Below are 144,179 nucleotides of genomic sequence, written 5' to 3' on the forward strand. Positions count from 1 at the left end.
CCCTGGTAGTTTGACTCCGCTGGCGACACCAATCGGCAGTTGCTGCGTGACGTCATTCGAAGAAAATGCTATAAAAGAAACGCCTCACCGATTTGCCTTTTGTGGGCACGAAGGACGCGGCTTGGCCATGACGCTAACCAGATCTCTGTTCTGCGTTCTGCAGGTCAGTTATAACAATTATTCTCTTCGTAGTGATTGTCGTGGTATTATTGTCCTGCCGTGCCCACGGAAGTGCCTTAACCTTGCCTATGAATGTCTTTTCGTCTGCAAGTTGCTTCTATGCGGGGACATTGAAACTAACCCAGGTCCCACGCAGAAAGAATTGTTTGAGCAGTTGCTTGAAGGTCAAACTGTAATCCGCAATGACATTGCAGAAATGAAAGCGCAATTACTTAATGTCGAAGGGCAGATCAGTAGCCTTCAGCAGATGGTCAGTCATATTGAAAAAAGGCTGTCTGAGCTACCTTCATCACCGGAAGACGGAGTTCAAAATACGCTTAAATCCATAGAACACGTTATCACATTCCAGTCAAAGAAACTAACTGATCTTGAGGACAGAAACAGGCGGTCAAACATAATAATTCATGGCGTTTCTGAATGCCCCGAGGAAACGGAAGCGCTTCTTAAAGAAAAAGTTCTAACGACGATAATGCGGGATAAGATGGACGTACAATGTGAATCTATCGGCCGCATCCACAGGCTTGGACGCCTTGGCAGCAAACGCCCGGTCATTGTCTATCTTCAAAATTTCAATGAAAAGAAACTGATACTCGATAGCTGTCGCAAACTTAGAGGATCAGGCATATCTATTCAAAATGACTATTCGCAAGCGACTTTGAAGAAACGGAAGTTTCTGTGGGAAAGCGCGAAAGCAGAAAAACTACAAGGTAAGAAAGTGCACTTGCTTCATGACAAGCTAAAGGTCGATAAAGAGCTATACTTTTGGGATGAGACAAAAAACATGCGTGTCAAAATAACGAACCAGCGATCTCAGCAGTCTGACATATGACCCGTTTTCAATGAGTATGACAAGAGTTTACGTATAATCAACCTAAACGCTCGTAGTGTAATAAATAAAACAGTACCTTTGGAAGTCTCCTTACTAGAACAAGACCCCCACATTGCCGTCATAACTGAAACGTGGCTACGGACTGAAATATGTGACGAGGACGTTTTTCCACCTTGTTATCAAATATTTCGTAAGGATAGGGCTTCTAGAGGAGGCGGCGTGGCTGTCCTCATTAAAAACCCGTTAGATGCTGTTCTTTTGCAAGACATCCCCGGCCTAGAATGTTTATGCGTAAAAATCACATGCTGGGGCCATAACTTTTTGCTGTGTGCCATTTATAGGCCTCCTGATGCCACCCCTGAGTACCTGGATAAACTAGAAAAACACCTGTCTCAATTCCACAAACATAAAATACTCTTAATAGGGGACCTTAACTTACCAGGCGTTAATTGGGAACGCTTTCAATCACTTTCTCAAAACAACAGTCATTTCAATAGTATACTGAGTATAATGTTAACTCACGACCTAGTGCAGATAGTGCGGGAACCAACACGTGTTCAAGGTACTTCGAAATCAGTACTGGATTTGGTTTTTTTACCCAGACAATTATCAGAGTGCACAGTTCAAGTTGTGGAAGGTATTTCTGATCATCTTCTTGTCAGTGTTTGCTTACACATTGTTGCTCCTATGAAATCAAATAATTCTGTGAAGCGTTCTTTCAAAGACTACTCACGTGCAGACGATGCATCCATAATAGAACATTTGGAAACATGTCTAACTGATTTCACCGACACTGATGTCATCTCACTTTGGTGCCGTTTCAAAGATATATGTAATTTCTGTACAGATACGTTTGTACCAACCAAACATAAACTAGTTAATAGGCAGACACCATGGATGACGCGTGAAATCATCCACCTGAAGCGAAAAATAAAGAGATTAAAAAAACAATGCATATCTATCGGCAATCTAAAAGAACTAAAAGATAACCTTGCACGTGCGGTAAGCTCTTCGAAAGATCACTATTTTAAGACGGTGCTACCAAACTTTATTTCAGAAGATCCTAAAAAGTTTTGGAATTATATAAGCGAAAAAAAGAAGCCAGTGTCTCAAATTTCTATTAATGGCTCAATTGTTAATGATCCTGGTGACATCGCATGTCATTTGAATGAGTACTTCCAGAGTGTTTTTAGTAAGTCTGGTGTTTGTCCAGCCAATCACACAACATTTCATCCCTCTGATGTCAGTTTCATCTCTTACCCTGGCGTGGTTTCTATGCTATTGAACTTGAAAACGAAATCTTCATGTGGTCCTGACAACCTTCCTAACATGTTTCTGAAGCGATATGCTGAGTCTATTGCAAAGTTTCTTGTTATAATTTACCGTAATTCTTTACTTCATGGTAAACTACCGGATGACTGGAGGGTAGCCAGAGTCGTTCCCATGCACAAGAAAGGTGATCGATCTTTATTAGAAAATTATCGACCGATATCACTTACATCATCCTGTTGTAAACTTCTTGAGCACATTATCGCCAATCAAATTAATGAATTCTTAGATGAACATTCAGTTCTCTCTAATCATCAACATGGGTTTAGAAAAGGCTACTCGACAGTTACACAATTAGTTACCGTTATTCATTCACTCGCTTCATGTTTTGATAAAAATGGTCAAATCGATGCAATATTTCTAGATTTCAGCAAAGCCTTTGATAGGGTTCCGCATGACAAACTGATCTTAAAACTCAGAAAAATCAAACTTCCGGAAATTTTAATTACATGGATTAGGAGTTATTTGACTAATCGATCCCAGTGTGTGGAAGTTAATGGGCGGCGGTCTGGCTATCTTCCGGTTGGTTCCGGGGTTCCTCAAGGGAGTGTATTAGGGCCATTGTTGTTCTTGATATACATTAATGATATCGTTACAGTCATTGATCCTAGCATTGAAATTAGATTGTTTGCAGATGACTGCGTGTTGTTCCATGAAATCACTTCACCTAACGATCAGCACCTCCTTAACACTGCTCTTGCTAACATTTCCGAATGGTGTAACACATGGGACATGAAACTTAATATTGGTAAGACAGTATATCTTCGTTTCTCTCGCAGAAAAGCTCCACTTTCCTTTGAATATAGGCTAGGCTCATTACCATTGCATGAGGAAACGGCATACAAGTACTTAGGTGTAACTCTTACTAATACTTTGTCGTGGAATACACATATAAATAGCATTTGTTCTTCTGCATACCGCAAGTTATATTTTTTAAGACATAAGCTCAAACAGTCTCCTCCAGCTGTTAAATTACTTGCTTATAACACACTAATTAGGCCAAAACTCGAATATGCATGTGTAGTATGGGACCCCTTTACTAAAACCAACATTAATCACCTAGAAAATGTGCAAAGAAAAGCAGTCAGGTTTATTTATTCCAAATTTTCACCGTATGACTCACCCACTGAACTGATGCAGGCTAACAACATTCCATACCTTGCACTGAGACGGAAAGCTGCACGTTTGGAATTTCTTTACCTCCTTTGGAATCATAAACTAGCGATTAACCCCTCACCATATCTTTCATCTTCTACATCAAGACTTACTCGCCACCATCATCCTAATTCTTTGACACCTTATTTTTCGAGAACAGATTTATTCAAATTTTCTTTTTTTCCCCGCACCGTAACAGACTGGAATGATTCATTGTAGCATTTAAGCGCATTGGGATCATTGCTCATTGCTAATTGCATGACTATACTTGTTTGCTCCGTTTTGTTGTTGTTTTATTCTTCCCCCACCCTGCTTGGATCTGTACAAGGTCTGCAGTATTGAATAAAGAAAGAAAGAAGAAAATCAATGCATAGCTATAAACACAGCCACAAGTGCATGGGAAGCCTGCAAACACAAAAACTAGGCAAATCTGTGAAGTACCCATCATTCCCATGGCAACTAAACGACTGCAGTGCCAGAGTTACTTTTAGGAAACTATGAGACCATAAAAGTCACCCAGGATCTTGCAATTGAACCTTGTTTTATTTTTGCATCATTTAAAAACAACGCTTTGCTGGTGAAATGCCATTCGAAGTATCACAGGATCATTGCTTGCTTAGACCCCTCATCATCCAACCTTGTATAGGTGAGAGCCAGTCCTTACGCATGTACCTGTTCAAATAAACATCCATTCATGTGACTGCCTGATTTGTGCAAGGATTATAAGATGCAATAAGACTTTACAATTCATTAGTATACACTTTAGAAACAGATATTGAATTCAATGCAGCAAATAGTTCAACTGCCTTTTGCAACACAGCATATTCCAGGTAGAAAATGCAGCAAAGGCAAATATATTCTGGAAATTGTTTTGCGAAGCCTTCACAGGCATGGTGGCAAATATATCGGTTAATGCCAGCAATGTCTATTTTCTGCAAAGCTCTGAAAGCTCTTGCACGAGTTGTCTAAAATGCCTATACACCTCTTCAGCCTATGAACTTGGCGTTTCACTGCAATGTAATGTTAAAATCAGAGGAAATAGTAAACCGCCTGTAAGACTTATAAGCTGTTGTAAAAAGAAAAAGCAATATATTTCTTAATATTGAAGAAGCATTCTGAACAAAATTAGACCAACTGAGGCTGCCACAAGTGGCCTTGAAAATGTAAAAATACTTGCCAACATAAGTTGCTGGTCTAATGTGGAGGCCACGCATTTCAGTCAGCTGTACACATCGATGCTATGTCTTTGTAATGCTATGAAAATATTCATAATAGCACCTATAGACACAGCATAATACACCCAGTTTATTATGTCTTTTGGCATTGAGGATAAAAGATAGCTTATTCCTTTGCATACATTTCTAATATTTCTGCAGTTATGAACATTAGAAGCTTGATGACTGCTGGCATACTAGTTTATGTTTCTCAAAGAGATGTGGACATCTATAAATCCAGAAGCCCGAAATATAAATTTCAAAAAGTGCGAGGATATCCAAATGCACAGCTGTGAAATGTTATGCTCACACCTCTTATTTAATCTCTATACGAAGTTTCGGTTCAGCAAGGCATTATACAAGTATCGATGTTCATATGCCTCATGACTGGCATGTGTATTTGCACAAGTTTTTCACTGCCATTCAGGGTTGTTGCAAGTACTGACTGTACTGAGCATGTGTTCCTCTTTCCCCCTAAAATATCCCTGGTGACAGCACTGTTGCCAGCACCATAAATGAAGCAATGCAGGCAGTGACTACAGTGCCAAATGCATGAAACACCTCGACATTGAGGTCTCTCATACAAACTAGCTAATCTCAAACTTTGCAAATGCTTGGGCTACGGCCCAAGTGGTGCAAGGGTTTCTTGCGAGAAGAAAAAAAGTAATAAAAGTGAACTGCTCTCTTAGCCCTTTCAGATACCACCTACGAAGAACTGTATGTACTTGTGTGAAACTGTCATTTCAAGGCACTCGATATTCTATTGCAACAAAAATAGCGGCATAACACGAGGTGCATTCAAAAATAAACCGAACTTGTGCTTTACTGTAGTCTTTGACTTTGTTTCTCGGCCACAAGTATGGCCAAACAAAAAATTTCATCTTGGAAGTGCCGCCTGCTGCCTTAGTCCATATCACAACTATGCGACATCTGGTGGAGGTGGTTTCTTTTATGTTCTGGGCGCCCCCATCAAGCCATGAACCCAGCTCTAGTGCCAAAAAAGATACCCGACGCCGACCTTGAGCCTGTAATCTTCAACTTCTTCAAACATTAATGTTTTTTAGATTACTGCGTAATTTTCAATAAAATAACTAGTGGTAATGGCAGTTCATTTCTCCAATCTTACAACACTGTAGCAGCTTGGTGCAGCACATGGAAAATAGATTTAAACATGCGTAAATGTAAGCAAACATGCATAAGAAGATATGCAGACATCTTGCTAACATACTAGGTAAATGTCCTACGCAATTGGGTCAATTCATATAAATAATTAGGTGTTCTTATCTCATTGAACTTACCTCAGGCACCTCACACTGAATATGTTACTAATAATGCCGATTACAAGTTAGGCTACATACATTGCACCTTCTCAAAACCCCAATATACACTAAAACTACTCCTATATGAAACATTATTACGTTTCAAACTTGAATATGCCTCTTCTGTGCGATACCCTTGCCATGACAACTTGATTCACTTGTTTGTACAGAATAACTCCATCCGCTTGAAACCTTCTCACTGTAATTGCATTGCTGGTAAACTTCAATGAAATCTAGCCGAAGCCTTGCTTCTTCTGCACCCCCTTGTAAAATATCCTATCTGGCTTCATTTCACGAATTATTCAGTCATACCACCCTCCATGACCAACTAATCCTGAATCCTCAGTACATATCCCATTGCAGTGACCTCATCATAAGGTTGGCATCGCATTATGCAACTCCCAGTGTTTTCATCTTGTACATTGGTACATTGAAACCAACTACCTGAAGACATGTCACTATTAGTAATTGTTTTCCAATAAACTTTACTCAGTATTCTGTAATTATCCAAAATAGACTAACTAACATTCTGTATTTACAGGCTGAATTATGTATTGTGTTTGTTGTCCTTACACAGCTAACATTGTGTAATGATGAGTTTATTCTTTGTTTAGTAACTTTTCATGCTGCATTTTCCTTGTCCACTTTGTAACCAGTCCCCTCTATTATGCCGTAAGAATTTTGAGAATAAATAAAATAAAAATAAATATGCAACTGTATGCTGCAAAACGAAGTTAAATAAAGAGATTAGAAAGTCAATATATTTTGATGTTTCTTAGCCCCTACAAATACAAATAGAAAAATCAAGGGGTGTACACAATTGTGTACGTAGCGTGTCAAACGGTTGACATTCACCCAGCATTCCTTGCAAGCACTGAAAGCCGATGATTCAGTCCTTTTTATGCCAACTTAGTCGGACATCAGGGGTTGGCACTCCTTTAAAAAGTGGAGTTCGCTTGTTTGGGATTAAACAAAACCAACTTCATGCTTCAAAAACTAACATTTTTCAGGCAAAGTAACATGAAGTATCAACATTTTTAGGCTTGCTCTTGTAATTATTACAGTTCATTTATAACTTTAGTGAAGTAAAAGGTTAAATTATGTGACAGCTTTGTGTTAGTAACAACAACAAAGCATTCAGAAATACTAAACAAAGGCAGCTGCTGTCCCTATCACAGTACATGTCCACAATGAGGAGAACGTTACAATACCTTGTGTAGCACATGTGAGAAAAAGACCCGACAGGTTTTCACACAACCAATGTTTTCTTTATTTTCTGTCCCCCTCGCGCCAGTATTGCAGCTGCATCGCACGTGATCACGCGCATCCCCTTCTTCCATCACGACGCGATCCCCTTGCTGTTGGTAGCACTACAACCCAGTGGCATTCAAGCCCTTAGCACCGAGGTTCACACTGTTTTTGGCGGCCAGCCTGCAAGTAGGAAAGATACCAAAGTGTTTTTAAGTATCGCGTTCTGCGACCTGCTTTCAAGTCAATTTTTATTCTAGTTTCTCAGAACTTTGCAAGGAAACATGAGGAAATGGAAACAGTCAGCAATCCTAGATGTATCAGAACTATAGTACAAGTCAAAAAGAAGGCAGGAAATTGAACACACAGAGAAGCACACAAGCAGCACAATAAAGAGGACACCAAGACATAATGCATACAAAACCATGAGAAGTGCATTGTGGATGACATATTTTGATCATTAAGCTTACCAGATATATTTTCGGCAAGCAGCACACCTACAGGGTACTTACTGCACATAGAGATGCATGTCAACTGTGGGCACACAGTATTGAGTTAACATGGCTCACATTTTTCTATGCTTCATGGGCATGTAGGACTGCCTTGTGGGGGTGCGCGGCAATGGATGATGGAGCTTGTGCGCTGAGAAGCAGCAAAGGTGGCTCAATAAGGAATGAAAGCACCATTTGCAAGAAAAAAAAAGAGAGTTCAATTATTTTGTATTAACGGCGTGTTACTATTATGTCCTTAGTGTACCAAACTCATGAAAATGAACATTGGTGATTTTATTATTTACAAGTAAGCAAATACACAAGTGAAATAAAAACTGTCTGTTTGCATCATTTTTCACACACCCCACGGGCATTGAGAGACCATCTGAAGCTTCTGGTGGGTAGGGCACAATGGCGATAAATCTATTCTAGCTTTATTTAGCGCTCATAAGTATGTAGGATGACTGCCAGTTGGGCGTGTTGGTAAATGTTCATGATGAAACAAGTGCAGTGTCCTCTCTGAGTCTGGGCTCATAAGTAATTTAGTCATTCAAATGCAAGCTCTGAAGGCCAGAATGCAAGGCAGCACCCCAAGTAAGCCTTTCACTTTCAAGTGACTATGATAGTCCTCCACTGCTTTGCTGTTTTGTATCGCAATAAAAGCCATACGTCTGAAGTGTCCAACATTCCAACGGCTTCTCTAGCGAGTGTGTAGAAATTCCCGGAAAAAATTTTTTATTCTGCATTCAGTCTTCTTCCATCGAAGTGATGAACGCCCGGAACGATGGCTGGTGGACGTGATCACAGTGGTGTGAAAGTCTAAAACTGAAACCGTGTGCAGTTTTTGCAAGGTCTTCGCCAATAATACTACATACACCGTACTGGTCGTATAAAGCATGGAAATTGTCAGATAATGTATTACCGAAGTTTCTCCAGCTTTGTTTAGTTAGCCTCAAAAACCACCACAGTTGAGGGGAAGAGTTTGTTCCAGCAACACTGGTACGCCAGCATTGTGAAACGAACTGTCGTGGTTTTACTCCTGCCAAGTGTGCATGCAACTAAAACAAACATGAAATGTCCTTCACAAAACAGCAGAATGTCCCCGCTGTCTTGCAGTTGTGTTTAGGTGTTTTGCGATGCATATGGGATGAGAGCCAGCATGGGCAACATGATTAAGCGAAACGTGATGGCAAAATGTTCTCCAATGTTAGAAGTTTGGTAAGTACTGTTGTGCACTTTAAGCACAAATGATCGCGCAACATTACTAGATGACACTGGACCCACGGGCAAGGTTTGAAAATTTACTGAAACCAGTTGTGCTAATACTTGCCAAAGACTTTATGTTGTTGTTGTTGAGAGCAGCGCCAGACGCAGCACTCGCTTTTCTCCGCCGTAGGCAAGCACGCGACCGTCTCGCCGGCAGTGCCACGGTGCCTCTTTGAACGCGTGATAAAACAAGCAAAAGTGCTCTCTTGTGCAGTCTAAAGTTGCCTCAAGGGAATGAAATGCAATTTCAAGTTAAACATGTTTGTTTTTAAGCAAAGTCAGCCTACTTGCGAGCATTTCTGTGTGGATAAATAGAACCACATAGCTGCTGGGTGATGCCAGCAGTTGCTTTGTAGATTTTCAACATCAAAATTACTCCTTTTATATGGTAAAAAAACATGCTCATTGGTGCTGATGAGATTAACAATCTTCTCATTTTCACCATAATAAGCAAAAAGTTCTGTGCAGTTGACAGTCCCTTTAAAAAAATTGTACGCCAATATTACAGCTTCATTGCACTAGAAATACTGCAAATTGATAACATATGTCGAGCCCTCCTCGCAGCGAATTCCGAATATGCATGAAACCTGACAAGACAGCTTGTATATGCTTGGTAATCTTCAGTTCTACCATTCAACGTTTGATTGAAAAATATAGCCCCCCAACAGTTTGCCCTGTCAGAAAACATGCATGTGATTTTCGGCCACAACTTCTTTCACGCACCTGTCCAAAACAGCCAGAAGAAGCAAGAACTGCAAGGTTTAGTGATGGGCAAATAGTTATGTGAGGTTGAAAAAGTAGTAATTTGGTTGAATCATTTAAAATCAAGCATTTTTATTATGATCCAATAACCTTAAAAATTTTACGAATAAGAAATAGGCTTGTACGAATATCACATGCGCTTGTGTAATTTCTCGCCTCTTAGCAGTGTCCTTTTTTGCTCTTATACCAGGAATGTCTCTTTCTTGTAGATATTAGCGAACTCACTTCGGAGTCTACTCACTCTAACTCGGATCGAGACGCTAGTCTCAGAATGAGTAAACATTTCTGTGAGTGTGCGTCTAAATGAGTCCGTCTCTGGAAAATTTTGGTGTTTCTGAGTCCGAGCGAGTCCAAAGTGCAAGATACATTTCCTGAGGGAATCTGAGTTCGATTTTTTTTTGCCAAGCTATGGTCATACCTACTCGTCTTCAGTATTACTATCTGCTTTACCTAGATCAGCGTTCATACTCGCGTCAATGCTCACATATTTCAAAGCCGTGTCTTTTATATATCATTTGAATATTTATTGATCAGTGGCATGAATTACATGGTGGAAGGCCTCGATTTTTCCCTAACCATTGACAACTAAAGGAAGTTGGTGATAACCTCTCCTTAATTACATTTAATAAAAAAAAAGTTGGTCATGAACATATATTGCGCTGTCATCTCTTTCAAGAAAAACGACCTTACTGGTTTACGAGCACTCGTAACTCATATTCGAAGGCACCATAAGAAAAGGTGCCAATAAGAGCATCGATTACGTGAAATTTCGGTGTTAAAAAGCACTGGCATTGTGGTCGAAAAAGACAGTGAGTCCGAGCGAGTCCAGCTGAACAAATTTTTGTGATAGTGAGTACGGCTCCCAAAAATGTTTATTGAGTCCGAGTCTGAGCAAGCTCCACAAGTTTTTCTGACTTGCGCTACCTTGGGTTGAAGCAAAGTGGAAGCAAGTTTCTATTAAATGTATGATTTAAATATGACTACATTGCAAGTTGTACACAGTGAAATATTTGTGTTTAAAGGTTTCCTACTTGGCCCATATAACAAGCTTTTAAACTTAATAGGGTCCTCCAACACTTCGAAAAGTGCACTGTTGTAGCCAAACACCGTCAGCAGCTAACACCAGAGATTATGGAGGCCAATGAAATGCAAATGCTGGGTGATCGATGTATCAGCATGCCTTCGCTTGCTCTGGCTAAAAAAGAAAGCGAGTTTCTGGCTTTGACACAATTGATTGTGAACATGTGCTGAGCTGTGGCGTTGTAACCATATAATGAGATGATGATTGTCTTGCTGTGATGCAATACATTGCACGGTGGTGTTCCGTCATGAGTATATATTTCCAGCATTTTCGTTAATAAAATTTCAGTTGTCAGCGCTCTTTCTGTCCTTGTATCTTCTTCTGTAGTTACATCGTAACTACTCGTAGTCTTGTGCTGTACAAATATGTTGAATCCCTATCACCAACTAGCCCAAGCATCTGTCTTATCAAGTTATGAAATAAAAACACTGTATACCCAAAATTTCCAAAACAAAGAAAATTCAGAATATACAATTTGAGAATAAATGACCCAAGAACAGTACAACAAATTTATAAATGATGCATATGATGGTTCTATTCAAATAGACAAAGAAAATTGGAAATGAGGTGCCACCTCATTGCTAGTGTCGTGCGGTATAAAGCATTGCTTGATTTTTTTCTTTTGTAACACACATGAACTCAGTTTTCTCAATAAAATTTTGTTCTTATTGCGATAAGAGCCCACAAGTGTTTTAATATAGATGGATGTTATGATATGATCGCACTATAAATACAAATGTCCAATGAAATTCGCTGTTTAAAATTAACAGGGTTGCAGGCACTATAACCCTACTGAGTCTTGAAAGGTCGCTTCACGGCATTGCGAATATCCCCAAAGTGGTTGGTTTCACCGCACAGAGAACCTATGCGGCAGTGAAACCACCTTTCAAAGCGATTACACACGGTGAAGTATGTCTCACAGGCGCAGCCACTCAGTGATGTTCCGTGCAGGAAATTTTTGTTTTATCGGGGAATATTCGCCTGTCATTTTGAGCCAAAGGAAATCTTCGCAATATTGCAGGGTAATTCAGGAATGGTTAAATTCTCATATGACGACCGATAATTAGCGGTCACAGTGCGCCTTCATCTGCTGTTATCGGTTCTGGTGCATGCACCACGCTAGCAGAACCCTTGAGATTTGATATACACGGAGCGATTTCTAGTTGATTATTGGTGTTAGACTTGAAGCCCGCAATGTGCAGTGTACTCTCACTATATGAATTAATATGCCATGGCTTTGTTGTGCGGCAGCGGGTGGGCTAGTCATGATTTCAAAAGTGGCCAGTACGTCATACACGTGTAATTATAGTGTTTGCGTAGATGAGAGCGGAAATGAGTACTGTTATGCAGGGAAATATGCTGGAACTTTCGTCAACGTTAACAGGGAAAAATTCCCGAAATAGGGAATTTTCATGTCTATGACCGCAAATTCTTCGGCGTAGAACGAAACATCACTGGCCACAGTGTACATGCTGAATTGGCGGTGACGTCAGACCACTGGGTCGTGTCCACGTGGTGTCCACGAAGGCGATCGCTCCACGAAGTTCCTCCTACCACTGTGGTTGTGACCGTTAAGTTTGTACGAGTGCCGATCGCGTTGTTGCACAATATCGAGGCACAATGGAGAGATGCGTCAGCCACTTGAGGTCGTAAGAGATGACCAGCAGTCTACTGAACACGAGTCCGTGTTCCGAGCGAACTTGGCCGACGAAGACGCCGTCAATGAATGGATGGAAGCGTACAGTGTACGGACCAACACTTCTTGGATTGTCTGCCCCGTCCAGAGTGCTGGGGAAAGGTGGGTTTGCCTTGCCGATGCCATTTACTGCACTACAGCCATTTGAGCGATTATTTACACAGGGCTTACAGCTGAAATCATAGTTTCGAAATTCCGCGCCGCGCTACAAGGCGATTTTGTTGATGTCATGGCGGCAGCTCCATTTGCGGTGATGAGGTTGCTGCGGCAATCGCGCCGAGATGTGAAAACTGCTACATACTGAAACATTTCGACAGAAGAGGCACAATTAACGCTGAGCGTGCGCCAAGACGTTTTCGCGGTCTTTCGGCGAAAAAAAAAAAAAAAGTGGTAGGCGATCGAAACACGAGTGCTTAACCATTTTTCACCATGGCAAAAAAACGCGCTCTGTCCCGTGTCCTCTACGCGCCTACTTGCGCATCATATTCAATTGTGCTGCCAATCGGTAGTCTAGGCTCCTCAGGGCATGTGAGCCAAACATAGCGCAGCACGTGAAACAGAATTTACAATTCTTAAACACCTTTAAATCGTTCGCTCTTCTCTCCCCCCAATGATGCCGTCAACCTAACCGTGCCATAAACTCAAAGTGGACGGCCACTGGCTGATTTGACACCCCGTGATGGGCAATGTACCGCGGCCGTCACAATATGCGGCGATGTTCGCTCGTCGCGCTGCAAGTAGCTTAACATTCCAAGAAAAAAAAAAAAAAGGCGACGCGCGCTGGCGAACGGGTGTGCCTAATCTTGCCTTTTTTCATACATGCTTGTGTAGTTTTCAACCCGCTCGCTAGTACAGAAAGCACTTAAAAACGCGACCAACCTTATTAACTCTGGCCATACTTGACACTGAAAATTGTTGCGGCAGTCGATTCGTACGACAATGAACTCCTTTGAATAGCCATTAGATGACTACTTGAAAAATGTAGCAGGGTCTCTAAGTTACTGCTGTAAATTTTAGTGCTCATTGAACAACACAGATAAGAGCTGCATAGTCCTAAAATCTCTCCAGGCCAATAACATCTAGGTGGGAATACCAACAGTGTAGTAGACACGCCACTTGGCAGCTTAGCGTCCTTCCTGTCCCTGTCTTTTTTTGCCTTGGTTGCTTCTGCATTCTGTTGATGCTGCTGGGGTTCCCACCAAGAGTATATACCAACTTGCCCAACAAGCCATCTTAACTCAATAACTGAATACTCAACAGAGATTATTTGCTTGAGCTAATGATAATGAAGAGGCAGGTGACGAAAGCCACCTAGCTCTTGGTTGAGCTCACAATATTCATGTATAACTACCACCTGTTCGGAAAGTTTGGCTGCTGCAACCGGTCTTGCACTACTGCAATGACATGCGCACACTGCAGTATCTAGAATGTGGCAACTTCAGCACCGAAGCATGTGCCCTACCATAAAACTTTGCTTGGTGCATATAGATTGCAACATGATGTGTCATTTCACCTAGCAGGCTCTGCAAAAGCTACAAGTATTGGCCTAACCAGCGATGCTGAAAAGGGTGGTAGCTGAACTTGCCATGTGTTGTAGCAGGCTCTTGGTATAAATACCCAACATGATGTTAATGTCACGTTCATGTACTGCCGGTCTCTATGCAATTCTGCCACAAATTCTAGATGCCTCTTTTTTTTTTTTTTTCTGGCTCGGGAGGGGAAGAGGGGACCGTTGCAAACAATACCAACTAGAACTTATTTAACACATTGTCAAGTCAGGCAAAAAAATATTCACTAAGTTGTGGAGTCCGAAATATGTCAGAATTGCTGAAGTTAAAGGTTATTGTGAGTATTGAATAATTCTTTGTTGCTTTCAGTCAACAGTCTGTACAGACAGAGTCCTTTCCTGGCGTGCACGGAGCCAAACGATTGTTGAACACTACCATCATCTTCATGATGGCATGGCGGCTGAAGCACCTCTGGGGTGCCCCAGTGAGATGTGCGACAACCACTCATATGGTGCTCATACAATCGTACGGTGCCATGCCATTGCACAGAATACAACATACGAGCAGCCAGCTGCAAATGTGATAAAAGCATAGCTATTTCAGCAGTGCAACTGTGAAAAGAGTTTTGTACTTCCAGTTATTCTTACTTAGATAATTATATTTTACAAAGCAGTGCATTATGAAAGAGCTTATCCCCATTTGCACCCATGTGTGTCATGCAGGATGGCTTTTCACAAAATTTGGCGCTGCCAGCATCACACAAAGAACAAGAAGAGTGGCCCACGCAATGCCAAGTGCATGGCAAAAGTTGACGTAAAAATAAAGCTGGCCACGTTTGACACCAAACGCAGGGACAAGTATCTGCAGAGAGAGGTGCCTCTTTCTGCAGTGATACGAATCGACGACAGGTACAGCCACAGCACTGACTCAGCGGATGCTCTGCGGCTACTTCGCGGCACCAGGTCAACAAGGCAAACATTCCTCCGTTACTTCAGCGAAGGCATGACCCCTAGTGAAGCAAGGAGACTGCATGAGAGCAAGCTCTCTATGGAAGATGATGGCGCTGCAAAGCTGGCCAATGCGGCTTTAAATCCGCCTCAAAGAACGGTCTACCACTGGCACAGCGTTTGGAGGGAGGCCTGTTTTGGTGGTACCTACATCGACCCAGTGCTGAAACTGGAGGAAAAGGCTTCTTTGTATGCAGCTCAAGGTATGTCTAAACTTGTGGGAGAATCTGTCCTCTACGTAAAACAGTATTCATAAGCACTCATTTTCAATGTGTGAATGGTGAAGTTGTAGCTATGACAAATTACAGACACATTCAGCACAAAGCCTCATTTACTTGATTCATGCCAGTGGCTGTACACTGCACCTGCCAGTCAGAGCATACATTTACCATTATTTTCTTGGGAAGTAAGAAATGATGTACTTACTTTGAAACCCACAACTTTTTGATGAATTTATGTTCCTGTGAAATCAGAAACATCAAATGCTTGGAGTAACCTTGAGTATGGCAAACTTAAAGCCCAAGAGGTGCACAGGTGGTCGGAGTTTCGCAAAACCAGATCAGATTGATAGGGAAACCGAAATGATGAAAAAGAAAGGGGGGAAGAAGAACATATACATGACCAGATAAAAGAAATAACAAAAACATTATTTATTTTCTTTGAAAGTGACACTGACTTACTTTTAAAAGGTTTTTGGTTCAAGGCATAAGTTGGCAATCTAGACCAACTGACACGTTGCATGAGCATCAATTCACAGGGAACCAGCATTAATGAAGCTCGCGAGTCAGCCCATAAAAACAAATTGTGAAATATAAAAAATGAAAAGAAGAGATGAGATGCCTCATACTGGCCGGCCTATGTTTCAATGTAAGTATTTATCTTTGTCAAAGGCATTTTGTCCTTCTTGGCTGTTACTTGAAAGGATTAGTTGTAAATGTCATTAAAGGAAGTGTTGAAATTTCGGAAAGCATGACAGCAGCAGCAACCAGAGCTGTACAGAGTGTCAGCCACACAGGTCAATCTAGAGAGGCCATTTAAACTTGGGAGAAAACAAAAAAAGAAAAGAAGCGCAAAGCGCAAGAATGGGACAAAGGAAGGCGATACAAAAATGGGCGCTGACTGCCAAGTGAAATTTCAATTGACAAAATCAAGGATACACGGATACAAAAAAAAATGGTTAGATTACAAATCTTCAGTCATGTGCGTCACATCAAATTGATTTTTTTTTCAAACATATTAAATAGCGGAGTGCTCACGCATCTATGGCCCCTTTGGTGGATGGCAAAAGCCTCAAATATCTCCCGCGCGAGCCTTTGACAACAGCATTTTAGGACTGTAACATCCGACAGACGAAGGCATGCTGCAGCCATGCCTAGCACAATGTGTGGCTAAATTACTACAAACACCAATCTTTACATGAATTGACACGTTTGCGAGGCCTATAACTGATGCACCGCCCAGTCTGTACCACAGACACACAGCCGCTTGAACACTGAATTATGACATATATTGATCACTGGATGAACGGCTTGATATGTTTCTTTGAACAGCTTGCTCCGCTTCCTTTCTGTTCGTTCGCATGGCGGCACATTCCGCCTAGTTTGGTGGCACCGATTGCTCTCACTGCTCAGGAAGATGGTCAGGTATCTTAAACCTATCTTATCCTGGTCCTGGCGCCATACCATTGAAGACTGAGAAGTAGAGCCGAAACAGATAACACCTTATTTGACGGATGCGAAACTAAAAAAAAAAAAATTCAGCAGATCCCATATACTTTGGGACTTCACATTATGTGAAGCATGCGGAGGGAAGGTGGCCGTGTTGTAACTTTTTTTATTCAGCGACATGTTATGAAATGATGCTAAATATATGTACAAATGTTGCAGGAACAGATGCATAGTGAACAGTTGCAGATGTTTCTATAACCAGTTGTTTGCACTTGCACAACGGTGCCATCAGTAACATGAGTATTATTAGGAACACCAGAAGTGATAAGCTGATATGAAGGGTTTGTGCTTGCAAGGATGGTAGCCCTGGGCACTGGTACATAAATCCACTTCTGCGCATGGCACCTAACTACAATGCACATTTACACAACATAAAGGTTGTAGCATAGGAGTAAATATGTCATCTTTATGAGATTGCATAGCCAGCACTGCAACCACATTTGACGTTTTACGAACATTACGGTCTATTTGAAAAATAGTTCCGAGATCTAGCATGGCTCTGTGGTAGAATTCTTGATTGCCTCGCATTATGCTTGGGTTCGACTCCTGCTCGCACCCTGATAGATTAATATGTGGAGTTTGACGTCCCAAAACCACCATATGATTATGAGAGATGCTGTAGTGGAGGGCTTCGCAAATTCCAACTACCTGGGCTTCTTTAACGTGCACCCTAATCTGAGCACACTAGCCTACAACATTTTTGCCTGCATCGAAAATGCAGCCGCCGCAGCCAGAATTCGATTCCGCGACGTGCAAGTCAGCAGCCGAGTACCTTAGCCATTAGACCACCACGGTGGGGCCCTGCTCGCACCCTGATATTTTTCTTTGTGTTTGTCGAGTAAACGCTGCCGCTGTCAGTGTTGTCTTAAAGACGCCCTGCAACACTTTTTGAGCATGGCCAGAAAATGTTGCCATTTGGTAGAAGAGGCTCCCGAGAACACACGGGCCAAATATTATAGTGCAGCACGCGGCTTGGAATTTGCAATAAATAAATGACCAAAGTCAGCTGAAAATTGCTTTCTCTCGTTTCAACAAATGACGGAGGAAGCTGAAAAATCATTCAAAGGCCATCTATGAGCCATTCGCTAATTTTAACATGGCGCGTTCGGTCCTTACAGGGATCGCCGCGAGATGCCGCAACTTGTCCCCACGCGCGCTTGCGATCACACAGAAAAAACCATGTATTCAAAGCGAAAAACAAAAAACAAAGAGAAAGTTTTCAATGACAAAAGGCACGTGTGACATTTTTTTTTTTGCCCATACCATACCATACCCCCCCCCCCCCCTGGCTTAGCTCCCAGAGCTTTCGCCGGGATGAGAGCAGAGCGAATGCGATTGCAGCATGACAAATCTTTGCGAGTCCGCTCATACCGGACGTATTCTTAAAATTTTTGCAGCGTTGAATTCGTGAGGCAATAAGCTTTTTTAGTGAATCCATTCCATGGTTACTTAAAAAGGTGTTTCAGAGTCCCTTTAACGTTCATGCGTTACAATGGCCCATGTGTGTTCTCGTCGTTTTTGGGTAGATACCAAGTGTCAAACAGCTGTGGCAAGGTATGTGCCACTGTTTAACTGTTTAACAAGAAGTGTTTAACAATGCATATAATGTTATTTGTGTTTTGACCAGCGCGTCATAATCATCAAACCCTCTCATACTAATTTAGGTTCCCACCAAGTTAAGGAGATTATCACGAGAGCACCCAGACGTAAGCGGCTAGATAGATAGATAGAGATAGACAGACAGATAGATAGATGCCACCACCGCAACCAGGATTCGATCCCGCACCCTGTGGGACAGCAGCCGAGTACCTTAGCCACTAGACCACCGCGGCAGGGCTTAGATAGATAGATAGATAAATATACAGGTAGATAGATACCGAAAGTGCATGCAGTACGCAAAGAAATGCTCCACATTCATAAGGGAATGCGGGCACCTGCACGGGTCCATGCTCTCTTGATTTTGCTCATCTTCCCTGCTCTATCTGATACTAATTTGTAACAATGCTCGCTGATGTAGCCTCTTTCCCTTTGTTATTAATCGCTGTGTAGCTGACAGTGTGCTCGTGGAGAATCAATAAATGAAGTACAAAAAGATTGCAGTAAACCTGAACTCCACTCGTACTTCAAGGAGTCAAAATATTTTTGCTGCAATTGATTTGTGAGGCAACAAACTCCGACAATGAGGTAATGTTATGATCGCTTGAAAAAAGCCTGCAGGACGTTTTTAAAAGGCAAGGTGAAGCTAGAACTAAAACTTACTTTGCAGGAACACTTTGCACTGTAGAGAGAGCAAAATGGCCATTAAAAGTCATGCGCCTGAAGATTGTTCTTAAAAGACCACCTGCCATTCCACATAACTTTCCAGGCACTCACATAAGAGTGACTCGTGGTGGCAGCAGAGCCTGCTGGGCAGTGGTCGTGGTTACCCCCATCATGCGACGAGCTCATAACCTCGAGCTGGCAAGGGAGATCGTCTTTGTTGATTCGACTGCCTCACGCGACACCACCAAATGCACAGTAACAGTGGTGCTGACTGCGACAAAGGCTGGTGCTGTCCCACTCGCAGTACTAATTCACAAGGAGCAGAGCACAGATGGCTACCTGGCTGCTTTCAAGCTCCTCAAGGAAGCCCATCCTCTCTGCTTTGGAGGCCAACCAGTAAGTAAGGAAGTAGGCACAAAATTGTAAATTTTGTGCACAGTGAATTGCTATATATTAATGCCATCCCAATTTTCTACAATAGCATTGTTAACACAAACTTACAAGAGCAACTAGTGAAGAAAATGTTGAGGCCAGTGCTCAATGCGTGGCTAGACTGTAATTCAGTATCTGAACTACAGGTTTTCCCGCCCACTTTATTCCAAGTGCCAGCTTAAATAATCTGCTTGCCATTGAAATAATCTGAGCGCCGAGCTATTTAATCCATGTGCCAACTCAATGAGGCCGCATGTCAGTGAGTTTAATCCGATTGCCAATGACTAATTAAAGTGCCAGTCATTTTAATCCACACACTAGAAACACTAGTTTGCCGCTTTATACAGTATAAATGTGAAAATAACGTAAACATGAAGTCACAGGAAGAACTTTTCCTTCACCTATGCATGCTTGCGCTTATGAAATGAAGTGCACATTGCTATTTCCTCCTAACATTTTGGTGTCATAGCTTCAAAATAAAAAAAAAACAGTGTGTGTTGATTGCAATTGTGGGTACTAAGAGTATTTGCTCATAGAGTCAGTGTATGGTTCGTCGCTACTGCATTATTCTGGCTAACCATGTACACCATCCCATATGCATAGATTCGTGTCGTCTGCTAAGCAGACGGCTTTCGGCTACTTATTTGCTGAGGCATTCGCAGTCGTCTGCTCAGCCCGGTGATAAAGGTGATAGACAGATGGTCACCAGGGCCTTTGTCAAGCCCTTCTCGCGGCTTTTAGCCTTGGCGACCCTCCAGTTTTTGTATGGTAAATAAATAAAGTTTGATTTGATTTGATATTCATTCGTTCTTGAAATCAGAAACAACCATTTAAAACTGAAGTTGCATTTGTTTTGGTTCATTTGGAATTAAGTTTTTTATAAAAGCATCAAAAGAGAAACTCCTGTTTTCATATAAAAAGACAACGCTAGTACTCCTGAACCGTGTTTGCTTGAAACATGCGTTCATCGAATACACATAATTTTGTTTGAATAAAAAATAACTAATATGAATATAAAATATGACTTCTGTTTTCCACATCAGGGTCACGAGTTTGCGTCTTGTGTGCCCTGCAGGACGAAAGCCTCTTTTAAATGATTTCTAATTTGCTCTGCCCTAATTTATTGAGCATGTACCTGTTTCTGACTCATCACTGCCCACAGTCAAGTTCTTCATATCTTGTTATGCATCCCGGCACTTCAATAACAATATTATGTCTGCCACATTACATGACCTGGCCTAGACATGTAATGCTATACAAATCTAATTATGAGCTTTGTTGACGAACACAAAATATCCTTGCTTTTTTCTTTCATTGCTATTAAAATGACTCCACCCGGGCCAAGCACTCATCTACAAACTTGTACATAGCACAGTATAAGCACTGCAAACATGGCTCAAGCGAACCACGGAATTTTTGTTTCCTTGAGTACTAGCGGCGAATACTAATAATAATGATTTATTCTACTTTCCGACTATAGTATTTTATATTGTAGAAACTGCATTTCAAATGCATTGCCATTTTTACGGCCCGTATTGTGCTTTTTGTGCATGGATTGAACTGACTGGCACCTGAATTCAAGCCATTGGCGATTGGATTAAACATGGTGGCACTTGGATTAAAATCACTGGCACGCAGCCTGATTGAGTTGGCACTTGGATTAAATATGTTGGCGCTTGGATTAAATGTTTGGCACATGGATTAAAGAGGTTGGCGCTCAGATTATTTCAATGGCGTGCAGATTATCTAAGCTGCCACTTGGATCAAAGTGAGCGGGAAAACCTGTAGTTTCCTATGGAACTTCTGTAACTACTTCTGAAGACATTTCTAATGACACAATAGCAAATAGCTCCATTAAGCTGGACCAAAAAAATAAAAAGTTGTACCAGGACAGAAATTATTTGTGACAAAAACAAAAGCAAACAATACTGCACAGACTAAGCCACAGGAGAGGGCCTTTGTGGTTCTTGTGAGCATTTATAGAAATCACCTACATGCTCTCATCATCATCACACATTTGGCTATGAATTCTAATCTTTCCCATGTGACACCATCATTGTGGGTGAAGTGTGCCTGTTCTGTGCATTTCACTCAGTCTAGATAAGCGTTTCTCAAGCTAAAACATGTGCCCACACCATAGGTCGGCATCGCTTGTGGAACTCTCTCAGGCTCATTCAGGAAATATATCAGTCTGTTCAATTTGCCTCCACCACGTGAACCAGTTCACGATGTTCTGCGTCTTGCCATTCGTTTCAGCGGTGCAGCATTGACAACCTCTGAACCCTGCCATTCATTTCTAAAGGTGCAGAAGAGGTACAGCGCTGGTTCACGATTTTCCCGCCCCTCCCACACTGACAGTGCCGGCTTGGTGCAGCCGCGCGTGCAGCTGAGCAGACGACGCAATACTTTGGTGTGGGCACCGTACCTGCCTCCACTAACACGATGTGTTTTTTGCTAAGAAGTTTGTGCCTCATAAACTGTATGCATAATCATTTGGCCATCGGTCAGTGTTACCTTAACGGTGTAAACTAAGTGAACAGAAATAAGGCATGCATCAGCACATCGTCATTCGTTTTGGGTGTTGCACTGTGCCTGCACCACTGAACTTGCGCTTCACAATTTCTGAACTTTGCATGCACAGCCGTGAACCGGTTTCAATTGGTGCAGGTAAATCAAATGCACCTTGTATATTGAACTTTCCACTCATTGTACTCAGACTCACAAAATTTTTTCTGAGCTGAACTCGCCCAAACTCTTGTTCACACTGTAGTGGAGCATACGCACTAACGTGTATGCGCCTTCCAAAGAGAAGGAAAAACCCCGTGCTCTGATTGCACGAGAACCTAGGCCGCCTTTGCGAGGCTTGTCGTACGGCCATTTTTCGTTGCGACATCGTTGCGACTTCTCCAGTTCAATAAACGTCATCACATTTGGTGGAGGCTGCTGAGATCCCCAAGCAGACCTGGAGCTCCGCTCTCGCAAGTTGCCCGAGAGACCACTGCAAAACATGACTGACGCAGTCGCCAACCAGCCCATCCCAGCCCAGCCAGCACCACCGGCTGTCCCGTCTACCTGCCCCGGCGCTACTCGCCAACGGGACCCACCAATCTTCAGCGGCAGTGGTGAGCAAGACGTCGAAGACTGGCTCTCTTTGTACGAACGCGTAAGCGCCAGCAACAAGTGGGACAACGATTCTAAGCTCGCCTACGTTATCTTTTACTTGGCAGACGTAGCAAAACTTTGGTTTACAAACCGCGAAACCGCCATCACCAACTGGTCCTCCTTTAAGACACTCGTCACTGAAGCGTTCGGCCGACCAGAGGTCCGCAAGCTCCGCGCTGACCAGCGCCTACTCCACCGAGCCCAGCAGCCTGGCGAGACATTTACCAGTTACATAGAGGACGTGCTCGACCTCTGCAAGCGTGTGAATCCATCTATGCCCGAAGAAGAGAAAATTCGGCAGATTCTCAAGGGCATCGAGGATGGCGCATTCCAGATGCTGCTAGCAAAAAGCCCGAACACGGTGGCCATCCTCGTAAGCCTCTGCCAGAGCTTTGATGAATTGCGCCGTCAGCGTTCCATCGCCCGACAGAGTGTCCCACCGCCGGATTCGATCTCGGCCGTCGCACTCACAAATGCCAACGGTTGCCAAGAAAGTTTGTCACACCAGATCAAAGACTTCATCAGGGAGGAAGTCGCCCGACAGCTCTCCCTGCTGCCGCATAGTGACGCGCCCACCGCAAGCCTGCCTTCGACACTGCAGCAGGCCATACGCACTGAAATTTGTGATGTCCTCCCTACAGTGCAGGCCCCTTACGCATGCACTTCAGCAGCACCTAATCTCTCAGCTGTCGGCTACGCACCACCTGCACCACCTTCACCTCTCAGCTACGCAGCTGTGGTCGCGCGGCCCCCACCGCATCCAGTCGCCTTATCAGCTCCACCTCCTCCGGCCTCGCCTCCAGTTTACAGGCCCTCACCTCGCTTTTTCCGTCGATCTAATGAGTGGCGCACCCATGACAACCGTCCTATCTGCTTCGCCTGTGGCATCGCTGGCCACATTGCACGCTTCTGCCGCCGTCGCCCCACACCTGCAAACGCATACTTCGGAACTGCTACCTACGTGCCGCAGCAGGCCAGCGCATCTGCATATGAACAGAGGCACTCAGACTCGGATCGTCGCCCATCGACTGCTCGTTTCCCATCCCCTCGTCGCCGATCGCCATCGCCTATGCGTCGTCGACCACCTCCTGAGGAGGGAAACTAATCAGTGCAGTTCCGGAGGCAAGAACTGCACCTTGTGCGCAATTCCCAAGGCCTCCGTTTTCGCCACAAAATGTTGTTGATGTCGATGTTGAGGGAGTCGCCACATTAGCGTTAATTGATACCGGGGCCGCCGTTTCTGTGATGGACGCCAAACTTTGTCGGAAACTGAAGAAAGTGACCACATCTCTCTGTGGCATGGTGCTGTCCACGGCTAGCGCGCAACGCATTCATCCCTCGGCTCTGTGTACGGCGTGCGTCGTCATCCAAGACGTTTTGTACGTCGTACAGTTTTTTGTTCTGCCATCTTGCTCTCATGACCTTATCCTCGGTTGGGATTTCTTATCACGTCATGAAGCTATCATCGATTGTTCCCGTGCCGAAGTGTCCCTTGTGCCAACATATGAATTTCCACCACCCGACCAGTCGCCTCGGCTCTGCAAACACATCGCTGACGACGACATCACCTTGCCCCCGGAAGCTTCGGTCCCTATAAGCCTTTCATGTGTGGCGCAACCTGACGCCACGGTGGTGTTTACGCCATCTCCTGTTTTTACTGAACGCAAGGGCATCGTTCTCCCATTTGCCGTTCTTACAATTGCGTCTGGTTTAACCGTAATGCTGGTTACCAACCACTGCAACTACCCCATTGGCTTACTTCGTGGTGAAACGTTGGGATATGTGCAACCTGTCGACCATATCGATGATATTATTCTTCCCGACGAAACGCCATGTCACATTGCCGCAATAACTGATGCGTCTGAGCCATCAAGTTTGTCACCCTTCGACAATGCTATTGACGCAGACCTTCCCCTCTCGCATCGCCGCCAACTTGTTGCTCTCCTTAACAAGTTTCGCTCTTCTTTCGACTTTCAAGAACCTGCTTTGGGCCGCACCACGACCATCACTCATACTATTGACACCGGCTCACATTCGCCTCTGCGACAGCGTCCTTACCGCGTTTCCGCCGAAGAGCGCCGCGTCATTACGGAGCAAGTAGACGACATGCTTAAACGTGGAGTGATACAGCCTTCTCAAAGCGCTTGGTCATCACCTGTGGTTCTCGTAAAGAAAAAAGATGGCCCCATTCGATTTTGCGTGGACTATCGCCGCTTAAACAAGATTACGAAGAAAGATGTCTACCCGCTACCACGAATAGACGATGCTCTTGACTGTTTACAAGGCGCCGAGTACTTTACATCCTTGGATCTGCGTTCTGGGTATTGGCAGGTGCCAATGGCTGAATGTGATCGCCCTAAAACAGCCTTTGTAACGCCAGATGGCCTATATGAGTTCAAAGTGATGCCATTTGGGCTCTGCAACGCACCTGCCACATTTGAGCGCATGATCGATACCATCTTGCGTGCCCATAAGTGGAAAACTTGCTTGTGTTACCTGGACGACATCGTAGTCTTTTCGTCTGATTTCCCGACACATCTTGTTCGCCTCCACGAGATTCTGACGTGTCTAACTTCTGCGGGCCTACAACTTAACTCCAAGAAGTGCCATTTCGCAGCACGAAAACTAACCATCTTGGGACATGTCATCACAAGAGACGGTGTTCTTCCGGATCCCGAAAAGCTTCGGGCTGTCGCTGACTTCCCGTTGCCCACATCACTGAAAGCCCTAAGAAGTTTCATCGGTCTCTGCTCCTACTTTCGTCGCTTCGTGCGCAACTTCGCGTCCATCATCGCACCTCTCACGGGTCTGCTTTCCAACAGCAAAGGTATATCTGCATGGTCACCTGCATGTGACGACGCATTTCGCCAGCTGCGCTGCCTGCTGACCTCACCACCCATTATTCGTCACTACGACCCCGCTGCTGCCACAGAAATTCACACCGATGCAAGTGGCATCGGTCTTGGTGCAGTTTTGGCACAACGGAAAGGCACCCAAGCCGAATACGTAGTCGCCTATGCAAGTCGCGCTCTCAAGAAGGCTGAATTGAATTACTCCGTGACAGAGAAGGAGTGTTTGGCCATAATCTGGGCCTTGACGAAGTTTCGCCCGTACCTTTACGGCCGCCCTTTCGACGTGGTCACAGACCACCACGCTCTATGTTGGCTGTCCACATTGAAAGACCCGTCCGGACGCCTGGGACGTTGGGCACTTCGATTGCAAGAATACGACATCCGTGTAGTATATCGTTCCGGTCGCAAGCATGCGGATGCCGATGCACTTTCGCGATCGCCATTAACCCCAGATGTGGCTTCTCTGTCACCACTTTTTACCACCTTGTCACCAATAGACACCACTGACATGCTTTCGGAGCAGCGTAAAGATGCATACCTTGCATTGTTACTCGACTACCTTACCGATCCGTCTGCTGTCCCTTCCACGAGAGCGCTACGCCGACAAGCAGCCCACTTTTCCGTGCGAGACAGCATTCTGTACCGCCGCAACTACATGCCTGGTGGTCGGAAGTGGCTCCTTGCTGTCCCAACTCATATGCGCTCTGACATCTGCATGAATTTCCATGCAGACCCTCAAAGTGCTCACGCAGGTGTCCTGAAAACCTATGAACGGCTGCGCCAACGATATTACTGGCGAGGAATGTATCGCTTTGTGCAGAAATACGTTCAGTCTTGCACCACTTGCCAACAGAACAAGACACCTCCGCGGCACCTTACTGGCATGTTACAGCCGCTCCCGTGCCCGGCTCGCCCATTCGACCGCGTGGGTATAGACCTCTATGGCCCCCTCCCATATAGTCGCTCTGGAAACCGGTGGATTATTGTCGGCGTCGATCATCTGACACGCTACGCTGAGACTGCAGCTCTACCGGCAGCGACCGCCCATGAAGTTGCACTCTTCATTCTGCGCAGCTTCATTCTCCGCCATGGGGCTCCACGGGAATTACTCAGTGATAGGGGTCGAGTGTTCCTGTCGGAGGTGATCCAAGCTATTCTCGCTGAATGCAACATCATCCACCGGAAATCTACCGCATACCATCCACAGACGAATGGTCTCACTGAACGGTTCAACCGCACACTTGGCGACATGCTGAGGATGTACACCTCCTCCGACCACACTAACTGGGACGCTGTCTTGCCTTTTGTTACCTTCGCTTACAACACCGCGACTCAAGCGACTACCGGTTTTTCCCCGTTCTTTCTGTTGTACGGCCGCGAACCATCCCACCCCCTCGACACCATACTCCCGTACCGCCCTGATGCATCGGAGTGCTCCCCGCTTTCGGAAGTCGCCAGATACGCTGAAGACTGCCGTCAGTTGGCTCGGTCTATGACAAGTGAGGCTCAAGGTCTACAAAAAACCCGACATGATGACGCTCATCACATAGCGCCTACGTTTCGTACTGGCTCCCTCGTGTGGCTTTGGGTGCCCCCGCACGTTCCTGGCCTGTCTTCTAAACTTCTGGCCCGGTACCATGGTCCATACCGTGTCATTGATGCAACCTCGCCGGTGAATTACATCATCGAGCCCCTAACACAATCGCCAGATTTGCGCCGTCGAGGACGCGAGACTGTACACGTCGACCGTCTCAAGCCCTACTACGACCCCCTCATTGTGCCTACTCCCTGAGTCGCCAGGATGGCTACTCTTCAACCCGGGGGGTATTGTAGTGGAGCATACGCACTAACGTGTATGCGCCTTCCAAAGAGAAGGAAAAACCCCGTGCTCTGATTGCACGAGAACCTAGGCCGCCTTTGCAAGGCTTGTCGTACGGCCATTTTTCGTTGCGACATCGTTGCGACTTCTCCAGTTCAATAAACGTCATCACAACACATATTTATTTATTTAACAATACTGTAAGCCTTTGTACAGGCCCATACAGGTTCTTAAGCCGAACTCACTCAGACTCAAACTCACCAAAACATTACTCAACCGCACACACTCAGCCTCAGACTCACGGCTGGACCTGAGTGTGAGTGAGTACTACTGAGTCAACTCATGAGTTCATCAGAATGGAATTAGCTTCTTTGATTGTGGTGTTAATGCTCCTTAACACCAATATCTGATGTAATCGGTGCTCTTCTTGGTGCCGCTTCACACAGCATCTTCGAAAACAAGTTCCGAGTGCTTCCAAACCAGTAAAGTCATTTTTCTTGGAGGAGATGTTAAAATATAATAGTCGAGAAATTCCCTGGAAGACCTAGTTCGGGACTGTCAAGGCGCCCTCTCGTATAATTCACACATCTAATTATTAAATATTGAAACGGTGTATGAACAACACTACTTTGGAATACCTGTGACCAGATGTTAGTATGAATGTGAATCTAGGTAAGGCTGAATAATGCTGAAAATGTCTAGGTGGAACCTAAAGTCGACAAAAGAAAGTGGAACTCACTCCAGAAATATATTTTGCGCTTTAGACACACTCGGACTCAGACTCTCCAAAATTTTGCTTAGCCGAACCCGCTCGGACTCACACTCACTAAAATTTTCTTCAAACAAACTCTCTCGGACTTCGACTCACAAAAATAGTGCTTATCCAGACTCGGACTCATAATGTGAGTCTGAGTGAGTTCGTGTGAGTTGGCCAATGAGTGAGTTCGTGGACCTATTGCCCGAACTCTCTCCTCTTTTTAAAATACTGGTAACAGATGCAACTTACACTTGTCTTTAACCTTGAAACTTACCATAAATGTTACTGCTCTCTATAGTTTATTAAAAAGCAAATAGCGAACTCAAATTCAATAGAAAATTATTAGCCAAGGCTATTTATATTTTTAGATTCACCCACGAAAATTGTTCTCACAACATCCACGACTTTTCTATGCCTTTATAACTATGGACAGCTTTCAACTTTATTGCATTGTCTTCCAGGCCCCACAGGTACTCATGAGTGACAATTCGAGTGCTGAGAAGGCCGCCCTGCAGCAGACATGGCCGTCAGCAAGGCAGCTTTTGTGCCATTTTCATGTGGCACAAGCGGAGTGGCGCTGGCTGACGACATCTCAAAACTCTGTCGACAAAGACCAAAGGAAACGATTCATGTCTGCCTTCCAACTGGCAAGTTTTTTTTGCAATCTAGTTGTAACTCTAGCTCTAAGATACGAGGTGCATTCGTTGCATCTGCACTTAGTGAACAAATTCACAATGGTCTGCTATTTTAGCATTCGTTTCATGTTTCCAAGATGATGGCGCTGGCATAGCAGCATAGGTGTATAAAAAGCACAGCTGTCCTGCAAGGCTAGTGCATGAATTACCTTCACTTCCTCGTGATATAATTTGGAGTGTATGCCGCACAAGATGCCCTAATCTGCAGATGAAAACGCAGACAGTATTTGTGTCCATTTTAATCACATTTAAAAAGTACACCAGTAAACGTCTGGTGGGTTCAAATGATTTCGAATGCCATAAAATGAGGCTTGTACAAATATTCAAATGCTTTGAATATTCAAATGAATAATGCAGTAATCAAATTTGATTTGAATCGAAGTTAAATTGCTGAAATTTTTGAATTATTAAAAACGAACAAAATAGGTGTATATTAGTCCACATGTAACACTCTGTAAAGGTGGTTTCACGGCAGTGGAGGGATGCTAAACCATGAAAGCACTTACCCAAGCATATTAGACCAGATGTAAAAGTGGTTTCACTGCAGTGAATTGATGCTAAGCCGTGAAAACACGTAATCAAGAGAAATTCGCACTGCAGCAAAGCCCCACTTCAAGGATTTAATAAAGAATTACAATGACATCGATTCTGCTTTTTTTTTTTGCTTTCAGTTTAAAAGCTCGTTACACAGATTTATATGCTCTAAGTAAAAAAAAAATGAAACGCAGCATATTTTACTGGCTATTACTTGGACTGCACCAAAAGTCGAATGCTGCTACAATTCGAAGTTGTTGCCACTTCCTTTGATGTTGCCACTTCCTTTGAAAAAATGGCCTTTGCATAGGCCCTGTTTCAATTTTTAAAGATCTGTGCAAGTTTGTTTGGCCATGACAAATATGCCCCTTTTTGTTTATAATATGCAATATATATACTATTACAATTCAATTAGATATTATTCGACCAAAATCACTATTCGCTTCGAATTCACTTCGAACCTAAAATTCCCTATTCGCACAAGCGTACAGAAAATGTCAGCAGCATCAACTTTTATGAACCACCGCTTGGCAGTTCGTAGAGTAGACCGCGGCAATCAATTTCCAGATTACAGCGCTGCGCACCGTGCACAGCCTCCATTTAGAAAAACAATTCCCGCGCTCCTTTCCTACACCTGACCAATCCTCCTTTCATGAGCAGTGACACAAATTCGCCGATCGGCGACTTGACGAAGCACGCAGCTCATCGATTAGGTTAAACCAGTCACGACGGCAGGCTACGCTTTTTTCTCCCTTTGAAAGAGAAGGGTGGCGAGACCGCACGAAAATTTGAAACTAGCTGAAACCAATGTTCTAACCCCTGTGAATTCCTTAATAAAGTATTTGCAAAATCCTTGAGGGGGCAGCATGTTCACGGAGCAAAGGTGCACATATTTTTGATTTTTGGTCCTTGGGGGTTGTTTACTGGCCTTTTGAACTGGGGCAAGCATGTGCAGATCACAAAGTGACTTCAATGCAGACAGTGAAGCATGAATCTGTATTATGGTGCAGTTTAAAAAAAGCGAAAATATCCAAATACGAGCACCTCATTGAAAAATTTCCTGCTATCTGCAGGTCATGTATGCAGACACAGCAGAAAAACTTGAAGCTGCCACTGCCAAAGTGAAGGCCCTACAACACGATGCCTTCGTGTCTAGAGTTCTGACATTCTTGCGCCAACAAGAAGAGTGGGTGCAGCTCTACCGTTTGGACGTGTTGACAAGGAGCCACAACACCAACAATTTTGCGGAGGCAACCATACGCGTGCTCAAAGACATTATTCTGAACAGAGTCGAAGCATTTAATGCAGTCGCACTCGTAGACTCGGTGGCTCTGGTGTGGGAGAAATACTTTGAAAGCCGTATCCTCCGCCACGCCTACAGCCGTGTTGCAGCCCATCAACTGCTGTACAAGCGGCTGCTGTCGAGAATGCCGAAAGATGCAGCCGAGGCCATCCAAGTGGTAGGCCAGGGACAGTACATTGTGCCTAGTGCGACCCACCCCAGCTCCAGTTATGAGGTCTATGCTGACATAGGACTATGTACGTGTCTCTTTGGTAAACAAGGTGCATTTTGTAAGCACCAGGCTTTGGTGCAGAAAAAGTACGGAGGACTGTTTCCGAATGCTCCGGCACTGAGTACTGACGACCGGTACCAACTGGGACAGCTGGCCCTGGGCGAGAAGTGTCCCCCCAGGATATTTTTCAAACCCTTCCAAGAGGAGGAGCCCAGCAGTAGTTCCAGAACCACGGCAGGTACCAGTGCCCAGCAGGAGGAGCCAGACGAACTCCAAGCAATGCAAGGCACCAGCACGCAAGAGCCCACACACCTCGCACCTGTACCGTCGGTGCCTGATGCAGCCCAACTTGCCCAGGTAGGACAAGTCCCTTGAAAGGGCCCTGAAGTACTTTTCAATTAAACATAGGGAATGCTACTGAACAGTAGTCAAGGCTTCTTTTATTCCTGTAAGCATATTATTGTGCTCCACCGCACTCACGAATTTACAATTTCATATTGGTGGATGTCATCATTCTGAGGGCGATTTCAAGATTTCAGCACTATTGGTGTCGTATTGTTCCATGTTTGGGACTACAGGTCACCAATTGTTGGTATTAGCAGCACTTCCACTAACAGAATAGTCAAAACAGGTGACAGGAAAACCTTAACTTAAACTGACTCCTCAGCTTGAACTTTATTCTCGAGCAGTTGTCTGCAGTTAGAGCGGAGCAAAATAAATGTGCAGTTCTTGTTGGTGTGCTGTACACTTGAAGTATATTTCTTTTATCACTTTTGGTGCAGGCCTAAGAACATGTATATGAGTTCCTGTAGGTCCAGTTGCGGCGTGTGCATTCTATGAATGCACACAAATCAGCTTACCTTGATATCGTGAAGGGCCTTGCATAGGAGCTTGCTCGTGTTCAGAACAGCAGCGATGGGACAGAACTGATGCTGGCATTCAAGGCTACCGCTGCAGCAAGACGTCGCCGGGCCCGTCACATAAGGGTGCAACCGACCAGCACTGCTAGGCGTAGGCCAGGGCTTACAAGGGGGTCCAAGAGGGTCCCTACAGGGCGCCCAGCAGTTGAGCCAGCTGCTAAGAGAGCAAAGAAGAGGCCCCATTCTTTGAGCCACAGCATAGAGAAAAATGTGCCTGGTGCAAGGCTGCACTGAATGGCAGCTTCCTCCCACCAACGGGGCTCACGACAGTTCTAGGCACAGAGCCAACTTGGTTTCAAACATCATTTCTAGGGTTTTATGTGGCGAAACGATGATATGATTGTGAAGCACACCGCAGTGGGCGACTGATATGTGGAATTTAACGTCCCAAAACCACCATATGATTGTGAGAGGTGCCGTAGTGGAGGGCTCCGGAAATTTCGACCACCTGGGGTTCTTTAACGGGCTCCCAAATCTGGGCACACTGGCCTACACCATTTCCACCTCCATCGGAAATGTAGTCACCACAGCCGGGATTCAATGCCACGGCCTGCGGGTCAGCAGCCAAGTATTTTAGCCGGTAGACCACCGCGACGGGGCCCACAGTGGGTGACTTCGGATCAAATTAGGCCATGTGGGATTCTTTAAAGTGAACCTAAATCTATGCGAAGGAGCAGCTCATCGCCATTGCTGCACTTGATGTTTCATCTTTGATTGAACCAAAGCGAGAACGACTCCTCGCATTAGCTGTAATATCATAACCTTACAATTGGTCACCTTAGCCACAGGCAGAAGCATTTGGCTCTGCACTACTACCTCAGTATCATGCATACAGCCTTGTCAAAGCTGATGTTAAAGAATGGTGCCCACTAATCCCACTAGTCTCTTGGATCCACCAGGTGTGGCCCTCACAAGTCACAATCAGATACTCATCAATGTTGTTCAGTAACATTGTGCCATTCCACCATGAGCGACTTTTGTTTCGCCTTAGCGTCAGGAGTAATGAGCTCTTCAATTGCGTTTTTTGAGTGGCGGTGGGGTTAATGTCCCAAAACCACGACACTGACAATATAGTTATGTGCCGCTTACCTAGAAACCGAAGAAGTTAGAAGACTAGGTGGTGCCTGTCCTGGCCATCGTGGTTGTTTTTAACCGCAGTATTGTTACTATGAATATTGTAAATACACTCGTTTTCTGTCATCTCCCCGTAACATCTTTGGTAAAGGTGCTGGGCACATCAGGAGCACACAACGGAACTTCGCAGCGGGCGTATTCTTGGACAGTCCATCATGCCGGCAGACAATTCTGCTGATCCAGACCCCGCTATGCCGAATGCACCCAGTCACATTGTCGTGACCCACCTCCGAGGCCCAGGCCCCTTCTCCGGGACTGATAACAGTCAGGTGGAGAAGTGGCTGGCCAACTAAGAGTGCAGCAGCAAGACCAATCGCTGGGATTAGACTTTGATGCTTGCAAATGTCAGGTACTACCTCAGGGGTAGGGCCAACGTGTGGTTCGACACACACGAGGAGAATTTAAACGTACGTAACAAAAAAAAAAGACGTATGTAAACAAAAAAAATGAAACACCTTTTTGGAAAGCCCATTGCATGCCAAGAGAAAGAACTCTCGTGCCGTGCCCAAACCTCAAAGGAGCTGCACATGGTTTACATACAAGACGTCTTAGCCTTGTGCCGGCAAGTTAATAGCCAAATGGCCGAGGCCAACAGTCACCCACATTAATGAAGGCATCGCTCACGACGCCCTTCACTTGCTCGTGTACAAAGACTGCTCCACCATTTACGACATTATCAGGGAGTGCTGAAGTTTCGAAGAAGCAAAAAGCCGACATGTTACGCAGCAATTTGTTCAGCTCTCTACCATTGCTGCCACGTCGTTGTGCAAAGACGTCTAGATCCAGCCGCCGCCCTGTACCAAAAACTTCCTGCGTCTCGTGCGGCGTAATATCGAGGCAGCAACTCCATCTGCTCCCCAGGCTAATTCTCACGAGGAGGCCCGCCCGACAGTGTCATTAATTCAGGCCGCCGTGCGTGAAGAACTGGCGAATGCAGGCATCCAGCCTGTATGAGCCCAAAGTCGTTCTACGTCAGCCCTGCTCCATACTACCAGCCACAACTGACTTATTCCGGGTGCCATGATTCGAACCAGTGGCGCACGCGAGAAGACGGGTCGATATGCTTCAACTGCAATGGCGTCGGTCACATTTCCCTCTATTGTCGCTATCGTCGGCCATCGTCTCCTCGTGCACCATACCGTCCAGACGACACTTCATCCTCCCCTTTGCACGACAATCCACTGAACACTAATGCCCGAACATCAACCCCACATTATGAGCCGTCGCCGTCTCTCCAGACCCAACGACTTTCTCGGTTGCTTATGTCCCGTCGCTCTCCCTCACCGTCCTTCCTCGTGAAAACAGACCAGTGCAGCTCCCGGAAGGTGATGCTGCCTTGACTGATCGACTCGGAAATCCTCTGTTAACTCTGGCATCTCGACAAAAGCTTATGGATGTAGATGTAGAGGGCATGCCTGTTTCAGCGCTCATCCACACAAGGGCCCAATAATCATTGATGAGTGCTCACCTTTCTCGTCGTCTTCGTAAAGTCGTTACACGCGCCTCATCACCTGTTGTTCGCGAAGCCAATAGCCGTACACCTACCGTCCTTTGAATGTGCTTTGCGCATGTGAGCTTCGATGACCACAACACCTCAGTTCTCTTTGCTGTTCTGGACGTTGCTCCTTGGACGTTCTACTGACGCGAAGATTAGTTTTGCCTCACTATCTTGTGACTGTTTCTGCGAACAACTTTTGCACACCTGTCCTGAACTTTGGACGCTGCGCACAACTGCTTCCTGAAGGTATCTCGCTGGGCACAATATCACCTTTAGACGCAAACAACCCTGTTGTTCTGGCCATTGATGCCCCACAGTCGCCTCCAGGCAGCCCTGCTGCTGGCGCGACACCTGATGACACATTCGAAAACATGATTGCCTGCCCCGAACCCTGACCCTTCTAAAAGCCAGGACCTACGCCTTTCCTAGGAGTCATACCGCGACTTTTGATTTCGCTTCACCCAAACTTGGACAAACATATCTAGTGAGGCATCGAATTGACAACGCGACACAACACTCATTCATCGACACCCTTAGCATGTCTCGGCGACCGATCGCAGCGTAATTCAAACGGAAGTTGATGAAATACTCTCTAAAGACATCATGGAGCGATTTTCGAGCCCTTGAGCTTCGCCCGTAGTATTTGTAAAAAACAAAGACAACACCTGGCAGTTCTGCGTCGACTACCGGCATTTCACCGGCACTTCAACAAAATCAAAAAATACTTCTGCCTATTGCTGTAAAGAGACGACGCCATTGATTCCCTTTTGGTGCACGGTACTTTTCTTCCATCAACCTTCGTTTGGGCTATTGACAAATAGCTGTCGATGAAAATGATTGGGAGTTAAGTCATGCCCTTTGGGATGTGTAATGCGCCAGCAACATTTTGAGCGTGTGATGGACTCTCTACTGAGGGGTTTCAAGTGGTGCACATGCCTCTCTGCTGCCTTGACAATATCGTAGTTTTCTCCCCTTACATTCATTAGTCACCTGCAAAACTTGTTGGCCATATTGCAAGTCTTTCACATTGCTGATCTTCAACTCAACTCTTAAAAATGCTGCTTTTTGCACCTTGAGATCGCCGTGCTTGGCCATCTTGTTGACGCTGCAAGTAAACGAGCTGATCCAGCAAAAATACGCGCCGTCATCAACTTCCCTATTATACGTTCTTCCAAAGAGGTTCGCTTGTTTTTTTTTGGCTCGTGCTTCATCCAATGTGCTTCAAAAAATAAAAAAAACCTTTTCGGAAAGCCCGTTGCACGCCAACATAAAGAACTCTCGTGCCGTGCCCGAACCTCAACAGAGCCGTACATGGTTTACATACAAGATGTCTTAGTCTTGTACAACATATACGTCGTAACACGAGGCAGCTGGCTGTTCGCCTTTCTTTTATTTGACTGAAATCCAATGTTGCCTATGGACACCAATGATGCCTCCTTCAACATGCCCACCCGCTGAATACGCTCAATAAGCTATAGCCCATGCCGACCATACACGTCAACTTGTGTGCGTTCGGCTAACCGACTTGCAAGCGGGCCAACGATTTCGTTACGAGAGCAGTCATATAAACACTCACTTTCCTCCAGGATTCCTGTGCTGTGGTCTCCAGCACGCTGTATTGGGCTTTTTACAAAGCTACTGTTCCCGCCCTCCGAACCGTACCCTATGCACCGCCAAGTGACATTCGTGACATAAGAAATTGAATTGTCTTTGTCCTCGTCGACTCACCCCGTACCAACATCGTTTACGTTGTACGTCTGAAGCCATGTCATACACCGGGCTGCCGCAACGTATAATAACCACCTCTATACCGTCTTTCTCTGACTGCACCGAGTCGGTGCCTTCACCACCGGAGGGTAACGTTATGTGCCGCTCCCATAGAGAGGACGAAAAAGTGAAGGACTAGGTGGTGCCTGCTCTCGCTATCGCAGTTGTTTTTACCCGCATTACTGTGACTGTATATATTGTAAATATACCTGTTTTCAGTCATCTACCAGTAACAATATCATTTATGAAACACCCGTTGGGGCACAGACATATTTTCGGAGAAGGTTTTTGGGCTATGATTCTATTTCGGGCCTTACAAGGTTTTACAGCGAAATACTGAAGTACTCTATGAGGTTCTCCCTGAAGGCACCTCAAGAAACTGCTATTAGCTTCCAGAAAGTGTAGTCGCGCGCGTTTCTAGACTTTTCTTGCTCCGACTCGTCTAATTAGCAACATTACAGTGTATTGACAACTTAGCATGGTTTCTTTTAATTCATCTTCTCCATTTTGTTGTTTGCTGCTTATTCTTATTTGATACCTTGCTTGATAGCGGCCGATTGAGCTATTTTGCGTTATGACACGCCGTCCCATTGTATAGTGCACTCACCCTTTTTCTTTCATTCCAATGTGCTGCATCGAGACTGCCACCGCGGCCGGGATTTCAATGCCGTAACCTGCAGGTCACCACTAGATCTGGTGGGTTGGTCCTCAGTGCTGTCGGCCCACATCACTCAATATATAAAACGGTACCAGAACACCACTTGTCACCACCAAGTTCCCTGCAATGCACACTTATGTATTAACCCGGCAAACTACCTGTGCTGTCAGCAATAGTATGCCCTTCTGTGAACACCACATCATCCAGTGCATCATTATATGATGGCCAACTACCGAACCCACATTTTTAGTACCGATGTGCCACTTGCATTTTCAATTTTAGCTCAAAACAACAGAGCCCTACTCTAGTCTCAAGATGGCTGAGCCTAAGTGCAGTATAGTGCTTTCTGGTCAACAGAAAGTCAAATTGATATTGCCTGTGTATGCACCATGCTTCATCTGTGTACTTTACACACATTGGCATGACAGCATCGTGTCGATAGTGTCCATTTAATATACGTGCCTGCTATGCCACTTCCACTGAAATTCTAACAAAGACTTTGTGATTTTTGAATCAATACTTTTTTGCAGACTAGTTGGTTTCATACTTGAAAACTCTGCTGGCAGTGCAAGCTGATGGAAAAACGAGAAGAGGGACAGGAAAGAGTACGCTCTTTCCTGTCTCCCTTCTCATTTTTCCTTCAGCTTGCACTGCAAGCAGAGTTCATTTTGCTTTTCAAAGTTATTACCATGACTGTTCATACATGAACTCACCAATGTGTACATTCACGTATGTCTATGCTTGACGCATAAAGTGTTATCCTTGTTGTGCCATTCTCCTGTAAATACCTTCAGTGTTCTCTCATGGGACAGTTTTCATGTTAATAAATTATCTCATGTATTGCATATTTATTTTTGCATGGGTATAGTGGTTACAACAGTTGGCAGCTGTGATTTTAGTAAGCTTTGCAATAATACATTCTTTTACTGAAGAAGCCTCTCAAAGGAGACATCATGCATAGTAGAGCCGTATGGAATGCACACGACAGTTTCATAGAGAAGGGTGGCAGATTATTTTCAGATCACATAATAACACAGGGGGGCGAAAAAAAAAAAAAAGCGACAACCACGAACGGGCGAGGATAACTGCGAGTCTAACTTGCCTTCACCTGAACACGGGGCCGTATTGCAGTGAAGCCATGAAAAAAAAAATCCGATAAGTTTAATTCTTTTGTCTCAAATTAGTTCGACTAAAGACAATGTCTTGAGGCTGCATGCTTTACTTTTAGCTTCGACATTGTGGTAGTGACGCACGACAAAGTTTTGCGCGCAGGCTTTCAAGGATTTTACGATCGCACGCATGTATCACCACTACATTTCTGTCCTTGCTGCCCAAACTCAGTTCGTAGCCTTATTTAAAACGACAGTATCAGAAATGCGCTTTCAATAACAGCATGCTGATAATCAACAAAAACTCACCAAGTGGAGTTCAGTAATCTCCGGCGCGCCGTTTTTCGCAGCAGGCCTAGGTGTATCAGGCGTAGTCAGTCGACTCGGCTTCAATGCATCCTGAACGGCGCGGCTTTGCGACTCGGCAGTGAAAGGTGGGGCACACGCTTTCTTCATGAGTATCCAACTCGGCGTAGGGCGTTCGTTCAGTGGGAGGTGGGCGCACACGCTTCTTTCGCGAGTATCCTACTCGGCGCAGGGCTTCCTTCCGAGCACTTGGCAACAGGCGTAGTGGCTTTATTGCGTCCTGAATAACGCGGATTTGCTACAGTGAGAGGTGGGGGCACACGATTTATTCACGAGTATCTAACTCAGCGCAGCATGTTCGGTCAGACGAGCCGCACACGATTACTTCGCGAGCATCCGATTGCAGGGCCATATGCCTTGGCAGGGCTTCCTTCCGCGAGCGCGACCCCCCGCTAGGCTGCTGCAACACTATACGAAAGTGCGGGGAGCGACAGCGCGATGACACAGTTAGGCCGGCGGAAATGCATAGCTTCCAAGAGCGCTGGCCCGCGGTGCATTGTGGGTGGCTCTATCTGCTCGCCTTTGTAAACTCGCCGCCCGGGAGCCCTGGATGTTTGCTTTCTTTTTTTTTCTTTTTACCTCGCGGCGTTTCTGCCGCCCGTTGTCGCAAGGATTTGGCGGCGCGCTCTTTTTTAGCGCTCGTTCTGTGACACCAATGAGGATCGACATAACAAATTGCGACCTATTTGCCAATACATTAGCGAAAATTTTGTAGTCCACGCTTGACAGCGATATTGGTCTCTCGCCCTCGACGAAGCGAAGTCTTTCCTTGTCAGTTGTTTTCGCTATTAACACAGTGGGACTTTTGCAAAAGGATTGTGGGAGTGTATCCATGTCATATCTTATATGAAAAATATTCAGCAATATAAGAGCAAGCGTTTTCGTGAAAGCTTTGTAAAATTCGCCTGAGATAGGGCCAGGTGTTTTCAATAAGGGAAAGTTGTCGATTGCCTGCTCTATTTCCTGTATAGTAATGGGTCCATAATTGACTGCGCAATCATTGTCCTTCAAGGGGTTCACAAAAGAAACAAAACTAGCCTTGAGCTGAACGTCAGGATCATCAGAGGGAGAGATAAATAAACTGTTATAGTTCTTTTCTAGCGCCAAAGTAATGTCTCCATTAGCTTTTATGAGCACACCGTCAGAGTACAAGTCTGGAATAGCTTTAGAAATCGCATGGCGTTGCTCGTCAAGTAAAGTTTGGCGCGTCGATTGCTCTGAAATTAGGGTACGCTGGTACCGAGATCTACTACGTGCCCCTTGGTAGCGAACAGCATTATATCTCTGTAGTTGGCACTTAATATTTTCAATGTCGTTGATGTACTTTCCCGGCATTTCGAATTCCATCTCATAAAGATTGCAAAGACTTTTCAGAAGTATCTTTTCATCATTCTTTCTATAGAAAAACTTAACAGCCCCAATTTCTAAAGGTATAACATGAACTTTTTGTTTAAAATGCTCCCAAGTAGCGAAGATATGCAAACCAGTCGAAAAGAATTGCCTCACTGCCATCTGTACCAGATTCTTGAATTACTGAGCACAGAGGAGCTTCGCATTTGTTTTCCAAAGGGCCCACTGGGGACGAAATGCTTTGCGACGATTTTCACCAATTTGCTCAATAACAATACAATGGTCTGAGAATGATACAGCTTCGGTGCTGCAGGACATTTTACGAGAGAAGAGTGATGAGGACATGTAAATCCAGTCAAGGCGAGCATGAGAACTGCCATGTACTCGTGTGTATGCCGTTGTCCAATTCGAGCCAACGATGTCAATTAGTCCTGCATTATCTACAATACTGAATTAAAGCTCGCTACTCCTGTCTCTCTCTTCAGAAGGAATATTACGATCAATAGATTCAAATACATAATTGAAATCTCCCATAAGTACCGTGCATCTGTCTACGTCATTAAATTACGCACTTTTTCAAATTATTCTAGTCGTTGTGTAACCTAATTACCCCACATATAGATTGATAATTCGCCATGGCACTCCTTGCAACAGAAAATCACAGCATATATACCTACCCTCTTCTTCAACACTAGTGCAGAATGCTGAACAGGGTAGGCTCTTTCTCAGAAACAATGAACAGCCCGCTGATAAACCTTTTGCATGTGAGACACACACATTATATTGAGACATAAAAGGCCACAGGGCTTTCTCGGTCCCTTCCTCACTCTCGAGCTTTGTCTCTTGAATGGCGACAAAGTCGAGACGCTTCCCATTGAGAAGTCTACGGAGCTGTGCCTGTTTCTGCGAAGACCTACGGTCGCGTACGTTCAAGGTTGCAAAGATAAGTCGCAGAGACTGCGCCGTGGTGACTACTTCCCTATGCGCTTATCCTCCCACTTGATCAGTCCCAAGAGTTGGCGCAAAGGCATCCCTTGAACACCCACCAGGCCTCCTAGATAGGGCTCGGCGACACTTCCCCTTAGGCATTGACTTTCGGCGACGGCGTGTCTTCCTAGTCACTGAAGCTGGGTCACGCCCTTTGCTTGAATCCGATCTGTACGATGCGCGACGCTTCGGTATTGCTGCGTCCATAGAGCTGCATATGATCTTCTGACATAGCACCTTGATAAAAAAGCAGGTGCGGAGCTGCCGCGAGAGCAGGTGAAGAACTCTCTGCGGGATCCAGCCCAGAGTCTCTGTCTTGTACTGGCTGTTGTTCGGCATCTTTATGGGTCAGCGCAACAGCACTTTTCAAAGGAACTTCTACTTGCGCTAGGGGTTGTACAAAGCCATTTTGGGTATTCTGCTTACATGATTCACTTGGCTTTTTGCACGCAGAAGTTTCAACTGTGTCAACGGTGAGTGAATTTCTTTCCTCTTCTGGATTCTTTGTGGTAGAGCCCTCAGCATCTAAAGTTGTCGGAGTGTCTCCCGTTGCGTCCAGAACCTCAGTGGCATCCATAATATGCTCTTGTAGGCTATCATCTCGCTGTTGTGTGCGCTGTCGCACCTCTTTGGCGTATGTCATAACACAATCCTTGGCCGAATGACCGAAGCGTCGACAGTCGTCACAGTGAGGGGTTCTGCAGTTTCGACGGTTGTGTCCAACCTTACAGTGTCCAACCTTACTGAAGGCAAAGTGCTGGGCGGCTGGGTATCAGGACAAGGCTTTGCACGCCGCAGTCAACAAGAATATGGGGAATATCAGAAACGCGAACTCCATCGCCAAGGGACAAAAGAACCTCCGTATTTAGCGTCCACATTTGTTCCGTGTCTGCTACTTTCCAGCTTTTTTTGTGATATTGTCTTGAACTTCCCAAAAGGTTGCAGTGCCTCGCGAACATAGGCTTCCTCTAAGCGCTCAGGAAGCCACATACGCTTCACCTTTTTTTCCGTGGGCTCCGGGTCAATAACTTGGAATCGATTACTTTTGACGCGAAATTCGTCTCTTGTGACCAACTTTGTTTTCAGCAGCGTTGACTTGCATGTGATCATCCAAACATGAGACATTTGAAACTGACCTATGTAGCTCATTTCCTTCAAGTCAATGATGTCCCGAAGAGCGTCTCTGAATTCTTGAACACGGTAAGGGCGACCTGCTAAGTCTGCATGTAGAAAAACAGAGACCACAACGAGCTTACCGGTGGGAAGGCAAGGAAGTACAACACGGCAGTCATTGCCGCTGGCTGAAGCCTGAGCAGCGCCTCGGCCCATGGCCGATAAATCATTCGAAGCGGAGAACATGAAAAACGCGACTGTTCAGAACGTCATCTTCGTCTTTCACCACTGAGCCACCGAAAGGTACCTTCTTCAACGTTCCAGCGGCAGGTTATTCATATCTACCACTTACCACTGTTGGCGGGCCTCTCGGGTTACTATCGTGTTTTCAGCATTATCAGCAAGATGGCGCAGTGAGCGCGCAGCGGCTCTGGTACGGCTTTCATCCCCATTGGTCACCACAGGACATCCTCCTCCAACTAAAACACGAGATTGTCAACCTACGCAGTGGTACACTCAAGCGGAAAGGGCCATTATTGCAATTGATTTCAAGGGTGCCTTTGAAAATGTTCGGCAGTTCACTATCTTGGTAAACTTATGGGAACTCAGGTGTGGTTGAAAATTATATGCATATGTGCGGGACTTCTTTACGTACAGACAAGTCACTATCCGCATAGGGGACCTCAAATCTCAACCCATCACCATGGGTGATTTCGGTACGCCCTAAGGGGCTGTCCTTTCTCCGCTCCTCTTCAATATCGCCCTCATGCGCTTCCTGGACGCCCTAAATAAAATTTCGCAAGTACGCCACGCCATATACGTGGATGACGTCAGAATTTGGAGCCGGTCTGGTAACCTGGGTCAGGTAGAAGAAGCCTTCCAACAGGCTGCCTCCATCGTAAAAAAAGATAAGACGCAAGAGTAGTCTGGAGTGCTCCCCCACCAAGTCAGAAATACTAGTATATAGAAATAAGGCATCTCACAATACATCCCTCAACGTTCAACTCAATGGAACGTTAATTAAAGAGGTTGAAACCATCTGAATTGTGGGGGCCCCCTTCAATAACCGGGCCAACAACTCATTTGCTTTACATACACTAAAAACGCTCTGCCTACAAATCTCTCGCATGATTAGTCGGGTGGCTAACCGACGGCGAGGGATGAAAGAACATGACATAATGCGACTCATTCAGGCATTTGTTATCAACCGCATAACCTATAGCTTTTCTTACCGGAGGGTCTTCAAAGCAGACGAGCACAAAACAGACAGAGTCATACGTGTGACTCTTAAGAAGGCTCTGAACCTTCCCCCGTGGACCCTCCCAGAACGTCTGCTTCAAATGGGGCTCGACAATACCGTATCAAAACTATTCCTTGCACACCTCATGAATCAAGTCATGCGCCTCGCCGTCACTAAAACGGGACGGAAAACACTATCAGAACTTGGCATCGAAGCCCCCATTAGGAAAAGAGGAAAACAACATATCTTACATGAATGGAGGCAGAACTTCATCATCATACCACTTCCACGCAACATGCATCCTCAGTTCCACGAACATCGACGTCGGGCACGGGCAAGTTCACGGCTACTCAGATACTGAGGGTGCCTTCTTTGTCGATGCAGCTGGACCAGTGAATGGCAAATATACAGCAAGCGTCATTCATTGTGGAAAACAGCTTGATTGTATATCAGCCCAGGACACAGACACAACTAGTTTGGAAGAAGCAATAATCGCCCTCGCTTTACGAAACCCAAGGTCCACTTTCCTTCTAACACATTCAAAAGCAGCCTACCGAATTTTCGTAAAGGCTACATTGGCCCCACTGCGCATCGAATTCTTACACAACTTTCGTCCTCACGCTCAGAGGGCGAATGGAAGCAGCTGATATGGATACCCGGCCACTGCGGAGTTAGAGGCAATGAGCTCGCCCATGCCTCGGCCCGAGAATCACTTTTCCGGACCTCTGACCCCGGAATATCGCACCCGGCCTCATCTATGCGTATGGACCCGTTCCTAATATACGCAGATATTCTCGAACATCAGAGACTCGAAAGACGGAATCTTCCGCCCCCGGCGACAAAGCTCAGTAAAGAATCTCAGGTAGCATGGCGTCGCCTGCAGATCTTGTCTTACCCAAATCTATACATACTGTCTAAGACAGATCCCGACACATACGCACAACAGTGCAGGTGTTGCGTCACTAAAACAGCCAACCTGTACCACATAGTATGAGAATGCCCACACAATCCACCTCTACAACCCAGAGCACAGCACAACACTGTAGGGTGGGATGCAGCTCTGTCCAGCTCGTATCCGAAGACCCAAGAGGCTCTCGTGAGACGAGCGAGGACAGCGGCCCGTGCCAATGGGTCCCGGACAAAGGAGCCCACTTACCGACACTCCTTCCTTGGTCACAAATAAATGTTTTAGTCTCTCTGATCTCCCACGCGTACTTTGGCCCGCAGGGAGAACAAGGGGGTGTACGCTCGATGACGTGCCTTATCTTGCAGTAGGGAGAATGCCACGCCTTGGCTAGTCTTTGAGTTTCATTGAAACGATTCTGTTGTATAACCGGGCGCACGAGGGTCACTGAAATCGTTGCGCAACCTCCGTTTGCGAAAAGGACGCGCATTCCAGACACAGTGAAGTAACAACTGAGACGCTTATTCGCCCTAATCTGTACCTGTGAGTACGTTTAGTGTGTCCTTTGTGCGTGAGAAAAGCAGGGCACGTTTCGATCTGCTTGCCATTCTGCGCGTGTCCTTCCAATTTCTTATATGCCGTTCATTGCTTCGACTTTGCGGCAAAGCTGTGACTTTTTATGATTGCAAGAATAATGTGAAAACAGTACAATTCAGGTCCCCCATAACGCTTGATTACCTTCATGTTTTCACTACATTAAACATTTTGTTATTAATAAAATGACCAACTGCACAACAGGGCTCACGGCTGCCCCGTCGTCTGTACAGACAGATCCATATCGATTCATTGATGTCAACTTCCCTAAATTGCTATACCACAATTACTGATTGTGTATCGCATCAGCAACGTTGTCAGTTTTCGTCATTACGTCGTCTTCCTCGCACAGTGGCCCGCAGGGTGGGCTTGTGGCGTCACCCAATCTCGCCGCGCTGGAAGCCTCGACTTGGCCGGGGAGGGCCACCGAGGCCGGGCACGTGGCGGCGGCCTTAACAACCGCCAGCACGGACCTACCCGAAGTGATCAACGAAGCGAGCAGCCGCGGCAACCTCTAGGAGGTCTAGGGCGTCGCCCATTTCGAGTGCGCCAGGTCGAGCACATTGGGAAGACATTCTGTAGACCGCCCGGCCTCGAGGCGAGCCCGTCGTCGGTATGCAAGGCGTCCTGTGTCGATGCAGCTGCAGCGCCGGACGAGCGTGAGGCCCAGCTACCACGCATGGCTAGTCGGGCCTCTTCGATTTAGTTTTTTGTTTTGTTGTAAATATATTGTGTTGACGCGTATCTGTGACATCTCATTCATCGCCCACCAGATAATATTGCACCGACCTTGGAGTTAGACATTTCAGCGGGGTGACTATTAATGGCAGAGCTAGTACAGGAGTGGCGAGAGAGCCGTGTTCTAGCACATAAACTGCATCGTACGGGTGTACGTACTTTAGTTTCTAAATGCATATTGTCGCGGTACAACGCGAATAAAACACAGATACACCTTGGGACGACGAAAGGCAGCGTGTCCTGAACAGCTCAGTCACAAGATCGTCTTCTTCAGCCTCGAGAGAAGCTAGAGGCCCACTACCTTGTGCCCACTAAATGCCCCATCATCGTTATCGTCCACATGTAGACACGCGTCATTTGCCTCTCTCCCAAAGAGCATCGCCCCGATGCGCAGTCTGTAATGCAGTTTTTTTTCTAAATTAAAGTATCATGCAATCACTCGCTGACGTAGGGTTTCATGCGGACTACGTGAACGAGTTCAGGATGGTGCTGGCGACGCCTTGTACTATACGAACAGTCGGGAACAACTTCGTAAGTGACATCGCTCAGTCGTCGCACAGCTAGGTACGGTCCAAAGTATCTTCTTAAAAGTTTTTCGGAAAGTCCTCGTTTTCGTATGGGCGTCCAAACCCATACTTTGTCGCCAGTTTGGTAGACGACTGTTCTGCGGTGAGCATTGTAGCGGCCTGCATCGTAGTCTTGCTGCTGGCTGATCCGTAAACGTGCAAGTTGCCTAGCTTCTTCTGCGCGTTCCGTAAACGTGTCGGCGTCCGGGACGATGTCGTCGCCTTCGTGCGGTAACATTGCATCTAACATGGTTCGTACTTCCCGTCCATGAACGAGGCTGAAAGGTGTCATGCGGGTCGTTTCTTGCTTGGCCGTGTTGTATGCAAACGTTATGTAAGGCAAGATTGTATCCCAGTTTTTGTGTTCGACGTCAACGTACATCGAAAGCATGTCTTCAATGGTTTTGTTTAGACGCTCTGTCAGCCCGTTTGTTTGTGGGTGGTATGCGGTGGTCTTACGATGCGTTGTTCCACTCAGCATCAAAACATGGTCCAAAAGAGCTGCTGTAAATGCGGTTCCTCTGTCTGTGATTACGACGGTTGGTGCACCATGCCTCAGTACAATATTCTCGATAAAAAATCTTGCCACCTCCGCTGCTGTACCTCTCTGGATAGCCTTTGTCTCGGCATAACGGGTCAAATAATCCGTCGCGACGATAACCCATCGGTTGCCTGCAGTAGAAGTAGGGAGTGGGCCCAAAATGTCCATGCCGATCTGGTGGAATGGAGTCATTGGGACCTGTATGGGTTGCAGGAGGCCAGCTCGTTTAGTTGGCGGTGACTTGCGTCGCTGGCAGTCTAGACAGGTACGGACGTGGTGCTTCACGGCTGTGGTTAATCTTGGCCAGTAATACCTTTGCTGTACCCTGGCCAACGTTCTTGTGTAACCCAAGTGGCCAGAGGTAACCTCGTTGTGGCATGCTTTCAGTACTTCGGTGCGAAGGGCTGCTGGGATGACGAGCAGATAGGCAGATCCCGTCGACGAAAAATTTCTTTTATAGAGTACTCCGCCACGTAAACAAAATGATGACAACGCTCTTGCGAAAACTCTTGGCGCCTTCCGAGATCTGCCATCCAAGTAGGTAATTAAGCCAAGCAACTCAGCGTCGTCTCGTTGTTGCTGCGCAATGGTGGTCGTGTCGAGGACACCGAGAAATGATGTTTCCTCCTCCTCGGGTAGGGTTGCCGACTCAATGGGTGAACGGGACAAACAGTCGGCGTCCATATGTCGCTTCCCTGACTTATGTACGACTGTCATGTCGAATTCCTGCAGCCTGAGACTCCAACGCGCTAATCGGCCGGTAGGGTCTTTAAGATTAGTTAACCAACACAGTGAGTGGTGGTCGCTAATTACTTTGAAGGGGCGGCCATATAAATACGGACGAAATTTTGTAACCGCCCATACCACGGCGAGACACTCCTTCTCAGTCGTGGAGTAATTAGCCTCAGCACGTGTTAACGTTCTGCTTGCGTAAGCGATTACCCTTTCTGCGCCATCTTGCTGCTGCACAAGCACAGCTCCCAGACCGACATTGCTAGCATCGGTGTGAAGCACCGTAGGGGCTCTCTCGTCGAAGTGGGCAAGGACTGGGGGTGTTTGTAGTCGCTGGCGAAGATCGTTAAAAGCAGCTTCCTCTTCGTTATTCCACTCAAAGGTGACGTCTTCTCTTGTTAGGCGAGTTAGTGGTGATGCTATGCGTGCGAAGTCTGCGATAAATCGTCGATAATACGCGCAGAGGCCGAGAAAGGCTCTTTCATAAGGGCTCCTTCCCTTATGAAAGTTTATTTCCCTTCAGTGGGGATGAGCACTGTACAAATATACGGCAGAGGACAAATTATTATTTTTTGGCACCGAGATGGTTATGAAACAAACGATCGATCGATTGATTTGATTGGTTCAAATTTGTCATCGGTACCTGTGCTGACCATTTGCATTCGTGTATAAGTGCAAATATTGCACCACAGTCCATCCCTAGCTCCTGTGCTTTCATTGTGTACGAAACTCTGAAATAAGCAAACACTGTTTCACAGTCCTTTTTAGATTCTCGAGCAATCTGCAAAAATGTGCTCGCTAGGTTTTTCAGCCTTCACACCTAAATTGTATCTGTATAATGGATTGGTACAGTTAATTGAAATATAGTACCTTAATTCACAACAACGATCTTGTTGGGTTCTTTTTTTTTTCGTCTTTTTGTACAAAACGCGGAAGCCAATAGTGTTGTACAGTCTTTTTCTGATTCTCTATCACTCAGCAAAAATATGTGGTCAACATTTTTTAGCCAACACAGGTAAATTCCATCAGTATTGTGACACGGCTTAGTACTGATATTCGAAATTTAGTATTTTATTTGACCCCGCTCGAATTCATTTTCTTTTCTCGCCTTAAGTCCTCCTTAAGTGCATACAGCGAAGCCGTTGAAGGTTTGGAGCAACCAGCATACATCCTATGTATGCAAGAACTCTTAACTCATTGCCGCACGATTCATGGCCGATCATCATAGTGGCTTGAGCCACTCCTCCTGGGTCCAACCAAGGACGTTGGTATAGCAGTGCTCTCGACGATTAGCTACAACAACGCACTGTAAGAGCTACGTGGGATACGTATGATGTCGACGCGTAGGGTAAAAGTCAATTTAATGCCCGGATACTGCAATAAAATTTGCTGAGTCCACTGAGAATTTCATTTTCAGCAGACTAAGGTCCTTAGTTGAAACAAAAGACCTTACAGCAGACGGGATCGCAGTGGCATCTGGTGAAGCAGATCTGAACAACGCTTTTTTCCCCTTCGTGCCCTCTGGGATTCGCTTCGGTAGCAGGACGAAACGCGAACTTAACCCAAAGGATGCACCACGCAGGGCACACAAACGCCGACGTGCGAGTGCCATTATTAGACACTGAAACGAAAAATTGTTTTTTATTGCGATATAGATTTGTCCTTAAGGCATATTATTTTGTGCTTATATGTGCACTGAATTCGCGGAGTTAGGCCGGTGTTTTGTATGTAGTGAAGTAGTGATTTGTAGAATATATTGCCATGTATCAATCGCCTCCAAAGGAGGAAGCAGTCAGCTGAATATTGAGACCGAAGCCTCACCAAACCTAGACTTACTTAATAAAATGCACCCACCAGACTACCCTGCGCACTGCCTGTGGTGCAATCAGAAAACCACACTAACGCGCACTGCATGTACAGTCACGCTCAATATAAGTTTCAACAAGCTGTCTGAGCCCAAATTAGCCCGAATACTTCAATGTGGCACCTGCATAATAAAAGAAAGGTCAAACTGTCTCATTCAGCGGTATTTTCTGAACCAATTTAACGCCTAACGGTGTCAGTGTTCAGGCTTGGGGTTTATTTAGCCGCAGTGAGCGTGTAGCAACGTTGTAACTCGTATTGTGCGCCATACTGTACCTGCCGGTTCATCCCCAGCCATTGACCGAGTGAGTGTGGACTGGTGGGTGGGGTTGCTGGCCAGCAATAGTCTTGACGATAGGATTGCTTTGATCGACAAGGCACGCAGGAGGGTAACTGCCCGCAGCACCTTGGAGTGATTGCGGCCGGTGCTGCTAGGTGGGCGTTGAGGACCAAGGTGGTCTCGCACCACAAACCCCCTACCTATGAACAAACGCTTTAGATGCGAAGCATATTATGATCGAGTTCAATTCGTTGTGCGGCGTGACATACCTCACTGCGCATTCACGTCCCCTCTCCGTCTCTCCTAGCCTACGTCTCTCCTATTTCACTGACCTTGCAACACTGACGCAGGCAGCGTCTGCTAGCACGGATGTGTTTAGAAAAAAGTTGCTAACGATTTAGAGCATGAGATACTCTACTATGGGAGAGCCTAAAGGGGTTGTGAAACGCTCGCTGTAAAAGGACAATGCGAAACCACCGGCGTCTACACGCAATTATTAGGTGACGTCATCATAAGTAATGCTTTGCCTATGCCTATCGAGGAACGCGGAACTCTTCGGTACATGCGAGCTCGCCACTATGAATACCCATCAGCGTCTCTGCCATAAGCAATCTTCGCTAACTTGAACTCTGACGTCATATTAAGCAGCGTTCTTGTAGGACGCGTATCGCGTATGGCATACACTGATGAGCGCCTCTTGCGCACGCTCGATATGCAGTAGAGCTCCACGTTTCTCTATAGGCAAAGCATCTATACTGGTCCACTCTGGCTGATGTTATAGTTAGCGCATGTGGCTGCCGATGGTGCCGCATTGTCATTGTAAAGCGACCGTTTCACGACCCCCCGTGGGCATCACACGTGAGGCCGTATCGACAAACATTACTCCGTAAACGAGTCACCATATCCAGCTTTTCTGCACATCAGCGGCTTAGTTAGCGTGAATGACACCAGGTGGCGTGTTGACCTTACAGAATTCAGAAGTCCCGCCATGACGTATGGATTGACGTAGCAAGGCATAAAATATAATAAAGAAAATGGTGCACACAGCCTGTGACTGTCGCTTCACCTCAATGCGCAGATAACAGTGCGGTGTGTCGGCGTTATTTAGACGGCGACGACTGGCAATGAATTGACAGTTGTTCTAGACATATTGTGCCAGACAGCTCGCAGCATTCCACACGAAATGTCTGGCCGTCATAGACGCACCCTTTGTGTATCAAAAAAAGCTTATTTGTTTCTTGTTTCTTTGTTTTTAGTTTTTGCGCTGCCGCATCGATAGGGATATTAGAGAAGCATGCTGCTTTCAGGGTTTTGTGTTCACTGAGTGCCAAGCATTATACGCTTTCGTACGAACAGGTCACTCCGGTTGTAGAATAACCAATGTTTTGTGCGCGCTACCTAAGTTATGCTCGCTTGCTCTTTGCGTTACGGTAAAGTAAAGCTGGATAACTTTAAGAACGCTAGAAATGAGAGTATGAAAACGAAGTGTAAGATCTGTGCTTTTCTTTTTCATTTAGTTCTTGTCGAAATGACGCTGCCACCTCTAGCGTGGCGCCATCGAAGTGGCTGTGGCTCGAACTTACGCAGGCAGGCTTGCTTTCACACCGCACCATGACACCGGTGTCGCACGGACATTTTCGCTCGCGATCAAGGCTGGTACGCATCGAGTTCGGTTCAGAGGTTATGCACTCAGCGATTGAAAGTAACCATGCAAACATGTCAGGGGAATAATTACGTGGAGCGGCACTGCTGCGACACTAACAAACACCACCTCAGACTATGTCATCATCAAACCTGCGATCAAGCGCACCCGTGTCAGCCTGTCAACGCTGTCGGGTCCGTGCGCTCCGCGCACCGTAGTGGCTACCCGCGCGAAAAAAAAAAGAGATAAAAAGCAACAACGTTCGCCTTAGTGGAAAGCTTACGAGAGAGTAGAACATAAAATACTATAGGTTCATTTCAAATTTATGAAACCTCTAAATATATGGAAAGGTAGTTGAGGGAGTTTTAACTAATGAGGAAGTTTTACTGTTTAATAAAGTGTCATTCTTTAAATATACATTCTAGATTACGAGGAGTTCTTGGAAAAGGAGTAGTAACCTCGCTTTTTCTTTTTAATATATTGCTAAGCACTATTCCCAGTCATGATGAAGTATACCCACATGTATATGCAGAAGATATAGTGTTTTTTTTTCTTAGACAGTGATATACAATCGATAATATCACCTAAAAAGTACAAGTGAGCAATTATTAACCGGTAGCAGGCTATCTAATTAGGTCTTCATGTTTCAAACAGCGCAATTACAATTTAACCTTTATATAACACAGTCACTATTATCTAGAATAACTTGCAACCTGCTAAATATATCACAGTGAAACTCGGTAAAATATTAGGGAATATCTTATGATAACCACCTCCTTTGGCATGCGACCATGAAAGGAGTATGGGGAACTGAGAGTCTTACGAAGGATGTGCAGTATTCGATCAGGGATATGGAGAGAACCACTATTTATGTTTTACGAAATCTACATACATGCAGCATTTCAGGACACCGGCGGTTTAGCCCCGTATTAGCATTCGGATGTGTTTTATATTCTGGTGCACTGGCTTATAAATTGTGGAAAGGGAGGCCAAAGTTTATTGCTTCGATTACCGAAATTCACATCCAATAAGGTCCTCTACTTAGAAGCCAGGTTATCTTCTCTTTTGTGCAGATTAGGATACTAACTGTGCATTTATTCCTTAAGATTAATGGGAATTCTATAAAACTAAAAACATATTTTGTTGTATACATAAGTATGAGTGGTATTTTATGTATCTTATTGATTTCGATTTCATACAGCACAATTGGGCTTCGTAGAAGTACTTGTTGGGCCATTAAATGTTAAACTGAGTGAAGTTCATTGCATCGGCAATGAAAGACAAGTTTAAAAACGTTTTTCACAATATATATCTGAATCATGCAAAAAATTTGTAATACTCTATATTAAACCAACTGTATGTTAAACCAGCGACAAATGTAAAAAAAAAACTATAACAACAGATGCCCCACACTCTGAAAAAAAAAAATCTGGCAGCGGTATTTTTTCTGAGACTTTCAATTGTTTACTTTCAATAAGGCTTCCCAAATTCTTATCAGTTTCTCCTGTGAAATGGCATTATGAAAACTCAGCCCATGAATCTCAAGTGTTGCCATAGTTACAGATACTTCATCTGTGTTTGGCACTCACTAAAAATAGCTTTTCTCAATTATCATGTGGCCACAAAGGAACAAAAATTAACGAAAATGACGAAATAGCGGACGCTCCAGCAAAAGGCACTCTCATTGATCCAATATTGTCAATTATTCTGACAACTGCCCTCACGATTCCTGACAAATTGAGAAGGTGAGTGATGACTTGACCCTGTGAAGTCATTTATCACTCAACTATACGAGTATTGACACCTCTTGTTTCCTTGGCGTAGCAATATATGTTCAACGCGAAAAGTGGTATAGTTACTTTTATAAAATTAAGCTCTCGTTTTTCGAAATTGAAATATAGTATATATGCACAGAGGTGGTCTAGCTCCTTCCCCTCTTTGCTGGTGTAGTAACAGGTATGAAACAAGTGAAAATTATTTTTTATCATGCATCCACTTCAACTCACTGAGGAGAAACATTTTCAAAATGGCTTTTAATTGAATCGGATTGAATTTCGTCTCTTCGAATGATGATGATAATGATGAGCCTTTAGCTTTGCTCGCACTGGCCCACAAAGGTTGATCGGCCAAGAACAGGGCGGCAGTATCATCAAGTGAGTTAATTATGAGTCAGGCATTCAGTTAGTCTCGTAGCCGGAAATAATAATAACAATACACTAACAAGGTGATCTTTTTGTTGTGATTATGTACGCACACACCGCAGAGTAAACCTCCCTGTGGCTATAACCTAATGTAAATCCTCCGAAGGATAAAATTACTGCCACGCGTATTTTTAAACTTATAGCTTCTCAATTGGTTCGACCAGGTATCTTTTACCTTTGATAAGAATATCGGTGACAGAATAAAAAGAAATGATCAATTGATTATTCTATCTGAGGCAGCCTCTCGCAGTTATTGTCACTGACGCCTCCATTCTACGGTGAAATTTGTTTTAATGATTTAGGGCGGAGTTGACCTGAACTGCCTAAGTTTGCGTCAATAAGTTAGTTGACCGGTTTTATAAATCTTTAGTCTTACAATTATTATGTGAACACTTTTTATATGAATAATTCGTTTTTTGGCCAGATCCAAAGAGTGGGCGTGAACCACGCATATAGGTAATCTTCATCATGCTTATCATCAAAAGGTAGAGCGGCTTCAGGTGAAAAAAAATAAACATAAGTGATGACAAGAAGACCAAAAAACGAGTAAGCACAGTTCGGCGCAGGCTGCACCAAAATGTTTGGCCACTTTCGCGATTGGTATAAATTGTTCTGGATAAGATTACACTCAGGACACGAGTAGTAAATCTTGTTCTTGAACTTACGTCAGTACCAGAGATTGCACTGGAATGTTTCATCACTGGTGTATAGAGGATTTAGAGAAACCAACAATGCGTTTTGGTACCGGTTCAATCACGGCGCGCGTGTGCTCTCTATGCTTCCTTAGCCGATACATAGAAACGTTCCCACCACCGGGCATACCTTAGAATTATTTTGGGCCGACGGTACTGAAAGTGGCATTCACTTCACAATATAAGCACGAACTGCACGAGGAACTTGTAATTCACAAGTTGAAAGCGGCTTCTAGCAGCCTAAATGAAAATGCTGATGAATTGTCTAGTGTGCTTGCATATTATAGCAACGCTTCCTAAAATTTGACAATAGTATACAGTGTATGCAAAGTTTCATGCTGCCACAGACTATCTCTGTTTGTGTTGGCAATCATTCTATCACGAAAGTGTTATTTTTTCTTGTATTTATTTATCTGATTTTGTTCGCAGAGTGACATCCTTTGCTATGCACACTTTTCACGGTGCCAAATGAGTGCTAAGTCTCGCAGTATCTCATTGGATACATGCCTGCTTTCTTATCTAACGGGATAAAGTTGTTTGGGCCATGACGATTCGCATTGCAGTGCTCTGTCCATCATGCACTGCTCGCTATATTTCACATATTCCATCATCAACAGAGTGTTTTAGCGAAAATCGCCGAGTAATGAAAAAAAATTATACAGGGGAACTACGCATTTCTTATTAGTGCAGTATGCTTCTGCGCCATATAGAGCATGTCAGAATTTTTTTTTAGTCTGTCAAGCTTTGCAATTCACAAACATTAATTAATGAACATTGTAACAGTGACTCTAGAGAAATATTTTTAATCCGAAATTTGTAACCTTTAACACAAAAAAAATAAAATTTTCATTCTGCGGTAGGACAACTCCACGCTTAGTTTTCACCAGCCTCGTTTTAAAGTTTGCGAAATTGAAACGTTATCACGTCATGCCGCCTTACGCGCTGCGTTTTAGTGTCCTAAAATGTAGGTTCAATGAGTTATCAAATACTGTTCACGAAGGAAGGTCGCTTCAACAGGCTATGGTTGACTAAAGGCTGGTGCACACCGGCGACTACCTAGCAGCGGTCGCGCTACCATTTGCGACTGGTCGCAAACAGTCGCGACCGTTTGCTAACAGTCGACGCCGTGGGTTGCTAGGCCTAAGGTTAGGCTTAGCTCAGCCTAACACTGGGCTCAGCGCGTTTGAGCTATCACGATGGCTATGCAAGTCACTGTGCAAGGGAGGACATTTATCCCAAAGAATTCCAGTGTTCTGGATGGACAACGGCGCTTTCTAAGCGTAAGTCAACTAAAGAACCCGTGGTGGGCGCTGATGTTAAGGCCCACCATACGGCAAGAACGCTGGCACCCAATCTCCCGCCAACCTGAAGAAACCCCTCGCTAACGCGTCAAGGCTGCCTCATCTACCAAGGGAGCATTTTCGAATTATCGTTAGGCCTCGGGGAGGCCTGAACGTTAAGAATACCAGTAACGTCCGGATTTCTCAAGCCCTCACGACAGCGGCCCATCTCTCCGCTGCGGATATTACAGAAGACATCATTTGTCCTAATGTTATGCAGAACATTGTCGTGATTAGTATGTCATCGCAAGCCAACACCAAGGCCTATGCAAGTCTAGAGGCCATCACCGTTAATAACGCAAGATACGAGGTCAGCTCTTACATTGCTGCGCCCGACAACACATGCAAGGGCATCATTAGAAACATCGATATGGAAATTGACGACGAAGAGCTCAGAAGACTTCTTATTCAGCCGAGAAATCCCACTGTTCTTGAAGTGCGGCGAATCAAGAACTCTACCACAGTCGTTATCCTCTTCGAAGGACTTCGAGTTCCAAATTACGTTATGTGTGGTCCCAGCATAGTAAAGTGCACCCTCTACCGACGGCAGATAGATGTCTGCTATACCTGTGGTAGACTCGGCCACAGAGCCGACGTGTGTCCACTCCAGGAAATGTTATCTGTCGAGGTTGCGGAATGACCTCCCCTGGCGACCATCACGTTTGCTCACCGAAGTGCGCCTTCTGTGGAGGGCCTCATCCAACGGCCGACAGAACCTGTACACAAAGATTGGAGACATCTTACATCATCTGACAGCGCAGAAGAGAGAGACGCGACTTTGACAAGGACTTCCCACTGATACATCCCCTGTCCAAACCAGCCAACAAGTCCAGGTTCCACTCCAGGAGCTCGAGGGGGCGCTCCCCATACAGGAGCGATCCCCAATCCACAAGCCGTTCCTAGTCCCGGAGCTGTTCCCGATCACGGGGCCCGGCCGTCAGCAATCAGGTGCCTGCTGCCACAGCGACCGAGTGGGCCGACCGCATCAAAGGATCCCAGAAACAGGTAACGGGGGGCATACTGCCAGAGCGAAACAATGATGGAATTATTCAGCTGGAAAGGGAGAACGCTGCACTCAAAGAGGCGATCGCGCTACCTAGAGTAGAGATAGTTGCACTTAAGAATGCTAATAACGCTAAGAGTGAGGCTCCACAACCTCCTCAGGTTACTAGACTCGAAACGCCTGTTGAAACGCCTATGGAAACGCCCATGGAAACACCTATGAAAACGGCCATGGAAACGCCAGTAAAAAAATCCCGCTGAGACGCACGTCGAAACACCCATGAAAGTGCAGTGTACTGTCTGTCCAGCCAAAAAGAGTGCTTTGACGAGGGCCGCTTTTGATGAGGAACTGCATAGTTTTAAAACACAGATCAGAGACATGTTCCAGCCGCTTAGCCAAACAGTCGCATTGGTTCGTGTTAAGGTCGATACCTTGGCGGACAAGTTCAGCGCACTCGATGCCAAGGTCAATACGTTGGACGCTACCTTCTGTGCGTTGGACGCTAAAGTCAACGCGCTCGAACGCAGGCACATACCTCTCGAGCCTAACCATGGCGCGTCCGCCTAAAGAGTTCAGGATTTGGTAGTGGAAGTGCGGGGGGTTTACCCGTAAGAGGGCAGTTCTTCAGCAGTTCATTCGTTCTCACTCTGAAAAGCTGCACGTCATTTTGCTTCACGAGACGCTTTCGGATTCTGTCATTCTGCCGGGTTACACATCTCACGCTCTTTATGGAGATGGACGAAGGGGCCTTTGCACGCTCGTATCTGAAGGATACAGCTGTATCTCGCATGATCTTTCTATGAACAGCAGTAAAGTGGAACACTCATTGGTCGAAATAATTCCGAGGGGTCATTTAAAGAGTAGCGTTTTCATCCTGGATATTTATAATTCACCAACTGACTCGAAACAAAGGTTTGCGGCGCTCTTGAGTAGAGCTGCCGCCAGGGCCGGTAACCCCGCTTGTGGTGGCGGGTGATTTTTACGCTCCTCATCAGGGTCGAGTTTATCTGCGGTCATCCTGTAAAGGCGAGGATTTGTGGCAAGCAGCGGCGAACTTGAACCTCACCCTGGCCACGGACCCAGCATTTCCGACCAGGATGGGTAACTCCTGCACGAGAGACACCACGCCGGATCTTACATTTGTTGAAAATGTTGAATCTGCTACTTGGCACAACTTGCACGTGGATCTGGGTAGTGACCATAATGTCTTAGCTACCCATATCAGTGTAAAGGGCAAACCCGTAAGAGTTTAGTTTCACAGATTGGGATTACTTCCGGTATATTAGAAGAGAACGCGCAAGCTGAAGACTCAATCCCCAGCCTGGATCAATGGGCCAAACAGCTCAAGGGAGACTTTGGTGAGGCGACAAAAAAGATACACACAGATTTGGAAACGGATAATGTGGACAGCCACCTTGCGCACCTCCTAGAGGCCAAAAAATCGTTACTGAATAGGAGGAAGGGGCAGAGGCTCAAACGTCGGCTCCGCAAGAAAATTCCAGAACTTAAACGAATCATCGAGAACCACTGACAAACCCTCTCTAGGCAGCAGTGGGATAAGGTGTTCAATTCTGTTGATGGCCAAATGAGAATAGGAGGGAAATGGAATTTGCTAAAGCACCTTTTGCACGAGTCGAATTCCAAGAGAAATCAAAGGCTAGCCATTGCTAAACTGATACATACCGCAAGACAGTCTGATTCTGAAGACGCTATACTGGATGGTTTGGCTCACAGATATTTACCCATTGGCTCCTCGAGATGTTCAGACTATCCGTCTTACACTGGACCCCCTGGCAATGAGCTCGGAGAGCCGTTTACCACCAACGACGTTTGGGAAGTTCTTCAAAACCTTAATTGACGATCGGCTCTGGGGCCGGATGGCATCTCGAACAAGGCCTTCAGGAACCTGGAAGACGAATTCGCCAGTTTCCTTACCGATGAGATCAATCGCATATGGAGAGAAGGTTCTGTCCCAGACTCTTAGAAAATGGCTTCGGTTGTCTTCATTCTTAAGCCAGGGCGACCTCTAGGTTTAGGCAATCTAAGGCCCATATCGCTAACGTCCTGTGTCGGCAAGGTAGCGGAGCACGTCATTTACAACCGTGTCTCTAAGTACATAGAGAAGAAAGGTCTTTTTCCTTACAACATGGCTGGGTTTCGTCCGTCTTTTTCCGCACAGGACACAATGAAGCTGCTCAAACCTCAAATCATAGACGTGAACACAAGGGACGTAAGAGGCATCTCGGATCTTGACTTGGAAAAAGCGTTTGACAACATCTCTCACGCGCACCTCTTAAACTCCATTTCAGACCTCGGACTAGGCGAAGCCTTCCACAGATACGTCAGCTCCTTTCTCGAATCCAGGAAGGCCACGCTCAATATCGGAGACCTCAAGTCCTCTCCTGGAGCACTGGGCCCTAAAGGCACGCCGTAAGGAGCTGTGATATTTCCGTTTCTTTTTAACATCGCTATATGCAAGTTGTCTACACTGCTATCTAACGTGAAGGGCATCAACCATACGCTTTACGCTGATGATATTACCATCTGGTGTCCCGGAGGTAGGGAAGGAGGAGTTGAGACTGCAATCCAGGAAGCCATCGATCAGCAAGAGCTCTTCCTTGCTGGCACAGGGCTGAGGTGCTCCTCGAGTAAATCAAAGCTGCTTCTATACAGGCCCAACAGAAAAGGAGCCAGGCCAGAAAACTGGAAGCCTTTCTCAGAGGCAGACATCGTACTTCACACTGGAAGTGGTGCCCCCATTCCGAGAGCGGACGCTATTGGAGTGCTGGGCATGATTATAGAGTCGCACGGGTGCAATGGACAAACCATCGCTAAGATTTCAACCAAGACCGAGAACATGATCAGGTTGATTAATAGGGTTTCGAACAGAAGGGGGGGGGGACTCAGAGAAGACAGTCTACTGAGGCTCTTTCATGCATTCCTCATGAGCCACATAACATACGTTGCTGCCATGCACTCTTGGTATTGATTCGAAAAGAAGAAGCAGGAAACTGATCAGAAAAAGCGTAAAGAGGGCGTTGGACATCCCCGTGCGAACAAGCACTGAACGGCTTATGCAGCTAGGAGTTCATAACACCCTTGATGAGATCATTGAAGCCCAAGAGACTACACAGCTAATGCGCCTGTCGTCTACGCCGGCTGGTAGGAAGATTCTGTCCGTCCTAGACCTCAGTCCGGCGCTCTTAGAGGATCACCGTCTTCAACTACCAGACGAACAGCGTACTGCGATCCAGGTTTTCCGTTTCCGCGAAACGTCCATCCTCAGCACAACGTAGGAAGGTGCCGGGCTAGGGCCATCTCACTTCTGAAGAACATCAGGAACGATCCTAATTCAGTTGGTTTTGTCGATGCCACTCAGTACGGTCGCTCAGCTAGGTTTTCTGTTATTTCCGTCAATCATATGGGCTCTATTATCAATGCTGCATCAGTTAGTGGCTCTACTACCTCAAGAGCCGAACAGTTGTAGTTCTTGCCCTTTTAGATGGCAGTAGATTGCAAATCTTCACCGACTCAAGGTCAGCGGTCAAGGCTTTCGCCTCTGGTTCCGTCTGTACTGAAGTATTTAAAGTACTTGAAAATAGGGCACTTTCTCCGCCTACCATTACCTGGTTTCCTGCACATCTCGAACACCTACTGGACTCTCAAATAAACCTGAAAGACAGTGCTCACTCCCGGGCGCGCGCACTAACCCTCCGCGCACGGGAGGACGTAGGTCCGCAGGTTGGCAGTGAGATGTTCAGGGACGCTTTACCTACATTCAGTGAAGTGGCTAAACACTACTAGTTGAGTAGGCGGTCATTTGCTCCACCACGCAACAAGTTGTCTGAACCTCAAGCCATCACGTTTAGAATGCTCTAGACCAGGTCCTATCTAAGTTTATTTTTCGTCAGCAGAGTCTCCTCAGAGGCTTTGACTCTACCTGTCCTGATTGTGGTGAGGTTAGTGACTTAGCACACATGCTTTGGCAGTGCCCCTCGTTACGGGGCCGAAGTCCGCTCACAGAAGAAGTTTGGGACTCTGCCTTACGATGTTCAGAGTTGCTAACACAACTACGGGCTGTCCAGAGAGCCCCCGACGCGCCGGTGAGGCTAGGCCTCCCCGTTCCTACGTGGGAGCGGCCCGCGATGTTGCTCTAAAAGGGCAGCGTTTCTCAGGACCCAATAAAGTTCTTTGTCTGTCTGTCTGTTTGTCTGTCTGTCTGTCTGTCTGTCTGCCTGTCTGTCTGTCTCGGGACTGCCCAAACAAGAGCAAGACACTCACGCTCTGTAATGGAATAGTTGCGCTCAGCAGCTGTGAGGAGGCGGCTAGCGTAGGCGACAACTCGGTGTCCCCGTTGGCGTTGGGCTAGGACGGCCCCAATCCCGTGACCATTAGCATCGGTTCGGACTTCTGTCGGAGTGGATGGGTCAAAGTGAGCCAATATAGGTGGAGTCGCCAAAAGCGTGATTAGATGAGAAAAAGCAGCAGCTTGGTCGGTACCCCACGTAAATGTGACGTCTTCCTTCAGAAGCTCAGTAAGAGGTCGAGCGATGGTTGCGAAACCTTTCACAAACTTTCGAAAGTAGGAACAAAGTCCTACAAAACTCCAGACGTCTTTAACTGACCGGGGTACAGAAAAACTGGTGACTGCATGAATTTTCTCCGGGTCCGGCTGCACACCAGATGCATCGATAAGGTGGCCCAACACTGTAATTTGCCGAAATCTAAAGTGGCATTTCGACGAGTTTAATAGAAGGCCTGCAGTACTGAATATGTCGACAATAGCTGACAAATGCTGAAGGTGGGTCTCAAATGTTGGGGAATATACAACGACATCGTCAAGATAACAAAGACAAGTTGACCATTTGAACACTTGTAGCAGAGAGTCCATCATGCGCTCGAACGTGGCTGGGGTGTTTTGTATGCCTAACGGCATAAACTTGAACTGATATAGGCCGTCTGGAGTTACTAATGCAGTCTTCTTTTGGTCTTTTTAGTCGACAGAAATCTGCCAGTAGCTGGAACGTAGGTATATTGTAAAAAAGTATAGGGCGCCGTGGAGACAATTGAGAGCGTCATGGATGTGGGGTAACGGTAAACGCCCTTTTTCGTGATTCTATTCAGATGGCGATAATCCACACAGAAGCGCCACGTGCCATCTTTCTTTTTAACGAGCACAACGGGGGACGCCCAAGGGCTCGAAGGGGGTCCAATGATTCCCTTGACTAACGTGACCTCTTGTTGAATTACATTATGCTTGGTGGCAGGCACCCGCTATGGTCGCCGATGAATGGGATGAGAATCACCTGTGTTATTGCAGTGCTTGACGAGTGAAGTCTGGCCGAGCATGTAGCAATATGCATGTAGCAAGACAATAAAAATATAAAATTTATGGTCAAGAACATATAAAATAGACTAATCACGGGGATAAGTATAGAGTATATACTTCTGATATTAATTAGCATGGTAGCCTGCCTAAGGCCAGTTTGCCAACAGGTCACAAGCACCGCCGTAGCGCAGTGGTCGAATACTGGGCTGGCGACCAGCGAACCCAAATTGGAGCTCCACACTGTGTCATGGGTGCTATGATTTTTTTTCTAATTTCGCGCTAAGTGGTTACGAACACCGGCGGCTGGGGCGGACAACTGCGCGTCACCCGAGTTGGGACCTGATAACAGCTTTCGCTGTAAAATACCTCGCGTTGTGAAGTCGATCGAAAGTATCGTCTATCCGTGAGAGAAGATAGACATCTTTTTTCGTGATTTTCTTCAGGCGACGATAATCGACAGAGAAGCGTAGGGTGCCGTCCTTATTCTTCACTAGCCCCACAGGTGACGCCCACGGATTCCTGGAAGATTGTGTGATGTCGTCGCGTAACATTTCCTTGACTTGCTTCCTTATTCCCTCCCGCTCTTGCGTCGAAACTCTGTACGTGCTCTGACGGAGAGGTCTGGTAATCTCCTTCGTTATGATACGATGTTTTGCTACTGGTGTCTGCCGAATTTTTGACGACAAAAAGCAGTACTCGTATTGCCTTTTCAGCCGTTCTTGCCTGTGCTTCGGAAGTCTAGGATGCATGTCGAAATTCTCGTGGAGACCTCGATTCGTCGAAGCAGGTTCAGTAAGCTCGGCGAGGGTGATAGCGTTATTGCCTTCTACACTATCTTCAAATAGGCAACCGTCGTGCCTTTGCTCACGTGCTTGTGCTCCTTGCTAAAGTTCGTGAGCATCACTGTGGCTTCCCCCCGCCCCCTCTGTGCTCGGATTTTCCTCTTGCGACGCCAATCTCAAGGTTGATCAACAGTTGCTGGTCACTTTTAACGACGCCTTGTAGGCGTGTTGATTTCTGAGAGCTGACGGAACAGTTGATGCTGGATTGAGGGGGAATAGTGATTTGATCTTCCAGTGCGTTCAAGGCCTGATTTCCGGGCGACGTGTGCGGTGGTAGGGCTTCTTCTGTTGAAATCGTTATTGACTTGGATCTCAGATTGATGACTGCACCGTGAAGGCTAAAGAAGTTTATACCAAGGATCACATCTCTCGAACACCGCTGAAGCACTACGAAGCTTGCGGGGTAAATCTGGTTGTTAACACAGACTCTCGCTGTGAAGATTTCCTCCGGCGTTATACGAGGTGGCCTCCAGCTGATCTTGTTTCGGGGCCTTCCCAGGCGTGATTGACTTTAAGTTCGTGGCGAACGCTCCACTAATGATAGAATAGTCGGCTCCGGTGTCAACGAGAGTTGTCACACTGTGGCTGTCAATAAGAACGTCGAGGTCGCTAGTAGTAGTCTCGCGTTGCAAATCGGTCGTGGCGTCGGGCCTTGGTTACGTCGACCTGTCCCGCTGCTTCTATGTTGCGTCGTCAGGTCATCTTCAGTACGTGAGGTTTTGTCATCAGGACTTTGCCTGGTTCGCGTCATGTTCGGAGAGTGCCGTCGCGGCGTCGTCGTCGGAGGATCTTCGGTAGTTCGTTGCACAGCAACCGCAGCTCCAGTGGTTGCTCCCGGATAAGATCTTGGAGACTAGCTCCGGGTTAGGCCAGTGTACGGCGGGCGGTGCAGAGGCTGGGTGACGGCGTACGACAAGATCCTCCGGGTGTCCTCAGCGCTGCTGACAGGTAGTCGCGTGTCTCTCCCCCCGCTGTGTACGCGGCACATCTACTGTGACACCACGCAGTCCAATCTGACGGTACTGGCAGTGGCGGTAGGTGTGGCCAGCTTCCCCGCTGTGTTAGTAGAGAGGTCGGTTGTCGGAGGCACGCCACACGTCGGTTTTCGTTGGAGCGTTGAGCTGGCCGGCGGGTAGACGGTATGACGTCGACGGCGGCTGCCGGCGGAACTGCGACGGTGCAACCTCTTGACGTAGGCTTGAAGGAGGAGGGAGCGGGGCGTATTGCCGGGTTGCAACAGCGTAGCTCATCGCTTGCGGCTGAGGCTGCTGAGCTTCGAAAATTTCAAGTGATTGCCGAACTTCTGCGCCGATGACGTTGGCAATTGAATCCGCTTGGGGCTGTGACGAAGGCATAATGTTCCGCGGCTCCTCCTGCATGATCTGTCGGATGGTCTCACGCAGGTCGTCCGTGGTGACGGCACGAGCTTCGGCGTAGTTGGGTGTTGAAGAGCGATGGTCATACTACCCTGTGCGCATCTCAAGTACCTTCTGGATGTTCGTGATCTCGGTGAGGAATTCGTTAACAGTCTTGGGCGGGTTGCGAACAAGTGCCGCAAAATAACTCTTGCTTCACATCCTGCATGAGGAAGCGGAGCTTCTTGTCCTCAGCCATGGTAGGATCGGCGTGCCGAAATAGTTTCGTCATCTCTTTCGTGAAGACAGTGACATTTCAGTGAGTAGCTACACCTAGGTATGAAGCGAAGCAGCGGCGCTTCATTTGCGGGTGACGCTCGTGAAAATTTCCAAGATTGTGCCGCCAAAAAGATCTCAGGATCGCAGTGCAGACTCTCGATCTTCAGACCATGTCCTCGCCGCGTCTTCTAGTTAGAAATAGACGCGGCGCAGCTTTTCTTCCGGGTCCCACTGGTTCAAGGTGGCCATTTGGTCGTATGTTTCAAGCAATGTGTTCAGTTCTTCAAATGATGATCTGTGGAACATCGGCGGCTCCTTTAGCAGCTGCATCGCGAACATGGCGGGCGTTGGTACAGGGGCTGTGATAGTTGTCCCAGTAGTGATGATGGCCTTCGGCTTGCGAGTAATATTGAGTGGAGACTCGTACTTTAGAGGTAACCATTGTTGCGGTGGCTGGCTCGGACCTTGAGTTGGTTGGGATGTTGGTGGTTGGGGCTGGGCTTTCGACTGGAGGGGGGCACTCGGCACATGGACAGGAAGCACCTGCACCAGATGTAACGGGGTCGTGACGTGGATGGAGAGAGCAGACTGCCCGTCGAATAATAAACTATTTATTTGGGCCATACTTGTGTCCACGTAAAAAGAAGGTCATAGTACAGGAAGAGACTGGCACTGATAACAACCAGTAGAACGTCAGCCGTCAATTGACTCAGAAGCGGTGAACCGCGTCGGCATTTATACAAGTGGCGTCAAACATTCTACCATTATCGCCAGTGGCCGTGTAGGTTCAGGAAAAATCTGTAATGTCCACGGAGTTGGCGTAATTTTAACAAAATTGTCTACTATATAATCGTGAACAACGAGGCGCAATTTGCGCTGACCATTCTAGACAGGCTTTGTATCCAAAAACCGACGTAAACGTTAGTGTTGTAAAGAAGAAGAAGTACTACGGCGCAGACGCAGCAGCATCGAGCGTGCTGCAGCGGCTCGAGCTCGGAAATCGCGGCTGGTGCATCGCCTTCCAAGCCTTCCAAGCATCAACCTTGCTGCTCAATAAATCTCGTTTATAATTAGTGGAGTTGTGCCAGGTACCGTCCCTCACACCTTCCCGCTACCATCTTGGAACTCCGTTCTCGATGGCTACATTCTGCTATGCCGGACGCCGATCAGCAGACGCCTCCATCTCTTCCGGCCACCTGTCCAGGCAGTGTTCCTCAGCGGGAGCCTCAAATCTTCAGTGGATCTGATGACAACGACGTTAAAGATTGGCTCTCGACTTTCGAACGGGTGAGCGCTTTAAACAGATGGATGGACGCAGACAAGTTGACACGCGTGTCGTTCTACCTCATGGGTGTAGCCAGCCTTTGGCTTAAAAACCACGAGGCAGACGTCCGAACGTGGCCGCTATTTAAAACGTGGATTGTAGCAGTCTTCGATCCACCTGCCGTCCGAAAACTTCGTGCCGAGCAACGTTTACGCACAAGCGGACAAGAAACGGGTGAAATCTTCACAGAAGACGCCGTCGATTTGTGCAGACGCGTGAACGCCGCATTGACAGAAGCTAAAAAAATGTAAGCACATCCTCAAAGGGATTGACGACGACACTTTTCAAATGCTCTTGGCGAAAAGCCCGACCACTGTTAACGACGTAATTAGCCTCTGCCAAAGCTACAATGAATTGTGGAAGCAGCGAGCTCTGACAAGACGTTCTCCAGCGCACGATTTGGCATCGCTGTCTAGTGTGATCAGTGGTGATGACCAAGCGTCACTAATAGCCGAAATAAAAGCATTTGTCCGCGAAGAAATCGCATAACAGCTTTCCTTAGTGCCTTTCACACCAGAACCTACCACAACTTTACCATCATCTCTACGTGGCGTCATTCAAGGAGAGGTCGCTGAGGCCTTGCCAGCTGCTCGCGAGCATAATCTTGAGGCGGCTCCTTACACCTACGCCGCGGCTGCATCCATGTCAACTCGCAAGGCGCCTGCGCCTCCGTTCCAGCCTTGCGCGAGCTATCCCCTAGCTCCAGTTCACTGGACCAGCACTAACACCGCCAACCCGTAGCGCACCCTCGACAATCGCCCGATATGTTACGCTTGTCGATACCCCGGACACGTCGCAAGGTATTACCGCCGCCGGACGCATATCACCAATGAAAACCGCCGTGAGGCTTCCTTCCCGCTTGACTCCAACGCGCAATACTGTTCCTCCATTACAATGCCAGCCCGCTACCGGGACGACCACCGCCCTCGGTCGGGACGTCTTCGCTCGCCCTCTCCACGCCGCCACTCGCCTTCTATGCGTCGACGGTCCGCGCCTAACGTGGAGGAAAACTAGACGACGCAGTTCCAGAGGCAAGAACTGCGCAAGTTTCGGTTTGCCCAAGTCCTCATTTGTCACCTACCAATGTTATTGATGTGTTCGTCCAAAATATCCCTACTGTCGTTCTTATAGATACCGCTGCAGCTGTTTCTGTTATAGATGCAGGATTTTGCCGCTACATTCGTAAAGTTACGACGCCTTTCTCCGGATTATCACTTAACACAGCCACTGCTCAACCTGTTCAACCGACCGCAGTATGTACAGCCCGCGTGACAATTCAGGACGTTCTGTAAACGATAGAGTTCATGGTTCTTTCGTCGTGCTCCCATACTGTTATCTCGGGATGGGAATTTTTGTCGCATCATAACGCCGTAATCGACTGTGCTAGGGCTGAGGTTTAATTTTGCTCACTAGATGACCAACAGTCCGTCGACACCCAGTCTACCGCTAAACTTGTCATTAGCGATGACACCTACACCCCTCCATGCTCTTTTGTGTTCGTGCCAGTTTCATGCAGCGCCATATCCGACGGCACGGTCTTCTTCACACCATCCCCAATATTCGTCGCTCGAAGGGCCCTCCCCTGCCTTTTACTGCTCTCGACCTTGTAGAAGGCTCAACCACAATGCCAATTTATAATCATGAGTCGTCGTCTTTATCCCCACTTTGTCATGAGTGCCTTGACCACGTCGAGACAATCAGTTCTTCCAGAATTATATCTCTCCCCGATGAGGTGCCTTCTACTTCCGTCTGTGAACTGGCTGTCGTCTCAGCGGCTGACTCAACGTCGGCGAACATATTTCAACCATTCATCGCTGCAGATTTGACATCTTCGCAGCGTTCACAACTCCTCACCATTCTTGAGTGCTACCGCCAATCTTTCGACGTTGAACAAACATATTTCGGCCATGCCTTAGCAGTAGAACACCACATCGACACCGGTCCCACTCACCGCTGCGACAACGACCATATCGCGTGTCCGCTACAGAACGCCGCGTCATTGCTGACCAAGTATACGACATGCTTCGCAGAGGCGTCATTCGACCTTCACAGAGCCCATGGGCGTCTCCGGTGGTCCTCGTCAAAAAGAAAGACGGTTCTATTCGTTTCTGTGTCAATTTCCGGCGACTGAACGAGATCACAATGAAGGTTCTCTATCCACTACCGCGCATTGACGATGCTTTGGACAGTTTACAGGGTGCCGAGTTCCCTTCCTCGTTAGACTTGCGGTCAGGCTACTGGCAGGTGCCTATGGCGGAGGCCGATCACCCCAAAACCGCTTTTGTCACGCCAGATGCCTTATATGAATTCACCGTCATGCTCTTCGGACTTTGCATGCGCCTGCAACGTTCGAACGAATGATGGACAACATCCTGCGTGGACAAAAATGGAAGAAATGCTTGTGTTACCTTGATGATATCGTGGTCTTCGCCCCTAACTTTGACACACACTCACGTCACCTTCAGCACGTCGTTACTTGCTTGACTAACGCCGGTTTGCAATTAAACCTAAAAAAATATCGATTTGCCATGCGTCAACTCAACATTTTGGGCCACGTTGTTTCCAAGGAAGGCATCCTTCCGGATCCCGAGAAATTGCGAGCTGTTACGGCGTTTCCTAAACCTGCCACCACCAAAGAACTGCGAAGTTTCATCGGCTTGTGTTCGTATTTCCAGCGATTCGTCCGAAACTTCGCGTCTATTATATCACCTCTCAAGCAAATTCTCAGCAACTGTAAAGACCTCTTAGGCCGCGTTCACACTGAGCATTCCGGCCGCCAAAAGTGCTCCGAATCCAGTTCGGCGGCGGCCAAATTCGCCGAAAGGGCCCTCTCCGCGCCGATTGCTCTAGGACCGATTTTTGCGGCGTCTGCTGCCGAATCGGTCACCGCGGACCAATAGGAGCGCTAATCAAGAAATTTTGAAAAATGACGGCCAAGCCCTACTCACTTGTTATGCCGCAGTGCACGTAACTGATTGTTGAAACCAATGGGAGTTTAACCTACTCTGTACCTACTTCGCGCCCGTATTTCGTGGAAGAGGTGACCGAGCTTGCTGTTAGCGTGACCGAGCTTGTTGCGGTGTTGCAGAGCGAAACGAACCCGCCAACGCCGCTGGCGTCGGTGGTTTTTCTGCTCTTCGTGCATTACAAGACAGCCACTTGCCAGCAAAGTAGGCCGTACCGTCTTTTCTTGCTTCCTGCGTACGAGAATCATCGAAGTATACGCCACCGGATAGCGTAGTGGCGTTTGCGAGCCGCGACAACAACTGGGTGACAGCGCATCCATCCCGCGTTCGCCCGGTGGTAGATGGCATATTCGGCGGCGCGGGGTGCGTCCAGTGTGAACGACGCTGCGTTTCGGCGGCAGGGAAATTTCGGTCGCTGTAAAAAGCGGACGATTCAGAATGAACTAGGCATTATCGTGGTCCCCTGTCTGCGACGAGGCTTTCACCACCTTGCTACGGCTTCTCCCGACGCCACCCATTCTACGCCATTCCGATCCTGAAGCTCCAACTGAAATCCACACCGACGCCAGTGGTGTAGACCTGGGTGTTGTGGTCGCACAGCGTAAAGCGGAGCATCAGGAATACGTCGTGGCATACGCTAGTCGCACACTTACCAAGGCTGAGAGCAACTACAGCGTCACAGAAAAGGAGTGATTGGCCATTGTGTGGGCCCTTGGAATGTTTCGCCCATATCTATATGGTCGTTTTTTTGACATCGTGACCGACCACCACGCGCTGTGCTGGCTTTCGACGTTAAAAGACCCATCTGGCCGCCTCGCTCGCTGGGCGTTGAAAATTCAAGATTATGACATACGCGTAGTTTATCGATCAGGACGGAAGCATGCTGACGCCGACGCCCTTTCCCGTTCCCCCCTGTCTTAGAATGCCACAGCTGACTCCGGTTGCGATTCCACATTGTCATCGCTTGACTTTGGCACCATTGCTATAGAACAACGCAATGACCCGTGGACTGCGTCTCTTCTCAATCATCTCTCCGACACTTCTGAACTCCCAAAGACGCGAAAGCTCTGGCGCCAAGTTCCACACTTCTCGATACGTTACACGCATCTCAATCGGCGCAACTACGCACCAGAGGGACGCAAGTGGCTGCTCGCCGTTCCACGAACCCTGAGGTCGCAGATTTGTTCCTCTTTCCACGCTGACCCACAATGTGGCCACGCAGGAGTCTTTAAGACCTACGAAAGGCTTAGACATCGCTACTACAGGCGTGGTATGTATACCTTCGTCCGCAACTTCGTCCGCTCTTGTGGCAAATGTCAGCGCCGAAAATCTCCGCCACACGCCTCCGCCAGTGAGCTCCAGCCTTTACCATGCCCTTCCCGACCCTTCGAATGGGTTGAAATAGGTATTTATGCGCCACTTCCATTGACTCCGACTGGCAACAGGTGGATAATAGTTGCTATCGACCACCTAACGCGCTATGCTGAGACCGCTGCTCTTCAGATGGCTACAGCACAGGAGGCTGCCACTTTCCTACTGCGTCGTTTTGTGTTGCGTCATGGAGGCCCTCATGAACTCCTCAGTGACCGCGGCCGCACCTTCTTGTCCGAGGTCATCTAAAAATTGCTCGCTGAGTGTGCGATTGTACATCGCACAAGTACCGCTTACCACCCTCAAACCAATGGGGCTACCGAGCGCTTTAATTGTACTCTCGGTGACATGCTATCTATGTATGTGACGCCTGATCACTCTAACTGGGACTTAGTCCTCCCATTCATTACATACGCCTATAATACGGCAAAGCAAGCGACAACAGGCTTCTCCTCTTTTTTACCTCCTCTACGGCCGTCACGCCTCCCACACCATTGACACCATTCTGCCCTATCGACCGGACGCGTCCGAATGCCTACCAATCTTCGACGCCGCCAGACATGCAGAAGAATGTCGCCAGTTAGCTCGTCGCTTCGCCTGCGATGACCAAAACAGGCAAAAAGCAATTCGTGATGCCCAGACCTCAACTCCCGTTTTTCTTCCGGGTGCTCTTGTGTGGCTGTCAGTGCCGCATCGCACACCTGGGCTCTCTTCCAAACTTCTGCCAAAGCACGATGGGCCATATCGTATTCTCGAACAAACTTCGCCAGTAAACTTCCTCAACGAGCCTCTTACGCCACTGTCGGACTTGCGACGTCGCAACCGCGAGGTTGTACACGTCCAGAGGCTCAAGAAGTACCACGGTTCAACGCCACCTGCACAGGACTAAGTCGCCAGGATGGCTCCTTTTTTTCTCCGTGGGGCCATTGTAACGAAGAGAAAGTTATCTGGCGCAGAGGCAGCAGCATCGAACGTGCAGCAGCGGCTCGAGCTCGGAAATTGCGGCTGGTGCATCGCCTTCCAAGCCTTCCAAGCATCAACCTTTCTGCTCAATAAATTTCCTTTATAGTGTAAACAAGAAACACACCTGACAATATGTGAGGCTACCGAAACGGCCGTGAGCGCATCATAAGCGTAGCCTGTAGTCATGTTCTTACATGACATGCATGTCATGATTATCGTGTTTGCACCAGTCATATACCTTCGCCATCTATTCACGCTACGTAATACCGAATTTTTTGTACGTGAAGCTAGCGAAACGACTGCGAGCGTACCTTGAGCATATGGCGTGCAGTCATGACTTACACGACATGCATTTCGTTATTTCGACGTTAGGGTCTGTCACTTATGTTCTTCATGAAGTCATGTCATTCCATACCAGTTTTCCAATATGTCATGTGAACGAAACCACCGCAAGAGCAGCAATACCATGAAATACAAATCGTGACAGTCATGACATTCATGTCACAATTTTCACGTTATGACTATAGTCTCTTATGCTTGTCATGCAGTAACGCTATGCCATACAGATTTCAGTATAGATTCCACATGATCGGAATGGCCAAGAGAGCTAAAAGTCGTAGGCGGCTAGTTAGATAGATAGATAGGTAGATAGATAGATAGATAAATAGATAGATAGAGAGATAGATAGATGGATAGATAGATAGATAGATAGATAGATAGATAGATAGATAGATAGATAGATAGATAGATAGATAGATAGATAGATAGATAGATACGCTTAAAGTCGCCGAAGTTCATAAGAAATGTTTCGCATTTAAAATGCTCTCTGCGCCGAACAGCACAATGTGAGAAATGTTAGTTTAGGCTTCAACGAGTGCAATACGCCCACTACGAAGTGATGATGGCGTTCGTGTTCGTATCTATGGCAGGAGCCAAGCTCAGAGGCAGACAAAACAATCCACGATCACGACGAGCGCTGGACGCGTTATCGCACACTCTTTATCACGTCTCCCTGCTGCTGTCCGTACTTCTTCATTGCCTTAAATGCTCATCAACATGGAGCGTGACCACGTTGCCGTCATGTCGACACCATGTGGGCTTCTCTCGCATACAGTTCATGTAAGATCCTGCCCGACTATGTGCACGCGAAGCGATAAAGACGGATGAGAAAGTCGCAGTTGCAAAGACACGTAGACGTATAATACGCTACAAAAGGCACTGTAGTAGACAACTAGTACGCACGTGTTCTTGAAAGCAGTGAGTGGTGTGTTCTTCTCTTACGGCCGGCGTGAAACTGCGTAGCTCGGGCCCTTTTAGCCAGACTTACCGCTCTTCATTTTTATGTTACTCCATGGTGAGCTGTAATTGACGTTACTTCTGTTTGTGTCCGATTTGCCCGGGCACACCACTAGAGCTCCGCGTCGTCTGCTAGCAAGCTTTTCCATTCTCTACATCATTGTTTACCCAGCATATACTACGCATTCTGAACCACTTCTGCAAACGTAAAACTTCGTTGCAGTTTTTGAGGTAACTGTACACGCTGAGACTCGTTCTGCTATTGCATGTACCTCATTGAGTTCTGTTGTCTCGTCAAAGGCTACCTGAATACAAATGCCATTCTCTTGATTACAGAACAGAGTTACGGCTGTGCCAGTTTGTCTTGAGGCAAGTCAAATCGTAGTTTCGACTGTAATAGGAGTGCTTCTTTCTTTTCGTTCACCGATAAATCTGATCCCAGGTTTGTATTTAATAAGGTCATCTGTTTCTGAAGACTTTCTTATTGGCTAGATGAGTGGCTAGATGATATTCAAAGCAGATATATGCACGTAAATTACGCACACTATGAATGCACGCACATGATATAGGCAATAACACACAAATTAAGACACTCACGCTACGAACGCGCAACCTTTGCGCGTGCATTTGTGTGCGTGTATAAACACAAATGCGAAATAAAAAATGTTCAGGGGAGGGGGGCGAGAACAGCAGCTCAATTTGAGAATGGGTAGCACTATTACTGCGTAGGAAACAAGCATGTCCTAAAGATACAGCCACCCGTAACGCAAAACATTTCCAGAAATATTTGCCTATAAAACGAAACTATGATCCGTTATCACTGAAGCTCGAATACTGATAAGAATGCACACACGATAAATAGTGTACTATCTGAGGAAAATCAAGCCGTCGCTAGCGAATTGATTAGAGCGAACCCTTGTAGTGTCCGCCACTTTCTTCCCATGCGTTAGTTTCTGATATGCACCGTTCTCCGTTGCGCATCATCTGCATCCTTGGAAGAGCAATAACACTTCGCAGTACAACTATTCATCTCAACACTACCACGGCCCCTAGTGGGTGCGGGCATGGCCGGCTACGATGACTACAGCCACGACAGCGCACTACTCATGGAGCTGGGTGGTCACCAGCCCGTTGGCATTTCGAGCCAAACCATGCGGTACCACAAGAGAGGACCACCTTCTCGGACCAGGAAGCGAGCACGCTGCTAGGCTTGGTTGCTAGAGATTCCGGTCCCCCGGTTGCGCCCCCGGGTGTACCCCACTTGCACCTCCAGGCACCCCGGGCGCAGCTGCCCCCCAGTCTTATAGTGAGTGCCATTGCTGCCGAGACGATGAGCGGCGGCGAGAACCAGCTATCGCGCGACGCCATGGACAGCTACCTGCGCGAGCGCGGCGACATGGTTTTAGTCATCCTGCACGCAACGGTCACCCTAAAGTTGTACGAAAATGAGAAGCGATTCATCTACCCGCCTGCGTGCGTTTACCTGCTAGGCGATGGCTGGCAACGCAAGCGCGACCAGCTCCTTCGCGCGAGCGAGAGTGAGCCGGACACCCAGCTACGCACCTTCGTCGGCATCGGCAACTCGGACCACAAAATGCAGCAGCTGGATTTCGACGGCCAGAATTACTACGTCGCCAAGAAGCTGTTCGTCAGCGACTTGAAGAAGGGCAAGCATTTCATGCTGTCCGTCAAGCTCGTTCATGGCAACGGCGAGGAGGTGGGCGTATTTCAGAGCAATCGCATCAAGGTTATATCCAAGCAGACCACAAACAAGAACTCTTCGCACAACAACGACGTCTGCATTGCCTCGGGCAGCTGCGTGGCGCTCTTGAACCGGCTGCGCACGCAGACCGGGAAAACACACTACCTGCACGTCGACGATGGAAACTTCCATGGCAGCCCAAGCCAGTGGGGTGCCTTTTCCACGTACCTGCTGGACGACAGTGTGTCCGAGGTCGAGGAGGTCCCAATGCGTGACAGCTACATTCACTACGGCTCCACTGTCATTCTGGTAAGCTCGGTGACCGGCATGGCACTACCGAGGCTCATCATCCGCAAGGTGGACAAGCAGAACGTCTTCCTTGACGCCGACGAGCCGGTGTTACAGCTGCGCAAGTGCGCCCTGTACTTGAAAGACAGCGAGCGCATGTACCTGTGCCTGTCTCAGGAAAAGATCATCCAGTTCCAGGTGACTCCATGTCGCACGTACATCAACAAAGAGATCATCAACGACAGCGCCTTGTGGACCATAGTTAGCACGGACAAGGCCGAGTACACGTTTTGTGAGGGCGCCGGACCCGTGGGTGGACCCGTGACGCCGGTGCTGGTGGTGAACAGCTTGCATTTGAACGGCGGTGGAAATGAGGCCATGCTCCAGATCTCTGGTGAGAACTTCACGGCCAACCTGCGCGTCTTATTTTTAGCAACGTCGAAGCCGAGACAATATACTAGTGCGCTGAGTGCCTGCTCTGCGTGGTGCCCGATATCTCGGCCTTCCGCGAGGGCTGGCAGTGGATGCGCCAGCTCACCCAGGCGCCCGTCTTCTTGGTGCGCTCCGATTGCGTAATTTACGCCACGGGACACACCTTCACCTACACGCCAGAGCCCGGACCGTGCCACTGGGGACCCAGTCCGTATCCGGCCCCGGCGCATGAGATCCTGAGGCCCACCAAGGCGTGCACTCACCAGCTGGCGCCCGAGGACCTTGGCATAACAGCGCAGGGTTATGAATATGCCGTGAGTCCCTACCCTTCTTGCCAGAGCATGTCATAAAGGGCACCCACTTGTCGTATTTTTTGTTTGTGCCTCGTTAAACGGTGGCAGGACGTGCGTGGAACACAGAGGCAACATGTCGTGCAGTTTTCTTTCCACTGGACACAGCGTCAAGATTGACGCCATCCGTGAAACTAGAAAAGTACAGTGGCGATTTGAATACTCCTTTCGGTGATCACTTTTTCACTTGGTCGATGCTACTGTTTTCCTGTACAAACACCTCTGTGCTGTTGTTTGCTTTGACGGGAGCTATCTTTTTTTCACCTTAAGGATTTGTTGAAAAACAAAGGACATGGTGCTTTGAGTCTTTCCTGATTTGTAGTAATAAACATATCAGCTTACAGTTCTTTTCGCGTTTTTATTGTTTGGACACAATTTATGTGCATCTTTTGGGAAACATTTACATTTTCCCACTGTGATCGCTGATCGGCACTCATACCTGTCTTTGCCATGTGCAGATTTAGTTATTGCAAATGTGAACGTATGCGACCCTGTCAAGAAATGCCATGCCGCTACTTTTTAATCAGGACAATGTTTATCCTTTTGAATGGTTAACGCGCGGTAGACTTGGTTTCAACAAAGTTATACTATTGACCTTGCTACGTGTAAGGGGTAAGGTGATTTACACGCTTTCATCAATTTGTATTTGAAACAGTGTTTCAAACTCTGTGACTGTGCTTCCTCCTTTCCTTCCTTCGTGTTTCTGTCTATCGCTGAAGCGATAGCGGTTTTTCACCCTTTCCCCCTCTCTCTCCTTGTTAGGTCAAGCTACGAAATGGGCTTGCAAGGCGCAATAAAGCGTTTTTTCGTCCCAGCCACCATTTGTTTGTGTATGCTGTTTGTGTATGTGTATGCTGCGAGGGCCGTTGATCGGTGCTGACGCAATGTGATTTCTGCCCCATGCTCTGAATGTCATAGTGAATAAATTGAAAAAAGTGCGGGTGAACGGCGAGAGTAACTATGACTCTCTAGAGGGAAACAAGGATCAAACTGTCTGACGCCCATGTTGTGAAGACAAGTAAATATATGGACCACGAGTTGTGCTGGATTGTCTCTAAAGATAGATTCCCTATCGTGTCCACGATAACATTATCTTACAGGGGAGTTTGGGCAAAGGAAAGTGTCAACACTCTTAAAGATCTTGGCTTTATAGCCAATGACTTTAAAATAGTTACTATCCGTTGTCTTCAGGGAGGCTGGCGTTGCTTCGCTACACACCAGCGTATGACCACTGCTTTATGCGGGCGAAGAAGGGGGAGAGCATCGGCACACAACGCAGGAGAATAACGGTCCTACTGCCATTACAGTAGTAAGCTCTTGGCACGGGGACTTTTCTGCGTTCCGTAGGAGAGGATGTTTCCGAATACGGAACACGCCCTTGGACGTACTGCGGCCAGAGAACCCCGTTGCCGAAATTAACAAAAAAGCCAAATGCCTCGTCATCTAATTAGTGACGCGCATGAATGGATTAACGAGATTCCCACTGTACCTATCTACTACTGCCACCAGGGGGCCCGGGTCGGTTGAGCGGCTTCACAACAGCTGAGCCTTCGGACTTCAGAATCCCCGTCAAAACTGTGATTAACAATCTAAATTTACTCACATCGTTCTACGAGGCTTCGGATCACTTCGAGGAGCACGGTTTACCCACCAAAATCAGTTATAACCTGAGAAATTAACGACGCAAACATTGGTTAGGCCTAACAACAGCAGCCACTGGCTCCACTTCGATCACATCAGGAATTCCACAAGAAAAAGCTACCACGCACCTGGAAAACCACCCTCGATTGTTCTTGGGGCGTTCCGGAGCCTCACCGCTACCATATTTTCTTGAACCTCCAGGAAAAAACGGTTTTCGTCACCGAAAATCAACTGTGGATAACACGTGTATCCGCCCCATGGGGGCTGCCATCTTGATAGCGGACTTCAGCACTTTCCCTGGATCTCAAGATTGAATGAAAAGTCAAAAGATTACAAAAAATATTGATAACATTATTCGACCACGCAGAACTAGGATTTCGGGTTCTCAGCTCAATGTTACCAGTTTTTGACGGGCGAAAAGAAATTCACAAGCAAATTTTTTCCCACTTTATGACCATTTGGGGGCCGCCATCTTGTGTGGGACCAAGCAACTTCTAGAACGAGTCAGATCTCGGCTTCCACACGCCCCAGATCGACAATTTAGGTCTCATTTGATTCGGTAAAATCTAGAGATAGCCATAGAAAAAAACCTCGAGCGCCCAAATTCAACTGAGACCGTCAAAAACCTATTCAGAAGACACACTCAGTGTTGCCGGACTACTGTCACTGCTTGAGTTGGATTTGGTGAAACAGATTCCACGGCGAAATAACCTCACAGGAACTGTTCCTTCACCTTTCAGCCAACAAACACAGATTATTCAAACTCGGGAAACCTCAGGGAAAGCCGTCAACGACACAATAGCTCAGGAAGATGCCAATTTCACAAGCAAGCTCCTCTTTGCAGCAGACAAACTCACGTCACAAGTCTCGCAACGAGGAGTGCACGAATCAGCAGACAATTTCTTATTCGGAACAGGCAACTCCCCGTCAGAAGACAGCATCCGATCAATGCAGAAAAGGAAAATCATCCAAGAAGGGGAAGTCCAAGGATGATAAGCAAGAAGACTCAGAATATCTAACACTGTACGGAGCCAAACAAAGTACTCTATCCACGAAGAAAACTACCCCAGGGTTCGGCACAGAAGAGGAAGAGGAAGACGGTAGGGCAAGAGAACCTTCATCAGCACAGGTGATTCGGGAACAGAAAGAATCGTTTAATGAGCCTTCAGACAACGAAGGTAAACGACAGGAGAAACTGAAAAACTCCTGGGACGACCCTTCAGACAACGAGGGTCAAGTACTGGAGGAAGACCTGCAACAGCACCAGCTTCAAAGGCAGACCACCGAAGAGTACCCTCCACTCCATCAGGAGGAGAAACAACAAGAAAAGACTACCTTGCTTACCAAGGTTGCCAAGGCTGACATGGCCATCATGAAAGCCCTTATTAAAATTTCTACATGCACAGGACAAGAAGAAGGAGTGGCAACACAAATAGATACCATCATCTCTGAACACTCCAAGCTGAAAAAACTAACTATTGAGCAATTCCAAGAAATTGCCTACCTAAAAGGAAAGATCTCCGTATTGGAGGAAGCAACATCAAAAAACGAGCATCAAGAAAGAGAAAAACAAACGGAGCTTCAACCTCCTGTCGAGGCAGAAGAACGGAAATCCTACGCGTTGGTTCTGACTTCCGAAACAATGGGCAAACAGGAGATGGCTGATCTCATAAAGACGAAGATTAACCCCACTGAGGCGGGCCTCCCCGATGCTACGATGAGGGAAGGCAGACAGGAGATAATCCTCACAACGGCTTCAAAGGAATCATCTGGCAAGCTGGAGAGGATTCTTCGATCAAGAAATGAGATCCAACAGGTAAAAGTGAACAAACCAAAACAGAACAGGTACAACATCAAGGTAATCGGGGTAGATGACGAGCTTGCGAACGACGCCCTCCCGCAACGAATAATAGAACAAAATTGCCTGGAGTGCAATCCCGAAGACATTTTGGTCCGGAAATCATGGAAGGGAAAACAGGGAACAACTCTGGTCCTCGCCCTTAACAGGGTAGGACTAATGGCACTCAAGGAAAGGAAGTATATCAATATTGGCTGGAGTAGATGCCCTTGGTTTGACCACATCTCAGTTCCTTGCTGTTCAAGGTGTGCACAATACGGTCATACACACTTTGACTGTCAGGGCCCAATCCGCTGCACCAATTGCGGCCGAAAGGGCCATACCCAAAATAAATGCCACGAAGAAGCATTCTGCATAGTCTGTGAGAGAGAGGGCTACTCAGGCGACAAAGATCATTCAATGATGTCTTGGCAATGTCCCGCCTACCAAGAAAGAGTGGAATTCGAAAAGAGGAAAATTCTGGCTCGACTAGACTAGCGCGCCAGGTAATCACCTAACTTACTATTTCCTGTACATACTCTACAACAACTTTTCCTCAATACAACATGGCCCATTCATCTAACAGAACACCATCCCTCTCAGAAATACAAATAATCCAGGTAAACTTAGGCAGGGCATTTAAAGCAAATCAGGCTCTTCGAAATTTTCAACAGGAAGAAGAATTCGACATATCGGTCCTGCAAGAACCGTACTCGCTCAACAACAAAGTCATAGGATTTCCACTGAAACATAAAATAATAGCCAAGAACAAAGACCCAAAGACAGCAATCATAATACACAAAGAAAACATAACCGCTTTTCCAATTATTATAGAACAAAAACTAATAGCAGTCAAGATAAAGAAATGTCAAAGAGAACTGTTAATTATCAACTGCTACTGTCCTCCGAACGAAGACATAGAACCGGCAATGTCAGCAATAGGGAACATCTTACAGAAATTTGCAGACATTAAAACGATAATAATGGGCTACTTCAACTCTAAACATCAAATTTGGGGAAGCACGGAGACTGATGACAAAGGTGAAAAAGTCTTGGAGTTCATTGTTTTACACAACCTGACATTAGTAAATGTAAAAGAGTTACCTCCTACCTTTAAAACAACTAGGGCGAGAGGTTGGATCGACCTCACCATAAGTGACACGAACCTGTACCAGGATAATAAAAGCTGGGAAGTACTTAAAGATTATAATCATAGTGATCATAGATACATTAAAGTGGTTATTACAAACGAAGACCCTCCGGAGGAATACGGTTTAACATTGAAAGGTCAAGCAAAAGTTATGGAAAAGTTGCAAACCGATTCCTGGTTTGAGCAAGTGCAGGAGAAAATAAACACGAAGGATAGTATTCAAGAAATAGTGAATACGCTATACGAGAAAATCGAGAAACTTAAGAAGGATTTCAGTAAAAAGAAAAAACCTCCTAAACAAAAGCCGAACACTTGGTGGTCAATAGACCTAGAAATCGAAAGGAAGAGAGTCAGAGCACTACGAAGGAGGTATCAAAAAGCGAATGGAGATATCAGAGAACAATACAAAAAGGAATACTACAAAGAACACGACACATATAACAATATGATAGAACAGGCTAAAAACAACAGTTGGAAAGCTCTATGTACTACGGCTGCAAAAAATACATTCCTCCTACAATATAAAATTGCACGAAATAAAATGAAAACTAATGTCACGTTTAGGAGCATCACCAAAGAAAATGGAGAAGTCACAAAGTCTCTTCAGGAAACAATAGAATACATTCTAGAAAAATTATACCCCAACTGGACAGGAAGTGATGAACCAGGACACAGCCAAATACAATCAAGCGACGACACCACAAACAACAATATTCAGTGGGGAAATCAGCCATCACAAACAGAAACGAGAGAACAAAGTTTATCCGGAAACGACCTTCCGTTTACAGAGATTGAAGTAACGCAGGTAATAAAAAAATTGAGGAAAGATGTAACTCCAGGACCAGACAACCTAAAAACTAATCTTATACAGGTGATGTTCGAAAGACACAAGACTTTTTTTGTTAATCTCTTTAATGCATGCTTAAAGCACGGACACTTTCCTCAAAGGTGGAAGGAATCTAAACTTATATTGATTCCAAAAGGAAACGGAACAGACAATTCTGAGGTAAACAAATACCGCCCAATTGCAATAAACTCTATTTTGGGAAAAATATTAGAAAAACTCACAAAAGACAGGATCTATTACTTCCTATTTAAAAATCACCATTTTAATAAAAAACAATTCGGATTCACCCACGGAACGTCAACAACCATGGCATTGGAAGAAATAATCAAACGAATAAGCCAAGCAAAAATTGACAAGCTAAATAGCATGATAATAGCACTAGATATCAAAAACGCATTCAACTCCATAAAAGCTGAAGCAGTTACACAGGAATTAGAAGATTACAAGTGTCCAAATAACTTGATAAAACTGGCGGACAACATTCTACGGAAAAGGAAAATAATCTACGAAAAAGACGGAGTAACAATCAAGAAAACACTAACATCAGGTTCCCCACATGGATGGCCTTTAAGTCCACTCTGTTGGAATATAACATTAAGTGACCTATTAGAAACTAAGCTTCAACAAGGAGTACACATACAAGCCTTTGCGAACGATGTGGTATTACACATTACGTTTCGCTCAAGAAAAGAGGTGGAGGAAAAAGCTTCGAAGGTACTGACACTGATAAATCAGTGGACACAGGAAAAAGGAATTACCCTAAATAAAGCAAAGTCGGAATACATGATAATCGGAAAGCAGTACATTAGCCATCCACCTCAAATAAAAATTGGACGGGATAAAATCAAAAACGTCAATGAAATGAAAATCCTAGGGGTGGTTTTGGACACAAAACTAACATTCCTTCCACATTTGAAATACTTAAAAAAGAAAGTAGACGAAATCACTTACAATTTAAGTCTTTAAGTCGTACAATAAAAGACGATAAGCATACAAATAGAAACATACTGCAGTTAATATACAAAAGGGGTATAGAACGAATGGTTACATATGCTTCTCCAACATGGTATAGCCGAAAAATCATTTTCATTAAAAAATTTAAATCAATTCAAAGATTACTTTTACTAATAATAACTAAATCATTCAAAACAGCATCAAATCTTTCATTAAACATCTTGGCAAACACTCCGCCTCTCCATTTGACAATCGAAAAAGAAAACGAATTACACTTAATACTTAAGGAAGGAAAGAACTTCACAAGGCAACAGAAAGTATTCACTGAAAACGAAATAATGAAGAAACACGACCATTGGCAAGATCATCCAGCAGACAAAGTTAGTATACCATTTGGAACGACAGAGGAAGAAGTAGATTTCAAAATATACCCGGACGGATCAAAGAATGAAAAAAGAACCAGGAGCGGCATTTATAATGCTAAACAAAGATAACCAAATCCAAACGGTGAAAAAATATAAACTTCCAGAATACAGCAGTAATTAAGAGGCGGAGATCATAGCAATCCAGAAAGCAACAGAACATATGTTACTTCTACAGGCCTCCGTTAAATACCAGCTCTTTACAGACAGCCAATCCGCACTCCTGGCAATAAAAAACCTAGATAACGTAAATCCACTTATCTGTAACATCAGGAAAATCTTAAGCCAAGCAAAAGGCATAGATATCGAACTGACTTATGTAAAAGCACACAGTGGAAATATAGGGAACACATTGGCGGACGAATGTGCAAAAGAAGTGAGCAAAGCTGGAGAAGAAATATTCGTTCCCATAACAAAAACATTTATATCAAAAGAACTAAAGAAAAAGTTAAACGAAGAATGGAATGAATTATGGAAAAAAGAAGGGAAGCATAGCTACACGTTTACATGGATAAAAAACGTAAATTTTATTCCGTCGCATTTCCCAACAAATTACTACTCATCACAAGCAATAACAGGTCATGGAAGATTTCCATTCTATTTCACACGATTCGGAATACTACAACAAGCGACATGTTATTGTTCAAAAATAACAGAAAGTTTTGATCATTACCTACAGCAATGTCCCAGTGTAACAAACGAAAGAAATGAATTAAAACGAATATTGAGACAAAACCTGCAAAATAGGAAGCCAGAAATAATCAAACAAAAAGAAACAATAAAAATACTTGAAGATATGGTCGAAAAGATTAAGGAGGCCATCCTACAATGCTGAAAATCGAGGGTACCCTAAGGACTTCTAAAACCCCTAAAGAAAACAAGAAGTGCTTATAGATAACAAGAAGTGCTTATCAAACCCAAAAGAAAACAAGTAGTGCTCGTTATGGGAAATGGCTAAAAAACCAATATTGGAAAGGATACCTCGGCTCTCATTTCCCACAGGCACTGTTTGAAACCACATGCACACAGAAACAACACCAGAACCTAGAACTATCAGGTTAAACACATGTCAAGAATCAACGACCAGCGGATGTCAACGATCAACGACCGGCGGACATTAAGAATCAACGACCGGCGGACTCGGAGGCCTCGAGGCCTAGAAGTACACTGGACATGGACGAAGGAACACCTCCTCAAGACCAGGAGAAGAATGAAGACCACAGGCATTAGTAAATTCAGTAGAATTTAAAATTTAAAATTAAAATTGAAATAAAACTTGAACCTAAATATAACTGACTCTACATCAACTATATTATCATACCCCACGATTAACCTTCCTTCCTTTTGAAAGCACTAATAAACGCCCGTTGACTAGCTGGCCCGCTCCCCAGCCCGTGGATTCCTGGTGGTAGTCTTCTCACCTTACTCCGTTTCTCACACAACTATTCTTCCCTTCCCTTCCCTTTTATCTATTTCCCTTTCTTCTCTCTACCACACTTTCCTTACTTCTCCTTTTTCAATCCATCCAACTAATCCTCAACTGATCCCACTCTTCCTCCTACTCTTCCCCTATACCTCATGCTATCTCTATTCCACTCCTTTCCTTACCTGCAATACAGTAGTGGTGCAGGCTCTTCTCACAATCTGTCCCTATCTACTATCTAGCGAAACCACAGCCAAGGGAACGGGCTTGGCTAAATCAGCGGGGAAAGAAGACCCTGTTGAGCTTGACTCTAGTCTGACTCTGTGCTTGCCGACGCTCGGCCGACGGCTATGTGAGAAATCGTTTGCTAGAATTAGGTCCGAGAAACCATTATTCAAAGACCACAGTCTTTTTTTGGTACCTTCGACGCAGAAATTTTGGTCTGTCTGTCTGTCTGTACGTTTATCTGTTTGTCCACTCCTAACGGTACCGGGTACTCTTAACGGCAATAGTCATACCCCAAACGGCCGACCCCATCCGCAGCGCCCACCAATGTTGTTCAACGTTCAGCGTTCATACTTGTGCGATTGTCAATTAAAAAGCATTTATTGCGCATATTTGAGGCACCATAATAACACGTTTATATTCTGTATGTCCGTCTTTTAAGAGAAAAGGCATACATAAGTAATTCGAAAGACCGTGGCGTTTATCACGATACGCTGACCATGCACCACTTTCATGAAAAGGCGAGTGTTTCCAACGCCTTGCTAAGATGACACGGTTGTGGCACCTACCCCTCGCCTTGCGTTCTACACCTTATCACCTCTGAGACGAGCGCGCACGCCCGTCTCAGAGCACGCGCTTCGTTTTCCAAGAATACTGCCAGATAGAGCTCATGTCTCACGTGTGACGTGACTTGATGCGCTCGTTCACCTCCGCTGCACGATCGAGGCACTCTAACGCAGCGCCTCCAGAATACCATTGAGCGATTTCTTGCGCAGAATATCAAATAAATGTTTTGTTCACTCTCTCCACACGCACGACTATCGTCTTTGGACGACATTTGCAGATTAACTTGCAGATACAGGGCTGATTTTTCTTTAGTTTATGCCTTGGCAGGTACAGCAACCGAACACTACTAAGGAGTTTTTATTCAGGTACTTTTGAACATCTGCGCAAAACATGAAGATTATTGTGCCGACAGTTGCTTCATAAACACTCTCCTTGGGCTGTCTGGCTGCTCACTGAAAAGGTCCATCGTTTATTGAGTACGAGAGCGAGCTTCAAGGTCACATTAAAATAGTGAGTTTTCTGCAATAAAGTACACATTGTCTACCAGGGGCACAGGCATGCCTGTCCCCATTTCTGTGGAAAATCATCCCTTAAGCAAACGTTGCTAGCCTGGCGGCGGAGAGCGCGAGACGGCGAAGGAGTGCGAGGATCAGAAAGAATGCTTATGAGGCCACTGATCCAGGGATCTTTTAGTTGTTCCACCGTCATGTTGCGCAAGGCGGATGACGCAAGTGCAGGCTCGAGGGAAGAGAGGCAAACACCTTCATCTGATACGGGTGAGAGAGACAGGGCGTCGGCGTCTGTGTGCTTACGACCGGATCTGTAAATAACGCGGATGTCGTACTCCTGAAGTTTGAGCGCCAAGCGGGCAAGTCGTCCGAAAGGGTCTTTAGGTGTCTATAGCCAACAAAGGGCGTGGTGGTCAGTGGCGACGTCGAATGCGTGACCATACAGGTAGGGGCGAAATTTTCAAAAGGTCCAAATGATAGCGAAAGTCTCTTTCTCGGTCACGGAGTAGTTAGCCTCGGCTTTCGTCAATGTTCATCTTGCGTATCGACGACATATTCATCAAACCCTGCCTTTCGTTGCGCGAGCACAGCGCCAAGTCCATCACCGCTGGCATCAATGTGAACCTCCGTGAAAGCGACAGGATCGTAGTGGCGGAGGATAGGTCGTGAAGTTAGCCGGTAGCGTAATTTGGTGAACACATCGTCGCATGCTGGTGACCAAGCGAAAAATTACTTACTGACATGCTTTCGCCGCAAATAACACACACACACACACACACAAAGTGGAGAAACACTTAACGACAAGCACAAGCGGCTTGTCGTTGAGTGTTTCTTTACCTTGTGTGTGTGCGTGTTATTAGCGGTTCTGCGGTCAAAGCATGTGAGTAAGCAAGTACCAACTAGGCCAACAGTCAGTATTGGAAAGGTCCTTTTCGCCGCTAAAAAGGTCCGTAAGGGCGCACATATGGAAGCAAAATTTCGAATAAAGCGTTGGAAGTATGACGACAAGCAGACAAAACTTTTAAATTCCTTTAGGTTTTTTGGTTTCGGAAAATCGGCGACTGCTTGAAGCTTGGCGGGGTCGGGAAGTAAGCCGTCCCGCGATACGGCGTGGCCGAAAATGGTGAGCTGCCGGGCACCAAAACGACACTTCTTGAGGTTGAGTTGAAGGCCGCCATCGGCGGGGCGTGTGAGGACGTGCTGGAGATGATTTAAATGGGTGTCGAAAGCGGTGGACAAGACAACAACGTCATCGAGGTAGCATAAACAAGTGTTCCACTTGAGGCTTCACGAAATAGTGTCCATCATTCTTTCAAAAGTGGCTGGAGCATTACAAAGGCCGAAAGATATAACGGTAAATTCGTATAATCCACTGGGTGTGACAAATGCTGTTTTCGGTTGGTCAGATGCTTCTATAGGAACTTGCCAGTACTCAGAACGTAAATCCAGTGAAGAGAAGTACTCTGCTCCCTGCAAACAGTGAAGGGCGTCATCTGTTCGCGGCAACGGGTAAACTTCCTTACGGGTGATCTTGTTTAAGCGTCGGTAGTCGACACAGAACTGAATGTAGCCGTCCTTATTCTTAACAATAACGACCGGTGACTCCCAGGGACTGTTAGAGGGCTGTGCAATACCCTGCTGGAGCATGTCAGCAACCTGGTCGTCATTAACACGGCGCTCCGACGCTGAGACTCGGTAGGGACGCCACCGTAGAGGCGTATGGCTTCCTGTGTCAATCTTGTGTGATATGTTTGATGTGCGACTGAGGCCAGAAGCGTGGCTGCCAAAAGAAGTGCGAAGCTTTTGCAGCAGGTTGACCAACTAATTTCGTTCTGAAGGAGACGTTGCGACATCGATGGAGCGGTAGAAAGCGTCAAGGAGTGACTGGTCAGCAACAGGGTCATAAATGAGTGCACTGAGGTCCGTAGAAAGTAAACTAGATGGAGCGTCAAAAATGTGACGGGCGTCGATCGGATGCACGTGACCGAGACATTCACCATGGAGTAAAGGTAAATGCTTTTCTAGCGTGCTGTACACGAGCGTCTTCGTGACGCCATGGTGGAGAGTGAGGAGAGTGACGGGCAGTGGCGAACATTTGCGTTGAATGAACAGGGCAGAGGGCGTAAATAGAACATCACCATCGGAAATAGCGTCACACGACACAGTCACCAGCAGAGAAGAGCGCAGCGGTACAGATTGTCGTCAGAAACAGACAGTTTCTGACGATAGTTCACGATAGACAGTTAATAATACGGTAGGGGGGCTTCAACAGCGTCAACATCAGGAATTTCAGACAGCTCAAGTTCCGCGCGAAAGCCGTATATGACGGCATCAATATTCGCAAGGAAGTCCCAGCCAAGTATTATGTCATGGGAACACGGAGGCAGCACTACGAATTCGACGATATACACAATCACTTCGAGGATGACTCGTGTGGTACAGGCTGCGAGAGGTGTTACACTTTGTGCGTTAGTCATTCTAAGAGGGAGACCAGATAATGGCGTCAGAACTTTGCGGAGTTTGCGGCACAGGTGGTCAGAAAGAACGGATAGCGTGGCTCCGGTGTCGACAATTGCCATGACAACGATACCATCGACTGACACTTCAATGACATTAGCTGGACAAGGGCGAGGACTTGTGCATGGCGATGGGGACGCAGTTCGTGCCTCGGGAACATCGGCCGTTAGTTTTCCTGATCGGTGGATGCAGAACGGCGACGCAAAGGGGAAAGCGAACGTCGACGTGGAGATGGGGAGTGGTGGGTGGGACCGTGTGGACGATCAGGGGAAAAGAAAGAGGAAGGAGGGCTTGGATGCGCATAAGAAAACTGAGGGTCGAAAGAAGGCATTTGTTGAATATTTGGAGCAGCCTGGTGACGACGACAATAACGCGCCACGTGGACAACATCGCCACAAGCAAACATATCGGACAGTTGTAGTAGGTCCACCTCTGGTCGGAGTAGACGCCGAGTTGCGGCTTGGGGGCAGAAAACTGAGGCCGAAGTGGTATCGGCATAGGCGGTGGGGAATAGGTTGGGGGCGAAAAGTATGGCGGCGAATACATCAGCGCTGGCTGGAACGCAGGCTGTCGAGATCGAGAAACGGCCTCGGCGTACGTGAGAGGTGTGGTGACTGGTGGCGGTTCACGGGTGGGAGGAATAGCTTGTGCGACCTGGTCTTAAATGAAATCGCGGGGTGTAGACGTTAATCCGCGTGGTTGATCAGGTACCCAAGACATCAAAGAGAGTTGACGAGCGACCTCAGCGCGGTTGAGCTCTTGGATATTTAAAAGAAGAGGGGCATGCGTGGTCGTCTCCTATGCCAACGGTGGATAGGCTGGACAAAATGTCGTCGGGCACGCAGGGACCTCGGGTGGAAAGGCGTTGCCTGCGCAACTCATCGAAACTCCTGCATAACTCGGTCAGTTCTGCGACAGTGCGAGTACTCTTTGAAAGCAACATTTGAAAAGCGAAGCGTCGTCCTCATTGCCCTTTATGATCTGCTTGATTCTAAGCTCTTCAGACATCGACCCGTTGACTCGCTTGCAGAGGTCCAGAACGTCCTCAATATAGCTTGTGAAATTCTGACCAAGCTGCTGAGACCAAATAGGCTAGCGTTGTTCGGCACGGCGTTTGAGTACCTCAGGCCGTTCGAAAACTTGTGTGAGGCTCGTTTTAATGACAGACCACGTTGGGAGTTCCGCTTCGTGGTTTATGAACCACAGCTTGGTCACGTCCGACAGGTAGAAGGCGACGTAGCCTAACTTGGCGGCGTCATCCCGTTTGTTGTGAGCACCCACTCGCTCGTACAGAGAAATCCAGTCATCAACGTCCTTGTCTTCTGTGCCTGAGAAAACAGGGGGATCTCGCAGGCTCAGAGAACCGGCACAGAGGACAGTAGGCGGTGCCAGTCGACGAGTTGGAGCGACGCTTGCGTCGGTAGGCATATCGGACCGTAAAATTCGATTCCGAAGCTCCAGGGTAATCGGAACCCAGCAGACTTCACCACTTGTAACGGGGTTTATTTGCAGAGCAGAACGCAGAAGGCGAAGCAGTCAGCAGTGTCCAACCAAGCGCAGCAAGCGCGAGCTTATGCTGATGGCGATGCCCCTGAGGCGCAGAGAAATGCCGCTGAGGCAGCGCCCTCTTGAACGGGATCAGGCCTGTCCGCTCCTCCGGTCGTGGCCTGTGACGTCACTCAGTTTTGACCTATGGCTTCCGCCGAGTGGCTGTGCCACTCGCGCTGCTGTGCCGCGCCGTTCGAGTAGTCCGGCGTGCTAAGCCTGGCAAGCCGTTGAAGCGGTGTGGTGGTGTCTTTTGTTGGTACGCTGTTGTGGTGTTTCTGGCGGCCTGAGAAGAGGTGTTTGTCTGCATACGTGAAAAGCCGCGTGATGGTGTGATGTGCTTGGTCGTTAACCGAATGTTCGCCTGCTAACTGTCGTAATAGGGCGATGCTGCGTGCCGAATTGTCGCGGGAACTACGACACCGGACCAAAAGTTCGAGTGTTCTCGTTCCCCAAGGATGCCCGACGAGTGGTATGGGAGCGTGCCGTTCGTCGAGATGACGTCGATATTCGTTCTCTCCGCGATCCAAAGGTATGTATACATTTTCATTACTCGCTGTTGAGTAATTTGTGCTTTGTTATGTTTCCACGTGTGTTCATTGCCGCGTGTGTTCATTTCTGTGTTGAACCATTCGCTTTGGCTTTGCCGCTTTGTTGTGATGGGAATTCCGCCATGGCTATAAAGTGGCCCGCATGTTTTAAGTGATGTTCTTTCTAGAAGCGCCGGGACGCATTTTAAGTTCACGCAATGCTCGACTTTGCTATTTGTTCTCACTTATACTTGCTCTCCAGTGCACCGTCGAGAAATTTCGATGATGCAAGTATTAAAACGCATGCGGGAAATGGCTGGCACTCGTTCTCGCCGAGTGCGTTGTCGTTCATTTCTTTAGGAGTAACTCGTGAACTTCACTGGCCGAGTTCATTTCTGTTCACTTTTCTGCTTGCCTGCTTCCTAGCCGGCTGTTCTGCAGCGCGACATCTATGTGTAAATATGTTTTTGAAGGGGTCATATGCGTCTTTAGAATGAAGGTAGGCAGGAAAAGGAAAAAGTCTGTGGAAGGACAAGTTGCATCAAAAAGCGTGTTGTTTTATTTGTACACACGTTATCACTCAACATTTCGTGATGAGTATTTGAAAGATATCTCAGAGCACACTTTTTTGGATTCTCTATATTTTCTTCGACTGCTATGCAATTATCTTGAGAGCTGTCGTTGAAATTTCGATGTTGCCGCAGGGCACCACGCACTTCTGTAACAGCTCCGACTTTTAATTGAGAAATATGAGTGGCGTAATCACATGAATCCATGTGTTATTTATTGCTTGATGCTGCACCCTTGACTTTCTTGCGCTTTTGTAATTGCATGCCCATCGCGCTAGCCGCTTCCATTACTTTGTTTCCTTGAAATGACCCGCCGTGGTGGCTCAGTGGCTAAGGCGTTGTGCTGCTGAGCGCAAGGTCGCGGGTTCGATTCCCGGCCGTGGCGGCCGCTTTTCTGAAGGAGGCGAAAAGCAAAAACGATAGTGTGTACGAGACTTAAGCGTACGTTAAAGGTCCCCATGGGTGGTCAAAATTGACCTGGAGCCTTCCACTGCGGCGCGCCTCATCGCCTAGCTGTGCAGTTTCGGTGTGTTAAACCCCGTAATCAATAAATTTCCTTCAGATGTCTGCTGGTGCCTTTCATTGATATGTGCATGTCTGTACAGAGCTAAGATTTTCGTATTTTCTAGCCAAGTAAATGAGGTGGATATGAAGGAGAAAATCTCTAATAATGCATTTTATTTTTGTCAATGGTGTGCAGGTATGCGAGCTCCATTTCAAGCCTGAATACTTGAGGACGACCACCACGTACACCGATCCTAGAACCGGCAGGAAAATAGAAGCTGCCATGGGTGCCACTCGGCTTACTCCGGACGCAGTGCCGACAATCTTTCCAAATTCCCCTGCTTACCTGAGCGACTGCCCACCAGTGCGCGAGGAGCCCGAGGAAAAGCGGAAACGTCGCGAAGCATCACATCTGGAGGAAGCTATTCGACAGTCCATTTCTTCCCACGAAGAAGAGGACCGCCTAAATAAGCTGCAGTCATACGAGGACCTTGTATCGCAACTACAACGCGTCGACCTCTCCAGCTACTGGACAGCAGTACAAGCAGCAAACGCTGTTCTGTTTCTTCATGTAGAGGGCGAAGATCCACCGGAAGTTGAAAGATCTGTGGTTGTCAGCAGGAACATCGAGGTTACGGCTTTCTGGAGGAAGGCGAAACTACCTGAGAAAGATCTCCTCATCCCAACTAGACTGGGCAATCTGCGCTGCCTGCAGACCGCACTAGACAGTGTGAGACGTTTCAGGGGCCTAGACGTTTGTGTAAAGGATGACAAAGTGAAGGCAACTTTCAACTTGTTGTTCTCCTTGCTGGACAGCCTCATTTCAGATGATCTTTTGCCGCAGGAGAAAAATAGAAACCCTTGGATTTATCAAGGAACAGCTTGAGCTACTGCAGAAAAATGACCACTCAGTGCGGTACTCTGCTGACCTTTTGATATTCTCTAGCATTTTGTACACTATTTCCCCACACGCCTACAGATTCATTCGCAGTGCTGGCAAGGTAGCACTGCCACATCGATCTACGCTCGTGCGAATCTGTTCGCAATATAACTTGAACCCTGCAAATGAGCAGGACGATGAAGGGTTTTTACGTTATGTGAAGAAGCGATCAAGCCTTCTCAAACCACATGAAAAGATTGTGACTATAATGGTGGATGAAATGCACATTCAGCCATACTTTGAATACAAAGGTGGCTGGGTGACGGGGGCAGCTTCTAATTCGGAAGAAGCAGCCAAAACTGCTCATGTTTTTATGATACAGTCCTTGCTATCAGCGCACAAGGATGTCGCTCACATTCTGCCAGTGGCTAACATCTTAGCAGTTGAACTGCATGAGGCCCTGAGAAAGACAATTATAGAGCTGGAGAAAGCAGGGCTTACTGTCATCGCAGTAATCACAGACAACAATTCAATGACCAGAAAGGTGATGTCCTTTTTATCTAAGACGCGAACAGTTGACATTGTGTACCCCCACCCAGCAGACAATTCAAGACCCCTTTTTTATGTGGTAGATCCTGTACACCTTCTAAAATGTGTAAGGACCAACTGGTTGAACCAAAGAAATCCTGGTACGTGCATCTTTTTCCATGAATTTCCCAGCACTTCCTCGTTAGTTCAGGTAAACGGAGCTTCTTTCAAAGCTCTTCGGGACCTGCATGCTTCTGAGCAACACAGTGTCTCAAAGTTTGGCTATAGATTGAGCTATACATCACTGCATCCATCCAACAATGAGCGCCAGAACGTGAAGCTTGCTTTGAAAGTTTTCAGTTCATTTGTGGTGGAGGCGCTAAAAATTCGTGGAAACGAACTCAGTTTGAACTACGCCGCGGGGACAGCGCAATTCATTGACCTAATTTTGAAGTGGTGGCATATTGTCAATGTAAAAAGCCCCTCAAAGAGCCGGCGCCTCAAAGATCCGCTTCAGGATCCAGTATAGAGTTTGAGTGACAAGCAGATCGAATTTCTTAACAATTTCGTAGACTGGTTGGACACGTGGCGAGACATCAGGATGGATACCGGGGCATTAACCACAGAAACCCATGCAGCGCTGCGGCTTACTTGTTACTCGCTTGTCGAACTGTGCCGGTACTGTCTTGAAGAACTGAATTTCAACTATGTCTTGCTGGGTAAATTTCAGACCGACAGTTTGGAGTAAAGGTTCGGACAGTACCGTCGGCTCTCTGGAACAAATTACCACATATCAATACAACAAGTCTTCGAGTCAGAAAAGAAGCTGAGGCTACAAGACAGTTTGGTTTTGCCCGATATGCAGGAAATACAGAAGCCATGTGCTATAACATTTGACGCAGCTCAACTGGCACAGGAGTACGGTGTTAAGATAACAGTCTGTGATATAAAAAAATAAGGAGTCCAATTTGGCAGTAATTACGTACATTGCAGGATTTTGTGCACACGCCGCGTTAAAGAAGCTGCCTTGTGAGTATTGTGCCATGAATATTACATCTCAGGACCGGGAAATTCAGCTTGAGAGAAATGTCCTGATTGAAAACCTCTCGAGAGGCGCTCTGAAGTTTCCCCAGCCGACTGCCATTGATGCAGTTCTACGCGCCCACATTGTCTTGGAACAGCTTACCAGCAAAGAGAATGCCTCACGTTTTCATGCAACTCCTAAACAGAGAGAGGTCCTTGTGTCTATCACAAGGCACCTTTGCGAATGTGAGGATTTTGATGTCTGTACCAATTGTCATCACCCTCACACTGTGCTGACTAATATACTTGTGGCCGCAGCAAACACCCTTCTGAAAAACTACGTTCAGATGAAGACAGATATTTTGAACACTAAAAAAAAACGCAGTCACAGCAAAGGAAGCTGCAGAAGTTTTCTAAATGAACAGGAAGTTTTTGTGCGTTCTATGTACATTGCAAATGTGAAGAACACAGCTTTTTTCTTCAAAAACTCTCATTTATTCTTTTCTCATACAGTTAAGTTATGTTACTGTAGTGTTCATAGTCTCTGCACAACAGGGTATTTTACCGTACACGCCAATGAAAGCCCTCGCCATTCATATTGCTTACTATGGCGGTTACTGAGAAGCGTGTATCACTTGCATTCTGCCTGCACGGTTGCGCGAGGCTTTATTATCATCTTCGCCATTTTATTATTCTCGAGTGGTCTGCAACATATTGCTTAGTAAATCAATGATTTGTTTCTGTACTTACTGTATGCCACCTGGTTGCCTCATTTCAGTGTTTTGTATATTGCGCTGGAGTGTTTTGCATTGCAATGCTTAGTATACTAGCGATTGATAAAATTAGTGGCGAGTGTAGCAAGTGCGTGTTTTCTTTGTTCCCTTAAGAGTTTTCATTCAGAGGGCTCTGCTTCACCTATATGGCATGATGATCAATAATGAACTCGACTAGCTTTGAACCTGATTGTTTTTTGTCACGCGCCATCTATCTTTATCATTGCGAGCACAGCATGTGTCTGTAATGACCAATTACATATAACTTGCCGTATGATCAACCTCGCCGGCGTTATCGCTATTTCAAATTTTCATGCTCTTTGTGATTATTGTGCGCAACACTATTATTTATAGTCTGTACATAAGGAAACCGAAAAGCATGTACTTCTTTGACAAAGGCTGGGCCAACAGATGAAATGTTAGTAAAATGAATGTGCAAATCCAATGTCCGTCGTACTCATTTTTCTTCATTATAAACTTCCGAGGCCGACGTCATTTTGTTGTTTCCACCGCTATGTGTATAAGTGAGAACGAACGTTAAAGCGTCGTGGCTTGCTTAAAGCAGCGCTGATTACAGTGCAAAATGCAAAATAAAGCGGTCACATATGTGGAACTCCAAGCGATCGTTTGTTTCCGCGGTAGGCGACGAGACGCGCCGCCCGCGTGGCTCGGTCAACACGCGTGACGTCACGGCGGCAGTGAGCAGGCCTGAACTTTTTTAGGTGGCATTGGTTGAGGCCCCTCCTCTTCAATACATACATACATACATACATACATACATACATACATACATACATACATACATGCATGCACGCCCCGCCGCGGTGGTCTAGTGGCTAAGGTACTCGGCTGCTGACCCGCAGGGCGCGGGTTCGAATCCCGGCTGCGGCGGCTGCATTTCCGATGGAGGCGGAAATGTTGTAGGCCCGTGTGCTCAGATTTGGGTGCACGTTAAAGAACCCCAGGTGGTCTAAATTTCCGGAGCCCTCCACTACGGCGTCTCTCATAATCATATAGTGGTTTTGGGACGTTAAACCCCACATATCAATCAATGCATGCATGCATACAAACATACATACATACATACATGCATGCATGCATGCATGCATGCATACAAACATACATACATACATACGCGAACGCCACGCCCGCGCGTGCGTTTGTCAGTGTGTATATACAGAGATATGATAGCGAAAATGTTCGGTGGGGGATGATTACAACTGCTTATTTTGACATGCACAGAAAGAAAGCATATCCTATAAAGATACAATCCCACACGGAACGCAAAAAAATATCCTGAAACGCTTGCGCGTATATAAACGAAACTGTAATCAGCGCTTACAAAAGATCGAATACTGATATGAATGCTCACATGGTAAATAATGGTGTATTCACCGAAAATGATTAAGTAAGCGCGAGTGAATTGACGTGGTGTTCACCACCTTCTTTTCAGTGCGTTAGTTTCTGATGTGCGCCGTTCTCCGTCGCGCATCGTCTGCGTCCTTCCAAGAGCAACCCATCGGAGAGCAACTACTAGTCTCCGCACGACGACAGCCTCTTCGTGGGTGCGGGCGAGGGTGATTACGGTAACATCGGCCACGGCAGCGAGCCACACTCATGGAACTGGGGAGTGGCCAGCCAGTCGACAAGTCGAGCCCATCAACGTGCTACTACCAGAGTGGTGGTGGCCTGTCGGACAACGATCCGAGCGTGCTGCTTGGCTCGGTCGCCAAGGGTCGTGGTATCCTGGCCATGCCTCAGGGCTCACCCCACCTGGGCCTTCAGCCACCCCAGCTGCAGTTGCCTCCGAGTCCCGTGGTGAGCCCCGTTGCCGCCGCGACGGTGGCCTACAGCAAGAGGAAGCTGTCGCGCAACATCATAGACCGCTACCTGCGCGAGCGTGGTGACATGATGCTAGTCATCCTCCACGCCACGATCGTCCAAAGGTCGTACGCAACCAAGAAGCGGTTCATCTTCCCGCCTCCGTGCGTGTACCTGCTGGGCGACGGCTGGCAGCGGAAGCGGGAGCAGCTGCTTCATGCAGGCGAGAGCGAGCAGGGCGCCCATCTCTGTGCCTTCATCGGCATGGGCAACTCGGACCAGGATATGCAGCAGCTGGACTTTCGCGGTCAGAACTACTGTGCGGCCAGAACGCTCTTTGTCAGCAATTCGGACAAACGCAAGCACTTCATGCTCTCCGTCAAGTTGTTTCATGGCAACGGTGAGGATGTGGGCCTGTTCCAGAGCAAGCGCATCAAGCTAATCTCCAGGCCAAGCAACTCACTGAACAACGCCTACCTGTGCATCTCCTCGGGCACCCGGGTGGCGATCTTAAACCAGCCAGGCTCATACGCTGCAAGCAGGCGCTACCTGCACATAGACGGCAAAAACTTCCACGGTAGCTCGAGCCAGTGGGGTACCTTCACCATCCACCTGCTGGATGACAACGATAACGAAGCCGAGGTGTTCACCCCACGCGAAGGATACATCCACTATGGCTCTACTGTCAAGCTGGTGTGCTCGGGGACCGGTATGGCGCTGCCACGGCTCGTCATCCGCAAGGTGGTCCAGCAGAATGCCTTGCTCGACGCCGACGAACCGGTGTTGCAGCTGCACAAGTGTGCCTTTTACATGAAAGACAGTGAGCGCATGTACCTGTGCCTGTCGCCGGAGATCATCCAACTCCAGGCGACGCCGTGTCCCATGGACGCCAACAAGGACATCATCAACGACTGTGCTTTGTGGACCTTCATCAGCACGGACAAGGCCGAGTACACGTTTTGCGAGAGCGCCGGACCCGTGCGCGGACCCGTGACGCCGGTGCCCGTCGTGAGTAGCCTGTGCCTGAATGATGGAGACAAGACCCTGCTCAAGATCACAGGCGATAACTTCGCGGACAACCTGCGTGTCTGGTTCGGCAACGTTCAAGCTGAGACGATCTACCGGTGCGCCGAGTGCCTGCTTTGCATGGTGCCTGACATCTCGGCCTTCCGCGAGGTCTGGCAGTGGGTGCGTGAGCCCACCCAGGTTCCCCTCTTCCTTGTGCGCGAAGACGGTGTCATCTACGCAACGGGACACACCTTCACCTACAGGCCCAATTCTGCACCACGTTACTTGGGACCTAGTACCTTGGTGCACGAGATCCCTATGCCTGCGAATGTGCGTAACTACCCTCCTGCACCCGAGGACCACGACGTAACGGCGTTTGCCTACAGAGACGCCATGGTCTATAACGCACTCCACCAGGGCACGTGGTGAAGGGCACCCTGCTCTTTAACGTATTTTTACTTTTTAGCCTCGTTTCGGGGTGTCAGGACGTGCGTGGATCACACAGGCAGCGTGTCGTGCATATCTCTTTCCGCTGGACCCATTTCGAGCCTTGGCGCCAGCAGTGAAACGAGAGAAGTGCAGTGCAGTTTTTAGCTACCCCTTTTAGAGATCATCTTTTAAGTTGGTCGAATCTTTCCATGTGCATCATTTCTGTGCCATTGTTTGCTTTACGAGGACCAAGCTTTACTTTTATATGAAGGATTCGTGAAATGACAAAGAAAAGGGTGTTTTGGGCCGCAGATCCAGCTTTTACGGAAATTGGCGTATTGTGCGCCAGTCTTGCACCACGTGCCGCATGCCTTTTATTTTGTTTTTGGATCTCGCGCAATGTGATAAAATTTTCGAAGCAAGAAAAAAGAAACAAATAAAGTTGAAGACGTGGTCTGGTTTGGTCAACGGCGACAGACGATGGACGACGGCAAGTTGTAACGTTAATTAGGGTAGTCATCCCCCAATTCTTCGGCAACGAATTGTTTTACGCATCGAAAAACTGTAAAAAAACACAACCCAACTGCACTAAAAATTTTGAAAAGCCAGCCAATACGTATTCATTCCTGTTTTCTTCTTTCTAGCAACCGTGATAAGCCCAGCGTTTATCTGGTTCGCGACGTAGAGACGCTGTGATCATGCTGGCGTGACGGTGGCGTTAACCAAAATTGAGAGCTGTGCCTAAGCCAATGTGACCATAGGCAAGCCTTATGAAGCCGTGTGGAGCATTGTAAGACGTGAACCCCCACGGATAAATAAGCTAATGAAATCACACTGTAATAAACACTCTGCACGCCGAGCTGAGATTTTTGTATGCCCGGTCAATCCGCACGAGTTAAGATTTGCGGAGCTTAGTTTAATAAGTTACGACAGAGCCCAAGTATAGTGCTAATTCATTTATTTGCTAATCAAGCTGAGTTCAGAATAGGATGTCACCTAATTGAAATCAAGTTTCAAGTATACAAATTAGGTCAATTGCTTATTTATAGAAATAATTAGGGTACTTTGTGATGCGTTTGCGAAGTGATTTTGAAAGAAACCCGATCAATACCTAGCCAAGACTTGTGAATCGCGAGCTGCCCCGCTGCGGTGGTCTAGTGGCTAAGGTACTCGGCTACTGACCCGCAGGTCGCGGGATCGAATCCCGGCTGCGGCAGCTGCATTTCCGATAGAGGCGGAAATGTTGTAGGCCCGTGTGCTCAGATTTGGGTGCACGTTAAAGAACTTTAGGAGGTCGAAATTTCCGAAGCCCTCCACTACGGCGTCTCATAATCATATGGTGGTTTTGGGACGTTAAACCCCACATATCAATCAATCAATTGTGAATCGTGCTGTGATTCATGAGTATTCATGCTTAATACTGGAATTTCCTGGTGACATTTGCAAATTTGAGTAAGTCAGAAAAACTGTTTCCAACACAATCACTGAATTTTACAGGGAAACCAGGAGCATGTGTTCAAAAATTTCTACGCAAAAAATAATTGTTGAACAGCCTTACAAGAAAACAGTAGTTTGCGATACCCTTGGAGATACTATAAGCAGTAAACGAATACAGCTGTTTGGGAAGGGTCATGATGCACACGCGAACCATGAAGATGAATCAACGAATCAGAATGTTATGATGTGGAATTGGCAGTTATTCTGAGATAATGGTCGAATGGCAGGTTATCACTACCTTTCAAGAGAAAAGGTTCTAACAGCTGCACTTTACCGGTCCTTACTTATAATGGAATAATAATAATAATAACAATAATATTACGTTTATTTCAGCATCATTGTGTTCATGATGACAGGGGCCCGCAGTAAAAGCTGCAAAATCCGAGGATCGTTCCAATGAAAACTTCAAAAAAGAAACCAGCTTGACTGAGCTGCTGACCCCTAACTTGGCGAACAGCAAGGATTCAAGAATAAAAAAAAACATAACCAAATGTGCCTAACATAACAGAAAAACAAAAATGAAAGACACAATACAAGGAAGTACACTTTTAAGGGACAGAAATCGCGAGCAAACAGATAACAGGAATTATGAAAGAAAAAATGATAACAACTCTTTATCTGTCAATGTTTCAAGGGGTGCGTTTTTAGCTGCGAAGCTATTGAGCAGTCGCGGAAGCTGGTTTTCCAGGGTTTGCGTGCCGTAAGTTGTTCTGTATGTTTGAACATGCCATATATCTGTATTTCTTGTTCTGCATATATGTTTTCGCGGCTCTAGCAGAGCAATCTTACGAAGTAGAAATGCACTATACTTGATTTCACGCTTGAAGGGATGACAAAGACGATACTCATATAACTTAGTTACTCACACAATTTTGTGCTTGGTAAAAAGTTCGGTTGTGTGCCAACGAGGAAGGTTTTCCATTACGCGTAAGAAGTTCTTTTGTAGGATGTGTAATTTGTTCAGGTTTTCTTGTGTCGTGGTGCCCCAGACTAAGTGACAGTAGTTTAGATGAGAATAAAATAAAGACTGATAGATTAGGATCATCACGTTCAGCGGCAGCATCTCACGTTTTCTGTAAACAATGCCTATTATCTGTGACAGCTTGCTACCAAGATAGGTTACATGGTCGTCCCAGAACAGTTTTTGATTTATTATAACTCCTGATGTTTTAATCGATGGCACTACTATTTCTAGGGGAATACGCTGAAAACATATATCTCTTGTTAATGCGACTTTTTTGTTTTTTCCTCTAAAGATGACGACTTTAGTTTTTGAGCTGTTTATCTGTAATGCGTTCTTTCGTGTCCAGTTATCAAGTTTGTCTAGTGCGTCATTTGCTTGTTCTGTCAAGTCGCCTATATTATCTCCAGCTAGAAGTATGCTCGTGTCGTCAGCGTAGCATACAATTTTTGCGAAGGGTATAGCCTGCACAATATCATTTATAAACATGTTAAAAAGAAATGGGCCCGAAATGCTGCCTTGTGGGACGCCACACTGAACAGGCCGTGTATCGGATAAGAATCCGTTTACAACTGCCGGCCTACGGAATTCAAACGCTCTAAATCCGCAACGCTCTAACTTGCGTAGCAATAGTTCATAGTTTATTAGGTCGAAAGCCTTCGTAACGTCAACATAGATCCCAATAACTATTTTATTTTTGTCAAGTTCCTTTAGAATGTGTTCTTTTTGTTCCAGTAACGCGAGCTCTGTCTGCAGAGCTCGCGTTACTGGAACAAAAACAGCGAGTGATCTATCTATCTATCTATCTATCTATCTATCTATATATCTATCTATCTATCTATCTATCTATCTATCCGCAAACGACTTTTAGCTCTCCTGGCTGTTTCGATAATGGTATCGATACTAAAATTGGTAAAACATATGACATGACTGTATGACGAGTATACGCGGCTAGTCAAAATATGAAAATCATGACATGTATATCATGAATGTCATGACATACATTTCATGTCTTGCTGCTGTTGCGATGGTTTCGTTCACATGACATTTTGCAAAACTGGTATGGTTTGACATGACTGCATGGCGGACATAAGTGACAGGCCCTAACGTGTAAGATATGACATGCATGTCATGAAAGTGATGACCGCATGTCCCGGTCATGGTGCGTTCGTGGCCGTTTCGCTTCACGTGTAACAAATTTGGTATTACGTGACGTAAATGGACGACGAAAGTAAAAGACACGTCTAAACATTTTAATCATGCTATGCATGTCATGCGAAACATGATTACATGCTACGGTCATAGCATGTTCGCGGCCGTTCCCCTAGCTCCACATATACCAAATCTGGAATTACATGACATGAGTAGACGACGAAGGTAAATGACACGTCCAAACATGATAACCATGACTTGCTTGTGATGTAAAACATGTTACGTGCTACGCTCATAACACGCTCGCAGCCGTTTCTATAGCTTCACATATACCAAATTTGGTATTACGTGAAGTGAATGTACGATGATTGTAAAACACATGTCTAATTTTGATATTCACGACATCGCATTTGTGAACGGCATAGTTTACGTCCGTCTCCTAACGTTGTGCTCATATTGAAGTGCCATATCTACCTTCCTCATTCGTGCTTCGCATATCATCGATTCCTACAGTGTGTGGGATATTCCATTTTTTTATAAATAGCTCTCTTGCGTTTTTTTTCTCAATTCAAGGTATGGTGCTTTACTGATTCTGCAGTTACGTAAATATGATCTGGTTTCCCTTTCTTTGCTGTTTAAATAATCAGAAGCGTAATAAGAAAAAAATAAAAGGAGAAATCCGCAAACGTATGAGCCTCCCGACTACAGTGTAGTTCACTGTGGAGAAATAAACTTTATTATTCAGAAAGTGGAGGGGAAATGGGGGAAACCAAGTTTGACGGAGGCTAGGTTGGGGTCCAAGGGGCCGCAACACTATCAGATTAGTCAGTCAGCTTGACCTGTATATGTGAATTCGGTCTTCTTAAGGACCTCTCCCAGGCTTCCGGTGGAAAAATTGTACACTGTTCCCCGACAACGTGGATAGGTAGCGTAATCTAGCGGTCTAAAAAGGAACCAGGCGATCACAAAATTACTTTTGCAGAAACATTGTGCAATGTACGTCTGGTGTAAAAATCACGCTGCGGTGTTATCACGAATGAGTTACGTTTTTAAATCATTTTCATTTCACTCATTTAATTGTTGAGTTTAACTTTTCGAAACCACTATATTTCGAAGAAAGACGCCGAAGTGTCTGGCTCCAAAAATTTCGACCTCCCGGGGTTCATTAGCATGCACCTAAATCTGAGCAGACGGGCCTCAGCCATTTTCGCTACCTATAGACACATATCTCCTCGCTGCTATCATGCAATCTCGTTCAGCGCGTTTGATTAAGTCCGCGGCACGCCGCCCGCGCCACACCATGGCACCGCATTTTTCTCGTGCGTGCGCAACGAGTGGCTTCACTGCAAAGCCGTTGAACATAATGACGGACCTATGCGCAACTCTGTTCCTGTAGAGAGCATATACAGTAACTCTAGGTGTCAGGTTCGGAAAAATGTTCAACTGGTTGAATGGTCACAAGACCCAGCTTTAGCGAAGTAGTAGTGGGAGTGGGTGCGGACAAAACAGCCGGCGGTAAAAGCGCAATTAACGTCCAGGTGCCGGACACTCTAGCAGAAAAAGCGGAGCACGTAACAATCGCCGGGGACTTAAATTTTATTCGATGCGCAGAAGCGATCAAAGATAGGGTAAGAGGCCACAAGACGGTTTCAGTAAGGACGTTCCCAGGACATAAGCTGGAAGCAGTCGTTAGGCAAGCGAGCGCGAAACTCACAACTAAAGCTAATGGGCGAAACCTTGTGGTAATTGCGGGCCGCCTAAACGATTTAAACGAGGGGTCGATGACATGCGCGCCATTTCCCCTCAGGTACAGGTAGTGATATGCACTATACTAGAGGTGCTGGTCCGTGACGGCAACCTGCAAAGAGCGGCTTTCGACGCAAACAAAGAGATATTACAGATGAGTCGAGCAAAGGATTTCGCGGTAGTGGAAATAAACAGAGAGGTGTATAGGTAGGCTGGCTTTCAACGAGACAGAATTCACTTCGATAAGACGCCAGGTCATGAGGTGCGTTGGCGACTTACAGGACGCGCCGTAGCTTTTTGCGAGGTAAGCGGGCCCTTCGGAGTCCAGGATAGTTATAGTAACGAAGAAAACAACCAGGGGACTTTTTGACAGGTGGTATAGACAGATACGATTCCAAAGTGGCAGCAATATCTAACAAGCATAGAGTTTGGTGCAGCAATCGAGGTATTCTAGAAGGCCGGGCAAATTCAGACGTAGGGTATATTTGCATGCAGGGTGGCAGCAATAGGTTACAGTGGGGTGAGATAAGAGAACTGCTAAGGGAGGAGAACCTGGTGGTATATGGGTTTGTAGAAACACATCTTAGAGACATGGAATGACCACCTAGCTATCCGGACTACGCATGGGAATATTAGAGCAGAAAGGGGGTGGTATTGGGGCATTTATTCATAAAAATACGGACTGGCAAAGGGTCAAGCAGGAGTGTACGGAACAATTATGGCTAAAAGGGAAAGCGGCAGGGCAGATGACTCTCCTGGGTTTTGTATAATTGTGTACAGGGGCAAAAGCCACAAGAGAGGAAAACCAAAAAATGGTGCAAGTTTATTGAAATGCCATTGAAGAATTAGGAGAAGAGTTCGAGTAATTATATTAGGAGATATGAATGCACACGTTAAAGGTATGAATAGATGTACTGACCCAACAGGCAGAATGCTAATGAATATCTTTCAAAGGCATGATTTAACCATTTGCAACAGAATCGATAAATGCGAAGGGCAGATAACACGGGAGGTGGGAACGCTGCAGTCGACGATAGATTATGCAATAATGTCACATAGATTGTATGATTGGTTAAGGTTGATGAACATAGATGGATATAGGTCCAGATGCTTAGGTAGTGATCAAAACGTATCAAGCTGTCTTGGAAGAGAAATGAAAATGGGAAGGAGGCATTATGAGCAATCGCGGGGTGATACTTATTCAGAAGGCAAATAGAAATAGCAACTAAAGAGATTGAGAAAACATTGACTGAAGATACTGAAACAAAGTGGTTGTACAGAAATCTAAATCGATTGTTTGAGTTGAGCTTGCTAAGTTACGAGTCAATCAACCGGGAAAAGCAGACACAAACCGAAGAGCTCGTGGGATGAGGAAGTTAAGAGAGCCATAGTAAGACGTCTGTAAGCCTCCAAAAAACACAGGTATGTTAAACAGAGAGGTGAACAGGAAGAGAATGTCAAAAGAAAATGGGATAACTGCTTGAGTTGCAGATGGGAAGCGTCCAAAGTGATCAGTGAAAAGATTAGAAAAAAATGGGGCCCAATGAATGGCGGAAGTAAACAAAACGGATGAAAAGGCAGCTGCACAAAGATTTGAAACCATCTCAATTATCTGAGTAAATTATACAAGCATGAAACAAAGGTTTGTACGCTACGAATCAAGGGGTTAGACTAAACATGGATGAGGCAATGAAATATATAAGAAAAAAGATGAGAAAAGATACCTAAACACCAAGGAAGCGCTGCATGCACCATACCAGATAAGGATGGACCAATTAGCGTAGTGACTCCACTGGGAAAACTACAGTGGGAAAGGGTGGAAAAAAAGGGTTCCTGTTAGCACATCAACATGCCCTGAGAGCGTCCCAGTTATGCTAATAAAGAAACTAGGACCAAGCTCTTAGCAAACATTAGGAGAGGCAGCGAACACAGCAATATTGGATGGTGAAGCACCCAGTGGGAGGATACTAAGCAGAAAGAGCATGATCTCTAAAGGAAAGGGGGACAAAGCTGACATAAATAACTACCATCCTATAGCAGTAACATCAGTGGTTTACAGGCTGGTAATGCAGATAGTAAAGCAAAGACTACAGACATGGGTGGAGAGTGATGGCGTGCTGGGAAAACTGCAGAATGGGTTCCGTAAACGAATGAGCTTGGAGTACAATCTGTTTTCATTCATGCAGTGTAATGAAATAGCGGAAAAAATGGCCGCATATCCACGGAGTGAATGATGGAGAGTGGAGCGAAGAATTCGTCCGTCCATTCGTTCTTGCTTCCGTCCGTCCATGCGTCCGTCAGTGTGGCCGTCCATGCGTCCATCAGCCCGTCCGTGCGTGCGTCTGTTCGTGCGTCCGTCCCTGCGTTCGTCCATGCAGACGCCCGAGCATCCGTTCATGCGTCCATCCATGCATCTGTCTATGTGTCCGTTCGTCCATCTATTCAACACTCCAAGTACCACCATCTCTCATCTTTTAATCATATATTCCTCATATAGAAGCTCCGCCATCCAGCGGACATTCCAAGAACTAAACTAGAGGTGGCACACGTACACTTTCTTACGGCTTGCGCTTCGGGTCCACTACCCACCTTTAACCACCTCGAGTTCATGGTATATACTAGTTCACTGTATTCATGGCACTGCGGCCGAACGCTCGCTAAACCTTTTGAAAACCAAGGAGGTTACGCCCAGCGAGTATGACGTAGCAAACTTTCCCTGTCAGATAGGGCTCAATTTACATGCCAATGGCTGCTAATGAGAAATGAGAGACAGGAGAATTCGGCTTTTACTTTCTTACGGCTTGCGCTTCGTATCTACTTCTCATTTTTAACCACCTTGAGTTCATTCATGGTATATACAAGTTCATTGTATTCATGGCACTGCGGCTCAACGCTCGCTAAACGTTTCTAAAGCTAAGGAGGTTACACCCAGTGAGTATAACGTAGCAACCCTTTCTTGTTAGATAGTGCTCAATGTACAAGCCAATGGCTGCTAATGGTGATCGCAGCCTGCGCGTTAACTAAATGCCGAATGCTCCTGTCTCCATTCCCCATTAGCAGCCATTGACATGTACATTGAGCACTATTTTTTATTGTTCAACAACGCACAGAAGAAGTCTCTCACCGGCACCACCTTGGAGGTCAAGTTGTTATACTTGTTACAGACTACGAGGGACGAATGGTCCCCGCTATAAGGAGCTTCGCCCCTAAAAGAACACAGACCCCTGTGGCTAGCAGTTCTAAATATCAAGGGAGCTTACGATAGTGTGATTCAAGAAGGCCTGTGGGGAATACTGGACACACTAGATATGGTAGGTGGAATGACTTATCTTCTTTCTGAAGGATACCTCTGAAAGTAACAACGTAGTTATAAAATAAGAACAGTGTCTGAACCTATAGAGATACAACGCGGGCTTTGACATGGGTGTCCTTTGTCAACTGCGTTATTTATGCTGTTTCTACAGGGACCAGAAGCCAAATTAGAGGGGAGTGGACTCGGCTTCAGCCTCTCTTTTGCCAAGCAAGAAATTTTAAATACGTTGAACAGTCATTACCAGCATTGATGTATAGAGATTGTCGCAGAAACGAGACGAGGCAAGCGTGAACCGCGTTCGATGCAAACGAACAGCAGGAATATTCTTTTTATATTAATTTTGCCTATTCACGCGCGCGCTCTTCTGTGCCCCTTGTCTTCTTCTCCTTGTCTTCGGCGAGTTTCAATAGCTTCCGGCCCGCATGAAGTTTTGTTCTCCTCATTGAAAGCAACCTTCCAAATGGTAGATATGTTGTACAAGTTTCCGAATGAGTTTTCCATTTGTTTTCAAAGGGCAGGACCGTATCTTATGATTCTGATCCTGATTCTTTTTTTCAGCATTCATTTACAACAAATGCTAGGACAGGAGCAAAAAAGCCGCTATCATAGCGGCTTGACGAAGGCCCCTGCCCTTACAGAATTTGGCAGGAGACAACACACGTACTCAAAAACTGAAATGCATCAACATACAGATTATATTTTGAGAAAAAAAATAATAATCAAACTAACAAAACAATGAAATGCGTGTTACTAATTGACAGCCCAATAAAATTTTCCTATTTTCATTACACAAAAGAAACTTTTTTCTCTTTTTTCCCCCTTTTTAAAGTGAACAGTTCAATACGTTTACAAACCCAGTCATAGAAATTATGCATCATGGTGAAACCAGATTTTCCAGTACATAAGGGCATGTAGGAAGGCTTTCACACACACCACAAAAATAAAAGATATACCACACCTAAGAAAGAAGAAAGGAAAATCAAGCACACATGTGGCATAAAATTACTCACATAAACCACATGGCTAAGAAAATACTGCTTTAACATTCGACCTAAAGTAGTATTTAAATTATTGTTTTCCCACTGAAGATCGTTAAGCAGTAATGATATACGGTACGATAGCCGGTCTTTTCCATGATTGGTACGCGAAAAGGGGACAGCCCAAGTTTCACGCTCTCTGATGTCATAATTGAGTTGATGTAGTTTGTTTAACTTGCAAAGATGAACAAATGCACCATGGCCTCGTTTAACGCTTTCTTCATACTTCATGGCAAGGTTAAACTCATAATGGTGATGAAGTGGGAGAACATTAAACTAAGCAAATAATGGACTTGAATGGCTGTCATAAGGAACACACACAACATGCTGTTATGCTTTTTTTGTAGCATAAACAATGTCCTGCAATTCTTGTTTGACGTAGTTCCCCATAATAAATTACAAATTTGCGTGAGAGATAAATATCGTATTATACAACAGTAGCCGTATTTTTGATGGAAGAACATCTCGAAGCCTACACAGTGCCCCGCAAGCTTTCGCCATACGTGTTGCAACACGTTCGATGTGTTTGTCCCACGATAAGTGCTGATCAAAGATTACACCTAACGTTTTAACGTCAGCCGTGACTTCAATTCGTTCTGATCGATATAATATGTTTAGATTACGATTTACGTGTTTTTGGGTTGGTGCAAAAAGGGCAGCTTTTTTTTAATTAACCAGCAAATAATTTGCTTTGCTCCACAAATAAATACAGCGTTTTAAGAACAGAATTAGCTTGTTGGGATAAATATTCAGTACTACCTGACTGCAAAAAAGCTGGTGTCATCTGCGTATATTATATAATGTGGTAAGCTGGTAATGTTCACTAAATCACTTATATAGATGTTGAACAGTACGGGTCCTAATATGCTTCCTTGAGGAACACCAGCTTTTAGCTTCAGCGGGTCTGAGTATTCACCCGAGATGCAACCGCATTGTTTTCTGTCCATCAGGTAAGATCTGAGAAGACCCAGTGGTAATCCACGGAATCCATTATGTCCTAGCTTTTTTAGTAAAGTAACATTGTTAATCCTGTCAAAGGCTTTGGAAAAATCAACAAATACACCTAATGTAATGTTTTCTCTTCAAAGCATTCAAAATTAAATTCTTCTGTGTTAATTATTATTTAACAATACTGCCGATCTCACAAGGAGATCATTGCAGGGAGGGCATACATATGATACAGAAAAGAAACACGAAGCAATCAGTTCTAGCATGCAAAACAATAAGAAATCGATACAAGAGAAGCAGTAGTAGCAATGAGCAAGGTGAGGGTACAAATCTCTGCAAAACTACGAATTACAACAACTATGAAGACAAAATGTACAATGATGCAATCACGTTATCAATATACAGAGCCTGCATACGAATTACAAGAGGACAAAAGAAAAGAAAAAGAACAACAATTTTCAGAAAAACTCCTCAGCGGGAGAGCCAATTCCGTCGATAGGCCCTTACGGAATCCAAATTGGTATGAAGTTAATAGCCAATATTTTTCACAAAATGACAGAATCCTTTTACTAATAATCTTTTCCAAACCTTTTGAAATGACAGGGAGCACTGACACCAGCTCATAATTCGACATAGCATTTCGGTCACCTGATTTGAACAAAGCAGTTACCTTTGCTTGTTCCATTTTTCTTCGGGAACACACCAGTAGACATGCAAATATTGAATACGCGCGCAAGTGCATCTACTTGAAAATCTAGTACAAATTTAATTGGTTAAATCTGCAGACTATCATCATCTTCCCGTCGACTAGCGAATAAGTTTCCAGGACTTTCGTCAGGTTCCAAAGTCATCTAGGAGTGCGTGAACGAAGCAATGCGATGTCTCCTTGGCTCACTCTCGTTTCTTGTTTACTTGCGTAAGTTTGCTCTCTATTTCTTCAGATAATCCTTGTTTCATCTTTTCCAACAATCTTTCATGACGTTTTACCGCTTTCTCCGGATATCTTAAATGTTCACTTGGTGTTGATCTTCGTCATTGCCTGGAAGTCTGTATTTTCCACCTATTATGTCAGCCGGCACAATAGGTAGCGGCTCATCCAGTCCGATTTTTACATAGGTTAACGGCCTGTTAAGCACCGCTTCAACTTCAGTGGCTATTGTCTCCATCTCTTCCCTTGTTATCAGTCTCTTTCCGATGACTTTTCTAATTGATTTCATGTTCCGTATTATCCTTTCAAAGAAGCCTCTTCACCGAGGCGCTTGTTCGGCTATAAACTTCCACTTTATTTTATACTCCTTGGTTAGCTCTTTTAGAGACTTCTTGTAACTCCTTCATCATACCATTGATTTTTCTGTTGGCTTTCTTCAACGTCTTTGCGTTGTCACTATATAATATGCGAAATAAGACACTTCTCACTGTAAATCTTATGAATGCATGTAAGAATGCTTCTGTTTTACAGTTGTCGACAACTTCTATATGTACAACTCTTGTTATTGCACACACGATTACTGCGATGTACAGTTTTGTCATGCCTTTCGCGGCGTCTTTTATAAGAATCGGGCCTGTAAAATCTACACCAGGCACTTGAAATGGTTCTCGGTGGTTTACTCTGTCAGCAGGCAGAGGTTTTGTGTCTTGCTTTATTGGTTTAGCGTCAAATCGTTGACACTTTAAACATCCACGAATAACCTTTTCACCAGCTGCCTTCCTTGGATTATCTAATATTTCGTTTTAAGCTGTGACAGAGTTGCTCTGACTCCTCCATGTAACGCGAGTTGATGCATATGTCGTACTAGCAGCTTTGTAGCGGCCGTCCACTTTGGTAGCACAATTGGATGTTTTTTGCTCTATGTCAGTCCACTTTCTGACAGACGACCCTTGTGACTTATTAGTCCTTGTTCATCTTCAAAAACTTCCCTACCACAAAGAAACATCTTTGTTGTCTTAGTAGTATTTCTCCTGTTGTGTATACGTTTCCCTCCAATTTTATTATCATCGTCGCTGCATTCTTTAGTTTCTCAAAACTCATATAGCCAATTATCCGCTTCTTTCTGATAATCTGTATGTATCTCAGGACCCAAGCTGTTACTCTGAACAATCTTATGTAGGTTCCATGCTTCTCTGTGTCGATCCCGACCGGAATTGACTTGTATGTGTTAGGTGCATAACAGTCGCTACTCTCAGTGTCTTCTTCCGTTTCCGTCTGCCCTGTGGTCTTGTTTTCCGTGACAAGCCACTTTGGACCATGCCACCATTGGTCTGATTGTATCAAATCTTTTGCGCTTACACGTGTGGTCATGAGATCAGCTGTGTTATCTTCACTTGCAATGTATTTCCACTCTGATAGCTTCGTTTTCTCTTTTATCTCTTTCACCCTATTCTCTAAGGAGTACGTAAAGAAAGTGGGCCTTAGTTGTTCTCTTAACGAATTCGAGTTTTTAGTCATAAGAATCAAAAACAAGAAGGATGACCCCTACAGTGGAGCGCGCTCCGCAATTGATATCACAGTAAATGGGAACGTTGCCCCACTGTTCGCACAATCAGGGTTTTCGGAATGCTCATTCAGCATAACACTCATAACACACAAGCTATCAACAAGTTACAGGCAGCCGTACAGCAAACGACTAGGCTTCTAAGGATAGCGGTAACGAATAATCAGGGAATTAAGGAATCCGACCTATGCAAGTTAGTACACGCTTTTGTAATCAGTCGAGTCACCTACTCGTTCCCCTACAACCAACTCAGAAAGAAAGATGTGGGAAAACTAAAATCCCTAATTAATGAAACATATAAACGTGCCCTAGGACTTCCCAGATATGCAAGCACAAAAAAACTACTGCGCCTTGGTATCAACAACACAGTGGAGGAACTAATAGAAGGGCATATAACGGCTCAAAGAGAAAAGCTCTCACGAACCAAATCAGACTTGCACATACTCAGCCGTCTCGGACGACGCACTAGTTACACGCTCAGCAACAAGGCTTTCTTGCCAGCGGCAACTTGTGCAGACATTATAAATAAATCTCTGCCCAAAATTATGCTGGCAGCAATACACGACGATAGACGAAACACAAGAGCATAAAACTTCGCAAAAGAATTTCTGGATCGCCCAAACATTCTGTATGTTGACGCCGCTTGACAAGGGAGAGGCCGTTACACCATATGTGCGGTGACCGGCAATGGGGAACTTATTACTGCAGCCACCGTAAAAACGGCCTCAGCATTAGAGGCAGAAGAAGCCGCCATCGCGCTGACCACCTCAATTCTGGCTACCAAATCCATCCTGGGTGATTCAAAAAGAGCGCTCATGAATTGTACGATAGGCTGTGGTGGGCCGATCACGGCCAACATTATCAAAATTAAGAAACGAGACAATAAAATACAACTTATATGGGTGCCCACTCACGCGTGTAATCCAGGAATGAGGCGGCCCACCGCGTAACCCGAAGTCTAATCAACCGGGACGTGGACCCCTCCACCCTGGACTTCCCGCAGGAAGGGGTCACCACGTATAACTTAATTACAGCGTATTACCGAGAGAACCGCAAGACATACTCGGCCCCGCAGGCATATATGTCAAGGGAACAGGCACCGATCTGAAGGCAAATCCAAACAGATCCCTCATCGGCTGTTTAAAATTTACCCAGAAGAGATTACACCAAACTGCCGACATTGCAGCTGCATGAAAGCTACCCAAAATCACACTCTATGGGAATGCGAAGGGTAACCCCCCCCACCAAGAATAATACTGCCAGCTTCTTCCCTCGAAGCGTGAGAGTCACTCCGGTCATCAGCTGACTACCGTCTTTAGGCAGAAGTGGTTAACTGGGTCGAAGCGCTCGTGGCAAGCTTTTGGCCACCACCCTTTAAACCACCGGCAAATTAGGTTTACCGACCTTGCTATGCGATCAATACAGTCGTTTCTCTCTCTCTCTACAAAGATGTCTCGTTTTAGGAGCGAAGCTCCTTAAGGCGTGGGCTGTGCGTCCTCTGTATGTAGCCACCTCTCGTTCAGTTCTTGCAGTGTTCACTAGATGGCGGTACTTGTAGCTGACGGCAATAAGTATTACGCTAGCCACCGCCCGATTTAAAGGGTACAGCCATATCCATCCGTCCATCCGTCCATCCGTCCGTCCGTCCGTCCGTCCATCCATCCATCCATCCATCCATCCATCCATCCATCCATCCATCCATCCATCCATCCATCCATCCGTCCGTTCGTCCGTCCGTCCGTCCGTCCGTCCGTCCGTCCGTCCGTCCGTCCAAAAGATGCAAGATGTTATAAACTAGACGGCGGTACGTGTAGTTGATTATGAAAGATGCGAGGTGTTATAAAATAGGAATGATGCCACATATGGCGCGTGTCATCGTTCGATATAGTGCGGCGACGTACGCTAGGCGGAGCGTTGCAATAAAATCGAGTGGGCAAAATGTACGGAGGATTCATGGTTTACCAGGTTTATCTCCGGAGCTTTGCCCACTCATCATCATTCACTTCGTGGATATGGCGGCATTTTTTCGTCTTTCCATATAGCCAACTAAGAACAATGGTCGAGTCCATCCAGTATCTTGTAGCATTTATATTCGCTACAAATCTGTTTCTGATGTGTTCAGAAATGCGTGCAGGCAGCAATGCAGCCATAAACACAAGTCGAGGTACCAAGATTTGCCTTATTGGCGCTCTTCTTCCTCTTGCGATTAGTATTTCAGCCTCTTCCTCCTTCTCATAGTGATTTATCAAATAGGCCGCTGTTCTGTATGCATATGGGCTTGCATCTTGAAACAAGTGAAGTACCGTGTGAATAGGCTTCCTGCTTTGTTTTACATCAAACATCGTGGTACACTGATCTCTTGAATTGATTCCAGCTCTTTATTCCATCTCCTCCAAGTCTCCCTTTCATCATCTGGCAGTGAGTCGTTTCAAGACGTCCCTTTCCTCCATATGTCTTGTATTTCTCGCTTGGCTGTTAGCGTGAACGGAGTAAAAACTTCCAGAGGATCGCATACTCTTACAGTGAGCTGTAACATTTGGCGCTTCGTTAGCGCATCGCTGGTATTGATGCCTTTTATGTCAAACGATGGTAGGTACAGCCTATCTTTCTTGAAGTTCCATCTAATGCCAAAGACCTTTTTTTCGGTGAAAGCCCCGAAGCTTGCGTTTTCCTCTTTCTTTCAAAAGTGTTGTGGCTCGGGCGAGTTGGTTATCCATGAACTTAGCTTCTATTAGCGCGGCACATATGAAAAGGAAAGAGGAAAGAATACAGAGACGTCAAGACAGGTAGGCGCTAAACTTCCAACTGTTTATTTCATGCACTTGACACCCATCTTATACATGCGTAGAAACACGACTCATCTTGCACGTGGTGACATCCCAAGAAACGTCATTTCCTTATCTGTCAAAGCAATCGAAGGTGAACTCACACACAAGTTCCCCATTTTTTCTATTGCCTCGGCTTCTTTGATCTCACGTGTCAGCTGATTGCGAGACCGGCTGATAACGGTGCAGCTATACAGATCAGGGGAGCACCCACACCCCTTGCAGTGCGCCGCCAAGAACCCTCCCGCTGAAAGTTTATTTCTCGCGTTGTAAGCATGTTCCCGCAGTCTATCATTAAGACACCGCTTAGTCTGTCCTATGTAATATCTTCCACACGATAACAAGAACACGTACACAACGCAACACACACAATCTACATATCTAACCTGATGTTTCTTATCACATACTAAGCGAATAGAACTAATTGGGCAGGTCAACTTGCAAAGCTCCCCTAGTTTTTTGGGGGCTGAAAACACCACACGTACCTGAGCCCGCTGGGCTACCTTCTTCAAGTTATGAGAGACAGTATGCATATATGGGATTACGCCTATTCTGCTACCCGAACACTCCAACACTTGTTGCCTATCTTTCTGTGAAGCTTTGAGGATACGCTCAGCTACAGAGACCTGCAGCAGAACAGGGTACCCTGCTTCGGTGAGACGCTTACTCTGAGTCATGAAACTGTGTGCCATTTTGTGATGACACGATTTTGCTAGGGCGTTTTTAAAACACAAGTTTGCGATTCCTCTCTTTATAAGCTTAGAGTGCGCCGAGACAAAAGAAAGCAGAGGCTTATTTGCCCGTGGCTCATACGACCAGCAAGTGTGATTTCCTAGAAAAAACAACCGGATATCCAAAAACCGCAGAGAGGCACCTTGGGGGAGCTCGCAAGTAATTTCAAAGGGTGCGAGACATTCCTTAATCGCTGGTAATACTTCTTCAACCTTCGCTTCTAGGTCAACTGGTGTACAGTCCATCAAAAACAGGAAATCATCGACAAAACGAAAAGATTTGCACACTGGAGTGTCGTCTAACGTTGAGGACAAGGAAGTGCTAAGGCTGGATAAAAACAGATCACTAAGAATGGGTGCTATGCACGAGCCGATGCATACACCGTTTTTTTGCAAATACAACGCGTTGTCCCATGAGATAAAAGTAGAGGAAAGGTAAAAAGATAAAAGTTCTAAAAAGTGACTCAACGATAATGAAGCTTCATTTTGAAAGCGCGTGACACCGTAATCATCTATGGCATGTTCAATAGCAGACAACAGAGCACCATGAGGTATCGAGTAATACAAGTCTTTTATGTCCACCGAGAAGGCTTGGTAACTGTCATGTGTGTGGTTATTCAAGAATTCAATTACCTGATCGGAGTTCCTAATCAAGAAAGGATCATTAACGGGTAAACAAGCAAGCTTGGCTTGAAGAAACAAAGCGACTGACTTTTGCCATGTGTCATTTTCTGAAATAATTACCCTCAACGGGACGTCTGGTTTGTGGGTCTTAGCGCTGAAGAGAACTTCAAGGTGACCTCGTCTGCTGTCATTGACACTTTTCTTTAGCTTATCAAGATTCAGCCTACTACACAGTTTCTTGGCCTGCGCCTTAACTTTTGTCGGAACGACCTGATCATGCACTTTGAAAACACTGGAGATGGCTTCCTTCGCCTTAGCACAAAACGTGGCTGCAGGCAAAACAGCAAAACCACCTTCCTTGTCGGCAGGCAACACACACAAGGAATTGCTTGTCAGATACTCCGAAACACGTTTTACAGAGTGTTTTGGACGCGGCATACGATTACGTGAAATAACATCTACACCTTCAGATACAACGCGGGACGCTTCCTCCTCAGGGACGAGTTTAGCAAGCTGTCTCACCATGGACAACAGTTCTTCCGGTGGCCTCCTCTTTTCGACCGCGAACTTCGGACCCAGTGAGAGCGCATCGTGGACGAACCCTGGAAGGTTCAGCTGCGAAGCCCCATGAACAGGGCTTCTCTGAGTCGGTCTCTTTCCCGGTAGACGGCTCCGGAGCTGCTTCAGATGACGCTGCCACAGCCACTCCGTTCTCTGGTCGACAAACCGTGAGAACGCACGAATCCTTCCAAGTGCACCCACAGGATCACTGGTGCAACGCAAGCTCGTGGTCAGAGCCTGTCGGTAGAGCCGCACTTGGCGGTACAGCTCCGAACGTAGGATCTTGCAGATCCTAGACGAGTGTCCTGGTGACGGAACGAAGCCTCCTGAGAGGTGAACTATTTCTTGCGGTATTATTTTGCGACGAGTGCAGAACGCAAGAGAGCGTGCTTTACACACCGTTTCTGCTATTAGCGAAACGATTGCATGAGGGTCACGAAGTGCGTAGAAGAACGGGCCCGTTGAACAAGAAATAAAGTTCAAAAGTGTTGTGGCTCGGGCGAGTTGGTTATCCATGAACTTAGCTTCTATTAGCGCGGCACATATGAAAAGGAAAGAGGAAAGAATACAGAGACGTCAAGACAGGTAGGCGCTAAACTTCCAACTGTTTATTTCATGCACTTGACACCCATCTTATACATGCGTAGAAACACGACTCATCTTGCACGTGGTGACATCCCAAGAAACGTCATTTCCTTATCTGTCAAAGCAATCGAAGGTGAACTCACACACAAGTTCCCCATTTTTTCTATTGCCTCGGCTTCTTTGATCTCACGTGTCAGCTGATTGCGAGACCGGCTGATAACGGTGCAGCTATACAGATCAGGGGAGCACCCACACCCCTTGCAGTGCGCCGCCAAGAACCCTCCCGCTGAAAGTTTATTAACTTTCAGCGGGGATTAAATAAACTTTCAGCGGGAGGGTTCTTGGCGGCGCACTGCAAGGGGTGTGGGTGCTCCCCTGATCTGTATAGCTGCACCGTTATCAGCCGGTCTCGCAATCAGCTGACACGTGAGATCAAAGAAGCCGAGGCAATAGAAAAAATGGGGAACTTGTGTGTGAGTTCACCTTCGATTGCTTTGACAGATAAGGAAATGACGTTTCTTGGGATGTCACCACGTGCAAGATGAGTCGTGTTTCTACGCATGTATAAGATGGGTGTCAAGTGCATGAAATAAACAGTTGGAAGTTTAGCGCCTACCTGTCTTGACGTCTCTGTATTCTTTCCTCTTTCCTTTTCATATGTGCCGCGCTAATAGAAGCTAAGTTCATGGATAACCAACTCGCCCGAGCCACAACACTTTTGAACTTTATTTCTTGTTCAACGGGCCCGTTCTTCTACGCACTTCGTGACCCTCATGCAATCGTTTCGCTAATAGCAGAAACGGTGTGTAAAGCACGCTCTCTTGCGTTCTGCACTCGTCGCAAAATAATACCGCAAGAAATAGTTCACCTCTCAGGAGGCTTCGTTCCGTCACCAGGACACTCGTCTAGGATCTGCAAGATCCTACGTTCGGAGCTGTACCGCCAAGTGCGGCTCTACCGACAGGCTCTGACCACGAGCTTGCGTTGCACCAGTGATCCTGTGGGTGCACTTGGAAGGATTCGTGCGTTCTCACGGTTTGTCGACCAGAGAACGGAGTGGCTGTGGCAGCGTCATCTGAAGCAGCTCCGGAGCCGTCTACCGGGAAAGAGACCGACTCAGAGAAGCCCTGTTCATGGGGCTTCGCAGCTGAACCTTCCAGGGTTCGTCCACGATGCGCTCTCACTGGGTCCGAAGTTCGCGGTCGAAAAGAGGAGGCCACCGGAAGAACTGTTGTCCATGGTGAGACAGCTTGCTAAACTCGTCCCTGAGGAGGAAGCGTCCCGCGTTGTATCTGAAGGTGTAGATGTTATTTCACGTAATCGTATGCCGCGTCCAAAACACTCTGTAAAACGTGTTTCGGAGTATCTGACAAGCAATTCCTTGTGTGTGTTGCCTGCCGACAAGGAAGGTGGTTTTGCTGTTTTGCCTGCAGCCACGTTTTGTGCTAAGGCGAAGGAAGCCATCTCCAGTGTTTTCAAAGTGCATGATCAGGTCGTTCCGACAAAAGTTAAGGCGCAGGCCAAGAAACTGTGTAGTAGGCTGAATCTTGATAAGCTAAAGAAAAGTGTCAATGACAGCAGACGAGGTCACCTTGAAGTTCTCTTCAGCGCTAAGACCCACAAACCAGACGTCCCGTTGAGGGTAATTATTTCAGAAAATGACACATGGCAAAAGTCAGTCGCTTTGTTTCTTCAAGCCAAGCTTGCTTGTTTACCCGTTAATGATCCTTTCTTGATTAGGAACTCCGATCAGGTAATTGAATTCTTGAATAACCACACACATGACAGTTACCAAGCCTTCTCGGTGGACATAAAAGACTTGTATTACTCGATACCTCATGGTGCTCTGTTGTCTGCTATTGAACATGCCATAGATGATTACGGTGTCACGCGCTTTCAAAATGAAGCTTCATTATCGTTGAGTCACTTTTTAGAACTTTTATCTTTTTACCTTTCCTCTACTTTTATCTCATGGGACAACGCGTTGTATTTGCAAAAAAACGGTGTATGCATCGGCTCGTGCATAGCACCCATTCTTAGTGATCTGTTTTTATCCAGCCTTAGCACTTCCTTGTCCTCAACGTTAGACGACACTCCAGTGTGCAAATCTTTTCGTTTTGTCGATGATTTCCTGTTTTTGATGGACTGTACACCAGTTGACCTAGAAGCGAAGGTTGAAGAAGTATTACCAGCGATTAAGGAATGTCTCGCACCCTTTGAAATTACTTGCGAGCTCCCCCAAGGTGCCTCTCTGCGGTTTTTGGATATCCGGTTGTTTTTTCTAGGAAATCACACTTGCTGGTCGTATGAGCCACGGGCAAATAAGCCTCTGCTTTCTTTTGTCTCGGCGCACTCTAAGCTTATAAAGAGAGGAATCGCAAACTTGTGTTTTAAAAACGCCCTAGCAAAATCGTGTCATCACAAAATGGCACACAGTTTCATGACTCAGAGTAAGCGTCTCACCGAAGCAGGGTACCCTGTTCTGCTGCAGGTCTCTGTAGCTGAGCGTATCCTCAAAGCTTCACAGAAAGATAGGCAACAAGTGTTGGAGTGTTCGGGTAGCAGAATAGGCGTAATCCCATATATGCATACTGTCTCTCATAACTTGAAGAAGGTAGCCCAGCGGGCTCAGGTACGTGTGGTGTTTTCAGCCCCCAAAAAACTAGGGGAGCTTTGCAAGTTGACCTGCCCAATTAGTTCTATTCGCTTAGTATGTGATAAGAAACATCAGGTTAGATATGTAGATTGTGTGTGTTGCGTTGTGTACGTGTTCTTGTTATCGTGTGGAAGATATTACATAGGACAGACTAAGCGGTGTCTTAATGATAGACTGCGGGAACATGCTTACAACGCGAGAAATAAACTTTCAGCGGGAGGGTTCTTGGCGGCGCACTGCAAGGGGTGTGGGTGCTCCCCTGATCTGTATAGCTGCACCGTTATCAGCCGGTCTCGCAATCAGCTGACACGTGAGATCAAAGAAGCCGAGGCAATAGAAAAAATGGGGAACTTGTGTGTGAGTTCACCTTCGATTGCTTTGACAGATAAGGAAATGACGTTTCTTGGGATGTCACCACGTGCAAGATGAGTCGTGTTTCTACGCATGTATAAGATGGGTGTCAAGTGCATGAAATAAACAGTTGGAAGTTTAGCGCCTACCTGTCTTGACGTCTCTGTATTCTTTCCTCTTTCCTTTTCATATGTGCCGCGCTAATAGAAGCTAAGTCCTCTTTCTTTATATTTTGTTTTAATCCAGGCTCATTTCAGCTTTCTGAGAGTCAATGACGCCTCTAGAAAAACCTTCTTTGATTCCCAATATAGTTTGTTGGATTACTTAGGTGATTCGGCTCCCATTATTCCGTCGTCGACGTACATGTTCCTTCTCAGCTGTTTAATCATCTTTCGAAATTTCTCCTCTAACTTTCTGAGGTGATGCTGTACTGTTGCTGCGAGCAAGAAAGTATTGGGGGCAGTGCCAAACGTGACTCTGGACCTTCTCCATATTACGATCTTCCCACCGCTTCCACTCGGAAGTCTATCCCAACAAAAGAAAAGCAGTGCGTTTCTTTGTTCCTCATCTATTGAAATCTGTAAGAATGCCTTCTCAATATCAGCTGTCATTGCAATGCGATGGTGTCGGAAGTTTAACATGTGCACAAGATCACAATTGAGATTTAGTCCAGTTTATAGGTTGTCATTTAGAGATGACCCTTTTGTGGACGATGATCACGCATCAAATACTGTTCTTATCTTTGTTGTTTGCCGATCTTCCTTGATGTGGGCTTGATTCGGCATGTGGGGGCAGTGTGCCATTGGTGCCCTTTGTTCCTCGGCCACATGTGCCACTCCACTAGTCAAGTACTCTCTGATGGCATTGTCGTAACGTCGCAATACACTTTCGTCTTTCTGTAACGTTCGAGTGAGTTGCTTCAACCTTGTCATAGCAACACCCTTGTTTTCATCAAGCTCCGCGGTATCTTTTCATAAAAGTGGTACTGAGTATCTTTTCTCTTCACACTTGAAGTTGTTGCTAATATACTCCACCACACTTTCTTCTTTCTTTGCGTCTTGGTCGGTGCACTTTATGCCGATTGTTTCTAGGTCCCAGAAATGCCTTAGCTCTGTCTCTATGTTAAACTTGTCCACTTCAACGTGAAGTATCATAACAGTTGACCGTTTCATTAACGTTGCGGCTAACTTAGTTTTGCTCTGCACCGTTTAACCGAATATGGTCTTTGTTGCTGTCAGCTTCTCTTCCAGTTTTCGGATGCCTCTGGTCATTATTTACCCGTACTGGTCTGATCAAACAAGTATTCTGATTTCTCTGTAGTCTGTGCTTGTTCATAAACCGTCAGCCAACTTTAATCTGTCGTCTTCATACATCTTTTTCAGTGAAATCGGTAGGAGCGGTACACTTTCTTTTGATATAACGTCAACCTCGAATGCTTCCGACAAAACCTCTTCGCCTCTATATGTGCTTCTAAGTTTGACTTCAAGTGAATGCATAGTCTTTTCCTCTTGTGCTCCTCCGAAAGAGTCTAGGGTCAGTCTCTCTTTTCCTTTGATCGTGCAACCAAGCTCTTTTGACAAGCTCTTAAGGATGAATGTTCTTTGGCTACCAGTGTCCAACAGAATCCGACAATAGCATGACTTGTTTTTAGCTTCTGATATGGCCATTGCAGTCTGCAGAAAAATGTTTGACGATATATTCGTATACTGGCAAGTTGACCTTTGCTCTTTCTGATTTTCATTTTTACCTTGAATGATCACTGTGCACTGCGCTGTGAGTTCTTTTCCCCGGCACAGAGACGCTGTGTGCCTTTTCCCGCATATCTTGCATCTTATGCTTGCCTTGCATAATTTGGCGATATGGTGAGGCCTCGTGCAACGCAAGCCTTGTCTTGTCTTGTCGCCTAGGATATCTTGGCTCATACCCACATGGGGGATTGGCCACACTGTACCTCATAATAGATATTTTTTTACAACGCTTGCTGAAGAAAGGAAGAGAAATTAAATAGGAACAATAATAATGTACCTTTAAAAAACGTGAAAAAGTGCAGAAGAATGCGATAAAGCAGAATATATAAAACAAATTACCAAGAATGAGGAAGGGGGACAAAGAATTGGGTATATCTGGCAATACCACTAGCAGCGTATCCTTCCGGTTGCCTGAATGAAGTTATGTAGCGCTGACAGAATAGCACAGCGGCCCACACCCAACTGACTGGATCCAAACGATAATAGGGTGGATGTATTGACTGGCAATCCGAGCATACCAATCGGTCTTTGAAGAATTATTCGTCGCAGTGAGGCGAAGCGGCGGCATGTGAGAAGAAAGTGATCTATTGTTTCCGGTTCATTGCAAACTGCACATAGGTTAGTTAATGAAAATCCTGATTTGTTGAGATAAAAATTTAAGCGAGGAACTCTACCGCGAAAGCTTGTGAGGGTCACCTCACATTGACGGGAAAGGCATTTTGCGGTGTTCTATGTTATGTGCAAATGCCGAAATTCTTCAGATTGTAGGAGAGACATTTCGTTTATTTTTAAGATTAACAGGCGTTCGAATCGTTCGGCAGTAATAATAGAAAACTGAGGGGCTACTAGCACCACCGGGAAATTTAAAGATGCCGAAGCGAGCGAATCAGCAATTTCATTTAATACGATTCCAGCATGCCCGGGGACCTAAATAAACTGAACTTCTGATAGGCCATGCGGTACGAGAGACCAAAATATCCTGAGAAGAGGAGACTGCTTTGCGGACGTTAGATGTGTACATACAGAAAAAGAATTCGAAATATTAGTAGCTTTTGATTCCTGATAATTTAGTTTTCTAAGATCCAATGTAATAGCCAGGAATTCTGCGAGATAAATTGGTGTGAATTCAGGCAATCAAAGCGCAAAATACCAATTAAGCTGATGAGAAAAAATACCTACTCTAGCCTTCTGAAGATTTTGCGTTGCATCCGTCGAAATTGCTACGTATGTAGGAAAATGACTGAGATGGCCTTGAAGGAGACCCTCCAGAGCATGCTTTGGAAGTAACTTGGCATTTTTCGGAAAAACATCATCGAAAATTAGGTCAACTGGCACCGAGCGTTAGGTTTGGGGAGTTAAATGCTGGAGAGAAACGTGAAAATTTGATAACAGAGACTCGACGAAAATGACTTGGGGTCTTTCATAACGAAACCACGGGTGCCGAAATAAATAAACTGGATGTTTGATGACAACTGTCTGTGAACAGAAGAGGGGCGCATTGTAAAGTTTTAAAAAAGTTTGCACAGTAAGCTGTCGAAATCTAGCATCAAGTGGAATTATTCTAGCTTCCAAATAAAGCACGCTATTCGCGACACACCTAGGTAGCCCAAGACACAGCCGCAGAGCTTGCCTTTCTAACAATATAAGAGGTCTTAATTTGTACTCAGCACTTCCGGAAAACAGAACACAACCAAACTCCAGAATTGGGCGTACATAAAGGTTGTAAATTATAAGTAACGTATCTCTGCGCATCCTTGAATTCTTATTGAAATACGGCGTAGCAATCCTAGGGCGCTTTCTGTTTTACGGGTGTTTGATTCTATTTGTTGCAAGCATCTATGAGACGCTTTTAGCTTCATTTTCTTCTCTTCATAAGGCATATTCTTTCTGCAGTCATCCAAATAGTGGGTATTACTCGCACAGTGTATGTAAAACTTTGCCGTGGTGCTCTGAAAATTACCCGTTCTTTTCTTTTGCGTACTGTCAAATTTGTTGCTGTGGCTTTCCTTGCGCTCTACCAATACGTCTCTGCACTCAACTTGGTCTTCTATGTACCTCACCAAGTGCTTCAGAGTTTCTTCTGTTTAGTTGCATTTTCATCTGGATCTGAAGACCTACCGGTCGATTCTCTTTGTTTCAGTTGGAACCCAGTGTGCATCTCTACAGGTAAAGATCTTTTCAATACTGGTCGTAGCATCGATTCATATGACTCAATTTTCACGCCTAAGGATTCCAGCCCGTGTGTATGCACTTGTGCCTTGTCTGACAATTCTTTATAGTCACTCAATCCTTCGTAGTCACTGCAGCTTGCTACTGTACTCCAGTTAGCTGTTTCATAAGCATTTCTACAAGCACTTCGTCATTCCCGTATGGCTGCCTGAGCATGTCGACAGCTTTCACATAATTCCTGTCTGAATATTGAAGTCCCTCCGTGGCAGCTGCCGCTCTCCCGGTTAATGATGACAGAAGGTCGGTGAACTTCTTCTTCTCGTTTGACTCTGTTTACACAAGAACAGCTGATTCAAACTGATGCCAAAATCTTCGCCACTTCCTCCTGTCACCATCAAAGTTCATTAATTCTACCTTCACTTCACTTCACTTTATTACCTTAAAGACCCCCTAGAGGGGATATTACATAAGGAGTGGGAAACATACAACAATTGTAACACATATGCAGGATGGCTACAAATATGAACAGGGGTAACCAATACAGAAATAAAATAATACATTTGCAGGATCAGTATACATATTAACAGACGTAACACCTTGCCAAAAAAGAAGACAAGGTGAGAACCAGTGGCACAAAAAGGAACAATGTAATGTATTCAAATTGAAAAGAAATGAGTGACATTTTGTGTAAATGTTGAGCGGCACATTATTGTGGCGAGATCAATGGAAAGGTCATTCCAGTCGGAAGCTGCACGAAAAAAGAAGGAGGCAGAAAATGTCGTGGTACGGGCACGTGGCCGGCTGACATGAAAGGAATGAGTGCTGCGGTGAGATGTGCGGGCAGGAGGCAAGAGATAGGGTGGGTGGCCGAGTTGACTGTGATAGAGCTTGTGGAACAAAATGAGGCTGGCAACTCGGCGACGAACGTTAAGGTTTAAAATATTAGATTCTTGTTTAAGAGATGAAACACTCACGTTATACGAATAAAAGAAATGAATGAATCTAGCTGCTCGATTCTGGAGTGATTCTATTGCGTTGGTTAAGTACTCTTGATGAGGGCTCCAGATAGGCGACGCGTATTCAAGTTGGGTGCAAATTAAAGGTTTATAAGCTTGTAGTGTTACAGAAGGGGGAGCATGACGTAAGTGCCGCTTTAAGAATCCAAGTGATCTGTTAGCTGATGATATGATATTGGTAATGTGGACACGCCATGGTAAATCGTTACTCAAAGTGACTCCCAAGTACTTGTATGTGATGACATTTTTCAATGCAAGTTTACTGATTTGATAAGAATCGGTGAGGGGGCTGCGCCAACGGTGAATCGAGAGGGACTTGCTTTTATAAGGGTTTAGTGTCATTAGACAACGATTGCACCAGTTAAGCACATGGTTAATGTGATCCTGCAATGCAACTTGGGCTAATGTGTTAGTAATAGTACGGTATATTACGCAATCGTCCGCAAACTTACGGATATTGCAAGATACATGGAAAGGTAATCATTAATGTATATTTGGAATAATAGGGGTCCAAGAACAAATTCTTGCGGGACGCCTGATCTCATTGCCAGAGGGTAAGAGTTATGTCCAGTAACGGTAACGAATTGGTACCGATTAGTCAAAAATTCTTGAATCCAAGTTAAAATTTTAGGGTCGAAGTTTAATTTCGAAAGATTTAACATCAGGTGGTAGTGAGGTACCTTGTCGAATGCCTTTGCAAGGTCAAGAAAGATAGCGTCAGTTTGTATGTTATTGCCCAGGTTAGTGTGCAGATCATGAACGAAAAGGGCCAGTTGGGTTTCACAGGAAAATTTTTTTCGAAATCCATCCTGTGCGGAATGAAAAAAGTTATTAGAGTCCAAAAAGTGCATGGTTTCAGTGTAAATGACGTGTTTCATGAGCTTTCAAGACACGCTTGTTCAAGAAATGGGGCGATAATTGAGAGAACATGATCTATCGCCTGATTTGAAGACTTAAATGACTGTTCCTATTTTCCAGTTTATTGGTAGGTTACCCGTGGATAATGACTGACAGGGCAACAGTGATAAGTATTTGGCAGACATGTGCTTGGTATTTTTCAGAAATTTTGAGGTAATATCGTCTGATCTCGCTGAAGAAGAGAGTTTGAGTTTGTCTATTAACGATATTATCCCGGAAGCGACGAAATAATTACTTGACGTTACAGAGGCGATGCTAGACGGAAAAATCGGAAGGGGACTGTTAGTTTCGTTTTTGAACACGGAATCGATGCTGAGTTAAATACTTCTGCACATTAAGAATCACTAACTTTCCCGCCCGAAGCATTATTCAAAATAATACCTGGAATTCTCTTAGGGTTAACTAAGGCGTCTCGCATAATCATATGATGGTTTTGGGACGTTAAACCCCACATATCAATCAGGGCTAATTACCTCCCGAAGTTTCCTACGGTTATTTACCAAAATCTTCGAAAGATCAGTATGCCCCGCCGCGGTGGTCTAGTGGCTAAGGTACTTGGCTGCTGACCCGCAGGTCGCGGGATCGAATCCCGGCTGCAGCGGCTGCGTTTCCGATGGAGGCGGAAATGTTGTAGGCCCGTGTGCTCAAATTTTGGTGCACGTTAAAAAACCCCAGGTGGTCAAAATTTCCGGAGCCCTCCAGTACGGCGTCTCTCATAATCATATGGTGGTTTTGGGACGTTAAACCCCACAAATCAATCAATCAATCAATCGGAAGATCAGTATAAAAAATGTTATTTTTGCGGGTCGAATGGCATTATAATAAAAGGTTTCAGCTTCTTCAAACCTATCTAATGCGCTGGCAATAGCTGTTTAGCTGCACGACAAAGTCGTTTTTTTTCTTATTTTGAAGTCGCTTTGAAAGTTTAGAAAACCATGGATTTTGTTTATTAGAACGGAAGGTAGTACTGGGAATAAACTTGTTTGTTAGCTTCTTAATTTTATCTTCGAAAATTAACCAGTTATCGTTCACTGATCGTTTACCTAATGCTGTTTCAAAATGAGGTAGGAAGCTTTCGAGTTCAGCGTTTATTGCGTTGTAATCCTCCATGTCGTACAGACGTATAGTTTTACTGCATGGTTTGCGTAGTTCAGGGACGAATTCAAAAACAGCATAAATAACTTTGTGGTCGCTAATCTCAGGAATAAGTGTAATATGTGACATGCTTTCAGGTTTAGTTGTGGGTATTAGTTCCAGAATATTAGATGTTTCAACAGCAATACGTGTAGGTTCTGTTATTAGCTGTGTTAGGTTAAAATTTAAGCAGAAGTAATGAATTCTTTTGTTCTGGAGTGGCCTGTTATTAATTGGTTGGCGTCTTGCCAATCGATGTCAGGAAAATTAAAGTCACCAAAATGTAGGATATGTGCGGTAGGATATTTAGTAGTTAGCTGGTTGAGTATATCGTTTAGATCTTGTGCGAAATTTGGGTCATTGTCCGGTGGCCGGTAGCACACACCTAGCAGAATTGTCTCTGGTACAGTGCGGCAGAATAACCACAGAATTTTCAGATTGCATGGGATATTTATCAGTGAACACGACAACTGCTTATTGACGGCGATAAGTACGCCACCACCACGTGTTTGTTTCCTGTCTTTCCGGAAAACAAAAAACACTTTTTGTGTAGCAAATGCAGTAAAGGCGCAGCTTTACTGCATTTGCTTCCGGTGCATGCCTGGCATTGTAATTTGAAGTGACCTGTGCCTTCACTGGCTCATGCCGTTCTTATCAACAAAGGTAGGCATTGATCGTATGCAGAATGCTACTCGTCGTCAGCTCATACTCAGTGGTCCTCGCAAACTCAGCTTCGGCTGTTTCCGGCGTTATGAGCTGTTGCATCTGTTCGTCAACTTTCTTTAACACGACCGCGATGCCTCTAATATGGCTGGCTATCAGCGATATTGCCATAGGGTCTTCATTCTCATGAAGCTTACTTTATGCTTCGCTAACTAGGTGGGCTATTTGCGTCCTCGTCATTTTTAATTTCTTTTAAATTACTTCTATGTTCATTTTGAATAATTGAGGAAATGGCGGATCATTACAGATTTCAGTGGCAAATCTTTATTCATGGCTGTCTCATCCTCCGTGTCTGTACCGCTCTCAGATGGCGATGTCCCATTTTGCTGCCGTCGGATCGTACTGGGCCTCCTCATCGTCCGTCCTCTGTGGCCTGTCCGTCGTCCTGGTATTCCGTGGCAAGTGGGAAGAAAAGAAGCCGCTATCCTGGTCACGGCATCATGTCGCAGAAACGAGACGAGACAAGCGTGGACTGCGTTCGATGCAAACGAACAGCAAGAATGTTCTTTTTATTATTGTTGTTGTTGTTCTCCTATTGTTAGTGGCGCATACCCACTGTGGGGGATTGGCCAAGAATCGAGTGGGTTCAAAATTTACTGTTTAGATTTGGAATGATGGAGGTTTAGCAGAAAGATTACCGATAGCCTAGGAAAGTGTGGTGCTTAATGTAATGCATACAAATATTTACATAAACGAATTTATTCTTATAATAGAGCAATAATCTGATTTTATACGTATATAATTATGTGGACCTGTTAGGATAATGAAAATGGTTAATTAGTCAACCTATTAGTTTCATCAATATGGTCCCGGACGGCCGCGCATACTGTCCCATTACAGAAACCAGAAATGGAAGCTCCAAAAGACAAAATGACAGGCAGAGATGAGTCCATACCAATACCACGTAAAGGTATTTTTAATAGGGTTTTTCGTAATGTGTTAAACCACCTGCAGGTCAAAAAGAAATAGTCGATTGTTTTCAGTTCATCACAGAATGCACACAGTGGCGAAGGTGCCTGAGCAGACCTGTGTTTATAGAAATTTAGATTTCGTACCCGGCAACGCAGCCTTGTGATAGCTACTTCTTGTTTTCGAGTGCGGCAAAAGTCTCTTCGCCAGGGATATAATAAATGGTGATATTCTGTAGAGTTTGTTAGTGCTGAACCTTTAAAAACTTGCATAAGCGTACGTCTGCGGAATCGAGCGGCAGTCACATAAGCGGATGATGAACAGAGCGGTAGGATTGGTTCGCTGATTGACGACTTAGCTAAGGAATCGGCTATTTCATTTAGAAACAAACCTTTATGTCCAGGCACCCAAACTAATCGTACTTTTCTCAAATGCGCAGGTACTAGTGCACGGAACGCCTTTGTTACGTAATTATCAGCACCAATAGAAAGTGCCGCACAGAGAGATAGGGAATCTGTTATTATGACAGCTGATGTAATGGCTGTATCTAACCTGTGTAAGGCGAGCACGACTGCCAGAAACTCAGCCACAAAAACGGGTATGAAATCGGGTAGTCGAAGGGAATAAATCCAATTTAAAATCAGGCTGAAAATACCAACCCTTGACTTTTCGTCGTATTGCGATGCGTCTGTAGCAATAATAATGTTCGTTGTAATACGGCGCAGGTGATCTTGTAGTAAACCATTCAAAATATTGTGGGGAAGTAATTTGACATTATTAGAAAAAATGTCGTCGAATTGAATTTCCACCGTGGCTAAATTATCACGACTCGGCATGATGTCGCATATACGTACGTTTATAGGCTCCAGTAAATTTTGCACAAATATAATGTGTGGCGTGTGAAATCACGGCCGTCTAGCAGCAAAAAATGATTCCGGGGTGGAAATAAAGGCTGTTTCTCGATGTCGTAATGGTGATTCATAAATTCTTAAGAATGTCTGAACAGTCAGAAGGTGAATTCTACAAGAAAGCGGAGGGACCCTCGATTCGAGATACAACACTTTGTTGGCAACTGTTTTGGGAAGGCCAAGGCATAAGCGCAAAGCTTCTTTTTCCAGAAAAATTAGAGGCCGCAACTTGTAAGCTGGAACTCCAGAGAAAAGTACACAACCAAATTCCTAAATGGCACGAACGTACATGCGATATATCACTACCCATGTGTCTCTTCTCATACCTATGCGGTAGTTGCTTAGCTTACGTTATATGCCAATGGCCCGCACACCTTTTCCGGTGATAAATTCGATATGAGGTCGCCAGTTAAGCGATGTGTGATAAATTACTCCAAGGAATTAACAGATTCCACCTGTGGTATATCCTCATAATGGTAAGACAGAGAGATGTTCACAGGGTATTGTAGCGGGAAAACAAGGAGGGCACATTTACTCGGATTAAGTAAAAAGCTGTTGCCATCGAGCCAGCTCTCGAATATATTAGGGTAAGTCTGCAGCCGTTCTTATAAGGTCTGAATGTTATCTGCCATTGCAAAAAATGCGATATCGTCTGCATAAACATAAGTTGTTATATCCTGTTTACGTGGAATGGTGCTCATTGGTAAGTTAAATAGCACCGGCGAAAGCACCTAGCCTTGCGGTACTCCCCTCGTTTGGGTAGGACTAGATGATGAAAACCAATCTTTAAAACAATAAACTTTCCTGTCGGCAAGAAAATTGTGAACCCATGCTACTATGTATGATGGAAAATAAAGGTATTCTAATCGATCTATCATAATACAGTGCTCCACGGTATCATAAGCTTTAGTGATGTCTAAGGTAACTAAAGCGGCATGTTTTTTTTATGTAGCCGAGATAATTGAAGCCGACTCTCTAAATCAACGTGGGCATCCCAAATTGAACAACCAGCCCTGAACCCAATTGGACAGGGACTTAGAATTGACCTCATGGTAATAAGTTCAATAATTCGTATATTGATGATTCTCTTAACCAATTTCACTAAGTGTGATGTCAGTGTGAACGGCCTTATGTTATCCAACGTGCATGCATCATTTTCATTTTTTAGCAACAATACAATTTTGGCAAGTTTCCATTCTGGAGGTATTCATGCGTTCCCTAACAAATAATTCACTAGTTCTAGCAAAAGATTAGGTGATTCCTGGAGTAAACATTTCAATATAGGGTTCGTAATCCCATCTGGTCCTCGGTAAGCATAATACTGTCTGACTCAATTGAGGTAAAGAAACTTCTGGAAATTCATGCAAGTTTACCAGAATAGACTGAATAGCCAAAAAATTAGCAATGAAGCGGCGTTCTAAACCTAGCGCTATGTCTTCTAGAGAGGTGTTCATTTATTCTGGCGTCAAGACTCATGACTGCAACGTTAAAGGTGCTGGCCGTACTTTTCTTGTCCGAAAATAAGCGAACAAAGCACGCTTAATTTTAGATTTCGAAAGATAATCAAAATGTCTACTGTTGTATTCTTCTTTCGCCCGGTTGACTGTACGCCTAAATACGCCAGCAAAGAATTGATAGTTTTGGGGCTCTGATTAAGAAGTTTTTTTCCAAGCGGCTTTCCGTCTTCTATAATCGCGCGTACACTCATCATTCCACCAACGAGAGGAGGATCGTTTATTGGATGGAAGAGAAAACTCAGAATTTTTTCTAGATCCCTTCAGCATTTAACCAATCGTAGATGCAATCTCCTTAGTACTGGCATTTGCAAGCTTGGATCTCGATCCCTCCGACGTCAAGCTTTCCATTTTGCCATCCGCGATCAACTACTTCATCGACGCGACTACGCTCCTGATGGCCGCCGGTGGCTACTGTTCATTCCACGCACTTTACGATCGCAGGTATGCGCCTCTCTTCACGACGATCCACAATGTGGCCAAGCCGGTGTGTTCAAAACATATGAACGCCTTCGCCATCGCTATTACTGGCGCGGCATGTACAGTTTTGTACGCAAATTTGTGCAGTGCTGTCCTGACTGCCAGCGACGCAAATCAACACCGCTACGTGTGACTGGTAAATTGCAGCCACTTCCGTGCCCTGCCAAGCCATTTGATCGCGTTGGCGTTGACCTCTACGGCCCCCTTCCATTGACACCAGATGGCAATCGGCGGATTATAGTGGCGGTCGACCATCTAACACGCTACGCCGAAACAGCCGCTTTGCCGAGCGCTACCGGTCAGGATGTCCCCTCTTTCATTTTACGTCGTTTTATCCTTCGACATGGCGCACCTCGAGAGCTCCTTAGTGACAGAGGCCGCGTTTTCCTCTCCGAGGTCGTCGAAACTCTGTTGTCGGAATGCCACGTCATTCATCGGAAAATGACAGCATACCACCCGCAGACTAATGGGCTAACGGAACGGTTTAACTGCACGCTGGGAGATATGCTCTCAATGTACGTGGCATCTGATCACAGCAACTAGGACCGTGTTCTCCCATACGTCACATTCGCATATAATACTGCAATACAAACAACCACGGGATTTTCATCTTTCTTTCTTCTTTATGGACGTGACCCTTCCCATACAATTGATACTTTACTGCCCTACCGTCCTGATGCTTCCGAATGTCCACCTATCTCCGATGCTGCTCGACAAGCCGAAGAGTGCCGCCAGCTCGCCCGTGTGTTCACCTCGGACGAGCAACAACGCCAGAAAGAAAACCGTTGCGCCTCTCTTCCGGATTCCAGCTATGCCCCAGGGTCTCTCGTGTGGCTTGCCATCCCATACCAAACTCCCGGACTCTCATCAAAACTTGTCCCCCGGTACGAGGGGCCTTACACCGATTTACAGAAAAGCTCTCCGGTTAATTACATAATTGAGCCAGTTTCCCGATCGGATGACATGCGCCGGCGTGCATGTGACATCGTCCATGTTTCCCGCCTAAAACCATATTATGAGCCTCTCCCTGAAACTTATTAGGTCGCCAGGATGGCTCCTTTTTCAGCCGGGGCGATTGTGTAGAAGATGGGCCAGCAGCAAGCAGCATCACCAACGCCTGGTTCTCTCGGCTCGTGCTTCGGTTCGTTGCTGTGCCGATCGCTGGACGGTTCTTCACGCTGTCTCGTCGCTGACTTTAACGGCAATTAAACCTCTTCACAGTTATACCATTGGAATAGTAAAATATGTCAAACGCGAGGCACGGAAGTCGCAATCACTAGACGGCGCTGTCAAATTCCATCGCTGAATTTATATTTACACAGAGCTGGTCTGGCAGCCTCCCCTCATTGTCCTGTTTGTGAAGTAAATGAGTCAACTGAACATTATCTCATTTATTGTAATAAACTTTCTGTCTTACGTAAAAACACTTTAGGAGCCGTTTGCTACCTTCTCGGAATAGATTTAAATGCTGAAAATGTGCTTTCTTTCTGGGCTTTGTGTCTAGGCCACAGCGACGGGAAGACGGTTGACGTCAAGATGGGAAGATGGCAGGAGTTCGTCAAAAGTTCCAAGAGGTTTAAGTGTTGAAATCATTGTTCGGTAGATTTTGAAATTTCCACATTCATATTAAATCAAATACGACGCTTTATTGCATTACACTACAAATTATTTACAATTAAATCATCAAATTTGTCTTGTTGCATCTTTTTTATGACTCGTATATGGATTAATTTTATACTGTTATTAAACCAGAAATTCATGAAAACTATACGGTTCTTGGCCAATCCCCCAGCGTGGGTATGCGCCACATCGTCAAAGATCTTGACTTGACTTCTCTGCTGTTCGAGGCCAGAGCGATAGAATTGCGGACCAAGACGTACCGAGCCAAACACGAAGGCACAGACATGTTATGTAGTACGTGTGGAGAAGATGAGGAAGTGGCTGAACATTTGATAATGTTGTGTTAAAGGCTCAACCCTATAGTCCAAGATGATGGCACGGAATTTTTCAAAGCATTAGGGTTAAGGGACAGTGAAGGCAAAATAGACTTTAAAGGGGTAGAAATAACTAGGAGGAGGCTAACTGATTGGAGGCTACAATCAAGGCATGAGTGAAATTCAATGCTTCAACACACCATGATAGTACCTAACTTTATGGCTAGGTGGCATTAGCTGCCACCCGATCTAAAGGGCAAAGCTGGATACATTCATCCATGCCATACATCCATCCTTTCCTAAAGGTAGCATATACAGTTACTCTAGTCCTTGAAATCTGGATATTATCGTCGATGCGTGGTAATGGGTATAGCTTCATCGTCATGTGATGTGCGCCACAAGTGCGGTAACTATCGTGCCTTCAACTATGGGCGAATATTTGTCTGCCGACTCGGACGACAGCAACGATTTCGACAGAGAGCAGGATGCCGAGCTTGCACCCGCCGCTAACCATTTCACATTTGGCCCTCTTGCAAGTTCGTCAGAAGAGTCGTCTGAATGCGATAGCGCATGCAAGATGACTTGCGTATCGGAAACGTTGAATGGTAAGAATTCCATGTTCTTTGTTTTTTTTTTGTTTGACTTTCACGACAATCTTCCGAGTGTTTTGCGGAAATCAGTAGCATTCGTCTTGACTTCTAATGGTATGAGTTGTAAAAAATCATTGGTACTGGGTGCAAATTTGACACCGCGTGTATGCATGCTTTGTGCTGCCGCTTTTCTATGCAGCCGCAGCGCACATGCGGGCTGCGAATCTCTTGTTGGTCGCAAACTGTGAACATTATATCGTAACCTGCGCAGGTGCCTCTGTGGAGGGTTGGGTTGGGTTGGGTTAGGTTAGGTTAGGTTAGGTTAGGTTAGGTTAGGTTGCCACTCAAAGAAGACAGAGATAAAGTTGGTGTGCTGCCGAGAGATTGATAAAGTCAGCGCCCCAATGCCGGTTGAGGCAGCCTGTGTCACAGCCAAGGAGGTATAAAGAAAAATCGCTGAAGTGGATGATCCCGCAATGCCTCTCCAGCAGAAGTGAAGCCAGCTTTTGCTACTGCCAATATGCTGGAAATATGCTCATTTCTGGTAGTGCCCACCTAAAGATCAAGCGGCTTTGATATGTTAATGTAAATGCTATGTTGGTTCTATAATAAAAGATGGTTGTTCCCGACGAAATAACACACAGAAACGAGTATGGGGGACTGAATCTCCAAAGAACTTTGCCTCCAATTAGAGGCTTACTAAAGAAATGAGTAACACTAAGACGCACTTTGAGGCCTGACCCGAAAAAGTTTCCACATTAAACTCGTTGGGCATGTGAGGAAAACACTCTGTTTTTAATCACTGAACGGTGATACTCTATTATGCCCCTGGTAAGATGGCCGCCGCAGCTGCCATCTTGCCATACGGACGGCCTCTTTCCTGGGCAATCATTTTCACTCCAGCAATTCTTTTAATCATCCTTGGTCACAACGCACCCGACGTTCCAGAATGAGTGCCTCTACATTTACGCATATTCCGCCTTGATGAAAGATCGACCAGGCGTCATTGAAGCACCTGATATTCACAGATGTTACTGCTACGGCTGATCTAAGTTAGCTGTTGCTTTTGAAGCTGAAGTAGTCAGATTCTCAAGCAATCCCTGGCATGCAAAGTGCACGAATTCCTCCAAAGTCGTTTGCCGCAAGTACGACGCGTCGCCCACGCACCTAAAACGTGCACAGGTGCATGTTACTTGCTAATATTACTATATCTTTATTCCATATCACTTGTCCAACTAAATAACGGAAAATGAAAAAAACGCATGAAAGTTGCATCGGACGCGCCCGGTCGTCCTGCTGCGCAAAATGTGCACTGGTGATAAATCTATGCTCACGTCAATAGGTGGTGGGGCTGGCGTGGCTTGCAGCTCATCCTGTCGCACTGCACAGCGCTTGCGGATTTCGGCTATCTTATCGAAATAGGCAACTGTGGTGCCTTGTGTAGTGTGCCGTCACTCGTTGCTAAAATACGTCAACATAACCTCCGCTTAACCGCACACAACATTGGCGATACTTTTGACGATTGCAACACCACGAGAGAGTAGAAACGTCGATACTGGTTCAGTGATTACGTCTCCAGTATGCTGCGTGTTGCACGTGACAGAAACAAGTCGGCACGATAACGGAGGTACGGTCACGTCATCAATGACACGCAGAGATTTTCGGCGTAGCGCTGCGTTTTGATCCGCTGGAAAGGTCAGTACATTGTCAGGTATATTAATGATGGTACCTTATTCACGCATAAAATATAACCTTTAGAGTTCCTGTTTGAAACACTCGGAAGAAATAACGATAGAAAGTTGCGACGAAGGATGCATCCCCTATCTTGGCACTTGCGATTCACTTTCCAGTAGGTGTGACCAGCTGTCCTCCAGCTCCTCTAATCTGCAGTTCTGCCCATTCCACTCTAACCTTCCTGAGCCCTTTGGTCAGGCTCTCACTCAATATTGAAAAGTCCGCACCAGCATCAACCAATGACGTCATGTCGTCACCTTCATTCGTATTTGCAATGTCAGCAGTAACAACCTCATCTTTAGTTGAACCATTGGAAATTTGTGTCTCTTCGTTCAGAAGTATTGGGAGATTTTCAGCACTTCGATGATTCGCAACCTTTTTCTTTGAGGTTAGTGCTTTTAGTTTCCCCGGCGTGGACTGAGAGATCTCCCACTCGGCATGTCTGGGGTGTTACGTTCAAAGGGTGGAGAATAACGCCCAGGAGAGGTTTAGCGTGACCGAAACCCAGGACGAACATACCGTGGGGTAATCACACTCGTGTCGACGTCAGGTGTTTCGTTGAAATGGCACCGAGGAATAGTGGAAGGAAATCCTTAGTACCCTGCGACGCGATAAGGGCAATGCCGAATGATGTGGCCTGCTTCCCGACAATGAAATTTCAGGCGGCTATAGTCAGGGGTAGGCCAGATGTCGGTTTTCCAAAGTGGTGGTCGCCTCGGCGTAGAAGTTTCTTTGTAGTACCAAAGCGCTGCCGGTGGATGTAGCTGGGGGTACTGATGTGGTGTCGGTACGTTAGCTGCCTATCAGTGGACTATGTCTGCATAGGTTGTCCGGGGGGTGCTGGTGCTCGACTCAGGAAGCGAAAACACTTGCCTGATCTCCCGGCACACAACTTCTGTGAATGAGGCAAATGCGCAGTCATTCGGATTGGTGACGAGCGTCTTGACATCTTCTTTTACGGTTTTTCGTATCAGTTGGCGCAAAGAACCTTCGCCGGGTGTCATAGCTGTGGTCACGGCTGCCACGTTAATTGGTGCACTGTGGCTTGGACGGTCATACTGGCGGTAGCATGTAGCTGCAGTGCGCTTTCGATGACTGTCACCTCAATGGAAAATTCATCGACGCTTGTAGTCAGCTTTCGCACGAGACCAGAAAACAGCTGCTCCTTAACGCCACGCATGTGGTGGCTTATCTTTCTAGTTTCGGGCATTTTGGGATCTGCTCGACAAACAGCCGTACCATGTCCTCAACAAACATCGTAACGGATCCATTTGGTTTCTGAATCCATGACTCGGGGGTCTTTGTACAAACTCTCGTCTTTCGGCGCTGGCGAGTATGTCGAGGAACTTTCGCCGTAACCCATCGCAAGACTACCACACACGATTCATGAAGCATGTTCGGGCTGCGCCCTAAAGGCGAAAAAACAAGTAGCCGAATTGCTGCGTGGCGTTCCACTCGTTAACGTTCACTGTATGATTGAATCCCTCAAGGCAGGCACGTGCGTCCTCGAATGTGTTTTCATAGAATTCAATACGAATTCGGTTGTTGAAAACAGTCACCTGTATCGTGCATAGGCTGGACATGTTGGGGCCGCTACTTCAAGGCACCGTTATGTACGATGACGTTTTGCAGCAATGAACCGAACCCCGGTCTGAGGCCTAACAGGTGATGGCTGCTGCGGTGAGTGGGGGTGTCGATGAGCGGAAGTCTTTCTGGGCTAGATGCAGAGCTGTTGTCAAGTGTCTCGAACATGTACCCAGCACCTCCATAAGTGTCACGACGCAGAAACAGCAGCAGTTCAAGGCAGGACAACTCACATTATTTTACCAGAAGATGGTGATGATGATGATGATGATGATGATGATGATGATTCCACAACCATGGCTCGGACCTACACAGGGGGATCAGCCAAGAATGGATGACTTAATTGAATAAGATTTTTTATTTTTTTTATAATCAATATTGAAATCACCCACCGTAACAAAAATATGGGGTGAGAACGTCGTCTTTCTCTTTCGCTGCGCGTGCTCTTCGTTGCTTGTTTTTGTGCCGCATATTGACTGCGGCAATATGAACGAAGCTAACATTGCCACAACTGCAGATAGTGTAGGGGTAATTAAGTAATCGAAAACGTGGGCACGTAAACATGGTATTCATTTTGGATTTTAAGAGGACCGCAGGACTCAAAGTAACCGATAGGAAAGCCATGCAGCTTGTTCGACCTCAAGACATGACCTTCAAATGAATTTGCGAGGAATAAGAAAGCTGCTGTTGGGTCAAAGAATTCGTTCGTTAGATCAAAGCTTAGTGCAAAATTTTGGGAAGAAAAAAGAAGCAATAATGCAAAGTTTTCCGTTCAGTGAAGCAACTTACAAAGGTCTGATTCTCCCTATGCCTGAATGAGCCTTTCAACAATGTGTAATCTTCACCAAAAGTACATCTGTGAATAGGGGCCTCTCAAACCTCAACACTAAGCTGGCAAAGAGAAATGGCATTTTCTAAAACAGGTGCATGTTCTGATACTCAGACGAGGAAAACGCGTGCGGTGAAGCTGACTTCAAGGTTGATCTCTTGTACATTACGTCAAGGAAGCGTGCGGGGACCTTGAATGTATTTCGGTAGTATTGACCAGCGCTGGGTCTTTCGCCGGAGTGCCGCACCCTCTCCCTATGGAGAGAGGGGGACATGACTACGCGAAGCTACGCGCCTTCTCTCACATCGAGGGAGGACGCGCCCCGCGTCAAGGAATCACGCCGTTACACCGAAAACACCTATGCACTACTGGTTAGAAAAGGGAGACTGTATCTTTGACAGTGCAACGAAAATAAAAGTAGCGGTGGCGTTGAGAACTAACTTATCCGACCTAGAGACGGCGCTGGTAGGCCTACCATCATCATTGCGCTAGGACAATGTGGTGGCAGCTTTGGTAGCGGGTGTGGGAGGCCGTGGTACGCGCCCGCAGGTTTATAGGCGTTTATCCGCTGCTATTGCGGGGTGGCATTCGCGCACACAGCACCCTAAAGTTACTATAAATATTTTCGCTATGCCGCCAGGTGTTCGAGAGGCCTCAACTGGGAAAAAAACTCGCCAAGCAAGTAAGCTCACATTGTTTATTGACAATCGTGAATGCAGCAGTATACATGTACACAAAAAGCACTGTCTCGCACATTGTTGAACAATACACGAAAAAAAAAGACCATGATAGCCATCTGTTTATTAAAACTACCGGCTAAAATTGTGCCACTTTCTCTTAACTCGTTCAGTTAGACTACGATATTTACACTGGACACCCCTTGTACAGTAATTGGTACTGTGCTGCCCGTTGTCTTTCTCACCACATACGCTCTCAAAAAGTGCAGTGTCAGTACGATTAGCCTGAGCTGCAATATGATATTTAACGACGCATTGGCGAGCAGCACATCGCGTTGAATAAAAAAAACAAATTCTCATCGGGAATCGGCCTCCTACATGACAACATGCATCCTTGCACCACAATCAGAACCAATGGGAAGATCAAATATTTTGGTTGGGAACACTAATTGCTCGCCCTGCTGTCCTGCACCAGCACCATGTGATTATTTTCTCCTCTTTCACTCGAAACAGTGACTCGGGGTACGATTTGAAGACGGGGAGAAATTCAAAATTACCGTTCGCAACAGGTTCAGTTACCAAGCGGCGATCTTTTAATCAGATTGACGAAAGAAACTACTGCGACGGTACGAGAAGCACTAAGAAGTTACAGTGGTTCTGTAGAGAAGAGAAGTAGGTTTTCGCTAAACTAAGCCCACTAATAAATACTTTTGTTAATGAATATTTATTTCTATCCAACCAGCAATGGGCCATCCAGCAGGCCCACGAAGCGGCCACCAGGCCCTTACGTGGGAGACGCCTGCTAAGTGGGAGACGCTCGCTGTCGGTCCCTGCGTTGGAGACGCCCGCTAAGCGCGTCCTGCAGGACTGAAATAAACTTTTTTGATTCAATTCTATGAATAATAAGTTTGTTTGAAACCAAATGGCCCTTACTTTTGAAACCAAATGGCTCTTACTGAATTACCTTCATATTTTTTATGCTTTGCTCTGACAAATGAATAAATGAGTTTTCTTTGCGCCAATAGTCATGAAAGACGCTGCTCAAACGATGGACAACGGCTGAAGCTGAATTCACATTTTTATTCTTCACTACTTCCTGTCTGCTTAACTCTTAACATGTGTATTATACAAAACTAGTTCTTTGGGCTGCATATTTCCCAGCAATATCAAGGAAATGCTGTTGGTAGACATTCGACTTATCAACATGTACAAACACTTGCCAACTTTGGTTATACCTACTGAGTGCACTCAGTAATTGCTCTCTTTAAAAATTAAAATATTGTCACGCGCTAAGAGCTCGAACGAACGTACAAAGGGACGTGACTGTTCAAAATCTCAGAGACGAAGAAGGACGTCTCCGCTGGCACGGGTTGCTCGTCTTCGTCTTCCTCGTTCACCAGCACAGAACTGACCCACTGTTCACTGGCACAGAACACCAGGTGGCATTCTCTCCCTCCCAAGAGAGCATCGACCCGATGCTCAAACAAAAGTGTGCACACCAGTGGGTCGAAGTAGGTAACATAAAGAAACATTAAACAAATTAGTGCACGAGAGAAAATGCGTCCTGGGCCCGGCAATCGGAAATAAACGGCATTCACTGTTCACATGAAGAGTTCACTGGCACAAGGAGAACATTCGCATCACCGCGTAAAGTATGGTTTTAGTCGGACTACGTGTACAGTCTCTGGGCGTCGTAACCTGCGCTGGGATGATGGTGAGCCTCCGTCTGGAACCACTTCGTAGTTCACGTCACTCACATGTCTGAGTACTTTGTAAGGTCCAAAGTACTTCCTCAAGAGTTTCTCACTGAGACCTCGCCGCCTAATGGGTGTCCAAACCCAAACTTGATCACTAGGTTCATAATTAACTTCTCGATGGTGGGTGTTGTACCGCCGTGCATCTGCGCACTGTTGAGTTCGGATGTGCACACGGGCCAGTTGACGTGCTTCCTCAGCGCGCTGAATGTACTCATTGATGTCGGAGGCTAATTGGTCGAGCTTGTCGATGTCCTCATATGGAATCATAGCGTCCAGCATAGTTCTAACATCTCGACCATAAACGAGCCGGAATGGTGTGAAGCGTGTAGTTTCCTGCGTTGCAGTGTTATACGCAAATGTTACGTACGGCAGGATGTCGTCCCACGTTTTGTGCTGCACATCCACGTACATAGAGATCATGTCAGCTAGCATTTTGTTTACCCTTTCTGTTAAACCATTACTCTGAGGGTGATACGCAGTGGTCTTTAGATGGGTTGTGTAACTCAACCTGAAGATATCATCCAAGAGTTTCGCTGTGAATGATGTCCCTCGATCAGTGATGACATGTGACGGGGCGCCATGCCGTAGCCCAATTTGTTGCATAAAAAAAAACTGGCAACTTCAGATGCGGTCCCTCATGGCAACGCCTTCGTCTCAGCGTAACGCGTCAAATAATCGGTTGCAACAATAATTCATTTGTTGCCAGAAGAAGACAAAGGAAATGGGCCTAGGAGGTCCATCCCCACTTGTTCAAATGGTGTACGTGGTGGCTCGATCGGTTGTAGATGGCCTGCAGGCTTTAAATGTGGTGTCTTGCGACGCTGACATTCACGACATCCCTTCACGTAGCGTTTGACACAGGCAGACATTTTAGGCCAGTAGTAGAGTTGTCGCACCCGGTCCATAGTTCTCGAGTAACCGAGATGGCCAGATGTGGGCTCGTCGTGGCAAGCTAATAAGACGTCATCGCGGAGGGCTTCAGGAACCACGAGAAGATGAGATCTGTCACCAGCACCGCCGTTCCTTTTGTATAAGACGCCATTTCGTAGGCAAAATGATGGCAACGTTCGCGACATCGGACGAGAAATGGGCGCAGTGCCACCTTCTAAATGATCTAAATTCATTCTTAGATTGGCGTCATTTCGTTGATGCGACATCAGATCCGGTCCGCTGACAGTTGCCACGAAGGCGCCGTCCTCTTCTGCGCTAGTACTGGCGAATTGAAGAGGTGCTCGTGATAGCGTGTCGGCGTCTTCGTGCTTTTTGCCTGACTTGTACACGATGGTGACATCAAATTCCTGAAGGCGCAGACTCTATCGTGCTAATCTTCCTGAAGGGTCTCGTAGATTGGTCAACCAGAACAAAGCATGATGGTCAGTCACCACTTTAAATGGTCTTCCATAAAAATATGGCCTAAACTTTGTAATTGCCCAAATAACCGCGAGACATTCTTTCCCTGATGTGGAATAGTTAGATTCTGCGTGAGACAGTGTGCGACTTGCGTAGGCTATCACCCGTTCAATGCCATCTTGTGTTTGTACCAAAATAGCTCAAAGACCAATATTGCTGGCATCAGTGCGTACTTCAGTGTCAGCACCTTCATCGAAGTGGCCGAGCACGGGAGTGGAAGAGAGCCGGTGCTGTAGTTCCGCAAAGGCAGTCTGCTGTTCGTAAGCCCAGACAAATGGTGTGTCATCACGCGTGAGGCGTAATAGTGGCTCCGCAATGTTAGAGAAATTTTCAATAAAGCGCCGGTAATAAGCGCACAGGCCCAGAAATCGTCGAAGACTTTTCTTGTCAGTTGGAGGTGGCAAAGCGGTGACGGCAGCAGTTTTGTCAGGATCAGGCCGAACACCAACGGCGCTCACAACGTGACCGAGAAACTTTAATTCTTCGTAGCCGAAATGACATTTCTCAAGCTTGAGTGTGAGATCGGCCGATCTAATGGCTTCGAGCACATTCCAAAGTTGACGAAGATGCTCGTCAAACGTTTCTGAAAACACAACGACATCATCGAGGTAGACGAGACAGCTTTTCCGCTTGAGGTCTGCCAGGACGGTTCGCTTGAATGTGGTTGGAGCGGAACAAAGGCCGAAAGGGAGCACTTTGAATTCATAAAGGCCATCCGGCGTTACAAAAGCGGTCTTTTCCCGGTCAGGTTCATCGACCTTTATTTGCCAATAACCGCTCTTCAAGTTGACGGACGAAAAATACTTCGCGCGTCGCAGCTTGTCCAGAGAATCATCGACTCTGGGCAACGAGTACACGTCTTTCTTTGTGACATTGTTCAACTTTCTGTAGTCGACACAAAATCTAAGCGTGCCATCTTTCTTTTTCACAAGAACGACTGGTGATGACCAAGGGCTGCTTGAAAGCTGTATCACGCCATCCTGAAGCATTTCCTTAACTTGCGTTTGAATCGCGTGCCGTTCGGTTGGCGAAACACGGTAAGGCTGCTGCCGTATGGGATGCGCGTCGTCGTACGTGATAATACGGTGTTTTGTTATCGGTGTTTGACGTATCTTTGAAGAACGTGCAAAGCATATGTGGAACTCCAGCAACAGCTCGCTCAAACGCTGCTTGTTCGCTTCAGAAAGCGTTGGATTGATGTCGACGCTGCGGAGAGGTGCTTCAGCAGTGCCGATGGCCTCGGAAGCAAAACACTCTGTGACATTGACGACTGGGTCGGCGTAGGCGATGACGGTTCCAGGAAAAAGGTGCCGGCGCTCGTAGCTGAAGTTTGTGACAAAAACGTTGCAGTGATCATCACGAAGGTCGACAAGGCTTCTTGCTACGCAGACACCCTGAGACAGCAAAAGCGAGTGATTGCTTTCTACGACTGCTTCACCGTGCATCACTCCGTCCCACGCCACCTGAACCACTACAGTTGCACGGGGTGGTAACGTGACAGCGTCGTCAACGACGCGAAGAGACACTCGGGAGTGGCTGGGGTCACCTTTAACTGTTGTGGCGTTTGTGGTCGCGAAAGTGACTAGACGTCGTCGAATGTCAATTATAGCACCATGCTCCCTGAGAAAATCCATGCCAATAATCAGGTCTCGAGAACACTGCCGGACAACGCTCAAACTGGCAACAAATGTACAAGCGCGGACTTGTAGTCTTGCCGTGCACATACCGAGTGGCGTGACGATATGCCCGTCAGCTGTACGAATCGGCGTTCGGTTCCAAGGCGTCGTTACTTTCTTGAGAAGGGCGGCCAGCTTTTCACTAATTATGGATTAGTCCGCACCAGTGTCCACTAAGCCGCTAACTTCGCGACCATCTAGCAGAACAGGAATGTCTAAGGAAACTCTTCCGCAATCAGCCGGTGGTGTCGTTGTCGATGTATCGTCGGTATCGTCAGTCCGCGTCAATAGGGGATCTTGAGCATGACCAGTCTGAGCGGCCTTGCCCCTGAAGGTCGCTGAGGCTAGTTTTCCCGACGCGGGATAGGTGAACGGCCCTGCGCCATGCCCGCATAGGTGCGATGATTCGGCAGGAACCGCCGCGGTGATGGAGAGCATGAGTGGTGCCGAGATGTCGATCCGCGCTGCTGAGCAACGTAGTCAGCGATTTCCGGAGGCCGCTGGCCGAATCTAGGAGGTGGGGAGTTGGCCGAAAAACCACGAAGTCCCAGCTCTCAATAAGTGCACTGTCGGTAGATGTGCCCAGGTTCACCACAGTGATTGCAAAAGGGACGTCGATCGGGGGCCCGCCCCAAGTCTGATTTTCACGGAATCGGTCGACGTTCACTGAGGTACGGGCCCGCTTGGACTGCCTGAAGCATGGCTGGGGCTGTGGTATAAGGAGGACTGAAATGTGGTGCAGGTGGACGCAGAGTTTGATCTGCCGGAAGCACGGCAGGGGTCGCGGTGGGAAGCGGAGGCAAAGGTGGTGCTGGCTGGAGCAGAGTTTGCGCATACGACATGTGAGGGAAGTCATTTAGGGACCACGGCTCTGTCTGACAGGATGGTTCTCGTAGTGCCTGCTGAACTTCATCTCGGACGATGCCGGGCAAAGGACTGACAGTGGCCACCGAGGGTACAGATAACTTTTGCAGTTCTTCGCGAATTACAGAGCGTATGAGCTCTCGGAAGAAGTCAACGTGGGCCCCAAAACCACCCATGTAGTCCGTAGCAGAAGCAAAGTTCACTTGTCGCTCGTACGTCTGGGTCTGTTGCTGAAGCGTGCTTTCAATCAGGATGGCTTCAGCAAGAAACTCTGACGTAGTCTTGGGGGGGGGGGGAGGGGGGCTGCGTACAAGACTACCAAACAACTGCTCCTTCACTCCACTCATCAGGTATCGCACCTTCTTCTCTTCCGGCATGTGAGGGTCGGCTCGTCGATAAAGACGTGTCATCCTCAACATACATTGCTACGCCTTCATTTGGCATTTGCATAGGGCACTGGAGTTCACGTTCAGCTCGCTCTCGGCGATCGGGACTTGCATACGTTTCGAGAAGCTGTCGTTTGAAGTCCACTCATGACGTGAACACACCTGCCCGGTTTTCGTACCAAACACGTGCCCCGTCATTCAAACTGAAGACGACATGTCGGAGCTTGTCTGTGTTATCCCACATGTTATGAGCGGCAACGAAGTCATAGTGTACTAGCCAATCTTCAACATCCTCATGGACAGCACCATGAAAGGGATTCGGCGTTCGTGGTTTGAACAGTGTATATTGCAATGGCGTTGCGCCTTCCATACCGGCTGTGTTGGAGCCGCTTGGGACGGCACTGCCTGGAATAGTTGGGGCCGTCATCTCTTCTGAGAGAAGTCCGAACTCAGGGTCCAGTCCACGGATCCTGCGGCTAGCACGGTGAACAGGCGTAACCACCGGTATGGGGCTGGAGCTTCTTGTACTGGGAGGAGTTCGGTGCATAGGGTACCAAGCACCTCCACCAGTTGTCACGAGCTAAGAGCTCGAACGAACGTACAAAGGGACGCGACTGTCCAAAATCTCAGAGACAAAGAAGGACGTCTCCGCTGGCACGGGTTGCTCCTCTTCGTCTTCCTCGTTCACCGGCACAGAACTGACCCACTGTTCACTGGCACAGAACACCAGGTGGCAATATCTTTAAAAATGCCTTGTCATGCATCAGGTATTTTACATAGAACAAATATTATTACAGTTAAAGGTCGTTATTTGAACTCATTTAGGTAAAAGCGCCTAGCCCTGTGTAGTTCTATCAGGGGAAATTTATCGAAAATTTGAACACATTGGTATCCACAACAGCTAATTCAAACTGGGAGCCCCTTGTTTTTCTGCTCACACAGGTCTGTTCAGATTGATCACAACATTTTGCAAAAAGAAACTAAAGTAGAGGAGGAAAACAACTGAACAGCAGCATTTCTCAGCATCTGAGATTTCGGATGCTGAACTGGAGCCTTTGGACAAGCTAGAAATGATGGTCGAGGAGTCACAGTGGACTATATGCAAGCGAATGCAAATTACTGATTACTTCTCATTTTGATTGCATTCACTGTGTCATGTGAAGAAACATGTTTTGAAGCAAAAATATTGAGATACGTTTAAACACTAAGGCTAACTGCTTGTGTGTATGTCGGTGCTTGTTTTTTGGCGTATCATCTGCCTGATTACACCCACTGCAGGACAAAAGTCTCTCCCATGATCGGCCAATCAACTTGGTCCTGTGCTTTCTGCTGCCACGTTATACGTACAAGCTTTTTAATATCATCGGCCCACCTAACCTTCTGTCTTCACTTCATGCATTTTCCATCTCTGTAAATCCCGTCAGTTACCCTTAATGACCAGCGGTTATTCTGCCTGCGTACTAC

General features: G+C 46.0%; 1 protein-coding gene and 3 pseudogenes across 1 annotated transcript; all 4 read left to right on the forward strand.

Annotated features, from left to right (window-relative positions):
- The first annotated feature begins 19,386 nt into the window (after positions 1–19,386).
- Positions 19,387–37,656, forward strand: LOC142767635 (uncharacterized; annotated as a pseudogene).
- Positions 37,657–64,370: 26,714 nt separating this feature from the next.
- LOC142767636 (recombining binding protein suppressor of hairless pseudogene) lies at positions 64,371–83,141 on the forward strand (annotated as a pseudogene).
- A 4,365-nt stretch (positions 83,142–87,506) lies between these two features.
- Positions 87,507–90,700, forward strand: LOC142767874 (uncharacterized). The gene is made up of 2 exons (XM_075870123.1): positions 87,507–88,743; positions 90,011–90,700. Exon 2 carries the CDS (start codon positions 90,098–90,100, stop codon positions 90,698–90,700), a length of 603 nt encoding a protein of 200 aa, XP_075726238.1. The 5' UTR covers positions 87,507–88,743; positions 90,011–90,097.
- A 3,461-nt stretch (positions 90,701–94,161) lies between these two features.
- LOC119179058 (recombining binding protein suppressor of hairless pseudogene) lies at positions 94,162–97,140 on the forward strand (annotated as a pseudogene).
- The last annotated feature ends 47,039 nt before the right edge of the window (positions 97,141–144,179 follow it).

This window comes from Rhipicephalus microplus, chromosome 7 (assembly GCF_043290135.1).
Source record: "Rhipicephalus microplus isolate Deutch F79 chromosome 7, USDA_Rmic, whole genome shotgun sequence".
Taxonomy (NCBI): domain Eukaryota; kingdom Metazoa; phylum Arthropoda; class Arachnida; order Ixodida; family Ixodidae; genus Rhipicephalus; species Rhipicephalus microplus.

Coding starts and splice junctions, on each gene's coding strand:
- LOC142767874 (XM_075870123.1), top strand. CDS start 90,098: ATGGGTGCCACTCGGCTTACTCCGGACGCAGTGCCGACAATCTTTCCA.